Source organism: Pongo abelii, chromosome 2 (assembly GCF_028885655.2).
Source record: "Pongo abelii isolate AG06213 chromosome 2, NHGRI_mPonAbe1-v2.0_pri, whole genome shotgun sequence".
Classification (NCBI taxonomy): domain Eukaryota; kingdom Metazoa; phylum Chordata; class Mammalia; order Primates; family Hominidae; genus Pongo; species Pongo abelii.
In genome coordinates this window covers 11,734,881-11,848,048 of record NC_085928.1, presented here as the reverse complement: position 1 = coordinate 11,848,048, position 113,168 = coordinate 11,734,881, and the positions used below count along the sequence as shown (strand labels likewise).

The 113,168-nt window shown below is 45.1% G+C and overlaps 1 protein-coding gene and 1 long non-coding RNA gene across 5 annotated transcripts; one reads left to right on the top strand and one right to left on the bottom strand.

The window, feature by feature from the left end:
• Positions 1-5,963: 5,963 nt before the first annotated feature.
• On the top strand, positions 5,964-38,721 carry LOC129058444 (uncharacterized). Of its 2 annotated transcripts, XR_008523546.2 has the most exons (5): positions 5,964-6,268; positions 30,687-30,779; positions 31,028-31,126; positions 36,213-36,384; positions 38,309-38,721. It is a non-coding gene; the product is annotated as an uncharacterized LOC129058444 (long non-coding RNA). The 2 variants fall into 2 exon arrangements; XR_010139123.1 differs by lacking the exon at positions 5,964-6,268 and having other exon boundaries at positions 30,535-30,779.
• SLC41A3 (solute carrier family 41 member 3) lies at positions 23,549-107,447 on the bottom strand. Of its 3 annotated transcripts, none has more exons than XM_054551335.2 (11): positions 107,228-107,447; positions 85,083-85,382; positions 68,208-68,315; positions 51,394-51,465; positions 44,130-44,274; positions 40,581-40,727; positions 34,537-34,681; positions 33,303-33,382; positions 30,406-30,540; positions 26,530-26,678; positions 23,549-24,408 (listed from the first exon to the last, which is right to left on the bottom strand). In XM_054551335.2, the coding sequence occupies exons 2-11, from the start codon at positions 85,353-85,355 to the stop codon at positions 24,199-24,201; spliced, it is 1,464 nt and encodes a 487-aa protein (XP_054407310.1). In that variant the 5' UTR covers positions 85,356-85,382; positions 107,228-107,447; the 3' UTR covers positions 23,549-24,198. The 3 variants fall into 3 exon arrangements, with proteins under 3 accessions (XP_054407310.1, XP_054407312.1, XP_054407311.2); XM_054551337.2 differs by lacking the exons at positions 85,083-85,382; positions 107,228-107,447 and adding exons at positions 73,574-73,729; positions 74,339-74,581; XM_054551336.2 differs by lacking the exons at positions 85,083-85,382; positions 107,228-107,447 and adding an exon at positions 73,574-77,194.
• Between the last annotated feature and the right edge of the window lie 5,721 nt (positions 107,448-113,168).

Genomic DNA, 113,168 nt, shown 5'->3' with positions numbered 1-113,168 from the left:
CTCCTCACTTCCCAGACCGGGCGGCCGGGCAGAGGCGCTCCTCACTTCCCAGACGGGGTGGCCGGGCAGAGACGCTCCTCACTTCCTCCCAGACGGGGTGGCAGCCAGGCAGAGGCGCTCCTCACCTCCCAGACAGGGCGGCCGGGCAGAGGCGCTCCTCACTTCCCAGACTGGGCGGGAGTGGCCCCTCATTTCTCTCTGCTCTGCAACCTAAGGCTGTTTGAGAAGTCTGAAGCACTACAGGTGAAACCTGACACTGTAATTAATCAGGATTAGAGAATGAGTGAAATCCTTTAACCTGCCTCAGATTCTTGGTGTCTCTCAGTTTCTCTTCCACTGTGTCCAAAGAACTGAAATATGGTCTTGTCTGCAAATAGGGAATAAAGGGGGACAGAAGAGACAGCTCCAATTTGAAAGACTTTAAAATAACAAATTAGGTTCATAAATGTAACAAAAGCAGGAGTCCTTTGTACATTTAGGAAAACAGGTTGAAATCAGAAACTTAGTCTTGGTAGCCTTGAACATAATCCCTCAAGAGTGAGGCTAATGAAATTCCAATGACCCAAGTGTATACTAGACACAGACATGAAGTTATTGGTGCTGTAGCTATCTGACTAAGCACAACTGGCAATACCACTGTTCACTGCCAACTGCTCATCTTTTGAGCCACCACTTGGTGTGCACCATCTTCCTCCTCTCCCGCCCTGGCTCACTGGGGCAATGCCTGCTCTAAGCTATTGATATTGCTGTGCCACAGCTGCTCACTAGGGACACAGTATCTACAGCACATCTGCCAAATCAACCTGCTTCTGCAGCCACCCCAAGGATGGAAAACAGCTTTGTGCTTTGCCCTGTACCTGGGCTATGCTGTATTAATAATATTATAAATACTGTATTAATGATAATACCCAACATTTATTAAGCACTTACCAGGTGTAAGCCACTGTGTACACTGCTTTATACATTCTCAAATTTTTCCTTACAATATGACCTCATGAAGTCAGTGTCATTATCTCTAAGAAACAATCTTAGATAAATTAAGTTGTTCAATGTCACTAGTGAGAAAGAATTTGAATCCAGACCTGTCTGACTCCAAACCTATGATGCCTTGTATATATCCTCAGTGCCTGTCTAGGTATGGGATTCCTCCCACCCCCGGCCTGAAATAATCCCTGAGACAGAGATTTACATGCAAATAGTTTATTTAGGAGGTGATCCCAGGAACAGGGAATAGGGATAGGAAAAGTAAGATATTATAGTGATGGGAAGAAAGTTAATAAATGGTGTGTTATCCAGCCAGTTACCCCTGTACCCCAATACTGCTGGGGAACTCTGGGAGACAGCACAGAACACATCTCAGAGTCATCCCAATCGAAGGGTGAGGAAGCTCTTCATCCATCACTGGATAATCCCCACCTGTCATCGACTGAGGGCTTCTTCCAGAGGAATTAATGTTCTGCCTTTCCAGCTTGCCTCAGCTTGCTCCTTTTGCTCCAGAAAAAAAGGCTCTCGGCCAGGAAGACATAGATGTTCACAATAAGAAGCCACCTGCATCTGCTACACTGCCTTACAGATATTTTAATAAAACAAAATTTTAACATTTTAATCACTATTAATGTTTCTCTCTTTGGGTCACGCAGAAGTCTTCAGGGTCTGCAGGGCAATAAGTGACTGTCATTGTGCTGTATTTAAAATTCACAACTGACCCACAAACATGACACATTGTCCCCAACCATTTCTTCCTTGTGATGGGATCCATTCCAAAGGGGGTCCCTTGATTCTTGCTGCCAACAGATCCTTGTCAGACCCATCTCACTCGCTTTCCTATCATAATCAGCAGTATCTATAGAGTCCTAATATGACCCCAGTTAAGCTGTCAAACGAAGGCCCTTGTAACATATGGTTTGTATTTCTTCTTTAAAAAAATTTTCAGGAAGCAATAAAATCAGGATTTTATAAAGCAAAAACTGGGCTCTTTCTTTCCTAAATTAAGCTATTTTGATTAAAGCGAAGACTGCAGATACATAAGCTTCAGTGGGAAATGCAAAGATTATGGCTCAATTCCATTTTCTCTATGCTCCATGCCCTTCCTCTCCTTGATGCTATTCCATCAGGGACCTACCATCCCTAGTTAACTAACTACTTCCAGGATCACCAGGGCCCTGCAACAGAAGGAGCTGGACAACCCAATGTGGAAGGCTGGTTTTGAATTAGGTTAGAATAGGAATCTTAACCTGAAATCCTTGGAGAGGCTCCTGAGTGCCTCTGATAACATTATATATGTAACTATGTCTCCAAAATGTGCTCATTAGCATTTTTCTGAAGAATTATAAGGCTTTGAGCAATTTCTCAAAGTTGTATATTATCTCAAAAGGCCAAGAACCTTTGGGTTCAAAATAGCCCCAGAGAGCACTAAATGGCTTGAGGAAAGGCAACAACACAGTCTCTCAGATCTTTCCAAGCAGAACTGAGCTCACGCTCCCAACATGTGACTTTTTATCCATAGCCTCTTACTTTTTGAATCTTAGATCCTGGCCATAAATCTGTGTTTTTAGTTTAGATCCTCATACACTTTCAACTTTGGTCATTTCCTATAAACTGGAACATGGTCAAACCTGAACAGAGACTTCCACACTTCAGAGGTGAGCCAATTGGCAAAGTCACTGGTCCAATGTGCTGAATTATGAAAGACTGGATAGACAAGCAGAGTTGTGTATCCATGATACTAGAGGGACTAAACCTCCGGACCAAGCTCAAAGGGCTAGTCCTGGATAATCCTGAGCCTCGGACATTCAAGTAGCTGTCAGCCCCAATGCACCAAAGCAGTCCAAACAATGGTTGATTCATTGGTTTATTCAACAAACAATTAAGAAATTCCTACAAGTGCAAGGGATTGTGCTAGGCACTGGGGATACTCCTTTGAACAAGGTGAGATCCCTGCTGTCATAGAGATTAAATTCTACTTAGGAAGACAGACATTACATAACTAAACACAAGTTTATAATTGTGAGAAACGATGCTACTACATAGCAGCATGGAGCACACAGCTAGTTTTCAGGGGCAGGATAGAGAGGCTTTCTTGAGGAAGTAATTTGAGAGCAAGTTCAGAAGCCACAGGCAACTCAGAAAGGTGTATTTGCAGCCCACCCGTCTTTGCCAAGCTCCAGACTCAACTATCCAGTAGCTAACTTGACATCTTTTCTTGGATGATGCCAAAGTACTCCCTAATTTAACAAATCCAAAAATGACTTTCCTGGTTTTCATTTTTTTCATAATAAAATGTTGGAGAGAAATGAGTTCATAAGCTTCCTTCCTAAATGTGGATCTCTCCCACCATGTGCCAAGATACAAAACCCAGAAAACAGGGTCAACAAATACCTCCCCCGGCCTTACTTTCCAATTCTATCGCCAAGTCCTCTCCATTTTACCTCCTATGCATCTCTCAAATATGTCCTCTTCACTTTCCCTCACCATCACCTCCCTTAGGTCCCCTCATCCCCTCCCAGCTACCAATATATTTCATCTGGACTTTCTATCAATCTGGTCCTCACAGGGAACAGAAGACAATCTAGAGTTTTGAAGATAATTAAAAGTTTTACAGAATGGACAAGGAAAACAACAAGGGGGTTGAGGCACCCAGGGACTAGCAAACCATTATCACCCCTAAGACTGAAGAGACAAAGGGAAGGACATGTTTTATTAGAGTGTGAGAGGACTGGAGCTCCAGGTGCTCCCCTGATGATGCAGAGGGCCAGTGCACCAGCCAAATGGTGCTGAGATAGCAGGAATATCCCATTCTCTCCCTATTCTATTGACTAAACAGAACCTGAAGCTGGAGGGCATGTCTGACTGATGTCAGTCCAAGGGGAGGACAGAAAATCGATGCAGGAGGAGAGAACTTGCTCACACCCATACTTGCCTTTCCCTCAAGAACCCTCTATGCTAGTGATCAGCAAACTTCTTCTGTAAAGGCCCAGACAGTAAATATCTTAGGCTTGGCCGGCTAGCCGGTCTCTATCACAAATACTCAACTTTGGCAGTTGTAGCACAGATAATGTGTAAACACATTAGTGTGACTGTGTTCCAATAAAACTTTATAACACTGAGATGATTTTCAGGTAACTTTTCACATGACATAATATTATTCCTTTGACTTAAAAAAAACTACTTGAAAATGTGAAAACTGTTCTCAGGCTGTATCCAAGAATGGCAGACAGAATTTAGCCAGGGACTGTAGATTTTAGATTCCTACTCTACACTACAGCCATGGATCTTTGTAAAACCCCAGTCAGTTCACCGTGCCCCCTGCTTGAACTTTTACATATTCCCAATGGCCTTAGGATAATAAGCCAAATCATGTAGCCTATGAGGACTGTATAGTCTGGCCCTACATACATTTCCATCCCCACTGTCTATACTTCAGCAGCAAGAGCCTCTCTGGGTTTCTCTTTCTCAACATCATGCTGTCTCCACATCTTTAGAATACTCTGCTCTCCACTCTCTACTTCATTTGCAGATCTCAGCTCACTGTAACATTATTTATAATAGCAAATAACAAAACGAAAAGTGGGGTGGGGGCATAACATTCCCAACACTAGGGAAATGAATCATGGAACACCAGGCAGCCATTTTATAACTGTAGATTAATGAGAAACAATGTTGATTAGATATTAAAACACTCATGTTACAGTAATACCTATTATTTCATATTGTTATAATACATTTATACATATATACGTAGGTGGAAAAAATCTTGAAGGGAATGCACCAAGCTGTTCAGAGTGATAACTCACGGGCAATGGGGTTATAGGTGGTCTTTTCCTTTTTGCTTATCTATATTTTCTAAAATAAACATGTATTAAGAAAAATCAACATGAATTTTAAAAAATAAACTTAACTAAAAAAAAAACCCTTAATTTCAGGTGAATATTTTAGAAAGTTATGAAGTTATGTGAGGGCTGGGGAAGGAAAGGAGAGGTTTTCACAGTTTGATCTAATTCAAAACTAAATCTGTGAAATACTCAAGTTTCCTAAAATTACTCAGGATAAGTGTGTGATATATTGGTGGACATATTTTAGTTCCTGGGCTTTGACATTAATTGTAACAGACTTTTAAAGGGTAGCTCTTTTCTCCATTAAAAAAAAATGAGGCTGGGCATGGTGGCTCACGCCTGTAATCCCAGCACTTTGGGAGGCCAAAGTCGGCAGATCACCTGAGGTCAGGAGTTCGAGACCAGCCTGGCCAACATGGTGAAACCCTGTCTCTACTAAAAATACAAAAATTAGCCGTGTGTGGTGGAGCGCATCTGTAATCCCAGCTCCTCAGGAGGCTGAGGCAGGAGAATCGCTGGAACCCGGGAGGCGAAGGTTGCAGTGAGCTGAGATGGCACCACTGCACTCCAGCCTGGGCGACAGTTGAAATGGAATCAACTGAGTTCTCTCTCTTCAACTTGATTTAAATCATCAACCCAAAACCCAATGCCTAAACCCCAAAACCAATGACTAAAATCCTCATTAAAATGAGTGCACATGCCAATACTAAGAATGTTGTGTCATTCTTCATCAAAAGTAATTACCTCAACACAAGAGGAGACATGTACGCATGGAAGTAAACCCAAAATCCCAACTAACGAGCATCGTTCTGAGATCAGTGGCCACAGGGAATAATTCTGAAATTGGCATCACACCTATGCAAGATAACAACCCGGAGGTCTTATTTTTATAGAATATCAAGAACAAAATCATCCAAACTAAAAACAAAGAGCGAAAATCCAAAAGTTGCGCGCAATTCCTTCTGAAACCTATCCGCCTCCTACTCCTGTCCCTTCCTCTGGCGCTGGCGGGTCCTCGTCCCGAACCCCCACCGCAAGTCCTGGAACCGCCTCTTAACTCTTTTCTCGGCGGCTCCGCCCCGGCCCCGCCCCAGCCATGCCTCGGCCCCGCCCCGTTCGCCGTCTACTGGCTTCTCCCACCACCTGCCAGAGGGTGACGAGGCGGGAAGCCGGGAAGCCGGGAAGCCGGGAGGGATCTACCGTGCACGTCCAAGGCGCTGGGCCTAGAGCAGGAGAAAGGGCGTGGAGGTGCGTCGGTGACCATGAAGCGCGGCCTCCGGCGTGATCCTTTCCGGAAGCGGAAGCTGGGGGGGCGGGCCAAGAAGGTCCGGGAGCCCACGGCGGTTAATTGTTTGTACCGTGAGGCTTCACTTACGTCGGTCTGGGCTTCTCTGAGGCTGCGAGAGATGGTCACGCCCGGATCTCGACCGGGCCAGGTGAGGGCTGAGGACCTGAGGAGTCCACTGGGGGATGGAGAGGGACAGGGGGGTTTTCGGGCCAGAAACCTGTAAAACTCTGCTCGAAAAAAGAGACCGTGCATCGACATTTAAGTGCTGGGACAGAGGGGCAGGGAACACCTAATCTTCTCTTCGTAACACAGCCGCTTGGTCTCTATTTGTGTTTCTGTTTAAATCGTCGTAGCCCTCTAGAGCGCCGGCTTTCGGGTCAGGCCCGGGTTCAAGTCCCAGCCTTCGCCGCTGGGTCGAGTGACAAGGCTCCCCTAGCTTCAGTTACTTGCACATTGAGATTCCACTACTTACTTCTCGGAACTTACTATTCCTAAGCTGCAAAATAGGCAGAAACAAGCATAAAATTCTGTCTCAAAGAATTGGGAAGGTTAAATGAGAGGACCCGGTAAAAACATCGATCACACAATTGGCGTAGACATGCAACAGAATTTAGTTCCCTTAAAAATACGTAGTTTGCCACCGTCTTAATGATAACAGCAGCTAACATTTAGATAGGACTTATGTGGCAGGTACTACTCTAAGTGCTTTTATGTATTACATAGAATAACCCATTTCATAGTCACAATATCCTTATGAGGTAGGTACCATTATCCGTCTTTTACACGAGGAAATTGAGGGCTGGAGGGTTCAAATAACTTCCTAACGGTTACACAGCTGTGGAATCAAGATTCAGACTCACAAAGCTGATGCCAGAGTCCATTCTTCTTTTAAACATTTTACCTAGTAGATGTATGACTTTGAACAAACCACTTTTCTGAAATTTAGGTTCCCACCTCACAGAAATAATAATAGCAAAATTAAAAGTTTAATGATAATAACCCCATAGAAGTAAGTGTAAAATAAAGCAAACTGATTATCCTGTATTGTGATCAGGACACTCCTTTTGGAGAGCAGCTTTGCAGTTTGTATCAAGAGTTATTAAATTGCCAATTACCTTTCACCAAATAATTTTCCTTTTAATCCTAAATATGAGAAGGCTATTTACAAGAGGTAGAAAGGCTTATTCCAGGTTTTTTAAATTATGAAAAATATGAAACAAACCAAGACCATATTATATTATTTCCACTGAAATATTATACAACCATTAAACATTTTTGAGTATTAATATGAAAAAGATTTAAAAGTAGAAAACACAAGATTCAAAATTGCAAATATCTAGTTAATATGACTAAGTAAAAAATGCATATGAAAGAAGATTGGAAGCCCCAATAGCAAAGAACACATCTAGTACCTAGATCTTGGTTTCCAAGTACCACTGTCCACTAAGGAGTCATGGCTTCTTGGAGAAATGACCAGCTCCAGGGCTGAGCAGGGGTAATATAAGAAGAGCATGGATACATCAAACTAAAAAGCCTCTGCACAGCACAGGAAATGATTAATGGAGTGAAAAGGCAATCTACAGAATGGGAGAAATCCAAGCCATGTATCTGATAAATAATTAATATCCAAAATACATATAAGGAATTTCTGTAATTCAAAAGCAGAACAACACATGACCTGGTTAAAAAATGAAAAAAGGATTTGAATAGACATTTTTCCAAAGAAGACGTACAGATGACCAACAGGTATATAAAAAGATGCTCAACATCACTAATTATCAAGGAAATGCAAATTAAAACCACAATGAGCTGTCACCTAACACCTGTTAGGATGACTTATTAAAAAAACAAAAACAAGTATTGGCAAGGATTTGGAAGAATTGGAACCCTTGCACACTGTCAGTGGGAATGTAAAATGGTATAGCCGCTATGGAAAACAATATGGAGATTCCTCACCAAATTAAAAATAGAACTATATCACCCAGCAATTCTACTTCTGGGAATTTATCCAAAAGAATTGACATCAGGATATAGAAGAGATATTTGCACTCTTGTGTTCATTGCAGCACTATTCACAATAGCCAAGATGTAGGAACAACGTAAATGTCTATCTACAGATGAATAGATAAAATATGGTATATACATACAACGGACTATTATTCAACCTTTAAAAAGAAGGAAATAGCTGTCATATGCAATAACAGAGATGAACCTTGAAGAGATCATGCTAAGTGAAATAAGCTAGTCACAGAAGGACAAATACTGCATGATTTTACTTATATAAAGTATCAAATAGTTAAAACTCATAGAAACAGAATAGAATGGTGGTTGCTAGGGGCTGTTAGAAGAGAGAGACGGCGTTGCTATTCAGCAAATATAAAGTTACGTTTATGTGAGATGAAGAAATTCTTGAGATCTGCTGTACAATATCATGTCTATAGTTAATACTACATTTTGTTGAGAAGGTAGATCTCATTTTAAATACCCTTGTGGCAATTATTAAAAAAAAAAAAAAGATGAACTGGGAGCACCTTGTTGTAGAAAGTAAGGAACGGCTCAAAAAGTGATGGGGACATGTTAAAATGATACAGGAGTCAACTTCAAGGGGCTCCCAGTGACCAAATTTGAGACAATTTGAGCATCAAAATAAAGTGATAATAACGGATCATAACCCACTGAAGAAAATAGGAATCAGTGAGTCCCCACTAACAAGGAAGAAGGAAAAAGTGCTTCCCTAAAGTTGAATGCCAACTAATAAATGTAGAAGGAATTACATAGTTAGAAAATCACCATTTGTCAAACAATTGATTCAGCCAAGAATCATCAATGGATGCTAAAACTATGGGGTGAAAGTTTGATGATTGGGATATCTATATAGTCTGAAAGTATCTCTTCACAAAATGCTTAACAATTACAAAGATAAAAGTAGAAACTACAATAAAAAACCTGGCAGACACCATCTTCGGTAATAAAGTTTACATCATCAATAATGGGACAAACTGACATGTGTCTATTTATTGTATTGAGAAGAACATACCTCTTTTGTGGATTCCTGCCAAAAATGCATGACCTGTGTCTAATCATAGGTAAACATCAGACAAATCTAAATGTCCAGAGGGACATTGTACAAAATAACTGGCTTAGTCTCTTTAAATATGTCAAGGTTATAACAGACAATGAATGACAGCCTGAGGAATTGTTATAGATTAAAGGAGACTAAAGAGCTATGACAATTTAATGCAACATGTGATCCTGGATTTGGTGTGAACCAGAGGGATTTTTTTTTTTTTTGTGAAGGACAGTATTGGGATAATTGGCAACATGCAAATAAGGTCTAAACGTTAGATCATAATTCTGTATCAGTGTTAATTTCCTGGTTTTGATAATTATACTGTGGTTATATTAGAGAATGGCCTTGTTTTTAGGAACTATTTAGGAGTAAAGGAGTAGTATATCTGCAACTTAACTCTAATGGTTCAGGCAAAAAGTAATGCTGTGTATATATGTTGAGAGAACATGGAAAATGGAAAATGTCAAGGGTCATGGAATCTGAGTGAAGCATATATAGGACTTCTTTGTTCTATTATTTCATAGTAGAAACTACAAAAAAAAGGGAAAGGAATTGTTCCAATATGATAGCTACCATCTCAAGGTGCTTTTATCATGGGTAATTTTCTTTACCAGATTTTCTATAATATAGCCTTGTGTATATTTTTTTGAGAAACGCCATATATAATCTTATAGTTATGCCAGACATGTACCTTAGACAGTGTACTTAAAAAATTTTTTTTTCAGCCGGGTGTGGTGGCTCACGCCTGTAATCCCAGCAACTTTGGAAGGTTGAGGCAGGCGGATCACTTGAGGTCGGGAGTTCAAAACCAGCCTGGCCAACATGGAGAAATCCTGACTCTACTAAAAAATACAAAATTAGCCAGGCGTGGTGGCGCATGCCTGTAATCCCAGCTACTCGGGAGGCTGAGGTAGGAGAATTGCTTGAACCCAGGAGGTGGAGGTTGCGGTGAGCTGAGATTGCACCATTGCACTCTAGCCTGGGCAAAATAAAGAGCGAAACGCTGTCTCAAAAAAAAAAATTTTTTTTTTGAAAGAATAATTGTGGTAGTTGTTTTTGGACTCGATCCAGGGTGTAGTATTATAGTGTCATGGCTTGGATTTTTTATTATAATTCCAGCCAGGACATTGACATAGATATACCAAAGGGAAAGACCCTGAGAATGTGACACAGAGACCAGTGGAGTGATGTTACACAAGGTCTTATTTCCTACATTGTTGGTTCTCACTGCTGGCTTCATGACCCTCCATCATAATCCAAGTTATCTCAAGAAGTATAACTCTTATCAACCCAATTTTTAAAAAATGTATTCTCAGTGACATTCTTAGAAGGATGGAGCACATATTCAAGCATGTAATAGAATATATAACTTCAGAAAGTTTGGTAGTTACTGCTCAAAGCTATCTTGAGATGAAATATGTAAATATGTCAAGAGAAATTATAAATGAAACTGCCAACAGTGACTACATCTGGAGGATGGAACTAGGGGGAATCAGGGACTTTAACTCATGTTTATTTAAAATTATTTTGAATAGAGATTATATTTATCTGATATAAAGTTATTAAGATATAAAATAGTATACCATGGAAAGTGTCCTTTCTTGCTCTGTCCCCCAGATACTCAGTTTCTCTCCCCAGAGGCAACCGTGATTAACTGTTTCTGGCATAACTCCCAAGATATTGGATGCAGTTAAAAACAAATGCCTATTTTTTCCTGTTTTTCTACACAAAAGGTAATGCATTATGTCACTTTTAAAATAAAAAAAAATTAAGAAAACAACAGTGCCATGTAAGTCTAAAAAGAAAGATTAAGACAATGAGATGTAGATAAAGAGAAAGGTAGAGTTTTTATTTGCTGGTCTAATCAGGCATTCTAAAGAATGTACATAAAAGGAACCAGAGTTAAGAATTCTGTTCTGTATCTTGAATTAACTTGTATGTTTCAAAGAATTTGGGACTATAGAACATGTTTAGGGGATTAATATAGTCTGAACTTAGTGTAGTAGTTAAATTATAATTGTGGATTTTTAGGATATGTCACATTACTTAAAACAGTGAATAATATGGTGCATACATACAATGGAATATTATTTGGCCTCAAAAAGGAAGAAACATTTTGACATACGCTACAGTATAGATGAAGCTTGAAGACATTATGCTAAGTGAAATAAGCCAGTCACAAAAGGACAAATATTGTATTATTCCAGTTATATAAAGTTTCTAGAGTAGTCAAATTCATAGAAACTAGGATGGTAGTTGTTAGGGTCAGGGAGAAGAGGGGATGGAAAGGTATTGTTTGATTGGTACAGAGTTTCAGTTTGAGAAGATGAATAAAAGAAAAAAATGACATCAGATTGCTGGCAAGATGGCTGAATAGGAACAGCTCCAGTCTGCAGCTCCCAGCGAGATGAATGCAGAAGGTGGATGATGTTTGCATTTCCAACTGAGGTACCTGGTTCATCTCATTGGGACTGGTTGGACAGTGGGTGCAGCCCATGGAGGGCAAGCCGAAGCAGGGTGGGGTGTTGCTTCACCCTGGAAGTGCCAGGGGTCGGGGAATTTTCTCCCCTACCCAAGAGAAGCTGTAAGGGACTGAACCTGAGGAACTGTGCACTCTGGCCCAGATACTGCACTTTTCCTAACGGTCTTCACAACCTGCAGACCAGGAGAGTCCCTCCAGTGCCTACCCCACCGGGGCCCTGGGTTTTAAGCATAAAACTGGGTGGCCATTTAGGCAGACACCGAAATAGCTGCACGAGGTTTTTTTTTTTCTTTTTCCATACCCCAGTGGTGCCTGGAATGCCAGTGAGACAGTGAGACAAAACCATTCACTCCCCTGGAAAGGGGGCTGAAGCCAGGGAGCCAAGTGGTCTGGCTCTGTGGTCCCATCCCCATGGAGCCCAGCAAACTAAGATCCACTGGCTTGAAGTTCTCGCTGCCAGCATAGCAGCAGTCAGAGATCAACCTGGGACACTCGAACTTGGTGCGGGGAGGGGCATCCACCATTGCTGAGGCTTGAGTAGGCGGTTTTACCCTCACAGTGTAAACAAAGCCACTGGGAAGTTCGAACTGGGCAGAGCCCACTGCAGCTGAGCAAGGCTGCTGTGGCCAGACTGCCAGATTTGCCCTCTCTGGGCAGGGCATCTCTGAAAAAAAGGCAGCAGCCCCAGTCAGGGACTTTTAGATAAAACTCCCATCTCCCTGGGCCAGAGCACCTGGGGAAAGGAGTGCCTGTAGGCGCAATTTCAGCAGACTTAAATGTTTCTGCCAGATGGCTGTGAAGAGAGCAGTGGATCTCCCAACACAGCGTTCGAGCTCTGCTAAGGGTCATACTGCCTCCTCAAGTGGGTCCCTGACCCCCACGTATCCTGACTGGGAGACACCTCCCAGTAGGGGCTGACAAACACCTCATACAGGAAAGCTCTGGCTGGCATCTGGCAGGTGCCTCCCTGGATGAAGCTTCCAGAGGAAAGAACAGGCAACAATCTTTGCTGTTCTGCAGCCTCTGCTGGTGATACCCAGGCAAACGGTCTGGAGTGGACCTCCAGCAAACTCCAGCAGACCTGTAGCAGAGGGGCCTGACTGTTAAAAGGAAAACTAACAAACAGAAAGGAAGAGCACGTCCACTCAGAGACCCCATCCAAAGGTCACCAACATCAAAGATCAAAGATAGATAAATCCACAAAGATGGGGAGAAATCAGTGCAAAAAGGCTGAAAATACCAAAAACCAGAATGCCTCTTCTCCTCCAAAGGATCACAACTTCTCACCAGCAAGGGAACAAAACTGGATGGAGAATGAGTTTGACAAACTGACAGAAGTAGGCTTCAGAAGGTGGGTAACAACAAACTCCTGCGAGCTAAAGGACCATGTTCTAACCCAGTGCAAAGGAAGCTAAGAACCTTGAAAAAAGGTTAGACAAATTGCTAACTAGAATAACCAGTTTAGAGAAGAACATAAGCGACCTGATGGAGCTGAAAAACACAGCACAAGAACTTCCTGAAGCATACACAAGTGTCAATAGCCGAATCAATCAAGCAGAAGAAAGGATATCAGAGATTGAAGATCAACTTAATGAAATAAAGTGAGAAGACAAGATTAGAGAAAAAAGAATAAAAAGGCAAAACAAAGCCTCCAAGAAATATGGGACTATGTGAAAAGACCAAATCTATGTTTGATTGATCTACCTGAAAGTGATGGGGAGAATGGAACCAAGCTGGAAAACACTCTTCAGGATATTACAGGAGAACTTCCCCAACCTAGCAAGACAGGCCAACATTCAATTTCAGGAAATACAGAGAACACCACAAAGATACTCTTTGAGAAGAGCAACCCAAGACACATAATTGTCAGATTCACCAAGGTTGAAATGAAGGAAAAAATATTAAGGGCAGCTAGAGAGAAAGGTCAGGTTACCCACAAAGGGAAGCCCATCAGACCAACAGCGGATCTCTCTGCAGGAACCCTACAAGCCAGAAGACAGTGGGGGCCAGTGTTCAACATTCTTAAAGAATTTTCAACCCAGAATTTCATATCCAGCCAAACTAAGCTTCATAAATGTAGAAGAAATAAAATTGTTTACAGACAAGCAAATGCTGAGAGATTTTGTCACCACCAGGCCTGCCCTACAAGAGCTCCTGAAGGGAGCACTAAATATGGTAAGGTACAACAGATAACAGCCACTGTAAAAACATACCAAATTGTAAAGACCATCAACACTATGAAGAAACTGCATCAACTAATGGACAAAATAACCACCTAGCATCATAATGACAGGATCAGATTCGCACATAACAATAGTAACCTTAAATGTAAATGGACTAAATGCCCCAGTTAAGAGACACAGACTGGCAAATTGGATAAACAGTCAAGACCCATCGGTGTGTTGTATCAGGAGACCCATCTCACATGCAAAGACACACATAGGCTCAAAATAAAGGGATGGAGGAATCTTTACCAAGCAAATGGAAAGCAAAAAAACAAAAAAAACCCAAAAAACCAAAAAGCACGGGTTGCAATCATAGTCTCTGATAAAACAGACTTTAAACCAGCAAAGATCAAAAAAGACAAAGAAGGGCTAACTATCCTAAATAAATATGTACCCAGTACAGGAGCACAAGATTCATAAAGCAAGTTCTTAGAGACCTACAAAGAGACTTAGACTCCCACACAATAATAGTGGGAGACTTTAACACCCCACTGTCAATATTAGATCAATGAGACAGAAAATTAACAAGGATATTCAGGACTTGAACTCATCTCTGGAAGAAGCATACCTAATAGACATCTACAGAACTCTCCATCCCAAGTCAGCAGAATATACATTCTTCTCAGCACCACATCACACTAATTCTAAAATTGACCACATAATTGGAAGTAAAACACTCCTCAGCAAATGCAAAAGAATGGAAATCATAACAGTCTCTCAGACCACAGTGCAATCAAATTAGAACTCAGGATTAAGAAACTCACTCAAAACCACACAACTGCATGGAAACTGAACAACCTGCTCCTGAATGACTACTAGGAAATAATGAAATTAAGGCAGAAATAAATAAGTTCTTTGAAACCACTGAGAACAAAGTCACAACATACCAGAATCTCTGAGACACAGCTAAGGCAGTGTTTAAAGGGAAATTTATAGCACTAAATGCCCACAAGAGAAAGCAGGAAAGATCTAAAATTGACACCCTAACATCACAATTAAAAGAGCTAGAGAAACAAGAGCAAACAAATTCAAAAGCTAGCAGAAGACAAGAAATAACTAAGATCAGAGCAGAATTGAAGGAGATAGAGACACAAAAAACCCTTTAAAAAATGAATCCAGGAGGTGGTTTTTTTGAAAAGATCAACAAAATAGACTGGTAGGGAAGAATCAAATAGACACAATAAAAGAGGGAAGAATCAAATAGACACAATAAAAAATGATAAAGGAGATATCACCACTGATCCCACAGAAATACAAACTACCATCAGAGAATATTATAAACACCTCTATGCAAATAAACTAGAAAGTCTAGAGGAAATGGATACATTCCTGGACACATACACCCTCCCAAGACTAAACCAGGAAGAAGTTGAATCCCTGAATAGACCAATAACAAGTTTTTATTTTATTATTTAATAGCCTGCCAACCAGAAAAAGCCCAGGATCAGACAGATTCACAGCTGATTTCTACCACAGGCACAAAGAGGAGCTGGCACCATTTCTTCTGAAACTATTTCAAACAATAGAAAAAGAGGGACTCCTCCCTAACTCATTTTATAAGGCCAGCATCATCCTGATACCAAAACCTGGCAGAGACACAACAAAAAAAAAATTTCAGGCCAATATCCCTGATGAATATCAATGCGAAAATCCTCAATAAAATACTGGCAAACTGAATCCAGCAGCACATCAAAAAACTTAGCCACTACTATCAAGTTGGCTTCATCTTTGGGATGCAAGCGTGGTTCAACATATGCAAATCAATAAATGTAATCCATCACATAAAAGAACCAATGACAAAAACCACATGATTATCTCAATAGATGCAGAAAAGACCTTTGATAAAATTCAACACCCCTTCATGCTAAAAACTCTTAATAAACTAGGTATTGATGGGGAATGTATCTCAAAATAATGAGAGTTATTGATGACAAACCCACAGCCAATATCATACTGAATGGGCAAAAACTGGAAGCATTCCCTTTGAAAACCGGCACAAGACAAGGATGCCCTCTCTCACCACTCCTATTCAACATAGTATTGGAAGTTCTGGCCAGGGCAATCAAGGAAGAGAAAGAAATAAAGTGTATTCAAATAGAAAGAGAGGACGTCAAGTTTTCTGTTTGCAGATGACATGATTGTATATTTAGAAAACCCCATAGTCTCAGCCCCAAATCTCCTTAAGCTGATAAGCAACTTCAGCAGTCTCAGGATACAAAATCAGTGTGCAAAAATCAAAAGCATTCCTATACACCAATAACAGACAAATAGCCAAATCATGAGTGAACTCCCATTCACATCTGCTACAAAGAGAATAAAATACCTAGGAATACAACTTACAAGGGCTGTGAAGGACTTCTTCAAGGAGAACTACAAACCACTGCTCAAGGAAATAAGAGAGGACACAAATGGAAGAACATTCCATGCTCATGGATAGGCAGAATCAATATTGTGAAAATGGCCATACTGCCCAAAGTAATTTATAGAGTCAACGCTCTCCTCATCAAGCAACCATTGACTTTCTTCACAGAATTAGAAAAAACGTCTTTAAATTTCATATGGAACCAAAAGAGCCCGTATAGCCAAGACAATCCTAAGCAAAAAGAACAAAGCTGGAGGCATCATGCTACCTGACTTCAAACTATACCATAAGGCTACAGTAACCAAAACAGCATGGTACTGGTACTAAAACAGATACATAGACCAACGGAACAGAACAGAGACCTCAGAAATAATGCCACACATCTACAACCATCTGATCTTTCACAACCCTGACAAAAGCAATGGGGAAAGGATACCCTATTTAATAAATGGTGTCAGGAAAACTGGCCAGCCATATGCAGAAAACTGAAACTGGACCCTTTCCTTACATCTTATACAAAAATTAACTCAAGATGGATTAAAGACTTAAACCTAAGACCTAAAACCATAAAAACCCTAGAAGAAAACCTAGGCAATACCATTCAGGACATATGCATGGGCAAAGACTTCATGTCTAAAACACCAAAAGCAATGGCAACAAAAGCCAAAATAGACAAATGGGATCTAATTAAACTAAAGAGCTTCTGCACAGCAAAAGAAACTATCATCAAAGTGAACAGGCAGCCTACAGAATGGGAGAAAATTTTTGCAATCTGTCCATCTGACAAAGGGCTAATATCCAGAATCTACAAAGAACTTAAATTTACAAGAAAAAAAACAACCCCATCAAAAAGTGGGCAAAGGATATGAACAGACATTTTTCAAAAGAAGACATTTATTTGGCCAACAAACATATGAAAAAAAGGTCATCATCACTGGTCATTAGAGTAATGCAAACGAAAACCACAGTGAGATACCATCTCATGCCAGTTAGAATGGCAATCATTAAAAAGTCAGGAAACAACAGATGCTGGAGAGGATGTGGAGAAACAGGAATGCTTTTACACTGTTGGTGGGAGTGTAAATTAGTTCAACCATTGTGGAAGACAGTGTGGCAATTCCTCAAGGATCTAGAACCAGAAATACCATTTGACCCAGCAATACCATTACTGGGTATATATCCAAAGGATTATAAATCATTCTACTATAAAGACACATGCACACATAATGTTTATTGCAGCACTGTTCACAATAGCAAAGACTTGGAACCAAGCCAGATGCCTATCAGAGATAGACTGGATAAAGAAAATGTGGCACATATACACCATGGAATACTGTGCAGCCATAAAAAAGGATGAGTTCATGTCCTTTGTGGGGACATGGATGAAGCTGGAAACCATCATTCTCAGCAAACACAAGAACAAAACCAAACACCACATGTTCTCACTCATAAGTGAGAGTTGAACAATGAGAACACATGGACAGAGGGAGGGGAATATCACACACCGGTGCCTGTCAGGGGTGGGGAGTTAGGGGAGGGATAGCATTAGAAGAAATACCTAATGTAGATGACAAGTTGATGAGTGCAGCAAACCACTATCACACGTGTATACCTATGTAACAAACCTGCACGTTCTGCACATGTATCCCAGAACTGAAAGTATAATAATAAAAAAGAAATTTCAACCCAGAATTTCATAGTCAGCCAAACTAAGCTTCATAAGCAAATGAGAAATAAGATCCTTTTCAGACAAGCAAATCCTGAGAGAATTTGTTACCACCAGACCTACCTTACAAGAGCTCCTGAAGGAAGCAGTAAATATGGAAAGGAATAACCATTACCAGCCACTACAAAACCACAGTGAAGTACATAGACCAATGACACTACAGAGCAACCACATAAACAAGTCTGCAAAATAAGCAGCTAACATCATGATGACAGGATCTGTCAACTGATCTTTCACAACGTTGACAAGAACAAGCAATGGGGAAAGGACTCTATTTAATAAGTGGTGCTGGTACAACTGGCTAGTCATATGCAGAAGATTGAAACTGGACCCTTTTCTTACACTATATAAAAAAATCAATTGGAGATGGGGGTTGAAGGCTTAACTGTAGAACCTAAAACGATAAAACACTGGAAGATAACCTAGGACATACCATTCTGGGCATATGACCTGGCAAAGATTTTATGACAAAGATGCCAAAAGCAACTGCAACAAAAACAGCAGTTGACAAATGCGACCTAATTAAACTAAAGAGCTTCTGCACAGCAAAACAAACTATCAACAGAGTAAACAGAGAACCTTCAGAATGGAAGAAAATATTTGCAAAGTATACATTCCACAAAGGTCTAATATCTGGAATCTATAAGGAATTTAAATAAACAAATTGGCAAATGACATGAACAGATACTTGTCAGAATATATACACGTGGTCAACAAGCATATGAAAAAATGTACATTACTAATCATTAGAGAAATACGTATCAGAACCACAGTGAGATACCATCTCCCACTAGTCACAATGGCTATATATATTTTTTAAGACAGGATCTTGCTCTGTCACCCAGGCTGGAGTGCAGTGGCACACTCATGGCTCACTGCAGCCTCTACCTCCTGGGCTCAAGTGATTCTCCCACCTTAGCCTCCCTAGTAGCTGGGACTATGGGCATGCACCACCACCCCTTTGCAGGGATATGGATGAAGCTGGAAACCATCATTCTCAGCAAACTATCACAAGGACAGAAAACCAAACACCGCACGTTCTCACTCATAGGTGGGAATTGAACAATGAGAACACTTGGACACAGGGCGGGGAACATCACACACGGGGGCCTGTCATGGGGTGGGGGGCAGGGGGAGGGATAGCATTACGAGAAATATCTAATGTAAATGACGAGTTAATGGGTGCAGCAAACAAACATGGCACATGTATACCTAAGTAACAAACCTGCATGTTGTGCACATGTACCCTAGAACTTAAAGTATAATAATAAAAAAATTAAACTCATTCAGCACCTTACAACTTTCACGCTTTGCACACTCACTGTGTCATTCAGCAAATCCTGTCGAACTTACTAGGTGCTATTGAACCTCCACTCATGTACACTTACTGTGTAATCCAGCAATCACTTTTTGCATATTTGTTCTCTCATCTAACTTCTGTGACACCAAATTTTGTGTACTTGACAATCACTCTTTGTACACTCATTCTCCACCATCTAGATGACATTCCTTTCACATTTACTTGAACTTGGCCTTGATTATTTCAATTTTGATTTTTATATGACATTGGTGTTGATCTTCCCTTTGATGCTGACTTTAAATTTTACCTTGACCTTGACTTGATCTCAACTCAAACAAAATCCTGTTTCCCACCTTATGTCTAGGCCATGTCTAGCACAAATTTGGAACTTGATCTTTAACTTGACACTAATCTTGACCTTGAGCTTTGCTGTAGTTCTAACACTCATCCTGTTTTTGGACAATAACCAGATCATATACAGCACTAATTGCAAAGTTGAATATAATCTTGACTTTGACTTTGGCACTGATTTTGATCTTTTATTGACCAGTTAAGACTTTCTTCCTATCCTTTTATTATTACCATCTACCAGATGTAGCCTTATGTGCACACTTGAAGTTGACCGGTACCTTAAATTTCTCCTTGATTTTGATGAAAACCCTTAGACCACTTCACATGCAGAGCAAGTGTAGCTCTGATTTGAACTTGAGCTTGATTTAGACCTTGGCCTTTGACCTTAACCTTTATATTGCTCCTGACTGAAATTCCAGCTTGAAATTTCCTAGAACTTATCTTAACCTTTAACTTGACTTAGACCTTGAAACTGTGCTTGAATTTTACTTCAATTTTCACCTTGACACTAATTCGGATCTACTTCTCATTTCTATTTAACATCCCTGTCACGTTAAGGCCCATATTCTCATGACTTTGAACTTGAACTCTGGCTGCGGCTCAGAAGATACAAAAGGGATGAGTAATGTAAAAATCTGGACCAGTATTCTAATTCTGGGCAATTATCCTGCAAATCGTGCCAGATCATCATCTGGGTAAATGGAGTGCCCATAACCCAGAAGTTTCCTTTTTGGGGAAAGTAAGACAAAAGGAGCTAACTAGAGTCACACCCCATGCACCCAAATCTTAGCCACCTATATATACAACTATAGCCACCAGTTATCTGGGTGTGTTAGCAGCCTCAGGATTTTTGAGCTGTCCCTACCCCCTTGTTTCATTTTGATCCATGTCTTCTAATAACCTGGTTTGTCTCTTCTTACCTTCAGGCCATCAAAGTCCAAATGGTCATTCAAAGGGAGCCTCGGACAGTGGCTCCGTTTAACTGGGGACCCTAGATAGGCCTCTGAGAGAATCTCTGACTGCAACTTTTCCCAAAACAATGCCTTTGTCAACATTAAGCAGTTAAGAACAGTCATTGTCCCTATTCTAATGGCAGATGTATCTCTTCAGAGGGGGGAGTTGATGGCAGAGGCGGCCCATCTGGAGCAGCGGATGTGAATATGCCAGCTGCAGTGGGGGAGACACGGCTGGGTTTGCACACTCCATGGGGCCGGCAGGTGCCAGGAACAGGCGAGGGCCCCGTGCCCTATTTAATTAGTGGGGCAGGAGCCCTGCGCTCCTGGGCACAGCTGCAGCCACCCAGCTGTGGCTCTGGACCCAGGCATCCCTGTGCTCTCAGGGCCCCAGAAGCCCCCCTGCCCCTGCAGGCTCCCTGGCCTCTCCCTACTCCTGGCACCCACTATAATTTCAGAGCAAAGTGGAAGCCAAGCCCAGATGCTGTCATGACCCGGCCGAATTTGTGTGCACTCAGGACGGCACTGACATGCCAGCCCCACCACTGCCTCACCCCTCTCTGGACTTTGGGTGCCAACTTTGGGTCCCCTCCTTTGGGAGGGAGGCTGGGAGGTGGTTAGGGGCAGCTTGGCACAGGCCTGCAGGTGCCCTTTGACACAAACAGCCTGGGCACCATGGACAGCATGTCGGTAGCAGGAGGCAGACAGGTTCCTGGGCAGAAAGGGGTGGGGTCTTGTTGAAACCCCCACTTCGATCCAGGAATGGCCTGAAGCCTGGGGACTGAGCTGCCAGTTCAGGGTGGAGTTGGCAGCCCGGAGTGAGAACTTAATGGTGCTTTTTCCAGGCCACTCATGGACCTCTCATGGACACTCATGGACCAATCAGCATGCACTTCCTCCCTTATGTGCCCATTAAAAACCCTGGACTCAGGCAGACTCACGCTTGTTGGGACGACCTGCCTGTGGAAAACAGCTACCCACTCCGGGTCTCCTGAGAGCTGTTTTGTCACTTGGTGAAGCTCCCCTCTGTCTTGCTCACCCTCCAGTTGTCTGCATACCTCATTCCTCCTGGAGGCAGGACAAGAACTTGGGACACGCTGAATGGCAAGACTCAAACAGCTGTAATACAAACAGGGCTGAAACATGCCCCCCACTTGCCATGTTGCAGGCGATGAGAAGGAGAGAAGAGCTGTAGCCATTCTGGGAGCCCAGACCTTGGAGCTCCCCAGGCCAGAGCTGTGATGCCCTCTTTGGGGCTCTGTGGTTCCTGGTGTCTCCAAGCTTCTGGGCACCACCATGTTCCCCTTGTCCAGATGTAGGTGACCGCAGTGGAAGCTGCTTGTGGTACATCTGATCCAGTTGCAGCCTTGCATGGAGCCGGCGCCTGTGCCAGTGCCTGGAGCTGCCTGCCCTGCCACAGCAGCTGGAGTGCCTGGCTGTGTGCAGTGGTTGGACCTCATGCTCACTCGCTCCCATACCCCTCATTACTCCATGCCTGGCTCACCCTTGGCAGGTGTGGGATCCCAGGCTGGTAGCGTGAGCTGAGCGCAGCCTGCCAGGCTGAGTGGACAGAACAAGCCCAGCGGGCCTGAGCAAAACTCAGGCAAAGGCACCACTGGCCACAGAGGTTTCTGGCTGGAAAAGCAACACCTCAAGGATCTTGTAACACTGTGTTGGTCAAACCTCTTTAGCACACACATCGCTTGGGTCTGAGCCCAAATGTCTGTTCAAATCAGTCCACCACTCACTAGCCATAGGGCCTTGGTAACGTTAAGAAGCCTCACAATGCTTCAGTCATCTACAAATGGGAGTGGTATGTACTGCATCACTTATTGTGAGGTTATCAGAGTTTACAGGTCAAATGCTTAGAATACAGCCAGACACACAGAAGGTGCTCGATAGATCTTAGCTCTCATTACATGCTTCAATAGCATCACATGCTTGTCTTTTGCAGGACTTATCAGAGCTGGACTTTCAATACTTGTGTGATGTTGACTATCTCTCCTAGTAGGGACTTGAACCAGGGATGATGAGTGCTTTGCCCACAAGTGTGTCCCCAGTATCTAGCCTGGAGCTTGGCATACAGTTGTGCTGAATATTCTCCAGTTGCCTCTCCAGATCTATCCCCAGCCTCCCCTGGCTCTGTGCCCCAGGAGGCTGAAACCTCTGTGGATCGTCAAGTGGCTCCCCAGTCATTGAACTTCTGGTTGGGTTGGCCAATGGGAGACACTTGCAGGAGATAATAGGGTGGACAGAGAATGAGATTGGGATATTTATTTCCCTGGCTTTCTCTGCCAGGCCACAAGCTGATGTAGCTGTGTCTCTTTATTAGAGATCCCCATGCATCTCAGGAAACCGCAATCCCAACTATTCTCCAGGACAGGTGAATGTCTGGTAGTGCCTGGCCCCAGGATGCTTCACCCCTTCTTCTAGTCCCCATGCACCTATAAACTGTGCCTTCCTTAAAGTCTGCTGAATTACTCCAGTTAATGTACCATGTCCTTCCTTCTAGAACATTGATACAAGAGGTTCTATATCAACATTTGTTGAATACATGAATAGATGTCTGTTTTACCACATGAAGATAATAATCCTCAGGTCCAAGCACGGCTACAGTTGTCCTCATGAGTTAATAAGAGACAGGAAATGATCATACATTTTTTAAAGATGATGTTCTCGAGTAGTAGTTCTCAAACGTGGGTGTGCATGAGAAACCTGGAGGGCTTGTGGAACCCATATAGCGGGCTCTACTCCCAAGAAATGCTGATTTGGCTGGTCAGGCCAGGGGGTGAGGGATAATAATTTGCACTTCTAACAAGTTTTCTGGTGACATTGATGTTTCTAGGCTGAAGACCACTTTGAGAAACACTGCACTAGAGAAATGCCAGATGCTTTTGTTGTTTATATACCCCAAGCCTCAGGGTTGCATTAACTATCTTTAAAGACATAAAGGATCAAGTACAATGTAATCTGTTTTATTTTACACTTCTCTGATTATTGAAATCTAAACAGAGGTTTTTGCTAACAAACAAAAAGGAAAATAAAAAGACAGCAAGGACACGATTAAATGTTGAGTGCAGATGAAGGGTTGTACAAGGCCCCATCCTGGGGAGGCTGTACACCTTCTTGGCACAGCAGCAGTGTGGCCCACGGAGCTTGAACCTGGTGAAGACAGCAAGTAAGCCACAGCTCAAGAGTCCTGAGTCTTGGGAACAGAAAAGAGCTCCTTCCTGCTCCACCCCAATCTGGGTTGCATGGGCATGGAAAAGAGCAAACACCCTGCAAAGCTTACTGGACATGCCTCTTCTTTAGCTTCTCAGGCCAGAACACCCTCCTCTCCACAAACGTGTGCACACTCACATGCTCATTAAGCATGTGCACACATCATATTCACACACTCAAGCCATGCTCTTGATTTCAGGGTTCTATTGCGGGCTCAGGTATCAACCCCAGAGCCGAGGTGTGTGAGAGCTACCTTAGCAGACTCAAAAGGCTACTGCAAAGGCAGGGGTCAACCATCCCAAGGACCTGGCAAGGGAGAAACTGAATTCTGTACCCCACTGATGTGAGAGGAAATTCTAATGAGCAAATGGGACCAGCGGGCCCCAGTTAGGGAGGTCCAGATGCCAGTTCTGAGATGCCACCCAGCTCTGCTTTGCTCTTCAGTAGCCAGTCAGTGAAAAAGCAGAGTGCCAGGAGGCCAGTACCGAGCAGGTCCCCCAGCCCTGTAAGGTAGGGGATGCAGTGGTTGTCAGGATCCAGGGCCTGGTGCCAAGTCAGCCGAACCAACACTTCTGCCAGGTACAGCAGGATTGTCACCTGTCAGAAGGGCAAAGAGACACAAAAGAAGACCAAGTCAGAAAGTCAAGTACAGGCAGGAAGCACTAGCTGAGGCTTAAGGAGAGACACCAAGGTGGACATGTCAACCCCAGCCAGCCTCCTTCATCCAGCTTCTCTTGGGGTCTGAAGCCCAGCTCTGAGCTCAAGCAGTGGCTAGAGAGTTGACCCTCATCTGTACTTACCTAGCCTCCCTCTGGTGGGCCCTGCTTCTGGCACCCTGAAGGGCCAGTCAGACCCACTGCCACTCACCAGCTGGGGCTCTCTCTGCTGCGATAAGGCTCCACTCATGGGACTTTGCCGAGATGTCCATTTGGGTTTGCCTGAGCCCTTCTCCCCTGGGGGTTAGGACAGTCAGCCCTTCCTGAAGGTGCCATGGGGTAGTCTACACAAGCCTGCTCAGGTCTCATGGCTCCTCAGTCCCTTGTCCAGGCTAACCCCAGCTCCCTCCTTCTCCCCAACCAGAGTCATGAGCTGCTGCTGCTCAGGACAACTTCTGGGATTTCCCTAATCCTACCCTTTAAGGTCAGGAACATACCACAATTACAAATGCCATAAACTCGGGGAGATGAGAAAGTGCCAGTACCAGCACCACACCCATAGAATTGCCCTCCAGTGCCCACAGTGCTCCCTGCAAAGGCCCCAGACCCACTGGGGACCATCAGCCCGCTGCAGTCTAGGCAGACAGTGTGCTGAATACCTGCCCAACATCTCCTTCACCATGCTCACTGCTGTCCAGCCCCGATCAATGTCTACGCATGCCTTGCAGCAGCAGCCCCTGCAGGGGCCTGGCCCTGCCCACCCACTGCTGGGGAGGCAGTGGATAGCTGGACCACTCCTCAGCCTGTTCCATGGGAACATGCTTCATCCTCAGGGCTGCTCCTCTTATCCTGTGATGATGAATGTGCTGCATGCAGTGTGTGGCATGTTGTGTGCCGTGTCTAGCATGCAGTATATAATGTGAGGGGTGATGTGCAAGATGAAATGTGTAGTATGCAGTGTAGTAAGTAGCGTAAGCTGTATAGCGTGTAGCATGCAGCACACACTCTGTAGCATGCGTGTGGCATGCACTGTGACATGCAGTGTGTAGTGTGTGTGACATGCAGTGTGTAGTGTGTGTGGCGTGCACTGTGTGGTGTGGAGTGTGTGGTGTGAAGTGTGTGGGATGCGCTGTGTGGTGTGGAGTGTGTGGGATGTGCTGTGTGGTGTGAAGTGTGCAGTGTGTGATGTGTAGTGTCTGGGATGTGCTGTGTGGTGTGGAGTGTGTGGTGTGAAGTGTGTGGGATACGCTGTGTGGTGTGGAGTGTGTGGGATGCGCCGTGTGGTGTGGAGTGTGTGGTGTGGAGTGTGTGGGATGCGCCGTGTGGTGTGGAGTGTGTGGTGTGGAGTGTGTGGGATGCGCCGTGTGGTGTGGTGTGTGGTGTGGAATGTGTGGTGTGGAGTGTGGGATGCACTGTGTGGTGTGGATTGTGTGGTGTGGAGTGTGTGGTGTGGAGTGTGTGGGATGCACTGTGGTGTGGAGTGTGTGGTGTGGAGTGTGTGGTGTGGAGTGTGTGGGATGCGCTGTGTGGTGTGGAGTGTGGAGTGTGTGAGATGCGCTGTGTGGTGTGGAGTGTGTGGAATGTGCTGTGTGGTGTGGAGTGTGTGGTGTGGATTGTGTGGTGTGGGGTGTGTTGGATGCACTGTGTGGTGTGGAGTGTGTGGTGTGGAGTGTGTGGGATATGCTGTGTGGTATGGAGTGTGTGGTGTGGAGTGTGTGGTGTGAAGTGTGTGGGTTGCACTGTGTTGTGGAGTGTGTGAAGTGTGTGGTGTGAAGTGTGTGGTGTGGTGTGTGGGGTACAGTGTGTGGTGTGGAGTTTGTGGTGTGGTGTGGAGTGTGTGGGATGCGCTGTGTGGTGTGGAGTGTGTAGCATGCAGCATGTGGTGTGCAGTGTGGAATGGCCTCTGTATTTGACAAGTTGACTCAACTCCTGGAAGATAAGGACTGTGCCCCACATGTCCAGCCACCCCCACCCGCCTCCCTCAGCCTCTCACTCAGACAAGAGATCAAGCCTGCTGGCTGACTACACAGCTGCGCACCTCTGCTGCTGCAGCCAGGCTTACCTGGATCAGGCCTGCCAGCAGGTAGAGCACCACAAAGGTCTGGCTGCTTATGACTGACTGACCCTCCACCAGGTAGATGATGTAGAAGAAAATCAGATGGCCTGGGACCACCAGCAAGAGCAGGACTCGAGCTGACATGGAATTGATTTCTGAAAGAAACAGAACCAAGAAGGTCATGTGACCTGAAGCGAAGCCACTTTGGCATGTGACAGTCCTCAGTGAGGCATCCACACTCACTCATCCATTTATTCCCAAGTGTTCACTGGACACCTACTCTGTGGCAAGCAGGTTCTGGCAGATGGGGATACAGTCTTCCCCCTTCCCTCGTGGAGCTGATATTTTAGAGAAGAGAAACAAGAATCAAGTAAGCAGAAATAAAAAGAAGCAAGAAAGTCTATTTCAAACTGTGACAAGTACTTTAAAGAAAATAAGGGTAAAAAGAAGGGCAAAAAGCAGGAAGTGTGTATCAGTGGGGATGAGCTCCTGCAGATGACATTTCAGCTGGGATTTGAATTTGGGGGACAGGAGTTTGAGCAGAGAAAAGAGAACATACAAGGGGCTTAAGGAGGAAAAGAGCTTTGGGTACGGTGCTTCACTCAATGCAGCGCTGGTGATCTGGGGAGGGCAGTTGGCTCAAAAGGGGACCTCTGGCAGCCCCTTCTTCACAGCAGCCTCTGTGGCCCTGTCAGCACACCTGCAATGTGCCAGTGAGCCCCAGGTTTCCTTTAGATTCCCATGCTCTGAGTTTGAGACTTTACAATAAGTGTGATTGACCCTGGCCCTACCACAAACACTTTTTAAAATTCTAACATGAATATGATTGATTTCTCAAATGGAAATAGAGTTCTAATGAAAAGTAGGTCTCCATTTGACTCTGCATTAATATATGTATTTCACTAAAATAATAAAGAAAAGGAGAAAAAAGGTCACATGTAGTTCAAAGCTAGTGCAGAGGAGCAACAACATGTATTCATGATGAGAAATCAGACATGGAATAAAAGTATTATTTTAAAAAATGTCAAAAAGAAGCAGCAAAATGATTGGAAGAAGCTACTATTAGAAGTTGGTGTGAGAACTCAAGAAAATCTATAGGAAAACCATGTAAACAATAAGAATTCAATAAAATGTTTAGGTGTACAACACAGAAAATAACAGCTTTTCTATATACAAATAACAAGTTAGAAAATATAACAGGGAGTTTGACTTCTGAACAAATGGGGAAGACACACTTCGTCCTATTTCTCCCATTAAGTACAACTGAAAGTCCTAAACATTGTATATAAAACAAACATAAGCAGATTCTGAAAGGCTGGCTGGGGACCTTGGGCTGCAATGAACAACATGGTCGTGAGTCCCCTGAATTGTCCTTTTTGTCTTTCTTTCTTTGCCTCACATATCCAAGACTGAGTCCTGGCCTCAGCCATCAAGAAATGCAGATACAAATAGACAAAAAACCCTCCATAGGCTGGGCGCTGTGGCTCACGCCTGTAATCCCAACACTTTGGGAGGCCAAGGCAGGCAATCAGTTGAGGTCAGGAGTTCGAGACCAGCCTGGCCAACGTGGTGAAACCCTGTCTCTACTAAAAATACAAAATTAGTTGGGTATGGTGGCGCACACCTGTAATCTCAGCTACTTGGGAGGCTGAGGCAGGGGAATCGCTTGAACCAGGGAGGTGGAGGTTGCAGTGTGCCCAGATTGTGCCACTGCACTCCAGCCTGGGCAATAGAGTGAGACCCTGTCTCAAAAAAAGAGACTCCATAGAAGTCTGATCTTTTTCGCCAAAGGCCAGGAAAGGGGAAGCCTGGCAAAACAGACAACTTTCAGACAATAACTACTCTATTCCAACAAACACCACAGGAAAAACTGCAGCCCTGACCTCATCAGGAAGGCCTTGTGGGACCACCATCATCTCCTGTGGCTGCCAGGGTGAGATTCAGAACTTTCATCTCTACCCAGTGCTAATGGGGCCCCCACCTTGTCAGTGAAGCCATGTGGGGAGCAACAACAAGGCATCTCTCCCCGTCCCAGCCAGGGTGGTCTCAGAGGAGGCCTAGTGAGGAACCTAGATTGCACTGTGCCCAGCAATAACAAGGTGCTCCTCTTTTCCCAGGATAGCAATAGAGGCTGAATGGTGAACCCAGTCTTCCATCCCCACCTGGGCAGCAGTCCATCCCTTCTCCCCAGTGGTGCAGTGTCAAAGAAGGCCAGCTAAGCAGAGATTCAAACATGATCCAAAGTCTTGTCACATAATACCCAAAATGTCTGGATTCAAATGAAAATCACTCATCTTACCAAAAGCAAGAAACATCTCAACCTGGATGAGAAAAGACAACCAACAGACAGCAGAGTGAGATGACACAGACGTCAGCATCACCTGAAAGCCGTTCTAATGAAGCCACTACAACAATCCTTCATCATGCAATCACAAACACACCTGAAACAAACAAAAAAATAGAAAGTATAAGCAAAGAAATAGAAAGTCTCAGAAAAGAAAAAGAAGATAGAAAGAAAGAAGAACCAAATGGAAATGTTAAAACTAAACACAATACCCCCAAAAGTCCCAGACAACTCAGTGAATAGGCTCAATAACAGAATGGAGAGGGCAGGGGAAAAAAAGATCAGTCAACTTGGAGAAAAAAGTGATAGAAATGAGCCAATCTAAACAAGGAGAGTAATAGACTTTGCAAAAACCAAACAGAGTCTCAGGGACTTGTGGGGCTGTAACAGAGGATCTAACATTCATGTCATTAGAATATCAAAAAGAAGGAGAGTGCAGCTGAAAAAGTGATGGCTTAAATTTTCCGATTTGACGAAAGATGTAAATCCATGTGTTCAAGGAGCCTAACAAACCCCAAACAGGATAAACCCCAAGAAGTCCATACCAATACATATCATAATTCAACTCCTAGAAACTAAAGACAAGGTCTTGAAATATGCAAGAGAGAAATGGCACCATACCTATACAGCAAAATACATTGAAATGGCAGATTTCTCATCATAAGTTATGGAATCAGATGGAAGCGGCACATTTTTCAAGTGTTTGAAAACAATTATCAACACCGAATTTTATAACCAGTGAAAATATCCTTCAGAAATGTGCCAGCAGCCAACCCAAAAGACGGCTAAAGGTAGTTCTTAAAACAGAAAGGAAATCCAAAACAATGGAACAGGAAAAAAGATCTAATTTTTCAAAGCCAACAAAAAGATACAACATCTCCAAAAGCTTCCAGTGGTTCTGAGTAGAATCCAGGCTCCTTCCTCAACTCCAGGGCTCTGTCTGATCACCTCCTTCCGGCCTCTCTGGCCTCAGCCTCCTTCATCCCCTCCTGTCCATTCAGCTCAGGCCACATTGGCCTTTCAGTTCTTCAGACTTGCCACACTCCTCCCTGCCTCTGGGCCTTTGCTAGACTGCACCCACTGCCCTGAAAGCCCCTTCTTCTCTGGCCCTCCTCCTCCCAACAACACCCACTTGTCCTCAGGGAGGAGCTTCCTTATCCCAAGTGTATTTCCTCTAATTCTTTTTCATTGCACTCTGCACTTTCGCTGTTCGGTACCCACCATAATTTTTAATCACGAACTCACTTGTGTTTATCTGCCCTTCTATACTGTGTACTCCAAGGGCAAGAAATCAGCTCTCCCTGTTTCACCACTAACCTAACACCTAGTGCCCAGTAGACATTCAATAAATAATTGAATGAAGGAATGAAGGAAAGGCAGGGCCAGGGAGTCTCATTTCTGGGGCCCTGAAGGTGATGTGTGCCGAGATTAGCCCTGGCTTCAGGCATCCATCGCTACAAACACCAGATTCCAATGACACCGATGTTTTCTTGTTTAAAGAAATGGCTATCATGGCCTCTGAAAGACATGACACCCACCTGACGTGCAGAAAGTAGAACATGGGTTGGGCCAGAATTTCTTCATCTGGAGGGGCAGGACACCAGGTGCACTCCACATGTGCAGGTAGGTTGAGATTCGGCTGGTCTGAATGGCCACCAGATTGCCACCAACACCTACGAGGAGAAAAGGAATCTGTTTTCCCTTTCTTTACACCAGTCTCTAAGTTGTATCCCTTATTTTAAGTTCCCTTCCTCCAGGAAGCCTTTTTTGGTTAATTCAGTATTTCATTATCTTTTCCTTTCCTCCCACTTGACCACAGATCTTGTTTGGCAGCAAGTCAGGGTGGCCCAGAGCTTGTGAGTGAGGTATCCAGGGAGTAACTGCATCACCTTGACCGCTGGCATCTCTTAAGGTGAGGGGAGTGCGGCTGTAAAGTAGGTTCTCAATAAATATTTGTTGGCTGGAGCGAGGATGGGAGGGAGGGGATCCAGGGACAAAGTGAGGATGAGGGGAGAGTGGATAGAAAGGTCTGAGAACAGTGTGATAAGGCAGTCTGGATAAGTCAGACCTCAAGGCCACAGGCATTGACAGGAACCAGACTACAGCCTGGAATATCTGAGAAAATGAAAGTGATTTTTTTTTTTTTTTTTTTCACTCAAGGTGGGAAGGAGAGAAGAGGAATGAAAACAGTGGATAAGAATGAGAGGGGGCCGGGCACGGTGGCTCATGCCTGTAATCCTAGCACTTTTGGAGGCTGAGGTGGGTGGATCATTTGAGGTCTGGAGTTCGAGACCAGCCTGACCAACATGGTGAAACTCTGTCTCTACTAAAAATACAAAAAAAATTAGCTGGGCGTGGTGGTGCACACCTGTAATCCCAGCTACTCAGGAGGCTGAGGCAGGAGAATCACTTGAACCCAGGAGTCAGAGATTGCATTGAACCAAGATCGCACCACTGCACTCCAGCCTGGGTGACAGAGCGAGACTCTGTCTCAAAAAAAAAAAAAAAAAAAGAAAGGGAAGGCAAGGGGAGGACAGAGATGATCACAGGCAGATGGCAAAGCAAGCATGCGGCAGGAGACATGCCTGGGACACCTCTCATGGCTGTGTAGTCTGACAGCTTTGAAGAAAAGACGTTGTCTGCTGCATGATTTCAATTTGTGGTGCTAGGTGAGCCCCTCTCTCGGAGCTCAGTTGTCAGTGCAAACTCCCACATTCATAGATGCTTTGGGTGTGTGCCCAGAGCAAGTGGCTTTAGGGGAAACAGGATGAGCGGGGTCATGTGTAGATTGACAGGGCACAGAACACAGAACCCTAGAGGCAGAGTCATGAGGCCCAGAAAACCATGAGCACATGCGGTCTCCGGGAACGCCAGGGCTTCCTGCTGAGGCTCCGGGATCCCACGGGGTATGAAAAAGGTTTCAAGCTCTGCCAGGGCCAGATGGCCCAGCTGACAAAGGCCATGCTGAGCGCTCCTTCTGTGGGGGCAGATGCGGGGGCGGGCTGATGGAACGTGGGGATTCCCCCATCCTACTTGCTCAGTGCCATGGAGAACTCTCCCTAGCTGGGCCAGGTGTGCACCAGTGACCTCTGGGGCAGAGGCCAACCACATAGGCTGTTCTAGAGGATGCAAACAATTGTCTTCAGGCAGAGGACTGCTGCGATCTATTCTGCTTGGCCCATACATAATTTTAAAAAGAAAAAGGAAAAAAAAATCTCAAATTAATTGTTACTGTTTACAAATTAGGCCCTTAATACAGATTCCCAGCTTCTCTTCCCAAGTCAGCTCTGGCAAATCTGGATCTACACTCTCCCGAGGTAACTATTGGCTGGAGCTGGACAGGCACCACGCTGTTCATATGAGAAATGCATTCTGCAGCTTGCCCCTGCCATTTCTCACTGTCTAGCTGCCTGGCCTGCATAATTCATGCAGATTGTTTGAGTGGCCACTGAAGGCATCTGAGTTGGTGACTCATCCCAAAAAAACACTCCAACGTAATAAGCCCTTTGTTGCTGTTCTCATGCACAATGTGAAGGCACTTTGGCACTGCTGGGGTGAGGACACGCTGGGTGGCCCACTGACATGCAAGGAATAAGGACATGGTCCCCTAAGGGAGCAAGGGAGGAGGGACACTGTGGACACGCAGGGGCTGCCTAGGAGCCTCTGAAGGCTGTTTCTTCAGTCCCTGCAGGCCAGGGCCTGGGGGCTAAACTGGACAAAACATGTTTTGTTCTTCTCCTAACTGATCACTTCCATTTACGGAAACTTATCAAGACACCAGACACCAAGCTAAGCTTTGGTTAAAAGAGGGGTCATCCACACAAACCCCACAGGGTGTAGGCCTAGGTGAGTATGTGCAGACAGCCAGGTGTCAGACAACAGGGAAGGGAGATCAAGGCAGCTGGGAAGCACAGTCCTGGATCTGTCTCAGGCACTGCTGCAGTGCCCAGAGTGTAGACCCGGTGTTTGTTACAGTCTTCATTTTTAAGAAGAAGAAATCCAGATTTTTAAGTGTAAATATCTGAGTTCTGATGTCAGCAATGAATCCAAAAAAGGAAAAAGAAAAGCCACAAGAGCCAGCGCCCTGGTTCTGAAGCCCATGCTCAATTGGCAGGTGCCATTGAGGCCGGAGTTTGACTCAGTGCCTGCAAAGCCTGGAATTCGGTCCTGTCAGGAGAGCTCATGTCCCAGGGCTGCCTGTGAGGAGCCGGGTCTGAGCTGCTGCGAACAGTGTGTGGGGCTTCCTCCCCAGGATTCTTCCATCTGAGAAGACCTGCCCCGGCATCCCTGTAAGGCAGCAGTCTGTCCACCGCTCAGCTGCCCAACTGCCTGTGCGGGGCTGGTGCTGCCCCTCTGAGGTCTGCTGTTCCGGTCCAACCCAATCCTGTGGGCCAACCCAAACCAGGGACCACATGGGAACCCTTCAAATACGTACCACATATGACGGGGGTAAATATCGCCATGCCTTTGTACTGCTGTTTAGAAATGGTTTTGCTCAAGATGAGTCCTCCAAAACTGGGGAAATAGCAGACAGCAGTCAAGTTATCAGAGTTTACACTTACAATGGCCCTGTAACTCTCCACACAAATCACCCTCTCAGCCCGGCTTCCCATCCTTGGCTGTCACTCTCCTCTCCCCTACACAAAATATCTGCTGCGGCCAAACTGGTCTCGCCAGCATCCTTTGCACCCTGCTCATGCTTTTCCATCTCCACTTTGAGCCTCAACCATTGCAGAAGGCCATCCGAGAACACCCACTTATTGCAAAACAAACAAATGCCTTTTCAAAGGCACACAGCTGGCTGGGCTGTCCCAAGACTCCGGCACCACGACTGAGATGCTCTTTAGCAGAAAACAGAACCTGCAGGAGGATCACCTCATGCCCACCCCATGTTCTCAGAAAATGTTGCAGCCAGACCTTGCTCCCACTGGCCACTGTAGTTTAGCAAAAGCTTTCCCACCCCTTGGAACTTCTTAGAGCCCTGGAGAAGCTAGGTCAATCTGTATAAGGAGCCCAGGAGCCTCCTGGAAGTAAGGATACCTACTCTATCGCCTCTTCTCCCCAAGACTCAAAGTTAGAAAAACCCATCAGAATGGACTGGGGTGGCCCCCATCAAGGTCAACTCTCAGGATATGAGCCTTGAGAGGGAGCTGGAGAGTGGTGGACCTGGGCTCAGCTGAAGGTTCTAAGGCTCTAGAGGGATGCTAACCCCACAGCTGTCTAGGTCCCACCAGTAGCCATGCGTGGCCAGTGACCAGGAGGACGAGTGAGTCAGCAGATGTGGCCTTGAGGCCGAGGTGGGGGACCTGCCACCTAAGCAGGGATCTGGGCCAGCAAAGCTCTGGCGGCAATGGTCTGAAAGCTGCTGTCTCCCTTGGGGCTCCAGTGCACTCCAGTGCCGGCCCCAGCTTTGGCTCTTCCTGGGTCCCTGGTGCTCTGGCAAATGTAAACAGGGCAGCCTCTCTTAGAACCAACAAGGCCCAGGGTTCTCAGTGAAAGGGAGAGAAGAAAGGAAAAAGGTACGATTCAGTCAGCAATGGGAGTTACTGAAAGAGCCCACAGCTACATTTCACTCCATTCCTGTCTCCCAAGGCAGTGAGTGTCACCCTGGTTCTAGGGGCCTTCATGGCTGAGGAGGAAGAGGGGCTGTGGCCCTGGCTCCTGCTCACCTGCTGATGACCATGGCCAGGATGATTGGGAACCAGCCAAACTTCAGGATCTTCACGATGGGTGGGCTCTGCTTGGCAATGAGGACCCACACTGGGGTCAGAGCTGCAAAGCTGAGGCAGACCAGCGGCATCAGATACCGACTATCTGAAAGGAGAACAGGGACACACGCGGCTCACGTGGCCAAGGCCAGCACACACAGGCTGGGCCTGGGTTTCACAAATGAGAGGTGGGTGAGGACGCTCCTGTCCTCATCAATTGAGGGAGAACTGCCTTGCCATACTTTTCAAAGAACTTTCACCATCCCAAGAAGTAACTGGAAAAGCTCCTCTCTGTCCTCCATTCCTGCCACATTCAACTCCACTTCTCTGGCAAACTTGCTATTTTCCCCACATAAAGTACCCTGTTCTGCCTCCTCCCACCCTGATGCTACTGTCATAAATAAATAGAAGTACAATGTATGGAACGCACCATGAGCTAGCACTATGCTCAGTACTTCATGTGCACAATCTCATCTCACCTTCTCGACAGCCCCTGCTCAGACAGGCAGCAGGAGGAAGCAGACATGCAAAAAAGGGTGGCTGCCTAGACAGCAAGCAGCCCCATCAGGGCTATGGCCTGGGTCCATAGAACGCCACGGCCGGCTACGGGATGCCACCCGTGGTCCTGGCTGAGGCCAGTCCCAGGCAACCACAGGGTCACCAGCCGGGTAGCTACTCGCGTCCCCATCTCATCTTCTCCACTGGCGAGAGGCCAGTGAAGACTGGCTAGGTGCTGGATCTGTCACTGCTGCGGGGGCCCAGGACAAGCCTGACACACTCGGGCATCTTGTGCATTCATTCCTCCCTTTCTGTGTTGTGCTCCATGTGCTCCCCCACAAGTGACAGAACAAGACACTGGCTTTCTCTAGAGTGGTCGTCTCACCCTCAGCCCCACCCTCTGGAGGGCAGGCTCACCTGCCAAGGGGGCCCAACACTCAGGGGTACCCAGGCATGGGTCTGTGTCCCATGTACTCCCTCTCTGGGGGTGTTATCAGGAACATCCGCTCCTTCCTTCTCTGCACTAAAGGGTCATGACCCATTCCTCTGCCTCAGGTGCCCCAGACTGGCTACAGACAAGGTACTTTATGGTAGGAGGGCATGGCCTCTGCAGGAGATATAAGCCAGGCCCAGCCAGCTCTAACCAGGTCTCCCACCCTCTGGGAAACAGCGGCCTGCAGAAGCATCACCTTATACCACGCTTTTGAATTCAGTCAGAGTTTTCAGTTAGCTACTCACAAGCACCCCCAGGGCCTGCCTCATGCTTTCGCCAGCACACCTCCCCAGTGTGCAATGCCAATTCCCAACTATACCCAGCAGGTATTACAGTCAGCTGCTCACACCTCAGCAGGTCAAGATTTACCTAATACAGGCCAGTCCCAGTGACTCCTGAGTGCAACAGAGAGAAGGTCACAGTCTCACTGGAGAGACAGATGCCCCAACAATGATTTTGTGTCTAAATCATAAGTCATGTGGAAATGAGCACACGGTACAGCCTGGGGCAGAGGGAAAGGTTCATGTGATGTCTGAACTCTCACTTATTTTGCAAATCCAACTCAAATAACCCATATACAAATCTTCTTGTTTTAAGTTCAGTTTAGCTTAAAAGTAAAGTTAGGTCATCTTATTCTTTCTTACAGATCTCCCTTGCCACTTAAGTAAACTTGGCAAATCTCTGTGGTGATTAAACATCACTGCTGGCAGGCAACACCAGGATGGCAAGGAGACAGTCCCAAAGCTGGGACAGAAAGGGCCCCGTGCCCATACCCTCTAAATCACAGCTGTTTATTTGTCTGCTTCAGTTGCCAACAGGTAAAGATGGGATGCTTTCTCAAATCCCTAGTCCTACATTCCCATGGGGAGTGATAAACTGCAGCTTTGCTGAGGCTCTTCCCTTTGTCTGGGCACTTCTTCAACAACTGTCACTGCTTGCCCACTGCCCACCAATCCTGTGAGGATACCTCAGTGTGGCCAACCAGCTTCAGGCCCCACTCAACCTCCTAGTACACCTTTGCCCTAAAGGTAGAAGTTAACAACCCATATAAATGCAGGCTTCAGTTGCTCATTCTTCCTAACATGGTTTGGAGAGCTTGAGGCACTTTCCTGAGCACTCCTTGAACTTGTGGAATAACCTCAGGCTTTCCCTCTGTAAAAGGATTTTTGACTGTAATACAGCAGGGTCCTTCCTGTGGGAATAATGGCTGATCTGAAGGTCACAGTGTCTTAGTCAGTTTTGTTGCTTATAACAGAACACTCGAAACTGGGTAATTCCTAAAGAAAATGAATTTGTTCTTACGGTTATAATGGCTGAGAAGTCCAAGGTTGAGAGGCTGCCTCTGGTGAGGGCCTTCTTGCTGGTGGGGACTCTGCAGAGTCCGGAGGTGGCACCACATGGCGAGGGAACTGAGCATGTAGCTCAGGTCTCTCTTCCTCTTTTTTAAAGCCACCAGTCCCACTCCCATGGTAACTCATTAATCCATTAACCCATTAATCTATTAATCCATGAATGGATTAATCTATTCATGAGGGCAGAGCCCTTATGACCCAATCACCTCTTAAAGGCCCCACTTTTCAATACTGCCACATTGGGGATCAACACATGAAATTTAGGGAACTCATTGGAACCACAGCATTCCACCCATGGTACCCCGTCATTCTCACATGCAAAATACATTCATTCCATCCCCATAGCCCCAGAGTCTTAACTTATGCCAGCATTAACTCAAAAGCCCAAAGTCCAGAGTCTCACATGTGAGCCTATTAAATCAAAACAAGCTACCTGCTTCTAAGATACAATGGTGGTATGAGTATAAGGCAGACATTCCCATCCAAAAGGAAGAAATGGACAAAAAGAAAAGACCAATAGGCCAAAACCTGAGAGAGCAGACACTGGGGCTTATGACTCCAGAGCTTTCTCCTCTGACTCCATGCCAGGCATCCTCTACACGCTGGTGTGGGGGTTGAGGTTCCCAGGCCTCTGAGATTCCCCTACCTCCAACCACGGCTGTGCTGTGTTCAGTCCACCCAGCTCTCCCAGGCTGAAGTCGCACACTAACAGCTCTGTAGTCCTGGGATCTTGATGGGAGTCCTGCTTCCATGGTTCCACCAGGCATTGTCCTGGTGGAACCATGTGGAGCAGCTCGAATCCCACATTTCTGCTTGGCACTGCTCTAGTAGGGGAACTCTGCAGTGGCTTCAGCCCTGAAACAAGTCTTTTTCTGGGCCCCCAGGCTTTGGACAAAATATTTCCAAAACTTGGTAGTGGCTACTAAGCTTCCAAGGCCCTTGCTCTCTGCAAGTCTGGACAATTAGCACCACATGGACCTAGGTTTATGACTTGTACCTTCTGGAGCGGCAGCATGAGCTGCACCCGAGCTGTGTGAGCCATGACTGGGATGGCCAAGGAGCGCTGCACTGGGATACAGGGAACACAGTCCCTAGGTGGCCCTGGGCAGCAAGCTCATGCCCTGGGCTTGTCCCCTGAAACTATTCCGTCTTTCTAGGCTTCTGGGCCTGTGATGGGAGGGGGGCCTCAAAAAATCTCTGAAATGCTTTTGGGCCTTTTCCCCCTTGTCTTGACAATTAGCTCCCAGCTCCCTTTCAGCCATGCTAATCTCCTTAGAAACCGGTGGCTCAGTCACACCCTTGGATTCCTCTCCTGGAAACTCTTTCATTCTCTACCATATGGCCAGGCTAAAAATTTTCCAAATTTTCTCACCGTTTCCATTTTCTCTAGGAGTTCACCAGGTAAACCAAAAATAAAATTCGAAGCTCCATCCCAACCATCTGAATGGACTTCCTCTTCAGCCAGGGCACTCTTAAAATGTAACCTGAAAGACTGGTTCAGGCCGTGACGGGGAGTGGGGGTCAGACATGCCTCATTATCCCTCTCCAGCATTAACATCAACGCAGACTTTAAGTCTGATAAGAAGCATTTTATAATCTCTTCTCTCTGAAGCCTGCTACCTGAAGGCTTCCTCTGCAAATAACAACTGTCTCCACAATCCTTTTTCTTAACACAGACATTCCTTTCTGTTGATCCCAGGTCTTTAGATAAACTCAACCAATTGTCAAAATCAGGTGTGTTGTTTGCTTCTTTGTTTAGTTTTTTTGTTTGTTTGTTTGGTTTTTCTTTGAGACAGTCTTGCTCTGTTGCCCAGGCTGGAATGTAGTGGCGCTATCTCGGCTCACTGCAAGCTCCGCCTCCTGGGTTCACGCCATTCTCCTGCCTCAGCCTCCCGAGTAGCTGGGACTACAGGCGCCCGCCACCATGCCTGGCTAATTTTTTGTATTTTTAGTAGAGACAGGGTTTCACCGTGTTAGCCAGGATGGTCTCGATCTCCTGACCTCATGATCCGCCCGCCTCGGCCTCCCAAAGTGCTGGGATTACAGGTGTGAGCCACCGCGCCTGGCCTGTTTAGAGTTTTTATACCCCCTATCTTTTCCTGGGCTTTCTGTGTCCTCCTTTTGTTCTTCCCCTGGGCTGGCCTTTATCTATCGCATGTGCAGTGGCCCTGCCAGCACTTGGGAGAGCTGCATGTGCAGTGTGTTTATTGAAGTGGTGCACATGCTCAGTAGGGGCAGTTCTCACTGGTCCAGCGCTCCAGAGGAAGGTCACATACCAGTTAAATTTCACCATCTTGCCCTTTCACTGCACATGCTTGAAACCCTGTCAGGGACTATGGCTTGCTAATTCCAGGTGTCTTCTGTCTGTTCTAAGACTCCTGTCATTCCAGGCACCAGTCATGGCCACTTATTATCTTAGAGGGACGGTTTTATGCCTGCCTGTCCGTTACTTAATGAGAACCAGTCAGCTCTGGGGTTCCTCCCTTGTCCTGCTCATTATTTCAGGGGGACAGATTTCTAATTGCCTGACCATGGCTTGACAACTGCCCAACATTCTTGGGGGCCCTCTCTCCTGCCCTGCTCATGTCTAACCCCCTATTCTATGACTAAGTTTAGAGTTCACCTGAGCCCAAAACTTAAGAACAGCTCAGTGGGAGCACAGATTCAAGTGCCCTGAATATACACTTCAATTAGTAGCAGTTACAAGTGGGATTTTAAAGATAAAGGAAGAGACTGTTCCTAAGTTGTTTACAAAGAATTTACATTAAAATAATATAAGCTATGGATTGGCTATATTATTGTTCATTGTATCACAAATTCCAGGTACATGAAGATAATGGGGGAGGCAGTTAGGAACAAAATGCCTTTAAACAATTGCCCAGGCATGGATGTGGGGGGCATGACTGAAGCAAACAACACCCTTGATTTTTCAAGTCGCCCACATGGCTCTCCTTCAAGTGTACTCTCTGTAATAAACTCTTGCTTTGCTTAAAATAAATTCTCCCTCCTGCTTTAAACCTTGCCTGTGTCTCTCATTTGAAATCTTTCCTTCCAGAAGACAAAGAACTGAAATTGCTGCAAAGTTGCCATTCTGGAGTTTCTCCAGATAGCTGGACTCACCGCTGGTAACAATATTATCTGGATATTGTTATTTAAGGTTGACATCAGTAACACCCTACTTCTCAGTATCAATTTTTTGCTTTAGTCTATTTGCTTATAATGGAATACCAGAAATTAGATAATTCATAAGGAAATTTCTTATGGTTGCGGAGGCTGAAGAACCCAAGGTTGAGGGGCAGTGTCTGGTGAGGGCCTTCTTGCTGGTGGGGACTCTGTGGTCCGGAGGTGGTGCAGGGCACCACATGGTGAGGGAACCCAGCATGCAGCTCAGGTCTCACCTCCTCTTCTTATAAAGCCACCAGTCCCACTCCCATGATAACTCATTAATCCATCAATCCATTAATTCAATCACCTTTTAAAGGCCCCACCTTTCATTACTGCCAAGTTAGGGGTTAAGTTTCCAACACATGAAATGTGGGGGACACATTCAAACAACAGCACATGGGCTGGGTGCAAAAGTACCCACTCAGCCTCAGTGGTGACCTGCTCCAGGGCCCCCTCTCCGTGGAGCCTTTGTGTCTATAGAAGAAGGCACTCCTTACCTTTGTGTCTGTAGAAGAAGCTGCTAACCAAAGCCAGAATGGACAATGTGATGAGGTCTCCCAGGCTGGCTGCAATGGGCGTGGCAATGTTGTCTGGGTTGACCCCGAGCTTTCGAGCACCAATCACTATACAGACCATCAGCACCCCTGCAGAGAGAGAGAGGAGAAAGAGCAGACTCAAATCCCAGGGAGCCAGATGGCTCTGAGCAGGCACAGCAGCACAGGGATGGGCGGCACTGAGTCGGGACTGGCAGGTGGCAGGGAGGCTGCTCATTAACTTGCCTCCCTCCATAAAGGCCTTGATGTGAAGCCAGGCTGCCCTGACTTTCAGAGCTTCCCACTACACTGGAGGCCTGAGAAGGCTGGGAGAGTTGGACTCTACTTTGTGACCTGTGCACATGATGCTAAGGAGTGACCCGTGGCTCCCGAGCTCCCAAATCACCAGGAACCACAGAGACAGGCAGCCCAGAGCCCCATGCTGCATGAGGGCTGCTCCAAAGATGCTCAAAGCAACGGAACCCCCCGGGGTGAGCTCATGGCCTCCTGTGTTTACCGGCATCCTCTGAGAAGCAGACATCTAGATGGAAACAGCTAGGTAAGAGATTCATTAGGGACTAGGCCTGTGAGGGAAGATGGGGAGGGCGGGAGGGAGCTGGGAGCACTGGAGGACATTGACACAGTCAGGGCACAGGGGAGGGGGGAAGCGAAGGTGGGGTACATCTGAGACTGCACTGCATTTCTAGGTGCGCTCAGCCAGGCTGTCAGATGCACACTCGGAGGGCCCCGTGTCTCCCAGGAACAGTCCTGCACTGGGAGCTTAGCGGTGCTGTCCATGGTGCACTGGGAAGCACGTGCAGTGGTGGTGGATTTCTGGGGGCAGCACTGAAGAGGTGAGGCTCACGTTTCTGTGGCTATCATGCTTCTGAAGTCCTCCTTCCTGTTCAGACTGTTCAGACTGTGCTCTGAAGGGGACTATCACACATGATCTCCTAGTCCCCATCCACAGCCTAGGACTTGACTCAACAGACTCTCACTTGGTTCTCTAAGAAGATACTCTGTGTTGTGGCTATTGGCATTTTAACACTTTACCCAGGATCTTGTAACTCTAAAAATAATTACAATCACCACCTGATGCCATCCTCAAGCTGCCACTACAAGCTGGTTTGTGCCTTGCCTGATCTTGTGAACAAGTCACAGCCCTGTGTCTCCTTTTGAATGCCAGCTGCAAGTGAATCCGAGTTCACATGCTGAGTCAGTGAGCTGGGGACAATCTTGCAAGGACCATTTAAAGGAACACCAATGGTTTGGGGGCACCTATTGAAAACCACTACCCTGAGGCTTCTGTGATAGCCTCTTCAACATTGCCTGGTGAGGTAACCGCAATGCTTCTGAACAGCCATGGACAATACAGATTTTGCTTGTGTTGCTAAGCTTCATCTGATCTCTGGGCCTCAGTTTTCCCTTCTGTAAAATGGGGAGCTGGGAATGGTGTTCTCTACAAGCCCCTGCAAAGACAGGGCTGGCCTTCAGGACTGTCAGACTGCGTTGTTTTCAGGAGACTTTATGCTGAGGGTCTCCTGGACTGTTCTTCTCTGGAAAGTCTGGCACATTCATCCCGCCCCATCTGTGGACCAGGCTGGGTCATGGCATCCACCATCCGTCCATGCCTGCGCAGGCTGTGACTAGGAGCCAGCCTCAGCCAACACCCTGAGCAGGGACACGTGGTTTGTAAACCTGCAGCCTGCTTTGGCACAGTCCTCTTCTGGCCTACACCCTCCATGCACTGGCACAGGAATGGGGCTGATCAGCTGCCTGGTAGGAATGAGAATAGCCCACATGGGTAACCCACAGCGAGCTGAGCCCAGAGGATACTGACTGAGCAAGTAAGTGGGGGAATGGATGTATAAACACAGGTTCAATTATTAAGTTATCAACTTTTCCTTCTTTCACTGCACCAAAGCAAGGCCCGTGGTCTGGAAGATTCACAAAGACACGTGACCCAGGAGAGAGCTGGAGGAGAGTCCATTCATTCAGCGAACATCTGCAAGCTGGTTATAAGCCTGGCCCTGGTTTAAGTGATGACAATAACCAAAAGGCTGTTCCCATCAGTGGAAATGCCTGTCGGGTGTGGGGAGAGACAGTACACACGTGTGTGAACACACATTTGAGGTGAGGTGAGTAAAACAGGACACTAACGTAAAGCACGGCCGGAACGGTCACTTTAGTGTTGGTCAGAGGAGGCCTCAGGACAAAAGCGACATGTGGCACTCACTCTAGTGTCCTGTATATTCATAAGCTTATTGTCTGCCCCTGAGCTAGAATATAAAATCAAAACACATTTTGTTGACAGTATATCCCCAGCACTACACCGTGCCAGGCACACAGCAGACACCCAGCAACAACTGAATCAACAATGGACAACGATGCAACGTGGCCAACGTGCGGCGACTGCTTTCCCTGCACATATGCGAGCCCCAAGGAAGGGGTATGTCTGCCCGCATTTCTGTCTCACATGTGTTGCAGATACACGTTAAGCACCAGCTGTGTTTGGCAGGAGACAGGAGCAGCAGACAGCAGGTGGGAACTACTGGGTCCCCACTCTTGAGGAGCTGACATTTTAGCAAGGAGGTGAGGCAGAAAGATGATGCAACAAGACAATCTGAGCTACACAAGCAGAGCCAGGGCCCATGGGAAGGGGAGAGAGGAGGTGGGTGCATGTGGGAGGGTGGTGCTGTGCACTCAACACTGCTGTCCCCCTAACCCACATGTTGAAATCCTCACCTACAAGGTGAGGAGGTGGCGCCTTTGGGAGGTGAGGTCATGAGGATAAGGGCCCCACGAATGAGATGAGGGCCCTTATGAAAGAGGCCCCAAAGAGCTCCCACCTCTCTCCACTGCGTGAGGACAGCGAGAAGGGCCGACTGCAGCCTCAAAGGGAGCAGCTGTGAGCCCAGCCCCACAGACGCCCAACCTCGGGCTCCAGCCTGCAGCCCCACGAGGAGTAAATGTCTGCTGCTGCCAAGCTGCCAACTGGGGGCTCCGTCACAGCAGCCACAGTCTCCTCAGACATGTTAGAAAGGCCTCTCTGAAGACATGAAATGGAAGCTCAAATCTGTGCCTTGCCCTCAGGACACCTGCAGCCTCCAGAGCCCATCACAGGCCTGTGTGTAAGGTCATGCTCAATAAGTGTTTAAAACCAACAGGCTGACTGCACAGATAAACAAGCCTGCTCTGTGCAGGTGTCAGGCCTCAGCACGGGAGTGTGACCAGCTGAAGAGACCTGCAGAGCAGGGACAGGTCTTTACACAGCAGAGAGCAGAGGCGAGTGGTGGCAGGAGCGGCACACACCCCTGCCTGGGTGAGGGCACAAGATGGGCCATGAAGACCCAGCTGGCTCGTCCCACCCTGCCAGTGAGAACCCTGAGCCCACAATCAGTCCCATTAGCGGTGGGACTCACACCCCCAGAAACTAAAAACACAATGAGCTCTGAGGTGGGACCTCAGAGGAGCAGGGGGTGGGTGGGGGCTCACAGCTGGGGCATGGCTCACCCAGGGCAAAGGCTGCAAGGAAGGCAGTGAGGACACTGCTGGCACACAGCAACTCCACCTTGGTGACATCCACTTCCTCTTGAGACACCACGCCCAACAGCAGCGCAGCCACAGCAGCCAAGAGCCCCACGACAGTGGCCTGCACCTGTTGGACAGAAATCAGAAGCATGAAGGGGGGCCCCGGGGCCACAGCCACACTCCCTGCCCTTCACACCTCACTCACCGCAAGGAGCCAGGTGCCACATGCTACTGCCTCCTTTCCCTTACCCTAAAATCTCACAGGCCCTCACCCCAGGAAAAACTAACACCACACCCCACACCTGCCTTGAACTCGACTCCCCTGAAACCACGCTGGCCACCTCTGCTCCCTTGCTGGGCACTGCCTTCAAGAGCAGAATCTATTTCTCCATCTTCTGCTCAGGGTTTGGTCAAGGGCCACCTGGTATCTTGCTGGCAACTCTACTCTCACCGGTCTGAGAAGAAGTCCTCTGCAACTCCTGGCAGTGCAGACAACACACCTCACTTGCCATGTGGTGTACCCCACGACACAGAGCAGTCACACGGGAGGACTTCACATACTTTTGGTCTCTCCCTTGGCACCCTGCTCATACCCTCCCCTTCCAGGCTCTGTTCCCATCTCTGTCCTGCCAAACACACACCACAGCCTGCGCCAGGAGCTGCCCTGATCTGGACATCAACACTGGCATCTCTAATCCAAAATGCTGACCTGGAAATGTTATTAAAGAAGGACACAGAAACAAAGAGCTCCACCATGTACAGGGAAAAGAGTGATATGGTTTGGCTCTGTAGCCCCACCAAGTCACATGTTGAATTGTAATCCCCAGTGTTGGAGATGGGGCCTGGTGGGAGGTGATTGGATCACCGAGGCAGTTTCTCATGGTTTAACATCACCGCCACCCGCCCCCCACCCTGCCCCTTGGTGAAGTCATCGGTGATCATGAGTTCTCATGAGTTCTGGTTATTTAAAAGTGGGTGGCACCTTGCTCCTCTCTCTTACTCCTTCTTTGGCTGTGTGAAGTGCTACTCCCCTTTGCATTGCCCCCATGCTTGTAAGTTTCCTGGGGCTTTTCCACAAGCTAAGCAGATGCCAGCATCATGCTTCCATGCTGTACAGCCTGTGGAACCGTAAGCCAATTAAACCTCTTTTGTTTATAAATTACCCAGTCTCAGATATTTCTTTATAGCACTGTGAGAACAGACTAACACAGAAAAGTGGTACTGAAGAGTGGGGCACTGTTATAAAGATACCTGAAAATGTAGAAGCGACCTTGGAGTTAGGTAACGAGCAGAGGGTGGAAGAATTTGGAGGGCTCAGAAGAAGACAGGAAGATAAGGGAATGTTTGGAACTTCCTCGAGACTTGTTAATTGTTTGTGACCAAAATTCTGGTAATGATTTGGACAGTGAAGGCCAGGCTGACGAGGTCTCAGATGGAGATGAGGATCTTTTCGGAAACTGGAGCAAAGGTTCCTTTTGTTACACTTTAGCAAAGAACTTGGCTGCATTATACCCCTGCCCTAGGGATCTGTGTAACTTTGAACTTGAGAATGATGATTTAGGGTATCTGGTGAAAGAAATTTTTAAGCAGCAAAACATTCAAGATGTGAACTGGCTGTTTCTAATAACCTATGCTCATATGCATGAGCAAAGAAATGATGTAAAACTGGAACTTATATTTAAAAGGGAAGCAGAGAGTAAAAGTTTGGAAAATTTGCAGCCTGGCCATGTGGTAGAAAAGGCAAATCCACTTTCAGGGGAGAAATTCAAGCAGGCTGCAGAAATTTACATAAATAAAAAGGAGCCAAGTGCTAACAGCCAAGACAATGGGAAAAGGCCTAGAAGACATCTCAGAGACCTTATTGGCAGCCCCTCCCCTCACAGGCCCAGAGGCCTAGGAGGACAGAATGGTTTCATGGGCCAGGTCCAGGGCCCCTGCTGCCCTGCACAGCTTCAGGACACTCCGTCCCATGTCCCAGTCGCTCAAGCTCCAGTCATGGCTCAAAGGGGCCCAGATACAGCTCAGGCTAATGTTTCAGAGGATGCAACCCATAAGCCTTGATTGCATCCACATGTGTTATGCCTGCGGTTGCACAGAGTGCAAAGTTGAGGCTTCGGAGCCTCCACCTAGATTTCAGAGGATGTATGGAAAAGCCTGGCTATCCAGGCAGAAGCCTGCTGCAGGGGCGGAGCCCTCATGGAGACCCTCTACTAGGCAGTGTTGGGGGAAATGTGGGGTTGGAGCCCCCCACACAGTTCCCACTGGGGCACTGCCTAGTGAAGCTAGGAGAAGAGGATCACCATCCTTCAGACCCCAGAGTGGTAGCTCCACCAGCATCTTGCCACCGTCAGCCTGGAAAAGCTGCAGGCACTGAATACCAGCCCATGAGAGCAGCAGACAGGGCGGAACCCTGCAAAGCCACATAGGCAGAGCTGCCCAAGGCCTTGGGAGCCCACCCCTTACACCAATGTGCCCTAGATGTGAGACATGGAGTTAAAAGAGATTATTTGGGAGCTTTAAAATTTAATGACTGCCCCACTAAGTTTCAAATCTGCATGAGGCCTGTAACCCCTTTCTTTGGCTGATTTCTCCCCTTTGAAATGGGAGTATTTACCCAATACCTGTATCCCCCATTGTATCTTGAAAGTAACTAATTTGTCTTTGATATTATAGGCTCATAGTTAGAAGGCACTTGCCTTGTCTCAGATGAGACTTTGGACTTTTGAGTTAATGCTGGAACGAGTTAAGACTTTGGGTGACTGTTAGGAAGCCATGATTGTATTTTGCAATGTGAGAAAGGCATGAGATTTGGGGGGCCAGGGGTGAAATTATATAGTTTGTATTTGTTTCCCCACCAAATCTCATGTCATATTATAATCCCCAATGTTGGAGGTGGAGCCGGGTGGGAGGTGACTGGATCACGGGGGTGGTTTCTCATGGTGACCCCTTGGTGCTGTCATCTACAATGAGTGAGTTCTGCTGAGATCTGGTCCTTTAAAAGTATGTGGCACTCCCCCCCACCACTCTCTTGCTCATTCTCTGGCCACATGAAGTGCTGGCTTCCCTTCTGTCTCCCACCATAATTGTAAGTTTCCTGAGGACTCCTCAGAAGCCAAGCAGATCCCAGTATCATGTTTCCTGTACAGCCTGTGGAACCATAAGCCAATTAAACTTCTTTTCTTTATAAATTACCCAGTCTCAGATATTTCTTTATAGCAATGCAAAATGAACTAATACAAAGAGCTAGTTTTTTAAAGCTAAAAATTGCTCCCCAAGTTAATCTATGTAATTCCAGTCAAAGTCCCAACAAGATCTTTCATGGCACTTGACAACTCATTTTAAATTTCACAAAAATGAGTAATTGTGCAAGAATAGCTAAGACAGCTTTGAGAAAAGTCAAAGAGGGAGTTGTGGCATATTCATGATCAAAGTGTATTTTAAAGCTGAAGGAATGAAAGCAGTGTGATCCTGACAGAAACAAATAGATCAGCAGGACAGAACACAGTCCAATAAAAGAACCATGAATATATGAAAATTTAATACATAAGAATGTAATCATGAATATATAGCAGGATAAAGGTGGCATTGCAAATCAGGATGGAATGGGTAAATATTAAACAGGGTAAGAAAAACTGGATATCTAGGTTTGGGAAAAATATGGGTCCCTACTTCACACCATTCACACACATACCCTTGAACATAAAAACTATTTCATAAAATAAAATAAATATAGTACATATGTAATATATATTATACAGAATATATAATTATAATATGTATAATATATATTATATGTTATTATATTTTAGGAAAATTCTAAATAAAATCTCAATATATGTATATTATAAACCTTTTATGCTTAAACAATATATATTAAGTTATATATAAAACTTTATAACTTATATAATATATATGATATATAATATATAATTATATATAATACATATATACACGACTCCATTTATACACTGGACTTCATTATTCTAGATACTAACTAGAAAAATGCACAAGGGTTATGGATAGGCAACTCACAGAAAAGAAAATACAAACGGATAACAGACGTGCATAAAGATCAGCTTCTCTAGTAGTTAGGAAAATTCTAAATAAAATCTCCATTTGAAGGTATCTTATTCATTAACAGCTGATGCTGTTCTTCCTCTTTTAAAAGGTAAGTGTTGTCTTATTTTCTACTGGGGTCTCCTGTTCTGAGCACAGAGCCTGGCACTCTGCAGGTACTTATACAGGCTCAACGGACAGATGGATGAATGACAGATGTGTGGGTGAATAGGTAGGTGGGTGAATGGGTAGGTGGATGGACAAATAAACAGATGGACAAACGGATGAGTAGACAGGTAGGTCGGTGGGTGAGTGAGTGGCTGGGTTGATGGATGGATGGATGCACAATATATACTTTGTTTATTCATCAGATTAGGTAAGATTAAAATTTAAAAGGTTGATAATATAAAATACATATTGACAAGTATGTGAGAAAATGGTTCTCTTATACATTGAAGGGGGTAAATGTTGGCACAGGAATTTAGGGGGAAACTTTGGCTACGATTTATCTATATACCTTCTGATTCAGCATTTTCTCAAAAGAAACATTTGTGTATGTGTACAAAGCATTCACAGCTGATATTTACTGAGTGCTATCTGCCATGCTCAAAGTAATTTTTATTCAATAAGTCATTATTAAGACAAAAGTACAAGTCAGAATTATGTGTGTAAAACTTTTTATGTTTAAACAATACAGAAAACCATATATATCTGTGGGCACACACATACATATGGTGAATTCAAAAAGTAGTTTAGAAGAACATTTTCAATGCTAATGAGGTTATAGAGAAACTGATTCAAATATTGCTCAAATATTAATGGTAGGGCTAATTATTTAATACTAAGAAATAAAATAGTTTTTAGTCATTTTGGAGGGAAATCTAGAGCTTTGAACTGTTCATACCCTTTGAACTTGTGGGAAGTTATCTTAAGAATTTCATGCACAAAGATACTTTTATTGCAGTATAATCTTTCAAGTAAGTCAAAGGCTAGGAAGACCTCAAGGCCCCGCTCAGTGGCAGGGTTCAGGGAAGTGGGCAGGGCTGGTGCTGAGTGGACTCCCAGGGGACCGGCTCTTAGTGGCTGCCCTTTGGTCACTGCTGCCTCCCCACATTTACATGACAGAATATGTTGAAGTTCTTAAAAAGTCCAATGAATAAAACTTTTTGCACTGCTGATGATTCAGAGTTAATTAAGCTTTTTTAAAAATGGAGGAGACAAAATTACATTCATGCTAGGATTGGGACTATACACCAAGCCAGTGCCTGTCCCTGAGCAGGGCTTCATAAACATATGTTGAGAATAGATTATGTGGAAATGCACATCCATATGGACAAAGATTTTATGAAAAACAGCAACGTACAACCAGTGTGACTTGTAGTCGAGGCATTTATTACCTGCCCCTTGCTAGACCTTGTGTTAGAGGCATCCCCAGCATCTCATTCAACTCTGCAGTTCCTCAGCCACAGGACATGGTGCTAGCCGGTAAGACTCAGCTTAGCTGCGGGCAGCAGACATGTAAACACACAACTACAATCAGGGCAGCTGCAGCAGCATGCATAAGGCACCAAAGACGTAAAAGGCAGAAAGAGATACACCTGGTGTTAGGTAGGAACTTACACCTGAGTGGAGCCTTTAAAGAGCTTCACTGGCAGCTGAACTAGAGAAAGGACCTTCCCAGGAGAGATGGCTAAAGATGCATGGCAGGGAGGTGTGAAGGGGTGGGGGGCTGGGCAGGAAGCTGGTAAGACAGCGCGGCCAGGCCCACAGTTGGACGAGGGGAGCCAGTGAAGGAGAGGAGGCATAACTGACTTTGGGTTTTAGAAAGGCCACCCAGGTGGCCAGGAGGAGCTGGAGGATTCCTGGCCTGGGAGTGGCTAGAGCAGTGTGGAGGTCTGCCATCATCCAGGCAGGGGAGGAGGAAGAGAAGCAGAATTCATGCACAACTCGGAGGCAGAAGCCTCAAAGGGACTGCATGCTGAGAAGCAGCTGGGGCGACTTGGTTTCTGGTGTGGTTACTGGGAAGGACCATCCACAAGGCACAGCTGACAGGACAGGGTGATGTCCAGGTGCCAGCCAGATGCCACACTCCAACATGGTGACAACTTCACAACAACCCTGCACAGGTAAGGTGAAGTGACTTGCTGAGGCCCCTCAGTGGGCTGATTCCCAAAGTGAGCTTTCAACCATCACACTAGACTGAGTTGGGGACTTTAGCAGAGGTGAGTATGGGCAGAGAAGATAATGAGGCCAGACTTGGCTGTTTTGGGGGTGCCTCTGGGACAGGCAAATGGAGATGCCCCGTACAGTTAGATGTACTGGTTCTGGAACCCAGGTGAGGGATAAAGTAGGTATCATTCTAATGTGATGGACGGGGGAGTCAGCCCTGCTCAAGGCTATCCAGTGGATAGACAATGGGCTGATCTGATCTCAGGGTCCATATTCTCAGTGCTGTCACAGACCACCCCCACCCAGAAAGGCCCAGAAGGTTCTAGGATAAAGCTACCTCCTGTCTATGTCCAGGCCCAGCCTCTCCTCTTGCCTCTGAGCCAATCTCTTCCTCATCTCCCCCTGCCTTGGGCCTCCTAACTTAGTGACACTCTGTGGCAAGATCCCAGGATAAGAGCTTAGTGGAACTGGGACCTGGGAGAAGGAGAAGGATGTGTGAGTGAGAGGAGCATGAAGCAGCTAAGGGGTTAAGATGTCTCTTGCAGGCTGAGAAGGAGCAGGCAGAGAGGCAGGAGCAGAGCCAAGGGAGGATTTCCAGGCAGGAAGGATCTACAGATGCCCAGAAAAAGTAAGATCACATGTAAGAGGCAATTACAGGTTGCCTCAGTTAGGGGAACACCTGTGGCCTGGGAAGCACAATTAGAGGCAAGAGAAGCCTGTTGGCACTGTGCAGTCCATGAGACAGAGAAGGAGCAGGTACAGGTGAGTCTTTCAAGAAGTGGGGCTTGGAAACGAGGGAGTGGGGAAGCTGGAGGGACGACCCTGGATCTGCTTCAGGTGGGCTGAGCCTCCAGAAGCTGCATGAATGTGGTCTATTGGATGTGGGAGGGACAGGTAGCTATCTGTTCTCAAAGTTCAGGCCAGAGTGCAGGGACAAGAGCTCGCTTAGCCTTCATCCTTCCCACCTGGGCAAGCCTGGCTGCAGATTCAGAAGGGAGGGTCGGACAAGGTGAAGACTCACCTGGATGAGGGCCAGGTTGCTGCTGATGACTCTGTGCTGCTCCTGGGGGTCATCGATTTGTCCAATGTTGGCCTAGAATGAAGAGAAAAGGACAAAGGTAGGACTGGCTAGGCCCAAAGCCAACTCAACCCTTCCTGGGAAAGGCAGTCTCTCAGGGGAGAAATCAACAAATACCATTTCATCAGCATCAGAAAAAATTCCTCTGCTCAGCTTTCCAAACAGTGACCTGGCCTTCTTATATGGGGAGTGGGGAGAAACGTTAGGGCACAGACCCCTTTGAGAACTGGATGGGGGTCATGGATCAGTCCTCCATGACCATGCTAGTATATGACTGCACACACCTGCACACACACAGCGGTACACACAGGCACAAATAGCCACACACAATGCATAGAGGTACACATGCATGCACACACATAGGCATTCATGTTACCAGCAATTTGAAGGCCATTTCTAGCTCTCAAACTCATGTGCAGACCTCAGTCAAGGCCTCCTACTGTGAAGCCCAGTCTTTGGCCAGGTCTCCCTGCCACCTACAACACCCTCCTCTACCCTGAAGCTAGCCTTATCTCCAATGACCACCAATCTGCTCAATGTCACCTTGGCAAAATCATCCCATTTAAGGAACACATATAAGTCTCTCTTCTCTTAGGATAAAAAACTGAGATCATAAATACGACTTTCTCCTTTAAAAATGGTTTTTGGCTCCTAACAGCATAACACTTACCAACAAAATTCAAGACATAAATCAGAAAAGTTTTCAAAGCAAATATATTTTCCTAGATTCCTTAAACTCAGTTCATTAAGTTCCTGAACTCCACGGAGAAAAATATAAAAATGCGCCTACTGCTAACACACTTGATAATTCATTTTCTTTTCACAGAGAAGGGGAGCCTTTTTGTCTTCAGCACGACTGACGTCTGGGATGCGGCACCTGACTGTGGTTAGGCCTCAGTCCACTCTTATTGAGTAGATATGACACCCACCGCAGGTGTCCCTGTTTGAACAGTAAGGGAAGGAAGCAGGGTAGAGACGCAGTGGAGCCCAGGGCGTGCTGAGCACGAGTGGCCAATGACTCACCCCTCTTCTGCTCTGCAGCTGCACTGTGAGTTCACTGAGACCTAAGTGTGCCTGTCTGCTGCTTCAACTCATGTTTTCTATTAATCAACCAGCTCCAACCTGGGTGCTGATCTTACCAGATAAGGAAGGGAGTTGTGCTGGCCCATATGATTTCTGAGTATGAGTCAGAAAAGACACTCCTTTCTCAAAATATTTTTTATCATCTATAAAACAGTTAAAATAAAGGTACACATCTATAACCTGTACAGCCCACATGGCAGCCTGGCCCTTGCTGTGCATGTGAGCCTGAGTCCATCACTGGCATCCAGGAGCACATCACTGAGCGAAGGCTGCACAAAGCAGGAAGTGAGACCAAGAGGTAAAGCGGTGAGGGCAGGAGGCTGAGGAGCTCAGACATCCACAGAGGTGGGAGAGAGAGACATGGGAGGGGAAGAAGTATGGCAAGAGGTAGGGTGTAAAGGGATTAAGATTTCAGAGTGTCCAGAGTATTTCTGGGCCAGGGTGGCTAAAGTGGACTGAAAGTGGCACTCACCAGAGCTGAGCTGTCCAAAAACTTGGAGGCTTGGGTTGTGGATGAGTCATCCCTGTGGATGCTGAAACCTTCCAGGATGGTGGTGGGATTTAGTATAGGAAAGACCACTGAACACTATGTTTCCCAGGACTGACCAAGCTGGTGATGAGGAGGGAAGGAGGCGAGATGGGACAGACATGAAGCAGCATGCCAGCCAGGCCAACAGGAGCCACGGGAGCTGTGGGTTTGGGTGGAGGAACACAGACCACTGCCTAAGAGAAACAATCCTGACGCTTGTCTAAAACAGCAGAGGACCTCCTCCAAGACTATTGCCATGAGGGAGAAAGAGCGAAATCAACGCTGAACACTACAGGGATTAACTGAGGGTGAAAAGCCAATGCGCAGGGCAAGGGAGCCAATGGAAATTACTAAGTGAATTCAGCTGGGTATCAAGGATGGCGGGAGCACCATGATCAGATACCAAGAGTGGAGAGGAGGAGCCTGGCTGGATATCAGGGTAGGGGATTTCCAGTAAACCGGCTTAGCAGGGCTCTTCTCCAGAACAGAGCCAGAAGGCAAGTGGAGAAGACAGCTCAGAGGAGCCTAACTTGGGTTTGATCAAGGAAGGAGTGTTTGTCACCACCCACGAGGGGGCTCTCGGGGGAGCAGGTCTCCATCAGGTAGGGATATTTTTCTGCCCTGGAATGGAGGTCCTAGAGATATCAGGGGAAATAGCTGCAGGCATGGGGCCAGTCTGAATAGGGATGAAGAGTTCAAAGAGAAAACCAGTGGGAGGCAGGAGCATCTACAGAGAGCAACTCAGATTTTCCTCAACAGAAGGGTTTCACTGAGGCCCTTCCTCAATGTGCACTTAAGATTTCATTGATTTTTTTAAAAAACTTCTTTGAATCTGACAATTCCAGGCTTCTACGAAAAATCTCACAGGATCCTGTCTCCGTTCTAGATTTTCTAAGTCTTTCCTTACTGTCTACGTAAAACAGCCTGCTTTCACTGACTTGGGACGCCAGTGCCAGGTATTCTCCATGCACACCTCGGGCCTGCTCTCCCCTCCACCAGCTCTGGGCCTGTGAGGCTGCCCTGTGAGGATGGCATCAGCAAGCTCAACACACCCCCCTTGCCCTTTCACTTCTGGTTGGTTCTGGCCAATGGGGAGCCATTGGGAGGACACTGGAGGCCCAACAGTGAGTGAGTTTGGGGTGTATGACCCCTGCACCCTTCCTATGGAGCAGGGGCTGTAATCTTCCACCCAAACCCACAGCTCCGGTGGGTCAGCCTTCACCTACAGCTACACGCACAGCCCCAACCCCACCCGCCAGGATCTGGAAACCGCCTTTCTTCCCTCTGCCCCTTGAGAACTGGAGTGATACTTACTCCCTGTGGGTGTGAGTCCTGGGTTGCTTCGCTGCCTCTTCTTGGTTTCCTTAATTAATCCTTCCTGAAACTCCGCTCACTGCCCAGCTGTATGTCACCTCTCTCCTGCCAGGATCCTGACCTATCCAATGACTCGTCCCTTCAGAAGGACATTTAGCTCACTCACATAATTTGTCATTACTTTCTATATTTTTTTCTAATAACAAAATACACTTACTGGATTAAGATGGAAGATGGAACATCTGTTTTGCTATCCTTCTCCTTTCCAGATTGGGGTAAGACAATCCTTTAACATTTTATTTGGGAATAATTTTAGACTTCAGAAAAGTTTCAAAGTCAACAGAGAGAGCTCCTACATACCCTGCACCCAACCTCTCCTGATAATACTTATATAACCTGAGACAGTCACGCATATGGTTTGGACGTGTGTCTCCTCCAAATCTCATGTGGAAGTGTGATCCCCAGTATTGGAGGTGGGATCTGATGGGAGGTGTCTGGGTCATGGGGGCAGATCTCTCATGAATGGCTTGGTGCCCTTCTCGTAGTAATGAGTGAGTTCTCACTCTGAGTTCACGTGACAGCTAACTGTTTAAGAGTCTAGCACCTCCTTCCTTTCTCCTGCTCCCTCTCTTGCCATGTGATGCCTGCTCCCCTTAGCCTCCACCATAAATGGAAGCTTCCTGAGGCCTCCCCAGAAGCAGATGCCACCACTATGATTCTTGTACAGCCTGTAGAGTTTGGAGGGCTCAGAAGAAGACAGGAAGATGAGGGAAAGTTTGGAACTTCTTACAGACTTGTTAAATGGTTTTGGCCAAAATGCTGATAGAGATATAGACAGAGAAGGCCAGGCTGATGAGGTCTCAGGTGGAAATGAGAAAGTTATTGGGAACTAGGGAAAAGATCACCCTTGTTACACCTTAGCATGGAACTTGGCTGCACTGTGCCCAGGCTCTAGGGATTTGTGGAAGGTTGAACTTAGGAGTGCTGTCTTGGGGTATCAGGCAGGAGAAATTTCTACGGAGCAAATTTCTCAAGATGTGGTGTGGCTGCTTCTAACAACCTACAAACAGATGTGGGGGCAAATGAATGACTAAAAGTTGAAACTTATATTTAAAAGAAAAGCAGAGCATACATTTTTGAAAAATTTGCAGCCTGGCCCTGTGGTAGAGAAGGAATCAAAGGGGCCTAAAGAGCAACCACTTGCTAGAGAGAAAAGGGAACCAGTGCTGATAGTCAACACAATGGGAAAAAAGCCTTGAAGGCATTTCAGATTTTTGAGGCAGCCCCTCCCATCACAGGTCCAGTGGCTTAGGAGGAAAGAATGTTTTGGGGCCAGGGCACTGCTTCCCTACACAGCCTTGGGACACTGCTCCCAACATCCCTGGCTGTTTGAGCTCCAGCCATGGCTCAAAGAACATCAAATACAGCTTTGGCTGCTGCTTCAGAGGATGCAAGCCTTACATCTTGGTGGCTCCCAGTGGTGTAAAGTCTGTCAGCGCATAGAATGCAAGAGTGAAGGAGGTTTGGCTGCTTCCACCTAGATTTCACAGGATGTATGTGAAAGCCTGGGTGCCCAGATAGAAGCCTGCCACTGGGGCAGAGCCCCCACAGAGAAAGCCTACTAGGGCAGTATCAAGGGGAAATGTGGGGTTAGAGGCCACACAAAGCCCCCACTGGGCCAATGCCTAGTGGAGCTTAGGAAGGAGGCCACCACCCTCCATACCCTAGAATAGTAGAGCCACCAGCCAGCTTGTACCATGTGCCTGGAAAAGCTGCAGGCACTCAACTCCTTCTATGAGAGCAGCCACAGGGGCTGCACCCTGGAAAACCATAGGGGTAGAGAAGTCCAGAGGCCTTGAGAGCCCACCTCTCACACCAGTGTGCCCTGAACACAGGACATGGAGTCAAGGGAGATCATTATGGAGCTTTAAAATGTAATGCCTGTCTGCTGAGCTTCAGACTTGCTTGGGGCCTGTTGCTCCTTTCTTTCAGCTGATTTCTGCCTTTTGGAATAAGAATGTTTACCTAATGCTTATACTACCATTGCATCTTGGGAGTAAATCACTCATAAGTGGAAGAAGTGTGCATTGGGTTTCAGATGAGACATTGGACTTTTGATTGAGTTGGTGCTGGAATGAGTTGAGACTTTTGGGGACTACTGGAAAGGGATGATTGTATTTTGTAATGGGAGAAGAACAAGATATTTGGTAGGCCAGGGAAAGAACGATCTGGTTTGGATATTTATCCCTTCCAAATCTCATGTTGAAATGTGATCTCCAGTGTTGGAGGTGGGGCCTGGTGGGAGGTGTTTGGGTCATGGGGGTGGATCCTTCATGAATGGCTGGGTGCCCTCCTCATGGTAATGAGTGAGTTCTTGCTCTGAGTTCACATGAGAGCTGATTAAGAGTCTAGCACCTCCTCCCTCCCTCTCGCTTCGTCTCTCACCATGTGACACATTGGCTCCCCTTCAGCTTCCACCATAATTGGAAGCTTCCTAAAGCCCTCACCAGAAGCAGATGCTGGCACCATGCTTCCTGTTCAGCCTGCAGCACTATAAGCCAAATAAACCTCTTTTCTTTATAAATTACCCAGTCTCAAGTATTCCTTTAGAGCAACACAAATGGGCTAACACAGTCACCAAGCTAAAAATTGAACACTGGTACAACACTAATAACTAAACTATAGAATGTATTCATATGTCCCCAGTTTTCTCACTAATGTCCTTTTTTATGTTTCAGGAAATAAATCAGGATTGCCATTGCATTTAGCCACAGCTCCTGAGTCTCACTGTAGAAGAATACAAGTCAGCTATTTTATGGGATGTCCCTCAATTTGGGTTTCTCTGAGGCTTCCTTATGGTTAAACTGAGATTGTGCATTTTGAGGTAGAAGACCAGTGAGGTGAGGTGCCTCCACTGTGCACCCTGTCACGGGGTGATAGCAGCGAGACTTGACACCAATGCTGCTGACCCAGGTCACTGCTGAGGTGCCATCTGCCAGGTTTCTCCACTGCAAACACTATTTTTTTGCTTCCTATACTCTCAGTTAGAAATGAGTCGTTAGGTCTTACCCACACTCAAGGGGAAGGAGTTAAGCTTTAGCTCCTCTAAGGCAGTATATCCAAGATTTGAGGACATACGTTAAAACAACCAGACAATCCACACATATTTAAAGGAGATACTTTGAGGCTATGCAAAGATCCTACTTCTCTTTTAAAGTCCCACACTCTAATAATGTATTAAGGGATCTTATCTGTGGATATGTGTACATACACAGCTTGGCATATATACATACATATATTTCCTAGTTCAGTGCACTGAGAGGAACTAGAAGTGGTGGCATCCCAGGAGCAACAAGTACACCCACTGCCCAGATCTTGTTTTCTAAATTCAGTTCTTCAATAAAAGGAGCCAGCTTCCTTAGGAAAATGGCTCATTGTAGGGCCAGGGCAAGGAAAATACAAGGTGTGTACCTGGAGTATTTGACAATGCCAAAAAGTAAGGGAGTGCCCAAGAGCGGGTGGGGCATGTCAGGAAGCAGGAGCCATCTGAGCCAGAACCATTTCAGCAACAGAATAAATATGAGCGCTGGCTTTTAACCTCAAGAATACAGTAACTATCCATGTATCTACACATGCCATAAATATCTATCTACATACATATTACAATGAATGTGAGTTCATGCTTATTTCCAACTCTAATCCGGCATCACAGGATTCATTCTAGCATTGAGGAGATCGTTTTTAAAATGTACAAGAGTGCTGGAAAACAAGAAGAGGTATCTATACTGTAACAGAAATGAAAAGGAATCCCTGAACAATGGAAAGTGATAAACTGGGTTGACAAGAGAATTCATAACTGAAAACGACAGAGGAAAGGCCTGTTGCAAAAGGCAGAGGTAGTCCTGGGGATAATGGGAGCAGAAGGGAGCCTGGAACAGCTGAAAGGGCATTTGCTGCAGAGACTTCTGCAGGAGCTTCAAGGAGGGTTGACCTTTCCCCTGCCTGCTTGGTTTGTGCCAAGAATGAGACGTGGCCACCTGGCCTGGCTCCAAGCAGATGCAGCGAGAGTGTTGGGGTCAGAGAGGCAGGGCAGTGCCCCAAGTGGCCATGACAAGAGGGACACAGAGCCCCCATACCCATGAAAAGAGTTACTGGCACACAGTTTAGGCAACACATTCTGACTGCCCTCTCTCTAATCCCTAGATTGGAGCCTCCTCTAAGGGCAGTATTCACAGATTTACAAGGTAAGTGTAAATCTAAAATAAAATGATGCACAAGCACCTATTCACTAAAGGCAAGCCACAAGGCTCTGAGTTTGAAACTCATCAAAGTCAACCAATGGAAGTACAAAGTCTAGGGAAACAGAATCAAAGTACGAAACTGAATAAGTATCTAGGATAAGTTAATTAAATGAGATGTCAGAGAATGGTCCTTCTTTTTATAAATGGTCCTATCTTTTTATAAATAAAAAGATAAATTTTGAGATTCTAGAAAGTACATACTTAATCTCTGAATTTAAAATAAAAAACAAAAACAAAATCTTTTCATTAGATGATTTCAATAGCACAGTGGTTGAAGAGAGAGTGATGAAGAGTGAATCAGTGAAAAATTAAATGGAGCAGAAGTATTCTAGCAGAAATGTAGGGAGTATGAAAAGAGAGTTAAGAAACTCAAAAGGCAGACTCAGAAACTACAATATGTACCCAAATAGGAGTTATGGGGGGGGTGGTGGGGGCGGGGGAATGAATAGGAATGAATATAAAAATACAAAAAATAACAAAGTTTTCTATAGAGCTGAAGACAGATGTCTTTAGATGGAAAAACTCCAAGATATATGCAAGATAATGAGAAAAAGTCTATGCCAGAAACATCATGTTGAAATTCCATCACACAGATGATAAAAGAAAAAAATCTCCAAAAAGTCCAGATAGATAAACAAATTACCTAAAAGAAATGAGACTCAAAAGGGCACAGGCTTCCATCAGCAACACTGAGCACAAGAAGATACTGAAAGTATAACTTCAGTACTGCAGGAACATAATTGCAAACATTGCATTCCCTACCAGCCAGGCTGGCATTCAATGGTAAGGAAAAAGTAAAGCATTTTCCTACTCCAAATTCCAAAGTTTACTTCCAACAAATCTTACCTAAAACAATTACTAGAGGATGTACTCAATCGAAACAAAAATAAATGTAAAAGGAAGCTGAGAAAGAGTGGCACCAGCGAGATGGTGAATAGGCACCTCCAGGCCCTTGTTTCCCCACAGACACATCCAATAAGCAACACAGACTGACCAAAATAGCTTTGAGGCAGCTCAGAAACCAGTTAAGATCTGCAGCGACCAAGAGAAAATCCAACCAAGAAAAAGCCACCCTCAAGCCAGTAGGAAATTCCATGGTGTTTCTGCTTGCCCTTGTACCACCTCCTTCTCCACACAGCATGGTGCGGTTGGGAGGAACCACCTAATCCTAGAAAGAAAGAAGGAAAGAAAGGAATAGAACCTGCTGGCTATCCTCTGGCTTGCCTGGGGGCTGCCCAAGTAACTGGTTTCTGTCTGTCTCTCGAGAGCAAATGGAAATGGTGACACTAGGATGAAGGCCACAGAGGTGTCCAACATGTTAGAGTCATGGAGGAAATGTAGGCCCATGGGTACCTGGGGGAAAGAGATTAAGGACAGAGGAATACAATAGAATGTCAAGGCCCTGAGAAGAAGCAGAGTTGACACTCTGAGGGAAATTAAGACATTTAAAAGCAGCCATGTGTATGGGGGAATTGGAGAGAAAAAGCACATCCACAGGCCCTGGGAGATGCATGCCAGAAAACCCCTGAAAAGACCTTAAGCCTTCATGCCAGACTAATTGGTGAAGATTTTTCCCTGCAGAGAGCCAGTCTGCAAAGATTGGGAGAGATGGCTGTTTTGCAAATACCTAATTTTTAATAAAAGATGAAAAAGGATACCAAAAAAAAGTGAAACACAGTCTAGCCATAGGAACAAAAAAATTGACTCAACAGCAAACTCAGAAGAATGAGCAAATCTGAAAATAAGTCATTTGAAATTTCAAGTCTGAAGAACAAAAATAAAGAAGATTTAAGAAAAGTTAATAAAACTAAGGGAATTATTGAACACTCAATTGTAATACATACAATTTGGAATTCCAGAAACGAAAGAGAGAGATAAGTGGGCAGAGAGCTTATTTGAAGAAACAATGGCTAAAAACTTTCCAAATTAAAAAAAAAAGATATGAATATAGAAATGTAAGGTATATGAATTCCAGTATTGATCAAAAAGATCAATACTGAGACACATTATAAACAAACTATTTGAAAGTCAAAAACAAAAAGAGAATCTTCAAAGCCAACAGAGGAAAGACACTCATAACATACAAAAGATTCTCAATAAAATCATCAGTGGATTTCTCAGCAGAAATTTGCAGTCCAGAGGTAATAATATTAATATATTTAAAGTGCTGGATAAAAACACCTGTCAACTGAGAATTCTATATCTGGCAAAACTATTTTACACAAATGAGGGAAAAATTAAGACATTCCTAAATAAAAGCTAAGGGAGTTCATTACTAGATCTGCCCTACAAGAAATGGTAAAGAGAGTCATTCAAGTTGAAATGAAAGAATGCCAGACAGGAACTTGAAGCCAAATGAAAATATAATGTTCTCCAATAAAGGTAAATGCACGAAAAAGTATTAAAAAATTGTATTATTTTAAAACTGGTTTGTAAAAAATGTTATAAGCATTTAAAACACAAAAGCACAAAAATATAAATTTATTTTAATAGGTACACAATATAAAAAGATATACATTATGACATCAATAACAAAGTTCAGAGGCAGAACTATAAACAGTAGAGTTTTATATGCAATTGAAATTAAGCTGCTATCAGTTTAAGGTAAATCGTAATAACTTTAGGGTGTTGTATGTAATCCTCATGGTAACTACAAAGAAAACATTTATAAAATATAAACAAAAAGGAATTAAGAAGGCAATCAAAACATATCACTGCCAGAAAAAAAAAAAAAAAAAAAAAAACCCAGAGGAAGGCAATAGGGAAGAAATAAGAGACAAAAAGGCTATTAAGACACAGAAAACAAATAAAATTGCAACAGTAAGTCCTTTCCTATCAGTAATTACTTTCAATGTAAATGGGTTAAATCTCCCAATCAAAATACAAAGACTGGCAGAATGGATTAAGAACAAAACAAAACAAAAAACAGGACTTAACTATATGTTGTCTATAAGAAATTCACTTTAGATTTAAGGACACACAAAGGTTTATTGTGAAAAGATGGTAAAAGATATTCCATGCAAATAGTAGCAAAAGAGGGCAGGGGTGGCTATGCTAATATAAGACAAAATGGACTTTAAGTCAAAAACCATTACAAGATACAAAGAAAGACATTATACAATGATACAAGGATGAAATCATCCCAAAGATAGAACAATTACAAATGGTGAAACATGTTTTACCAAACATCAAAATTCCCAAAATACATGATGCAAACACTGACAGAACTGAAGAAAGAAACAGACAGGTGTTCAATAATAGTTGGAGACTTCAATACCACACCATCAATGATGAATACAACAACCAGACAGAAGATCAGTAAGGAAATAGATGGCTAGAATAACACTAGGAACCGACTGGACCTAAAAGACATATACAAAACACTCCACCATGGAAGAATACACATTTTTCTCAATGAAATGTGAACATGAAACATTCTCCAAGACAGATCGTATGTTAGGCCATGAAACCAGTCTTAATATATTTAAGAAGATTAAAATCATACAGAGTATATTTTCCAATCACAAGGGAGTAAAACTAGAAATCAATAGACAAGTGAAGAATCTCCAAAAACGTGGAAATCAAGAAACACACACTTGAACAACAAGTGGGTCAAAAAAAAAAAAAATTCCAAAGTAAATTAGAAAATATCTCAAGACAAATGAAAATGAAAATATAACACATCATAATTTATAGGATGTGGTGAAAGCAGTTTTAAAGGGAAATTTATAGCTGTAAACAATTCCATTAAAAAAAAAAGACCTCAAATAAACCACCTAAACTTATACCTTAAGAAACTAAGAAAAGAGCAAACTAACCCCAAAGTTCACAGAAAGAAGGAAATAATAAAGATTATAGCAGGGATAAATAAAATAGAGAACAGAAAAATAACAGAGAAAAATCAATGAAACTAATAATTGATTGGTTCCTCAAAAAAAAAAAATCAACAATTCAAAAGCCTTTAGGTAAATTGACTAAGAAAAAAAGAAGTCTCAAAAAACTATAATTAAAAATGAAAATGGGACATAACTACTGATTCTACAGAAATAAAAAGGAATACAAGAGAGGAAATTGTATCCAAACACACTAGGCAGCCTAACTGAAATGGATATATTCCTAGAGAAAACAATTTACCAGGACTGAATCATGGGGAAATACAAAATCTGAATATACTAAAAACTAAGAAAACGAAATCAGTAATTAAAATCTCCCAACCAAGAAAACCCAGGACCAGAAGGCTTCACTAGTGAATTCTACCAAACATTTAAAGAAAAATTAACACCAATCCTCCATAAACTGTCCCAAAAAATTGAAGAGGGAGAAATACTTCCAACTTCGTCCTATGAAAGTGTTACCCTAATACCAAAGCCAGACAAAGACACTAGAAGAAAAAACTACAGACCAATATCTGCTGAATATTGATGCAAAAATCTTCAAAAAATACTAATAAACTGAATACAACAGTATATTAAAAGGATTATGCATCATGACCAAGTGGGTTTGTTCCTGGAATACAAGATAGTTCCACATACAAAAATCAATCAATCCATGTTAACAGAATCAATGGGGGAAAAAAACCACATGATGAAAAAGCATCTGACAAAATTCAACACCTTTCTGTGATTAAAAAAAAAATCACACCCAACAAACTAGAAATAAAAGGAAACTACCTCAACATAATAAAGGTTATATGTTATATGTGAAAATCCCATAGTAAACATCACTCTTAATGGTGGCAGACAAACTTTTGCTCTAAGATGAGGAACAGGACAAGGATGCCTGCTTTCACTACTTCTATTTAACACACTACTAAAAGTTCTGGCCAGAGAAATTAGGCAAGAAATAAAAAAAGTAAAAGATGTACAAATTGGAAAAGAAGAAGTAAAATTACCTCTGTTTGCAGATAATGTAATCTTATATGCTGAAAACTCTAAAGATTACACACACACACACAAATTTTTATAATAAATGAATTCAACAAAGATGAAGGATACAAAATCAACAAACAAAAATCAGTTGTGTTTCTATACAATAACAATGAATAATTCAAAAAAGAACTAAGAAACAATACCATTTATAATAGCATCAGAAGGAATAAAATACTTATGAATTAACTTAACCAAGAAGGCAAAAGACTAGTACACTAAAAACCACAAAGTGTTTCTGAAGAAATTCAAGAAGACACAAATAAATGAAAAGACATACCATGTCCGTGGACTGGAAGACTTAATATTGTTAAGATATCAATACTAGGCTGGGCATGGTGGCTCATGCCTGTAATCCCAGCACTTTGGGAGTTCGAGGCAGGTGGATCACTTGAGGTCAGGAGTTCAAGACCAGCCTGGCCAACACAGTGAAACCGCTTCTCTATTAAATATACAAAAATTAGTCAGGCATGGTGGCAGGTGCCTGTAATCCCAGCTACTTGGGAGGCTGAGGCAGGAGAATTGTTTGAATCCGGGAGGTAGAGGTTGCAGTGAGCTGAGATGGCGCGACTGCACTCCAGCCTGGGTGATGGAGCGAAACTCCGTCTCAAAAAAAAAAGAAAAGAAAGATGTCAACACTAGCTGAAGAATCTACAAATTTAATACAATCTCATCAAAACCTAAACATTAAAATATTTAAGCAAAAAAACTAAATGCTGGCCAGCACAGTGGCCTGTAGTCCCACACCTGTAGTCCCAGCACTTTGGGAGGCCAAAATAGCTTGAGCTCAGGAGTTTGAGACCAACCTGGGCAACATGGCGAAACCCTGTCTCTACAAAAAATACAAAAATTAGCTAGGTGCAGTGGTTCATGCCTATGGTCCCAGCTACTCAGGAGGCTGAGGTGGAAAGATCACTTGAGCCTGTGAGGCAGAGGTTGCAGTAAGCCATGTTCATGCCACTGCACTCCAGCCTGGGTGACCCTGCCTCAAAACAAACAAACAAACAAACAAACAAGAACTAAATGCTGTATTTTGATGAAATAGAAAAATACATTCATAAATTCCTATGGAATTTAAGGGACCCTGAATAGCCAAAACAATCTCAAGAAAGAACAAGGTTGGAGGTCTCATACTTCATGACTTCGAAACTTATTACAAAGCTACAGTAATCTAAATGGTGTGGTACAAAGACAGGCATGGAGATCAATGGAATAAAATATCCTGGAAATAAACCCTTAAATATATGGTCAAATGACAAGGGTGCCATGGACTTTCAATGGGAAAAGAACAGTCTTCAAAAAAATGGAGCTGGGAAAACCAAATATCCACATGCAAAAGAAGGAAGTTGGATGCTTATGTTACACCATGTACAAAAATAAACTCGAAATGAATCAAAGACCTAAACGAGAATTCAAACTACAAAAGTCTCAAAAGAAAACATAGGCAAAAAGTTTCAAGGCATTAGATTTGGCAATTATTTCTTGGATATGACACCAAAAGCACAGGTGACAAAAGCAAAAATAGATGAACTACATGAAAATTAAAAACTTCTTTGCATTAAAGGACATAAGGCAAAAAGGTATCCTACAGAATTGAAGAAAATATTTGCAAAGCATATACTCATAAGAGATTAATATTCAGAATATATAAGGAACTACAACTCAACAACAGAACCAAAAAAACTAATTAAAAAATGGGCAAAGGACTTGAACAGACAGTTTTCCAAAGAAGACATACAAATGGCCAATAAGCACATGAAAAGATACTCAACCATCACTAGTTATTAGAAAAATTTGTATTAATTTTATAAGCTAAAAGAAAGAGAACTGATAACTTTACAACATTAACTTTTGCCATTCAGGAACTTCATCTCTCTCCAAATTTTTTTCTCTTTACAAAGCTTTGTAGTTTATTTGTATAGGTTTTGCCCATTTTGTTTTGAGGATTATTCTGAAACTATTTAAAAACTGGTTAATAGTTTGAAGGGAATCTCTTTTTAAATTATACCTTATAAACGACTATTTCCAGTGTGTACGGGAGTGTATAGAGACATGCTTACGTATGTTAATGTACACATTTTATTTCATTTAGATGTTTTGAAACTGGCCCACTTCACTGTTTGTTTTACAGTTTTCTAAGTGATTTGCTTAGATTTTCCAAGAAGGCAAGCATATCACTAATAAAATAAGTTTTTCTCTTCCTTTCCAATATTTAAGACTCTTACTTTCTTTTCCTAGTTTATTATGCTAGCCAGAATACACAGAACAACATAAATAAAATATTCTTCTGTTTCAAGTTGCACTAAGAGTATCTTTGTAAGTCACATATGGGAGTTGAAGGCAAAACTAATAGATGGAGATTGAAGGTAGATCAGAGGGGGCCGGTATGGAGTAGGGGAGTGGGCTGCAACAGCAATAAGAACTTTCCAGGGAGATGGAGATGTTCTGTGTCTCAACTAGGGTCACAGCTACACAGGTGTATGTATTCGTCAAAAGTCATTCACCTGCACACTTAAACCCTCTGTTTTTATTGTTACCAACTTATACCTTAAGACTGATTTAAAAAAAAACAAAAAAAGAAAAAAAAAGAAAGTAAAACCTTTGAAGGTTCTACTGCGATGATACTGTGTCTGCTCTCCTTTTACAGACTGTTGTAATGAATTACATTAATATGGCCAGGCGCAGTGGCTCACGCCTATAATCCCAGCACTTTGGGAGGCCAAGGTGGGTGGATCATGAGGTCAGAACTTCAAGAATTACATTAATAGTTCTTTCTTTCCTCTCATGTTTTACATATTTTAAGAGAATTAAAACACTAAGATACGATCATTGTAGAGAAGTGTTTAAAATGTAGTTACGGGCTGGGCACGGTGGCTCATGCCTATAATCCCAGCACTTTGGGAGGCTGAGGCAGGCAGATCACTTGAGGTCAGGAGCTCAAGACCGGCCTGACCAACATGGTGAAACCCTGCCTCTGCTAAAAATACAAAAACTGGCCGGGTGTGATGGCACGCACCTATAATCCCAGCTACTTGGGAGGCTGAGGCATGAGAATCACTTGAGTCCAGGAGGCAGGGGTTGCAGTGAGCCGAGATCATGCCACTGGACTCTGGCCTGGGTAACACAGCAAAACTGTCTCAAAAAAAAAAAACAATGCAGTTAAGCACTATGAAACAAACACCTGAAATGCCTCCATGGCAGAGATTACTATCAACATTTTTTTCCCTCCCAAACACTGACCAAAACAATTGTGCACACACATATGCATGTGTATACATGGGTTGTGTGTGCATGTGTGTAGCTGTATCATGTTACCAGCTGCTCAGACATTTCCACATCCCACAAGGCTCCACATGATCTGGCCCCATGTGTTAGTTTCCTCTCGCTGCTGTAACAAACTTAGTGGCTTAAAACAAAAGAAACCTATCCTCTAAGAGTTCTAGAGGACAGGAGTCTGAAATGAGTCTTAAGGGGTCAAAATCAAAACCTCACTCCCTCTGGAAGCTCTAGGGGAGAATCTGTCTCCTTCTCTTTCCCAGCACACAGAGCTCCATCTCTTGGCTCACGGCCCTTCCTCTGTCGTCAAAGCCAGGAGCACAGCATCTTTCCTCTCTTATGCTGCTTCCACTACATGGCCTTTTTTCCTGTCTGAAACGTCCCTCTGTTCCTCTCTATAAGGACCCCTGTGGTTACACTGGGTCTATCTGGATAATCCAGGACAATCTCCCATCCCAAGGGGCTTCTCTTAGTCACCTCTGCAAGGGCCTCTTCTCTATAAGTTAACATCCACGGGTTCCAAGACTAGGACCTGGTTATCTTTGGGGCCATTGTTCGGCCACTTGCACCTCACCTATCTCTTCAGCCTCATGTTCGGCAGCCCCCTGCTCCCACCCCACCTGCCCTCTACTCTATAGCTATGTTGCTGTCCTCTCAGTTCCTTGAACACACCACGACCTCTTCTTGCCACAGTCTTTGTCACCCACAGGATATCACATGGGCATCAGAGAAAGGGAGAAACCATTCTGTGTAGTAGAAGGGAAAAAGCTGCAGTCTCCTGGGATAGCTGGGAAGGTGTGAGAAGAGCTGGCAAAGCTAGGAACTGTGTTGGTTCAAGAGCCCAGAGAAGACACCTCCAGTGATCAAGCATTCAGGGAGCCATTCTGGGGAGCAGAAGCCACTGAGAAAGGTTATTAACCTGGGTGACAAACCCTTCCTGTCTCCTCCATGGAACCCTCCATCAGGTCTGCATTGCTTGTCGTGGCTTCTGTGTGAATGTGTGATGGGGCTAAGCTCAGGGTCCAGGTGGATGTGGGTGGCAGGGCGGTGTGCAGACTCGGGGCACATGGCACCCACTGACATTTAGGTCAAAGGAGGAACAGGGGCAAACAGGGTTGTGCACATCCCTCAGTCGTCCAGTTTGGTAGTGGAAAGCCAAGGTGTTGGGCTGGCAGAGGGACAAGGGACAGCATCATGAGGTAACAAAACCCAGAAATATCCACTGTTTTGGAGAATCCAACCCACCGCCCACGAGCCAGGGGAGACCAGGTGGTAGGGACGAGCCTGCCCCACTTTGTGGCCGCCTCGAATGTCCAGGTGTCCACTTACAGCTGTGGAGAGTCTGGATGCCAGCGTCATCTCCAGGTTCCCCTTCAGGCCCACCAGGGGCGGCACCAACGTCAAAAGGTCTTTCACCTCCACAAACACAGGCCAGTGCTGGTAGGGAAACAGTAAGGAGATAAGCCAAACACACACGTTAGCAAATCTCTGGAAATTTCTTGAGAGAACCTTCAGCAAGTCACTTTTCACTCCCTATAAAATGAACAAATAGGACTAAGTAGTTTCTTAAATGGCTTTAAACTAAACAGAAATAAATGAAAGCTGTGAAAACCTTTTAGTGCTGTTCACTAAATCGGCATCAGTGGCCGTAAGCACACTGGGGGCTGGGCCAGGCTGGAGGCCAGCGGGTGGCAGCCATGCTGCATGTGCTCTGCACCATGGGTTCTGTAGAGGCATGCACAGGTCCCGGATGAGAAAGTTGGGGAATTTCTCATGAATGGGGAGGCTTAGAAACACCTGCAAGACGGCTGGGCTGAGGAAGGGCCCTGCCTCTACCAGGGATCAAGGATCTTCACACAGGCCATGCAGGCCCTGCCTCCCTCTGCCCCCAGGTCCAGGGACTGTGTGCACGCTGCCACTGAGCACCCTGTGGGGCTCAGGGTTTTTAAAAACAGATAGAATATGCCTCTATCCCATTAAAAGTAGAAAAATCAATAACTTTAAAGACAGATGAAAGGGATTCATGCTTCAAGGAAAATGGAAGAGAAAACATTTATTGGTAGAGGTGAAAACAATTCTTAACTGTTTAACGTGCAATTAGATGTTCCCCTAAATCAGTTTTAATGCCCCATCTGATCCTACTGATTTATTTTGCCTGTGTGGCTGCTGCAGAGATCTTTGACGCCTAACACTAGAAGCTTCTCCTGGTTTTGGAATTCTAGACCTGGAAACAAATCCCTGCTTTGTCATCAAGGAGAAAGGCAGCCTGGGATCTAGGCCCTGTCCATCCCCTACAAGGCAAGAGCTGTGTAAAGATGTGCAAATCCACCCAGCCTCTAGGGACTTGGACAGTCATCCACAAGCTGCCCAGCAACGGGCCTGACCAGGCGTGAAGGTGAAGAGATCAGGCCAGAGGCCCTTTAAGACTCCTTTCTGCTCTCAGACCAAGGAAGATGAGCACTGTTTAGTTTCTTCCTGTTCCTTATCTACCAGGCTGTGGAATTCAGAATCCAGTTCCAGCTCTGATGGAGTTCTGAGTTTGCCCTCTCTTAAAACTTGAGAAGAAAACAATGCCACCAGGGAGGGTGTCCTCCCACACCTCACAGTCTCCTGGTGGCATCTGGCCACAGTTCTGTGCAGCTGTCCTCTCAGCCTGCACACCCCTCCACATAGGGTGGGCCTCCGTCCTCAGCAGGGGAACCAAGGCCATCATGTACTCCCCAGCTGGCCTTCGGGCACCACCACCCACACCCTCCCTAACCTCCTGTGGAGCCCAGCGTGCTCATGGGCACTCTCTCTGCCTATACCCAAGACCCGGCACCCACCAACTCCAAAGTCACAGCAAACCCCTCCTTTCAGCCTGCCCCACCCAGCAGCCTTCCTCCTGCTCTCTGAGCACTACTACCTCTGAACAAGTGCCTGTTCTCACCCATCACCCTCAGTGCTGCAACTCTATGGCTCTCACTGTCTCCCTAAAGGAAGTGGTGGCCTCCTGATGGGTAAGCCCCATCTGCTGCTCTCCCTGCAGGGTGGCACTGTCCCCCACTCCACGGATAAAGCACCTGCTGACAGGCACAGCTCTGTACCCTCTCCCCTGGCCTCTGGGCCTCCACCCCCCAGTCCTGTGCCAACCTCATTATCCACCCCGTCTCAGCCCCTATTCTTCCTCCTGACCATGTTAATACCAACCTTCCTTCCTGCTTTCTCTTCAGTTCTTCTTTCTCCCCACACCCTCTCCCTTCCGCAGCTCGAGTACCCTTCCACTGCACACACAGCACTATCTTCTAGCAGCCACCCCACCTGCTCCATGCTCCCGGGGCTTTCAGCAGGAAGCCTAGGCGGGAGACGCGGGGGGAAGCTGAATCCTGATGCATGGTAGTCCCATCCTCCTTGCCAGCTGTTGCTATGACTGGTCAGTGAGGTCTGAGAAGTCCGGCCTGGTCACATCGGGTACCACACAACCGTGACGGGACCAAAGTCTACGGACACTGGCTGAACTGTGTCCCCCAAAACTCGTATGGTGAAGTCCTCATGCCTAGTACCAAAACATGACTGTATTTGGAGATACTGTCTTTCATGAGATAATTAAGTTGAAATGCGGTCATGAGGGTGGGTCCTAGCCCAGTGTGAGTGGCATCCTCATTAGAGGAGGAAATTAGACATATACAGAGGGAAGACCGTGTGGAGACACAGGGCCATCTGCAAAGCTCAAAAACCAACCTTGCCGATACCTTCATCTCAGACTTCCAGCCTCCGGAAGTGTGGAAAAAAATCAGTTTCTATTGTTTAAGCTACCTCCTCTGTGGTATTTTGTTATGGCAGTCCTAGCAAACTAATACAAACGTAAAGTGAAAAAATACTGGGTGACACTGTTAATCCAGTAATTAACCAATTCTGGCACTGTCCCATCTCTAGACTTCTTTACAGAAATAATAAGTGTCTTTGTTTTTAAAGTCCCTTTGATTTAGGTTTCCTGTTACCTGCAGCCAATAGCAAATACACTGACTGATACCCTGGGCTTGTGCGGGTGCCTCCCAATGTCTATGGCTCAGAAGTCTCTGTGAGCATCAGATCTGCCCATCCAACTCTGGCTGAACCCTGGACACCCCACAAGTACCTCAAACCCCAAATCTCCAAACTTCTCCTTGCCACCCGTGTCCTTCCTGCTCTGCCAGCCAGGACTCAACGCCTTCTTTTCACCAATCTGACACTCAAGTCTTCACAACTTTTAAATTCTGCCACCGCCCTCTCCAGCAACACTGTAAAGATGCCTATATCGGTCACTAGGGAGGCTGAAATCATCAGAAATAATGATTCTTGCACTTGAGGGGCTCTGAACTCTGCCCACAGTCCCCCAGCTCTCCCCTGCTCCTCCGGTCTCACCCTCGGGGTCATCTTTGACACCACTGCCTGGGGTGAGTTTTGTGGCACAAATATGACCCCATCACTCGGCCACCTGTAACCCTTCACTGCCAACTCCTCTCCTGAGTATACCTAACACATAAGTCCTATGAACCCCAAAGACACACAAGCATATGTCAAGAACAGTCAACGCAAACCCACAGCACTGGAGTCAGAGGTGGGGCTGAGACGGCTGAGCACAGAGGACTCTGCTGGGGCTCTGCTGGGGATGCCCCAGGTAGGGATGCAAACGCCCCTGTACCTTGAGGTGGTCCATGGAGCTGCACACAGGAGTTATGTGCTCTCCTACATGTCTATGCTACCCTTCAATAAAACCAGCAAGACACTCATTTTAACATAAAGCAAACACCTGCTACACTCAGTGCACAGCACACCCTCTGGGCAGAATAGACAGAGCCCCTCACTCCTGCCCAGTATCACTGTCCCCATGACAGCAGCCACCCCTGTCTCTCACTTTCCACAAATGCACACTATCATTTGCCCATATCTTTGCACACAAATCCCTCTGCTTGGAATGTTCACGTCTTTTCAGGGCATCCTGGAAATTGCTACATTACCTTTAAAGTCCAAATCAAATTGTCCTGCTCCTCTGCAGATCCCCTGACCCCTAGGAAGAATGACTGCTCCCTCTTCCTTCACAGGCAAACACCTGCTTGTGGCCCCCACTCCCTGCCCAGCCCTCCGGAACGCCTGACAGTCTCTCTCCCCAGCATCGGCAGGGTGGTCTCAGGGAAGGAGCGATAAGCTCTCAGCACAGCTCTAGGATGAGGCTATTGGGGGAACAAGTGGGTATTCAGGTTGCAAGCCCACAGAAGCACAGGCTTTCTAATGGGGGGCTGGCCAGGATGCAAAAGGCCACTCCAGCCCCAAAAGGGGATGAGTGTCCCATCAACTGAGACAAGCAAGCAGAAGCCACCTAGGAGGCATCATGAGCTCACATTAGGAGGCTGGGTGGCCTGGTGGGTACAGACTGCCCCTCTCCAACTTGGACCCAGGGGCACAGAAAGACTCTGAGTGGCCATTAGGAAGGAGGTGCTGTGTACACTCGGGAACATGAAATGCTATTTGGGGTGTCCTTCTGGGTTGAAATTTTAAATTTATATTTACAGATTAAAAAGCAAAACTGCGGGCCAGGTACGGTGGCTCACGCCTGTAATCCCAGCACTTTGGGAGGCTGAGGTGGGTGGATCACGAGGTCAGGAGTTCAAGACCAGCCTGGCCAACATGGTGAAACCCCGTCTCTACTAAAAATACAAAAAAATTAGCTAGGCGTGGTGGTGGGCGCCTGTAATCCCAACTACTTGGGAGCTGAGGCAGGAGAATCATTTGAACCCAGGAGGCGGAGGTTGCAGTGAGCCGAGATCACGCCACTGCATTCCAGCCTGGGCGACAGGGCAAGACTCCGTCTCAAAAAAACAAAAAGCAAAACTGCATAGTATAAACCATATATGTATATGTTTATATGTACATAGAAAATTGTCTTGAAAGGTCCACAGCAGCGGTGATAGAGATGAGGGGACAGCCTTCCTCCATTGCTTGGGTGTATTTTCCAATTTTTCCAAACTGCCTCTACGAAATGTTTCAGTTGACAGATAGCACAAACCTCTCAATGATTCCAATACGCTGCCTGAACCATGCTAGGGGAGAAACAGACTGTGACAAGCGAATCTCCCTCAGCACATGCCTCCACCGCAGGGAGACCGCCATGGCCCTCCCACCTGCACCCCCGGGCTCCAAACCTTGTCCTTTTTTACCAGGGGCGACACCAGCATGCTGCGAGCTGGGCACACCGCAGCTCTGCCCACAGCGGCCATGCCCCCACCCGACAGGGACCACAGCACACAGACTCAGTCATCTGGTCCTCACAGTTCTGTGAGGTGGGGGATTTCATTATCCCCATTTTACAGATGGGGAAATCGAGGCAGAACAGTGTGACTAAAAATCCCCTCCACTGGTGAGTGGCAGACTCTGCCTCCTGAGCCCACATGCACTGGGAGGAAGGCGGTTTGAGCTCCTTGGGCTGAGGAGGCACACGCAGGCTAAGGTTCTGACAAACCTCCATCATTCTGCGAATCTCTAATGCCGAGGTCTCAGCATTGGAGGTCCCTCCTGCCAGCCTCACTGACACCCGGGACGCTCAAGCAGCAAGGGCAGGTTGAGGGCTGCCCTCCCACTGTGGAGGCCCCTCATGTCTCCAGCCTGCCCTATCTGTGGTGCCAGGAGACCCAGTCTGTGTATCTCCCACCCCGATCCCCCAAACACCCAGTACGCACTTGAACGGTGTTCATCACCAGGCCGGCCGTCATCATGCACAAGCCGGACAGCAGAATGGGCATCACGACCTGGCACATGATGGTGAAGAAAGACTCAGGCAAGACCCCATGTAGGGACCGGGTGAGCTCACAGCTGAAGCCTCGCAGCTTCTTGCCCTGAAAGCAAAACTCCAGATTCAGCTGGGTGACCACCATGGCCAGGCAATGCACCACGATCCCAGGAGCACGAAGTCGGAGCCTGGAGTGCTCCAGTCCTCTCCTCCTGGCCCACACCAGGACGCTCTTCCCAAGAAGTCCACACAAACAGAAGCTTCCCAGTCACCAGGTGCCCTGCGCCTGCAGAGAGTTCCCCAACAGCCCCTTGGCTGAGGGCCAGCACAGATGAGTGAGGAACAAAGGCCAGTGTGACTCAGGGCCTCATTACAGAGGCTCTGCCAGGCCCTGCTGTCCCTCCCTGAAGGTCAGGCTCTCCTCAGACAGTGGCTGTGTGTCTGCCAGGACCTCCCTCTGCCGGCCTGCCATGGAGGCTCATGGTCCCTCTGCACTGGCCTTGACAGCAATCAGCAGCCCAGCAGGCCGGTCCATACTGGCTTGGGCTGGACAGAGCTGGAGCCCACGTGGTGCCTGGCCTTGGTGAGTGCCCACACCTAGGTCTGCTGCCACCTTGCCCTGTACAAGTGTCCTGGGCTGTTCCCCTCCTGGCAGAGGAGGGCCTGGGGAGATATCAGCACAGAGGGACTGCCTCCTCGGGCCAGCTCTACAGACCTCGAGTTTTATTCCTCAAGGTCAAGCAGTCTATGGGTCCCTAAGCAGGAAGCCACGCCCTGGGTCATCTCAAGTTGTGTCCAGCCAGGGGGTTCATGGCCACAGGAAGCTGTGTTCACAGAAGAAAACGCAGGCCTGTTCTCCCTCCATGGCCTGGAAGTCTCATAAACATGCTTACAAAGTGGCCTCGCTTTCTTCAGCTACAAAGGTCAGACTGGCCCTGCTGACCCCTCCTCACCCAGAGAAGGAGAAGGGGCTGGGAAGCCACTTCTGACTCCTGGGGTTCTGTTGTTGGGTGTGTCCTCTGCGCATTCCACAGGCACCAGGAACAGAATGTTCAGGTCTGAGGGCAGGCTGGGGCAGGCAGAAGCACGAAGCTGGGGGTCAGACTCACACCAGCTGAATCCAGCACTGCGGTCGGGTCTAGGCCTCACTTCCACTCCCATACCTAAACTGTCACCCTAGTGGGCACGTTATCTGGTTCTCCCATTGGACAGCCTATCCTAGGCTCAAGTACAGACCCCGGCCTGGAGTCCACTGCCCTCCCCAGTGTGGATCCTACCGGCCTCCCCAAGGCTGTCCCTGCCACTGAACTCCAGACGAATTTCTCCAGCACCTGTTCCCCTCATGCCCCCAATATTTCTTGCACTGCGTCTTCATGCACACCCTTCATTTACTCATTCATTCAACAGATATTTTTAAACCCCTCATAGGAGCAATGCATAACGGGTCCTAAACTCCAGCACAATTCCCACTGAGAGCTAGAGTTTCTGTCCCCCTCTTCCCTCTGTCCCCACAGCTTAACCGAGAGAACAAAGTGGAAGAGATGCCCTGTGGCAGTCAGTTTCTGGGCATGGATCTTAAGAAACTGACAACTTCTATGTCCTATCTCTTGGGCTGCTCATGTTCCCAGCTACTCTGCTGTGAGGAAGACCACATGGTCACACATAGAGGCCGTATGCCAGGGTCCTGCCCACAGCCCAGCCTTGCACATGAGTGGGCCGTCTTGGGCTGGCCCAACAGCCACCACGCAGAGCAGGCGGTTTTTCTCACCGGGCTCTGCTCAACCTGTAGATTCGGCATCAAACAATAATTGGCTTTAAACGAACTGCTAAGCTTTGGTGTCCTTTGTTATGTAGCCATAGTTAACTGCATTTGGGGAATCTCTTCCCCATCCGTGATCTCGCTATTTCAGCCCAGACCTCTTCTCTGAGCTTTCAGATCATATACCTAGGCTCTGGTAGGGATGAGCATGTGTCTCACTCCTCCAGTCTCTCAGGACTGCCACTTCCAAGCCTGCCTCTCCCAAGTGGCCTGCCTCAAGGAAAGGTTCTGCCAGAAATGCAAGCCTCACTCTGAGCCCCTACCATCTCAGTCCCACATCCACTCTGCCTGTCCCCACACCTCTCCCACAGCTGTCCCCCACTCCCGCCCACAGACGCTGCCTTCGCCATGGCCCTTTGTCCCTCTAATCTGTCTCCTCACAAAACCAGTGTGTGCTCTTCACAGGCACAACCCACAGGTGCACTGTGAGGATGGCCCTTGCTTGCACATCCTCCATGGCGGTCAACACACTGCCTGAGAAAGAAGCATCCGGACCCCTTGCAATCTGGAAAGACACATCCACGTGAACCTCCTTCTTTCAAGTACACGGTCATATGCTGCAGCTGCAGAGGGAGCTTCTCACAACCCTCACAGGGGCCATGCCCATGCTCCTCCCCTCTGCTGCAGGCCAACACATCACCCAGGCCAAACGTCTGCCAGGCCTCGTGGCCAGCTGAGGCACCTCCTCTCAGCCAGAGCCTAACAGCTCTTTCCCCAGAATTCCCAACTTACTCTCTGAAACTCCCTGAAGACTGGTCCCACTTTTGCATAACAGAAGCATGAAATGCAGGTGTATCTGCTCTCCCTCTCTGGCACGCACCCATCCTGAGAACACAGCCCTTCTCACTGCTGCAATTTTGGGGATTTCTCCATGGCTCCATTCCACAGATCAGTACTTAGGGCCTAGTAATTGCCAGCCTCCGCCCTAAATGCCAGGGTACACTGTGAGCAGAATGAACACAGGTTATCAGATAGTCAAAAAAAAAAAAAGAAATAAATAAATGATGATCTGTGACAAGTGCTCTGAAGCAAACCCAGGGCATAACGAGGGCACAGAGCAGACTTGGCCACACGCAAACAGTCACTGCAAATGAATGAAGGAATGCCCGTAACACTCAGTCACTGCAAATGGATGAAGGAATGCCCATTTGTTCCCTTGTGCAGCACTCTGTATTTCTCAGAGCTCTCTCACATTCTGTCATTTTCACAACAGCACTGGGATGTTCACAGGAACTATAGCGTTCTGTTTTGCAAATGAAGAAAATGAACAGTTTCCCAAGATCACACAGCAAGTTAGTGTCAAAGGCAGGCCAAGACCCTCAGCTTCTGGGCTGCTACTCCTGCCTGCCAACCCCATTGCTGCCCGTCATCCATGGTTAGGATCAGTTTGTTCAAACAGGAGATTGAACCGGCAGGAGGCAGAGAGAAACGGCCTGATTCTGAGAGAAGTGTTGCAGAAAGTTACTGGTTTAAAGGCATCACCTGGTTAAAGACAGAGTCCTCTGTCTTTAAGGCTGGCCTAGTTTCCCTGGCTGCTCAAGGCCTGTTGTGGGATGCACATTCCCAAGGCATACAGCTGAGCAGCCCCCAGACAGGTGATCACTTCCTTCAGGTGTCAGCACCTCTTACAGTGTCATCATAGTTTTGGACGTGGTCAAACATCATTGCACAACGTATAATCATACACAGTGAATCCTGGAACCACCCTCATCAGCACAGGAGATGCAGAAATAAACAACCATTTGCATACTCTCATATAGAAAGAGGTGTCTGATCAAGTAAGTTACAAATCATTACAAAAATGTTTCTCAAATCTGTTTAAAAACTGAGTGAGAGACCGGGTGCAGTGGCTCACGCCTGTAATCCCAGCACTTTGGGAGGCCGAGGTGGGCAGATCACCTGAGGTTGGGAGTTCGAGACCAGCCCGACCAATATGGAGAAACCCCATCTCTACTAATAATACAAAAATTAACTGGGCGTGGTGGCGCATGCCTGTAATCCCAGCTACTCGGGAGGCTGAGGCACCAGAATCACTTGAACCTGGGAGGTGGAGGTTGCACTGAGCTGAGATCATGCCATTGCACTCCAACCTGGAAAACAAGAGCGAAACTCTATCTCAAAAAAAAAGTGAGAAGGATACACACACACACACACACACACACACACACACACACACACACACACACGTGCACACAGTGAAACATTCAGAAGGATATATACCAAAATGTTAACAGTAGTTGCCTTTGGGTGGTGGGTTCATAAGTAATCTTTATTTTATAATTTTCTGTCTATTCTGACAATTGTGATTGTTTGCTTTTATAAATAAACTATCAAAAGCAAATAAAGTAATTATATAAGAAAAATGACTTTCCTGTGAAAACCTGAGAACAAAACATGTCAACACAGCTCACTGGGTTATAATCCAGAAAATCAAAAGTGTGGTTTCAAAAATAGCTCAGTAGCACAGCAGAAAAATCTCAAAGAGCTTGAACTAGATTCCAGCTGCACGGAGCAGCAGGTGGAAGCCGGGTCCGGCGGTTTCTGTGTGACCTTCTCTGGGCCTCCAGCCCACCCCACAGCCCACAGCATGAGCAAGTGGCACAAGATCAGTGGTGCTCACCAATCAGAGGCACCAGGACCACCTGAGGAGCTTCTGCAACAGGCCGCCCAGGCCCCACAAAGACCACAGGATCAGAACGCTGAGGACCACTGATCTCTGCCCACTGCCTCGTTCTTACTGGGGTGTGTTTTTAGGGGAGGGTCCACAGAGCGTGGGCAGGGGCTCTGGAGTACATTTCTGACACTGCAGTGGGAACTGCTTGTTTACCAGGAGCAGTTTCCAACGCAGCATCCAATTCATTTCTCAGGGTCACCTTGACCCTTGGCAGGTTCTGGGTCAGTTGGTCATTCTTACAGGCATGAATTCTTCCCTCATCTTGTTCAGGTCTCACAGATCAGGCCAATTAAATTTTAAATAACTGTTAAGGTTCTTCTTTATTTTCTGCTTCTGATCTCAACTGGCAGAACCCACCCACAGGTGAAGATGAAAGACTTGTCCACCCCCTGCCAGGCTGGCCTGCTACCACACTGTCTCCAAGCAGCCTCTCTTGCCTCCTCTGCAACACCTCCTCCTGGGGAAGGGGGATCTTCTTGGCCTCCCTCCGCAGGGCCACTCCCACCACTTGCTGGAGCACACGGCCCTCACTGCTATCAACGTTGACCCCAGAACCTGCTGTGTGAGCGGCATGAGGGCAGGGGTGTCTGCCTGGCACAGGTACACAGTATATGCTGCCTGAATGAGTGAATGAATGAATGAATGAATGAACTGCTGTGGCCCTCACCTGTCCAGGCCTGGGTGCCAAGGGTTCACCATACCCTTAACCCAAGGGTGAGACCCCCTCCCTCATTGATGAGGTGAAGAGGAGGTGACCATAACAACTGGCTCACAAACAGACAGATGGGCCCACCGTGACTGAGGACACCTGGCCAGCTCTCCCTGTCTGTTCTTCGCTTGCTAACAAGCCCACACAGCCAGTTGGGATGCAACTGCCAATTGCTGGCTTGAACATCTGCTGTCTCTCTTGGGCTCTGTCATCTCCTCCCACCCTAAAGAGTTGTTTTTGCCCCCATGACAAGAACCACTGTTAACTGACTACAGGCTGGTGTGAGTCTGGTGGGTGCTCCCTGGCACTCCTGCCACCTGGTCTGACTTACAAATTGGCTTGACAAGATGAGACTCCACAGACCCTCCCCTGCTCACCATTAAAACAGTTAATACTACCCAATGCAAATTACAATAGGACCTTCAAGGAGGGAAACTTATTATGTGAGACTTAAAAAGGGTATGTCAATCCCCCTGCTTCTCCTTTACACAGGCCAATATGGCTCATTCCTAAACCTGGAGAGAACAAAAGGGTACCTCCTGGTGGATTACCACCACCTTAATGGCATGACCCTGTCCATTCAGACCCCCACATCCAATACCGAATATTATTGAAATCACTGACTCCATCCAAATCAACTGGTACTTTGCTGCTACAGACTTGGCTAATACATTCTGTTCAGTGCCTATTTCACCAGCCTCTCAGACACAGTTGGCCTTCACCTCTAAAGGGACACTAGATACCTTTTCCAGGCTCCCCACGGGGACCTCCGCAGCTCTGCCATCAGAGTCATGTGGCCAAGGTCTCCCCTGCATCTGCCTTTCTCAGGAGCACAGTTACATTACACTGATGATGCCCTCCTCCACAGAGGATCTTTTAACACACTCATTAAGGGCATACAAGTAACACACAAAGGCACTCACAATGAGAGAGGGGGCCATCACCCCACATGTGGTGCGAGGCCTGGCACCTTGGTTAAATGCCTGAAAATTATTTGGTAAACTGAGAGCCATCTCCAACACTGCAACAAAAGAACTATTAACCTTCTCAGCATCCACAACATTAATACAAGTCTCCAATATCTTTTAGTTCTTTTTGGGTATTCGAAGCAACATATTTCTCATCTACAAATTTTACTTATGCCCATTTATGCTGTCATCTGCAAAGCAAGCCAACTCAAACAGGCCACTCCAACAAAAGGTTCTAGGATCTGCCCAAGTTAAAATCAGCAGTCACTCTTATTAGTGTCCCCACGAACGCCTTCATGGAAGAGAGGGGCATTAGCAACCTCCCCTCAAGCCCTGGAGTCTATAGGCTGATGGCCTTAAGTTGTCTAGGGGCCGCGGATCCAGGGAAATGCTCTCCTCCACCCTGCACTGTGCACCATCAGAGGAGTAGCTGCTGGACACATGCTGGGCTCTCCTGGAAGCATAGGTTCTCACAGACACTGTGCCTGTGACCCTCCATTCCCACTGCCCATTATGCCTTCACATGTGGCACCCCCAAGCTCAGTACAGCTATTGAGGTCTCCTTAAAAATAGAATGGAGCCAAACCTGGGCTCTCTGGCATATGCCACCTGCAGGATGGGTGGTCTCCCCTGTCCTCAGTCCTTTGCCAGATGCCATGGTGCCAGAGGAGTCACCCCTCCCTGGGCCCCTTGGCTACCCAAGGCCCCTTGAGATGGGCTGGCCATTCACGGTAGGAGCTATAGGCTTCATGGAGGGTGCTGCCATGTAATATGCAAGGGAGCTCAGGGGAAGGCTGCTGCTTCCCATCTTAACCAGGAAGTCCCTGATAAAGAGCAAACCTCCAAGGGTCAGCGCAGCGGCCAAGCATCAGGCAATCAACAGCACAGGCGCCCTGGCCTGCTGGTGGCTCCCTCTGCACCTGGGCACAGGCTCTTGGCCCAGGGCCTCAAAGATGCCCCACTTGGGGGTAGAGAGCTCTGGGAATTTCCTGCCTCACTGACACACAAAACATAAAACAGGGTAACAAATGCCTACACATATACTACAGCCACACACAAGGCCTCAGCCAGTCACTCCTGATCCTCTCTAAGGTTCAGACATGGCCGACGGTGGCCAAGGCCCTCATCTCCTTCTTGAAATATAGAGCACCAGCTCTGCAGGAAGCACCCAGTGGAGCCTCTACTTCCTGGGTGGGCCACAGGCAGCCAGGGTTAGCAGGAGGCACATGGGCCCCTCACTTCAACTCTGATGAAGTGACAGGTGGCAAAGTGACCTCCATTGGGTGTCACCACTGTCATAGGCACTGATTAAGCCAGACCCAACCCCCCCCGGGGACACATACTCCCCATACCCAGGACACCAAATCCCTCTGTTGCCCTTCCTGGACAAGGGCACCACATGGTACTCTCCCTCCTGGCCAAGGGTCTACGCTGCTGCCTGGAGAGGCTCTTCTATTCCCTGGAAGTCTCAGTCACCACCAAGACTTAAGCTGGCATTGAGGCATCAAGGGGTCAATGGTGGGGTAAGGCCTAAAACTATGAAGTGCTGCCTCAACACCTGGAGAAAGCAAGATAATATGATCAGTGCGTTCCCCTCCTGACTCTGCTCCTGTGGATGAGGCTCCCAGCCCAAGAGCCTCCTTATCTCAGGGCAGGAACTGTCCCTCCACATCCCCGAGGAGCACGCTTCAGTTTCTGCCACTTTGTGGAATTACGCATATAGTCAGGAATGGAGGGCAGGTTTCCCACTCTCTTGTTATGACAAATCTTGCCCCCCACACCCCCTGCTGGCTCACTCTGCTCCCCAGTGGCCCTGCAAGGTGTGCAGCATCCTCCTGCCTGGGTGATTGGTATGAGGACTAACAAATTGCCGTGGTCCTCACCTGTCCAGAGCCAGGTGTTGAGTGTCCACCATCCCCATAACCCTAGGGCAGGACACCCCGCCCTCACCAGCAGAGTAAAGAGGAGGCAATTAAAACAGGCTGCTCTCACCTCCTCCCGCATCCCCAGTCTTCTCTCTCTGCCCACATGGAATGCCCCTCCAGCCAGCCCTCTTGCCCTCCTGGCCTTTCTAGACTGCTCGGTGTCTCTGTAAGGCCATAGCTTGCCTGGAGACCCCCGTTCTTCCTGGCACATGCACACAATGCTCATCCCAGTCCACCCACAGAGCCCAGGACTGGATCAGTTTCTGGAGACTGCTGCCATTCCTGCCTGCTCCACGCATTCCAGTGAGGAGTCCTGGTGGAATTTCAGAAAGATTAATTTGGAGGAGCTTGGCCTCATCAGGTAAACCCTTTAAAGGGAGCAGGCGCTTCCTGAAGTCAGAGAGGGATTTCACTCAAGGGAGGTTTCTCCACTGCTGCCTTTGAAGATGGAAGGGCCACATGGCAAGACATAGGAGTGGCCTCGAGAAGTGAAGTGCAGCCCCTGGCTGACAGCCAGCAAGGAAATGGAACTGCAGTCCTTCAGCCTCAGGGAGGAACACAGCACCAGGAGGTGAGTTCTGAAGACAGGACTATGCTTAGAAGTGGATGTTCCCCCAGAGCCTCATGAAGAGAATGCATCCTGGCCAGCATGTGGATTTCAGCTGTTGAGACCCCGAGCAGAGATCCCAGCCATACCATGCCTGCCCTCTGCCTTACAGAACTATGAGCTAATCAACGGGTGCTATTTTAAGCTGTTAAATTTGTGGTAATGTGGAACACAGCGATATAAAACTGATACAAAAACCACATGTTGCCAAATCTTCTGAGTTTTAAAGAGGAGCTGAATATAAGCACTGTAATGAAAAGCTTCCAGTTTTGAAATGTTTGCACTGAACTGAACACTAACCAGCCAACAAACCGATGCAGACCAGCACGACAGCTGTGTACACCCACTTTGAACCTCTCATATATGCAATGAAAAGAAAGCAGACTTGTAGCAGAGAGTTTTTCTTCTTCATGGGAACACATCCCTAGTCTCTAATATGTGCTGCCCTGTGCACGCACACGGGCAGATGGGCACCTGTATAAAAAGCAGCCTCCGTTTCTAAGGAAGGCATAGGCTCAGAGCCTTAGAAGAAAGATGACTGAGACTGCATTTTAAAAAATGAATGCATAGCAAAAAGCCACCAAAAGCAAAGTCAAAAGATAAACGGAAAAAAAATAGGAAACATTTATAATCCACGTCACAATGAAATGATCAATTTCCTTAATATACACAAAGCCCCTAGGTATCAATAAGAAAACAGAAAAACACCCCAAAGAAAAATGAACAAAGAATATAAATAGAAATATCAAGATCCTCAACCTCTCTCACTCATAATAAGAAGCACAGATCACACCATAATGCCACAGCAGGCAGCAGCCCTGGAGGAAGGCCCCCGACCCCGCCTCCTGGTACTGATACTTTTAGCTAATTGCTTCCCCTGAAATGTGGCTGAACCTGGTGACCTGATTCTCACCAACAGAAGCAAGGCCATGCCGCTTCTATGACTAGGTTACAGAGGACAGTGATATCTGTCTTGCCAGCAGACTATTTTTCCGTCTTGGACTGTACCCTGATGAGGCAGGCACCATGATGGAGATGTCCACATGGAGAGGACCTGAGGGGGCCTCTGGGCAACAGCAGTGAGGAACTGAGGCTCGCAGTCCAGTATCTGCCAGGAATGTCACCCTCTAAGTGAGCTGGGCTGGTGCCACAGCCTTAGGAGAGACCATGAAGCAGAAAAGCCAGCTAAACTTCACCTGGATTCTTTACCCACACTAACCACGAGATAATACATGCTATTATATGAACCATGTGTGTATTATTGGGATACACACATGCTTAATATAATGCATGAGTTTTGGGATAACTTGTTAGGCATCAAGAGAAATTAAATTAATACAATGAAATGCAATTTCCAGATGGCAGATTACTAAAGATCAAAAAGGTTGAAAAAACCTGCGTTGATGAGTGTTGGGAACAAGCATTTCCCTGTGGTACTGGAGGAAGTACAACATCCTACAACTATGTGGGAGTTCAGTCAGGGTAGTGGGAAAAATTATAAAGATAGTTATAGGAAATAGTCACAAACCTTCTCAGTAGGCCGGGGTGTTGCATAGCTTCAGTAAAAGATTTAGCTGAAGGCAGCCTAATCCTCTTTACCTTGAGTTGATAGCAGAAGAACAAATAACAAGGGAACGTGGGGGAGTTTATCTAAATAGCTTGTTTACTCATGTGGTCCTAAGACAAACCTTTGATCACCTGTAGGACTGCTCTCTCTGGTGGGGGGGCAACCAAATTAATTACCCACAGGTGTGTTGACTCAAAGCCTTTGTCATTTAATCTGTACTAAATAAATATGAAATTTGCCAGCTTATGGGGCGATGCTGCAGACTCAGAGCAGAGCCCCTTAGCTGGATTGACAGGCAAAATATCTGTGTCAATGTACATGTCTCATCTGTCGCTGGGTCAGGGTCTGTGGGTCGGACCCCTGCACCACTAAGCAGATGATTGGGTGATCTCCATCAGAGCCACAAACGCACATGCTCTTTACCCAGCAATTCTACAAGCAACAAGTTATCCTACCAATTTATTCAGAAATGTATACAATGATTTATGTCAAGATGATTCACTGCAGCATTTGTTTTTTAAGTGGTTATAGGCTAAATTATGTCCCTGCAAAAATTCGTATGTTGAAGTCCTAACACCCAGTACCTCAGAATGAGACTACACTTAGAGACACTGCCTTTAAGAGGTAATTAAATTAAAATGAGGTCATTAGGGTGGGCCCTAATCCAATCTGATGGGTGTCCTCTTAGGAAGAGGGATTAGGACAGAGACATGCAGAGGAAAGATCACGCGAAGACACGGAGAAAAGGCAGCCATCTGCAAGCCAAGGAGAGGCCACAGGAGAAACCAACGCTGCCAACACCTTGATCTTGGACTTCCAGCCTCTAGAACTGTGTGAAAATAAATGTGTGTTGTTGAAGCTCCCCCAGTGTGTGGGACTTTGTTACGGCAGCAGTAGCTGACTGACACAGTTGTTAAACTTCAAAGTACATCAGAACGGAAATGATTAAGTAAGTTTTGGTCTACATCAATCATATGGGCTAATAAATTGTCTACTGAAGATTAACTTGGGTTAAATTTAGTCTCTGTCACCAGAGACTAAAAGAATCTTGCCCAACATACAGAAAAAAAAAATAGCTTTTTGAGAGGACTGCCCGACAACCTTTAAGCTCAACCTTACAAGCAGGTGCCTACTCTATAGGTGACGTTCGGCAGTGTCCCCCTCCCTGTCCTCATTTAGTTCCCTCTTACCTGGAAATAGTCCAGAAGCATGCCGGCCCAGGACAGTCCCAGGCCCGCAAACATGAAGGGCACGGTCACCTGAAGGCCTATGGACCAGGCGGTCTCCCTGCTAGGCTCAGTCTCCAGTGGCTTGGGGGTCACGCTTTGGCTCTCAGGGGCCCTGAGAGCTCCATCTTCTGAGGCTACAGGGAGTCCTCCTGTGCTGAGGGGGTGAGGAAGCCCCAGCTCCCCTGGCTTGCCACAGCTGTCCAGCCTCCGCTGCCGGGTCTCTGTCCCATCCATCTGGGCACAGCTGGGTGCCTGGCAGCCCTACAGTGGGAGACACAAAGTTGTAGGCCAAGTTCCTGATTCCCATGGCACTAACACCCAAGGAGCCTCAGGCATCTGTCCAGCCCCAGGCTGGCATGGTCCCATCCAACCCACAGCCCTTACTCAGCACCTGCTCCACCAGCCTCCTGCACCCCAATTTACAATAGTTTGTTGTTTAATATGCACATATGTGAGCACAAAACATACAGAAGAGCACAAACATATATAGGCTGAAGTCAGCAAAAAAGGGCCTCTGAAAATTCTCTCTCCTATAAAAGCAATTTTAAAAAAACAGCAAAAACTGTCGAAATCATCTTTTTCAGAACTCTTACTGATACCAAAGGCTCAAGGCATCCAGGAGTACCTACTCAAGAAAAATTGCTCTCAGCAAGAAAGATCACTTTGTAACATTCAAGATGCTGGTGACATTCTAACTTGCCTGGTCCCACTACCCTCTCCAGCTCTGCCCTAGCCTTGAAAATTGACAGCCTACAACTGCAGTGAGAGCCAGCAGCCTGAAGGGCATGACAAGGCTAGAGTTCTTTTAAGTCCCCATGCCCAAAGAATTATTTTTTCATCCATCTGGAGATCCCTGGAAGACCCCACTTGGAGGGCTGTCTATATTTAACCCCACTTGGAGTTCAGCTGGTGCAAAACCTTTTGCCCTGGGAGAAGTTAGTAGAAAACAATTATAGGCACAGTGGCTACCAGCTGGGGTGAACAACAGACTAATGAAAACACTTAAAAGGAAAAGCTGAGGAAGGGGATGTCAACAGGGGTTTCGAAAAATTCCCGCACACTCTGGGAATCTATTAGGTTGGTGCGAAAGTAATTGCAGTTTTTGCTATTACTTTTGACAGCAAAAACTGCAATTACTTTCACACCAACCTAATAGGCCACCAATGGATAGTGCCACACCCATGGCTAGAAACACACTCAGGAAATTCCTAGGAAGGCTCCAAGTTTGTACCTCCTGGACACTTTGCACAAGCAGCAGGTAAAGGCTGGGGAAGCTCTGGTGAGCACCAGACTGGATGTACCCAGTGTGCACACAGAGCCCCTGGGTAAAGACTGGGAGGCACACTCATTCCCGGCTTGGAGTTCCAGGCACGGAGTTCAAGGAAATCTGTAACTGGTCATCAGTTGGCACTGGGCAGAGATTTCCATGGCCACATACAACAGAGAATGGAGGATGTTTACAGGATTGGTCCAGAAAAATCACTATGCAAACAACAACAAGCAGCAACAGCAAATCCTGGGAAGGGGGGAATCTCATTTCCACACCTGTCACGTTATATGCTGTTAAAGGTCTAGTTTTCAACAACAAAAATGAGACATGCCAAGAAATAAGTATGGCCCATTAAAAAAAAATTAACAGAAACTGTCCCTGAAGGAGGCTAAAACTTTGAATTGGCTGTTTTAAATATGTTCCAAGAACTTAAGAAACCATACTGGAAGAAGCAAAGGAAAGCTTCAGAATGATGTCTACTTGAATACAGAGTATCAATATACAGATAAAAATTATTTTTAAAAATAACCAAATAGAAATTCACGAGTTCTAAAGTACAAGAGCTGGAATGTAAAATTCCCTAGAAGAGCAAATGGCTGATCTGAGCAGGGAGAATATAAAGAATTGCTGAACTAAAAGATAAATCAAGAGAGATTATTCAGTATGAAGAATGGAAATGAAAAAGAATAAAAAAAGAAACAGGACCTCCGAGAACTATGGAAGAATATCAAGCATAACAATATAAATGTTGAAAAGGGGGAAGGCAGAAAGAATATTTGAAAAATAACGGGCAAAAACTTTCCTGATGTCATAAAACATTAATTTCCACATCCATAGAGCTCCACAAATTCCAAGTAGAGTAAACTCCGAGAGAGCACACCAAGACCTGCCAAGAATCTTAGAAGCAGGAAGAGAACAGCAACTCATGATGTACAAGAGATCCTTCAGAGCAGGGGTCCCCAACCCCTGTTGGGAACTGGGCCACACAGCAGAAGGTGAGCGGCTCCCGGCAAGCATCACTGCCTGATCAGGATCCCCCTCCTGTCAGATCAGCGGCAGCATCAGATCCTCATAGGAACTCAAACTGTATTGTGAACTGTGCACACAGGGGATCTAGGTTGTGTGCTCCTTATGAGAATCTAATGCCTGATGAAGAGGTGGAACAGTTTCATCCCCAAACCAGTGCCTCCCCTCCGCCCCAGTCCATCGAAAAATTGTCTTCAACAAAACTAGTCTCTGGTGGCAAAAAGGTTGGGGACCACTGCTCTATAAGATTAACAGCTCATTTTTCATCAGAAATAGAAGCCAGAGGGCAACAAGATGGCATCAAAGTGCTCAAAGAACAAAAGCTGTCACCTAAGAATTCTTAACTAGCAAAATTATCTTTTCAAAGTAAAGGCAAAATTAAGAGATTTTCAGATAAACAGACACAGAGCATTCGTCCCCAGCACACCTGCCCTAAAGGAAAGTCTTTCAGGCCGAATTAGGATCCTAGACACTAGCTTGAATCCACACAGAAGAAGGAAGAGCATCGGCAAAGGTAACCACCTAGACAGATTTTTTTTTTTTAAGTATAAACACATTTTTGTTAGTAACTCTTTTTACTCTTATCCAATTTAAAGACAACCACATAAATCAAGTTGGAATTAAGTTGTTATTGATCCAAACAAGATTATTATAAACCCAGGTGCTGATTATAATCCTCAGGGCAACCGCTAAGAAAAAAATGTAAAAGAAATAACAAGTGGGGGAGGAGCCAAGATGGCCGAATAGGAACAGCTCCGGTCTACAGCTCCTAGCGTGAGCTAGGCAGAAGACGGGTGATTTCTGCATTTCCATCTGAGGTACCGGGTTCATCTCACTAGGGAGTGCCAGACAGTGGGCACAGGTCAGTGGGTGCGCGCACCGTGCGCGAGCCGAAGAAGGGCGAGGCATTGCCTCACTCGGGAAGCACAAGGGGTCAGGGAGTTCCCTTTCCTAGTCAAAGAAAGGGGTGACAGACGGCACCTGGAAAATCGAGTCACTCCCACCCGAATACTGCGCTTTTCCGACGGGCTTAAAAAACGGCGCACCAGGAGATTATATCCCGCACCTGGCTCAGAGGGTCCTACACCCACGGAGTCTCGCTGATTGCTAGCACAGCAGTCTGAGATCAAACTGAAAGGTGGCAGCAAGGCTGGGGGAGGGGCACCCGCCATTGCCCAGGCTCACTTAGGTAAACAAAGCAGCCGGGAAGCTAGAACTGGGTGGAGCCCACCACAGCTCAAGGAGGCCTGCCTGCCTCTGTAGGCTCCACCTCTGGGGGCAGGGCACAGACAAACAAAAAGACAGCAGTAACCTCTGCAGACTTAAATGTCCCTGTCTGACAGCTTTGAAGAGAGCAGTGGTTCTCCCAGCACGCAGCTGGAGATCTGAGAATGCGCAGACTGCCTCCTCAAGTGGGTCCCTGACCCCTGACCCCCGAGCAGCCTAACTGGGAGGCACCCCCCAGCAGGGGCAGACTGACACCTCACACGGCCGGGTACTCCAACAGACCTGCAGCTGAGGGTCCTGTCTGTTAGAAGGAAAACTAACAAACAGAAAGGACATCCACACCAAAAACCTATCTGTACATCACCATCATCAAAGACCAAAAGTAGATAAAACCACAAAGATGGGGAAAAAACAGAGCAGAAAAACTGGAAACTCTAAAAAGCAGAGCGCCTTTCCTCCTCCAAAGGAACGCAGTTCCTCACCAGCAACGGAACAAAGCTGGAAGGAGAATGACTTTGACGAGCTGAGAGAAGAAGGCTTCAGACGATCAAATTACTCCGAGCTACGGGAGGATATTCAAACCAAAGGCAAAGAAGTTGAAAACTTTGAAAAAAATTTAGAAGAATGTATAACTAGAATAACCAATACAGAGAAGTGCTTAAAGGAGCTGATGGAGCTGAAAACCAAGGCTCGAGAACTATGTGAAGAATGCAGAAGCCTCAGGAGCCGATGCGATTAACTAGAAGAAAGGGTATCAGCGATGGAAGATGAAATGAATGAAATGAAGTGAGAAGGGAAGTTTAGAGAAAAAAGAATAAAAAGAAATGAGCAAAGCCTCCAAGAAATATGGGACTATGTGAAAAGACCAAATCTACGTCTGATTGGTGTACCTGAAAGTGACGGGGAGAATGGAACCAAGTTGGAAAACACTCTGCAGGATATTATCAAGGAGAACTTCCCCAATCTAGCAAGGCAGGCCAACATTCAGATTCAGGAAATACAGAAAACACCACAAAGATACTCCGCGAGAAAAGCAACTCCAAGACACATAATTGTCAGATTCACCAAAGTTGAAATGAAGGAAAAAATGTTAAGGGCAGCCAGAGAGAAAGGTCGGGTTACCCTCAAAGGGAAGCCCATCTGACTAACAGCGGATCTCTCGGCAGAAACTCTACAAGCCAGAAGAGAGTGGGGGCCAATATTCAACATTCTTAAAGAAAAGAATTTTCAACCCAGAATTTCATATCCAGCCAAACTAAGCTTCATAAGTGAAGGAGAAATAAAATACTTTACAGACAAGCAAATGCTGAGAGATTTTGTCACCACCAGGCCTGCCCTAAGAGCTCCTGAAGGAAGCGCTAAACATGGAAAGGAACAACTGGTACCAGCCGCTGCAAAATCATGCCAAAATGTAAAGACCATTGAGACTAGGAAGAGACTGCATCAACTAATGAGCAAAATAACCAGCTAACATCATAATGACAGGATCAAATTCACACATAACAATATTAACTTTAAATGTAAATGGACTAAATGCTCCAATTAAAAGACACAGACTGGCAAACTGGATAAAGACTCAAGACCCATCAGTGTGCTGTATTCGGGAAACCCATCTCACGTGCAGAGACACACATAGGCTCAAAATAAAAAGATGGAGGAAGATCTACCAAGCAAATGGAAAACAAAAAAAGGCAGGGGTTGCAATCCGAGTCTCTGATAAAACAGACTTTAAACCAACAAAGATCAAAAGAGACAAAGAAGGCCATTACATAATGGTAAAGGGATCAATTCAACAAGAAGAGCTAACTATCCTAAATATATATGCACCCAATACAGGAACACCCAGATTCATAAAGCAAGTCCTGAGTGACCTACAAAGAGACTTAGACTCCCACACATTAATAATGGGAGACTTTAACACCACACTGTCAATATTAGACAGATCAACGAGACAGAAAGTCAACAAGGATACCCGGGAATTGAACTCAGCTCTGCACCAAGCAGACCTAATAGACATCTACAGAACTCTCCACCCCAAATCAACAGAATATACATTTTTTTCAGCACCACACCACACCTATTCCAAAATTGACCACATACTTGGAAGTAAAGCTCTCCTCAGCAAATGTAAAAGAACAGAAATTGTAACAAACTCTCTCTCAGATCACAGTGCAATCAAGCTAGAACTCAGGATTAAGAATCTCACTCAAAACCGCTCAACTACATGGAAACTGAACAACCTGCTCCTGAATGACTACTGGGTACATAACGAAATGAAGGCAGAAATAAAGATGTTCTTTGAAACAACGAGAACCAAGACACAACATACCAGAATCTCTGGGATGCATTCAAAGCAGTGTGTAGAGGGAAATTTATAGCACTAAATGCCCACAAGAGAAAGCAGGAAAGATCCAAAATTGACACCCTAACATCACAATTAAAAGAACTAGAAAAGCAAGAGCAAACACATTCAAAAGCTAGCAGAAGGCAAGAAATAACTAAAATCAGAGCAGAACTGAAGGAAATAGAGACACAAAAAACCCTTCAAAAAATTAATGAATCCAGGAGCTGGTTTTTTGAAAGGATCAACAAAATTGATAGACCACTAGCAAGACTAATAAAGAAAAAAAGAGAGAAGAATCAAATAGATGCAATAAAAAATGATAAAGGGGATATCACCACTGATCCCACAGAAATACAAACTACCATCAGAGAATACTACAAACACCTCTATGCAAATAAACTAGAAAATCTAGAAGAAATGGATGAATTCCTCAACACATACACTCTCCCAAGACTAAACCAGGAAGAAGTTGAATCTCTGAATAGACCAATAACAGGAGCTGAAATTGTGGCAATAATCAATAGCTTACCAACCAAAAAGAGTCCAGAACCAGATGGATTCACAGCCGAATTCTACCAGAGGTACAAGGAGGAACTGGTACCATTGCTTCTGAAACTGTTCCAATCAATAGAAAAACAGGGAATCCTCCCTAACTCATTTTATGAGGCCAGCATCATCCTGATACCAAAGCCGGGCAGAGACACAACCAAAAAAGATAATTTTAGACCAATATCCTTGATGAACATTGATGCAAAAATCCTCAATAAAATGCTGGCAAACCAAATCCAGCAGCACATCAAAAAGCTTATCCACCATGATCAAGTGGGCTTCATCCCTGGGATGCAAGGCTGGTTCAATATACACAAATCAATAAATGTAATCCAGCATATAAACAGAACCAAAGACAAAAACCACATGATTATCTCAATAGATGCAGAAAAGGCCTTTGACAAAATTCAACAACCTTCATGCTAAAAACTCTCAATAAATTAGGTATTGATGGGACGTATCTCAAAATAATAAGAGCTATCTATGACAAACCCACAGCCAATATCATACTGAATGGGCAAAAACTGGAAGCATTCCCTTGGAAAACTGGCACAAGACAGGGATGCCCTCTCTCACCACTCCTATTCAACATAGTGTTGGAAGTTCTGGCCAGGGCAATTAGGCAGGAGAAGGAAATAATGGGTATTCAATTAGGAAAAGAGGAAGTCAAATTGTCCCTGTTTGCAGATGACATGATTGTATATCTAGAAAACCCCATTGTCTCAGCCCAAAATCTCCTTAAGCTGATAAGCAATGTCAGCAAAGTCTCAGGATACAAAATCAATGTACAAAAATCACAAGCATTCTTATCCACCAACAACAGACAAACAGAGAGCCAAATCATGAGTGAACTCCCATTCACAATTGCTTCAAAGAGAATAAAATACCTAGGAATCCAACTTACAAGGGACATGAAGGACCTCTTCAAGGAGAACTACAAACCACTGCTCAATGAAATAAAAGAGGATACAAACATTCCATGCTCATGGGTAGGAAGAATCAATATCGTGAACATGGCCATACTGCCCAAGGTAATTTACAGATTCAATGCCATCCCCATCAAGCTACCAATGACTTTCTTCACAGAATTGGAAAAAACTACTTTAAAGTTCATATGGAACCAAAAAAGAGCCCGCATCGCCAAGTCAATCCTAAGCCAAAAGAACAAAGATGGAGGCATCACACTACCTGACTTCAAACTATACTACAAGGCTACAGTAACCAAAACAGCATGGTACTGGTACCAAAACAGAGATATAGATCAATGGAACAGAACAGAGCCCTCAGAAATAACGCCGCATATCTACAACTATCTGATCTTTGACAAACCTGAGAAAAACAAACAATGGAGAAAGGATTCCCTACTTAATAAATGGTGCTGGGAAAACTGGCTAGCCATATGTAGAAAGCTGAAACTGGATCCCTTCCTTACACCTTATACAAAAATCAATTCAAGATGGATTAAAGACTTAAACGTTAGACCTAAAACCATAAAAACCCTAGAAGAAAATCTAGGCATTACCATTCAGGACATAGGCATGGGCAAGGACTTCATGTCTAAAACACCAAAAGCAATGGCAACAAAAGCCAAAATTGACAAATGGGATCTAATTAAACTAAAGAGCTTCTGCACAGCGAAAGAAACTACCATCAGAGTGAACAGGCAACCTACAAAATGGGAGAAAATTTTTGCAACCTACTTATCTGACAAAGGGCTAATATCCAGAATCTACAATGAACTCAAACAAATTTACAAGAAAAAAACAAACAGCCCCATCAAAAAGTGGGCAAAGGACATGAACAGACACTTCTCAAAAGAAGACATTTATGCAGCCAAAAAACACATGAAAAAATGCTCACCATCACTGGCCATCAGAGAAATGCAAATCAAAACCACAATGAGATACCATCTCACACCAGTTAGAATGGCAATCATTAAAAAGTCAGGAAACAACAGGTGCTGGAGAGGATGTGGAGAAATAGGAACACTTTTACACTGTTGGTGGGACTGTAAACTAGTTCAACCATTGTGGAAGTCAGTGTGGCGATTCCTCAGGGATCTAGAACTAGAAATACCATTTGACCCAGCCATCCCATTACTGGGTATATACCCAAAGGACTATAAATCATGCTGCTATAAAGACACATGCACACGTATGTTTATTGCGGCATTATTCACAATAGCAAAGACTTGGAACCAACCCAAATGTCAACAATGACAGACTGGATTAAGAAAATGTGGCACATATACACCATGGAATACTATGCAGCCATAAAAAATGATGAGTTCATGTCCTTTGTAGGGACATGGATGAAATTGGAAATCATCATTCTCAGTAAACTATCGCAAGAACAAAAAATCAAACACCGCATATTCTCACTCATAGGTGGGAATTGAACAATGAGAACACATGGACACAGGAAGGGGAACATCACACTCTGGGGACTGTTGTGGGGTGGGGGGAGTGGGGAGGGATAGCATTGGGAGATATACCTAATGCTAGATGACGAGTTAGTGGGTGCAGCGCACCAGCATGGCACATGTATACACATGTAACTAACCTGCACATTGTGCACATGTACCCTAAAACCTAAAGTATAATAATAATAAATAAATAAATAAATAAAAAAGAAATAACAAGTGAATAAAAGTGATACACTAGGAAAGATCTACTTAGTACAAAACAATGCAGTAACGGGGAAACGGAAAAAAGACATTAGACAGATGGAAAACAAATAGCAAAATGGCAGACATAAATCCCATCTTATCAATTATTACATTAAGTATAAATGGATAGGTTGGAAGTAAAAGGATTTAAATAAATATACCATTTAAACAGTAACCAAAAGATAACTGGAGTGGCTTTAATACTATTAATAGTATCAGGCAAAACAGACATAAAGACAAGAGTTCTTACTACAGACAAAGAAGCATATTTGATAATGATAAAAGGGTCAATCTATCAAGAAGCTTTAACAATTACAAACATACATATGCCTAACAACAAAGCCGCCAAATACATAAAAGTGGCAGAATTGAAGGAAGAAAAAGACAATTCAATAATAATAATTGGACATACCTCACTTCCAATAATTGGTAAAACAATTTGACAGAATATCAACAAAAGAAAGAAGACTTCAATAACATTATAAACCAATTAGATCAAACACATCTATACAAAACACTCCGTGCAACAATAGCAAAATACTCAATCTTATCAAGTGCACATGGAATATTTTGCAGGCTTGATCTATCTTAGGAAAAATAACTTCAATAATTTAAGACTGAAATCATACAAAATATGTTTTCCAACCACAACAAAATAAAATTAGAAATCAATAACAGAAGGACATTTGGGAAATTTATAAATATGCGGAAATTAAACAACTTTTTCTTTTTTTTTTTTGAGATAGGGTCTTATTCTGGCACCCAGGCTGGAGTGCAATGGCATGATCACAGCTCACTGAAGCTTAGACCTCTGGGGTTCATGTAATCCTCCCATCTCAGCCCCCCAAGTAGCTGGGACTACAGGTGTGTGCCACCATGCTCAGCTAAAATATTTTTTAAAATTTTGTAGAGATGGGATATCGCTGTGTTGCTGAGGCTGGTCTCAAATTCCTGAGCTCAAGTGATCCGCTCACCTCGGCCTCCCAAAGTGCTAGGATTACAGGCATGAGCCACCACGCCCAGCTCATACGCTTAAATAACTAATGGGTCAAAGACAAAAATCACAAGATAAATTAGAAATTTCTTTGAGATGAATGAAAATGAAAATACAACATGCCAAAAAATCATGGCATGTGTTAATGCAGTACTTAGAGGGAAGTTTATAGCTATACGTATCAATGTCTTTAAAAAGAAATGAACAAATTAATAAGTCAATCTTCCACCTTAAGATAAAGAGGAGCAAACTAAACCCAAAAAAGTAGAATTAATATAGATTAGACTGGTAATAACTGAAAGAGAATTGTAAAAAAAAAAACATAAACAAAAACAAAAGGCCAGCAAAACCAAAAGTTGGCTCCTTGAAGAGATCAACAAAACTGACAATCCTTTACGTAGACTGATGAAGAAAAAAAGACAGAAGACTCGAATAGTTAAATTAGGAATGAAAGAGGAAACATTATAACCAAAACTAAACATAACTATAAGAGAATATATGATTAATTGTAAGCCAACAAATTGGAAAAGCCACCAGTCAGAATGGCTATTATTAAAAAGTCAAAAAATAACAGATGCTGGTGAGGTTGTGGACAAGAGGGAATGCTTATACACTGCTTGTGGGAATTAGTAAATTAGTAAATTTACTAATTAGTAAATTAGTTCAGCCATTGTGGAAAGCAGTGGAGGTGATTTCTCAAATAATTTAAAACAGAAGTACCATTCAACCCAGCAATCCCATTATTGGGTATATACCCAAAGAAATATATATCATTCTACCATAAAGACACATGCACAGGTATGTTCATCGCAGCACTATTCACAATAGCAAAGACATAAAATCAGCCTAATGCCTGTCAACAGAAGACTGAATAAAGAATATGTAGTACATATGCCCATGGAATACTATGCAGCCATGAAAAAACAAGATCATGTCATCTGCAACAACATGGATGGAACTGTAGGCCATAATCCTAAACAATCTAATGCAGAAACAGAAACCCAATACCACGTTTCACTTATAAGTGAGAGCCAAATGTTGGGTACACATGCATATAAAGAAGAGAACAACAGACACCGGGCCTACTTGAGAACGGAGGGTGAGAGAAGAGGATCAAAAAACTACCTATCTGGCCAGATGCAGTGGCTCATGCCTGTAATCCCAGCACTTTGGGAGGCCAAGGCAAGCAGATTGCTTGAGCTAAGGAGTTGAAGACCAGCTTAGGCAAGATGGTGAAACCCTCTATAAAAAATACAAAAATTAGCCAGTCATGGTGGAGTGTAACTGTAGTCCCAGCTACTCAGGAGGCTGAGGCAGGAGGCGCTTGAGCATGGGAGGCGGAGGTTGCAGTGAGCCGAGATTGCACCACTGCACTCCAGCCTGGGTGGCAGAGCAAGACCCTGTCTCAAAAAAAAAAAAAAAAAAAAAATCCAAAAAACTACTTATTGGGTACTATGTTTATTACCTGGGTGACAAAATAATCTGTACCCAAACCCCCATGATACCTAATTTATAACAAACCTACACATGTACCGCTGAACCTAAACATTAAAAAATAAATAAAGCTAAAAAAATTAGAAAACCTAGATGAAATGTACAAATTTCTAGAAACACACAAACTAGTAATACTGACTCATGAAGAAATAAAAAATATTAATAGATCTACAATTAAAAAGATTGAATTAGTAATCAAAAAACTTCCCACAAAGAAAAGCTTAAGACCGGATGGCTTCACTAGAGAAGTCTACGAAGCATTTAAAAAAAAATAACACCAATCCTTCATAAACTCTCAACAACAAATTGGAGAAGGGAACACTTCCCAACTGCTTGTATGAGACCAGTATAAAGATGACCCAAGAAAGCTACAGACCAATGTGTGTTATGAATACAGGCACAAAATCCTCAGCAAAATACTAATAAATTCAAGCCACTAGTACATACAAAGACTTTTACAACATAACCAAGTGGGATTTATTTCAGGAATGCAAAGTTAGTTCAATATATGAAAATCAATGTAATACACCAAATTAATAGAATAACGGGGAGAAAACATAGCTCAACAGACACAGAAAAAGCATTTGGCAACATCCAACACTCTTTCATGATAAAAACACTTTAAAAAGTTAGCTTTGGGTTTCTCACAGATGCCCTTAGTCAGGATGAGGACATTCCCTTCTATTTCTAGACATTAAGACAAGAATTCTTACCACAGACAAAGAAGGATATTTGATAATGATAAGAGGAATAGAGGGGAATGTCCTTATCCTGATTAAGGGCATCTGTGAGAAACCCAAAGCTAACATACTTAGCGAGAGTCTGAAAGTTTTCCCACTAAGATTAGGAAGAAGACAAGAATCCCTGTTTTTGCCAATTCTATTAAACACTGTACCTGAGGTTCTAGCCAGCACAGTTCAGCAAGGAAAAGAAATGAGACGTATCCAGCTTGAAAAGGAAGAAGTAAAATTATCCCTGTTTACAGATGACATAATCTTATACGTAAAAAATCATAAGGGATCCACATACACACAAACTATTACAGCCAGTAAGCAAGTTCAGCAAGGTGTAGGACTGGAGGACGCAGGTCAATACACAAAAGTCAGTTTTTTTGTTTTGTTGTTGTTTGGGTTTTTGGGTTGTTTGGTTGTTTTTGCTTTTGTTGTTTTGAGACAGGCTCTCACTTTGTCACCCAGGCGGGAGTGCAGTGGCACGATCATAGCTCACTGCACCCTCAACCTCCTAGGCTCAAGTAATCCTCCCACCTCAGCCTCCTGAGTAGCTGGGACTACAGGCATATTCCACCATGCTCGACTAATATTTTATTTTTTGTAGACAGGGTCTTGCTATGTTGCCCAGGCTGGTCTCAAACTCCTGAGCTCAAGTGATCCTCCCACCTCAGCCTCCTGAGCAGCTGAGACTACAGGTATATGCTATCATGCTTGGCTATTTTTTTTATTTTTTGTAGAAATGAGGTCTTGCTATGTTGCCCAGGCTGGTCTCAAATTCCTGGGCTCAACTGATCCTCCTGCCTCAGCCTCCCAAAGTGCTGGGATTACAGCTGTGAGCCACTGTACCCGGCCAGTTTTATACACTAATAATGAATTTTTTTTTATATACTAATAATGAATTTTTTATACACTAATAATGCATTATACACTAATAATGAATAATCTAAAAGTAAATAAATAAAACAATTGCATTTGCAACAGAAATGCAAGAAATGAAGAAAACTTCAGAACAAATTTAAAAAAAGAAGCCCAAAACTTGTACCCTGAAAACCATAAAACATTGATCTCCAGGTTTAATACAATCCCTACTCAAATTCCAGTGGTCTTTTTTTTCTTTCTCCCTCCCTCCCTCCCTCCCTTCTTTCTTTCTTTCTTTCTTTCTGGAGAAAATGACAAGCTGATTCTAAAATGCAAATGGAAATGCAAGGGAACAGAAAATCCTGAACAATCCTGAAAAGAAAGAATGAAGTTGGAGAACACAGACTTCCTAATTTCAAAACTTATTGTAAAACTTGGTATTGGCAAAGAATAGAAATATAGATTAATAGAACAGAACTGAGAGTCTATACATAAATTCATGCATCTATGGCCAATGGATTTCTGACAAAGGTGTAAAAACCACTGGATGGGGAAAGAGTAGTCTCTTCAATAAATGCTGCTGGGACAACTGAATATTCACATGCAAAAGAATGAATTTGAACCCCTACCTCAAACCACATATAAAAACTAACTCAAAATGGCTTAAAGAGTTAAACATAAGAGCTAAAACTACCTAAAACACTTAGAATGAAATACAGGTGTAAATCCCAGGGACTTTGGATTAGGCAACAGTTTCTTAGATGTGATATCTGAAGTACAAGCAACCAAAGAAAAAATTGACAAATTGGATTTCATCAAAATTTGAAAGTTGTGTTTCAAAGAACACTCTCAAGAAAGTAAAGACGATCCACAAAATGTGCAAGTATTTGCCAATCATTATATCTAATGAGGGTTTAGTATCCCAAATACATAAAGAATACTTACAATTCAACAATAAAAAGACAATTTAAATGACAAAGGAATTGAACAGACATTTCTCCAAAGATGTACAATGGCCAATAAGCACATGAAACGATGGTTTCACTTAACATTAAAAGATGCTCAGCTTCATTGTTAGAAAAATGCAAATCAAAACCACAGTAAGATACCACCTAACATAATGTTGTCAAGGTTCATCCATGTTGTTACATGAATCAGTACTTCATTCCTTTTTACAACTGGGTAATATTCCATTATATGTACTTATCATATTTTGCTTACCCACTAATGAGTGACAGACATTTGGGTTATTTCCACTTTGGGGCTATTATAAATAATACTCCTATGACTATTCATGTGCAAGTCTTTGTGTGAATATGAGTTTTCTGTTCTACTGAACTGTACATTTAAAAGGGGTGAATTTTATGGTATGAACTGTATATCACAATAATAAAATTATGAATCATTTATGAGATAATATTAAAGCAAGCACCCTTATACTCCCACTAAGTTCAAGAAGCAAAGCATGACCAGCCTCTCCACTCTGAGCCCCTCTCTGATAACAACCCATCCCTCCCTACCAGAGGTGACATTAGCCTCACTCGGGACGACCATTTCTCCATCTGTTTTATTTTTTCTTTAGTTTTACAATGTGTGCAGCCCTAAGTGTTACAGCTGAGTTTGGCCTACTTTGCGATTTAGATCAACAAAGTAACACTCCACGGATTCTTTTCATGTCCAGTTTCTTTCAGTTGACATTAGATTTCTGAGATTCAGCCATGCTGCTGAATCTACTTTATTGCTGTAGAAAACTGAACTGTATGACTGCCCCACAGTCTCTTCATCTATTCTACAATCAATAAACCACCTCAGCCTCCTTTCCTTTCCAAAATGAAAATAACTGGATTATTTTTCTAACGACAAAAGTGACATGTGTTAATAAAAAATATAATTTAGACAATATAAAATAATATAACGAGGCTGGGCACGGTGGCTCACGCCTGTAATACCAGCACTTTGGGAGGCAGAGGCAGGTGGATCACTTGAGGCTAGGAGTTTGAGACCAGCTTGGCCAACATGGTAAGACCTCATCTCTATCAAAAAATACAAAAAATTAGCCAGGTGTGGTGATGCACACCTGTAGTCCCAGTTACTCGGGAGGCTGAGGCAGGAGAATCACCTGAACCCGGGAGGCAGAAGCTGCAGTGAGCCGAGATCGCACCACTGCACTCCAGCCTAGGGGACAGAGTGAGGCTCTGTCTCAAAAATAAATAAATAAACAAACAAATAAATAAAATAATGCTGTTTAAAAATCACTGACAATTTCACTATTCCAAAATAATCAGTGCAAGTCTACTGTATATCCTTCCAATGTTTACCCACACAGACACAGGCCCACACACTCACTGTGGTTTTTTTTAATCCATGTTCTAGATCTTGGATTTTATTTGATAGAATGTATACATCTCTGGCCCGTGTTCAGTAAGATGTCTACATGCCTGTTTGTCATCCTTGCTTGTCAGTCACAGTTTCAGGCAAGGAATGAGGTGGTAGGCTTACGCCACCCAACTGCTGGTAAAACATTTTCCCAGGGAATTTATGGATTCAGGAGGAGCTGATGGAAGAACTGAACAGGGATGTGTGCCCCACGCTATGCCTTGCAGCAGGGAGAAGGGGAGAGTCACGGCGCCTCCTGCCTCCTCCATGCTTCCTTTTCAGGGGCCTGAATGGAGCAGGTGATGAGTTAGCAAACGAGCCGCCGGCCTGGGCGACCGCGACGTGCAGTGGGGACAGGGCACAGGGAGGCATCTCCAGTCGGTGGCACCCTCGGCGGTAGGAACGGTGCCCCTCATCCAGCCCAGAGAACCTGGGCCCAGGCAGCACCGGTGTGGCTCCAAGAGGCAATAAACAGAGATGGGAACTGCTTACTCCCACCTGCCTCCCACCTCCCTGAAGGACCTGCATGGGCCCAATGCCAGGGGCAGAAAATGCCTCCCTCTCACCACACCAGGCCCCTCCAACTCTCCGCCCCACTCCCACAGGCAGGAATGGCCACTCTCCTGGCTGGGCAAGGCCACTGCTGCATCCCTTAGGTCCTAACAGCAGAACCCATTCCACCTTCCTCATGACCTTCTCGTCTTCAACCTTCCAGCCTGACCCCTCCGGCCAGACCAGCCATTTTCTTTAAATTCCTATCACATCCTCTGTAGTAATGCCGGTAAAACTGAGCCAGGCTCACACTGGAAGCCTGGAGATCATGGAGAGACAGCTAGTGGAGAAGAAAGGAGAGGAGGAGGACTTGGACCCTGCCCACACTGGGAGGAACCCGTACCACACAGAGCTGAGCTATCGGCCGGCTCTCCAGGCCCCACTCTGCTTCTCTGGGTGGCAGCCCCAGAACTATGAAGAGGAAGGATGCTTGGCAGAAGTGGGGATCATGGGGTCCCTGCAGTGCCAGATCCCTAATCTTTTCAAAAAATAACAGACACAGCTACCAATGACCTGTGCAGTACGCCTTTACGTCTAATCCTCACAGGACCGTGGGAAGGCTAGACTATCGACCACTTTACACAGAAGAGGAAACAGAGGATTAAAAGAGCACCAGAAAGGCCAGTGTCTCCCCTAGGCCTGGGACCCTACCGGGGTCCTCTCAAGGGGTCGCACCTACAAGGAACCCCTCTCTCCCGCCTCCTCAGTTTCTCCCCTCTACCTCTGTGGGATCATCTGATGAGAACAGAAACTTGCTCTAGGATCTGCCTCTATAAATCCAGCCTTGACCTCAAGCTAGCTCTCACTTCATTCCCCTCCTCCTCTTCATGGCAAAATTATACAAAGAATCATGTCCACAGTGTGTTCTCACCTCCCCTCCTCTTCTCCTGATGCAAACTGTTTTTGCCAAGACCAGTGGTCACCTAAGCAATGCTACAGGCACCCAGACGCCCAAGGCTTACAGACAGGAACAAAGAGAGGCGGTTAACTTTTCCCAGCTCCCTCTGCCAGAAAGGCAGGGCTTGGATGTCCTGAGCAACCAGGGAAGTGGACAGTCAGAAAAAAATTTGAACCTAAATCAGGGATTTAAACTCCTTAAGGTAAGGGAAACACACAAACACACACACATACACACACACACACACACACACACACCCTCTCAGGGATTTAAATTCCTTAAGGGTAAGGGACACACATACACACACAAAATTGAAAGCAAAAACCAAAGGGGAAAAATGATTAATTTAGCTACATCAAAGTTTAAATATTCTGTAGGACAAATCTTCTAAATAAAATTTAAAAGCAAGCAAGAGTCTAGGAGAAAATAGTTGGACCCAATACAAGAGACAAAGGATAAGTGTGCAAAAGAATGAAGAACTCCTACAGAGAAAACCATGGAGAAACTGACACAGGATGGGAACAAGAGCTCAGCTGGAGAAACACAAAGGCAGCCTAGACAGCCACCTGAGAAAAGGTTAGGGAAATAAAAATGAAAGCCGATGGAAAGATACATTAGGTTTGAGGAACAGAAGAATTTCAATGAAAATGACAATTTTACCCAAAGCAATTTACAGATTCAATGCAATCACTACCAAAATACCAATGTCATTCTTCACAGAAATAGAAAAAACAATTCTAAAATTTATATGTAACTACAATAGACCCCAAATAGCCAAAGCAATCCTGAGCAAAAAGAATAAAGCTTGAGGCATCATAGTGACTTCAAAATATACTACAAAGCTATAGTAACCAAATCAGCATGGTACTGGCAGACACATAAGCCAATGGACAGAAGAGAGAACCTATATATAAATCCACACACTTACAGCCAACTCATTTTTGACAAATGCACAAGGAACATACTCTGGGGAAAGGACAGTCTCTTCAATAGATGGACTGGGAAAACAGGATATCCATATGCAGAAGAATGAAACTAGACCCCTATTTCTCACTATATTAAAAAAATCACATCAAAATGGATTAAAGGCTTATATGATTTAAAACCATGAAACTACTAGTAGAAAATATTGGGGAAATTTTGCAGGACATTGGTCTGGGCAAAGACTTTGTGTAAGACCTCAAAAACACAGGCAACCAAAGCAAAAATAGACAAGTGGGATTACATCAAGCTAAAAAGTTTCTGCACAGCAAAGGAAACAACAAAGTAAAAAAATAATCCACAGAATGGGAGAAAATATCTGAAACCGCTCATCTCACAAGGGATTAATAACCAGAATATATAGTACCAGGAATTCAAACAATTCAATATCAAAAAAAAAATCCAATTAAAATATGGCCAAAAGATCTGAATAGACATTTCTCAAAAGAAGACATAAATGGCTCACATATATGCAAAAAGTACTCAACATCACTAATCATGAGAGAAATGCAAGTCAAAGCCACAATGAGATATCATCCCACCCCATTTTAAATGGCTTTTATAAAAAAGACAGGCTAATAATGGACACTGGTAAGGATGTGGAGAAAGCATTCCTTGTACACTGTTAGTGGGAATGTAAACTTGTTTAGCCACTATGGAGAATAGTATGGAAGTTCCTTTAAAAATTAAAAGCAAGCCAGATGCAGTGGCTCACGCCTGTAATCCCAGCACTTTGGGAGGCCAAGGTGGGAGAATCACTTGAGGCCAGGAGTTTAAGACCAGCCTGGCCAACATGCCAAAACCCCATCTCTACTAAAATACAAAAAATAGCTGGGTGTGGTGACACACACCTGTAGTTTCAGCTACTTGGGAGGCTGAGGCATGAGAATCACTTGAACCCAGGAGGTGGAGGTTGTAGTGAGCTGAGATTGTGCCACTGCACTCTAGCCTGGGCAACAGAGCGAGACTCCATCTCTGAAGAAAAAAAAAAAAAAAAGAAAAACTAAAAACAGAACTACCATATGACCCGGCAATATCACTAATGGGTACGTATCCAAAATAAAGGAAACCAGGATATTGAAGAGATATCTGTACCCCATGTTTCTTGCAGCACTATTCACAATAGCTAAGATACGGATCAACCTAAGTTTCCATATCAGATGAAAGGATAAAGAAGATGTGGTACATATACACAATGGAGTACTATTCGGCCATAAAAAGAATGAGATCCTGTCATTTACAACAATATAGATGGAACTGGAGGTCATTACATTCAGTGAAATAAGCCGTGGACAGAAAGACAAACATCACATGGCCTCACTCATATGTGGGAGCTGAAGGAGGGGATCTCAAGGAGGTAGAAAGTTCAATGGTTACTGAAGCCTGTGGCGTGACAGGAAGAAGGGGGGACGGTTAATGGCTAGAAATACACAGTTTGATGGAAGAAATAAGAAATAGTGTTTGATGAATCAATACAGTGACTATAGTTTACAATAATCTATTTTATATTTCGAATAGCTAGAATTCAAATGTTTCTAGAATAAAAGACCAATCTCTAAAATGATGGATGTCTATATTGCACTGATTTGATCTTTACAAGTTACATGAACGTGTTAAATTATCACAGGCAACTCAAAAATATGTACATCTATTATGTGTCAATAAAATTTTTTTAATATAAATAAATGAACCTGGTGTGAGGCACCTCACCTCGCCACCACTAGGGAAAGGGGTGGGGAGAAGGGCCTGGAACACAGCCACAGGGCTCTGGGTCTGCCTCTGCCAGAGGCAACTGGGCAGTGACCACTCCAGGCCACACATCCTCACTCAGCCACAGTCTTGGTGAGTCACTCACACGCGTGCCTGAGGAGGTTAACCCAAGAGCGCACAGCCACTGTGCTTGGTGACAGCAAACACCAGAGCAGCAGGTGCTGGCGCAGCCCTGATCCGTGATTCGCGCTGGGAACACGCATGCAGCTGTACCTAGAGAGCCCCAGCCCTGGGTCCACCCTCACTGCGCCTGCACATGGTGCCAGAGGAAGGCCTAGCCAGGGTGACCCGGGAGCAGGGCCCAGCTGGCGTCAGCACCACAGTCATTCCCACCTGCTCTGTGCCCCTTGCAGGGTGGGGGATCTCACAGCTATGGACGTGGCCAAAGGCCCCTCAGTTCCACCTGAATGTTGGAGTGTTTGCAAGGAGAACATGCTCCAATGTCCCTGTGTCACTGACACCTCGTGCAGATGAACAACCAAGCACAGGCTGGAGGAGGCTCCTGTGGGAAAGTGGGCTGTGGGCCAGGAAACCTCTAATCCCAGAGCCCCAGGGAGGAGCCAAGATGCCAGAAGATGCCAGTGGAGGCATCGCCTCCAAGGTCCCCACAGAGGACACTGGGAAATGTCTGCACATGGTTTTGGTTGTCCCGACAGAGGGGGTGATACAGGACAGCACAACAAAGAACTGCCCCACCCCAAATGTCAGTAGTGTGGAGGCCGAGAAACCCTGCTATGGGGCAGTGGTCAGAGACCCTTGTGCCTTGAAAGGGGCTGAGCTGGGCAGGGCAGGGCAGGGTGGGTCGTTGGCCCACCTGGGGCCACAGGTCAGAGCCACGCCTGAGTCTGTAAGGCTGCCCACCCTCCCAGCTGCCAGCATGGGGTTGGGGGTGTCTGCCCCTATCAGACTGAGGAGGAAACGGACACTCTGTCACCCAGAAGCATCCCTGTGTCACCCTGTGAGGCTGGCCTTGGACCCAGGACTCTGGGCGCCCGGTCAGCACCCCAGTGTGAACACATCCTGCCCTGGGGCCTGGTCCCAGCAGCTCACACAGATCAGGGCTTGCCCAAAGGCAGGCAGGCAGGGCCACTGCTGACCACGTACCTGACTGGTCGCGATTCTGGAACTAATGGTTTCTGCCTGGCAGGGAGGCCGCCAGGACCTCTGGGCTTCACCCCTCCCCCCCCTTCACAGGGGACCTCGCCTCAGTGGGAATGTTCTGGAGCCGGAACCCAAGGTTGGAATCCCAGCTCCTCCCCTTTCTAGGTCTGTGACCTTGGAAAAATTAAACTTTCTGTACCTCTGTTGCCTAATCTGTGAAATGGGGTAATACTACCTACTGTGTAGGGCTGTGAAGATTAAATGGAGTCAATGCATTATCATCACAGGGCACCTGGCCCATCCTCAACCCCAGTTCAGACTCCTCAAAGCCCTAAGGTTTCAGATCAATGGTCAGAATCACCAGGAGGACCTGCTAAAGACAAATATGAGAACCCACCCCCAAGGTTTAGGATTTAGAAGGTCAGGGTGGGACTGGGGAACCCGCATTTCTAGCAGATCTCAGGAAACGCAGTGCTGCTGGTCCTGGGACCACAGTTTGAAAACCACTGGTGTAAAAGCCTTCTTAAAAAAAGTGGGATTTGATCACTAAAGTCATATGGAAAAAACCGGAAGAGGAAAAAATAAATAAATAATGGGATTTTAAAGAGACTTATCCCACCGGCTCTCCTGGATGAACAGTGTGGGACTCTGAGAGAGACTCCCGGCTGGGCACCCCCAGGAGGTTTTCCTCACCAGAGGTTTGCACCGAGCCCACCCAGGACAGTGGGCTGAGCCTGTGGCAGAGGCTGGCAGAAGGTCTGGTTGAGGCAGCGAGGGGTCCTTGCCCGCGGGCGCTGCGGGCAGCTGCAGGAGTCACGCGTGTGACATCCAACCAGGAGCCGTGCCCTGAGCAGGCCAGGAATGAGGAGACAGGGCCGCTGAATGCACACCGCAGCGGTGTGGGGCGGCCTCAGACACCTCAGGGTAGGACCAGCCCGCTCCCCCGCGACCCCCAGCGCCTGGGTCCTCTCCCGGCCTCCCCGAGGCGTGACCTACCCCAGGCATGGCCACACCCCGCCCCAGGCCGCCCCTCCGACCCGTCGGGTTTACCTCATCTCCCGCGCGCCTTTCCCCCACCGAGTCCCCCAAATCCCGGCCCCCACCTGGCTCCCCTTCCCGCCGAGCCCCCAGGGCCCGGCGCCCGGCTCACCCGCCTCCCGCACACCCCCTCCCGGGCGCCCTCTGCCGCGCACCTCCCCGACCCCCCTTGGGCCCCAGCTGACCCCACCTTCCGCCCAAACCCCGCCCGGAACAGGGCCGCGCTTACCGGGTCCCCTCCCAGGCGGCGGCTGGAAAGAGGCAGGCGGCGGACGCAGGGGCGGGCCTGCGGCTCAGGCAGGAAGCGGGAAGGCCGGGCCTCCCTGGCCCCGCCCCGGCCGGGCGGCCGGACCTCGGACGACTTGGCGCTCGGAGACAGCAGCAGACGCCTAAGCGCCGGCAGCGCAGAGCCCCGCCGGGGGCCCGGGGGGCTGGGAGCCGGGGATCGCGGGGACGGAAGTGGGGGACCGAGGCTCGCGAGTCCGGGCCCTCCTCGCAGCTGGGGCTCCACTGGCCGCCCCCGCGGGAGCGCTACGGGAGAGGCGCCCGTTCGGCTGCGGGTTTTATTATGGAGCTGCCAAGCTAGAAAGGTACAGAGAACGGGAACCCACCGACAGCCAACTTCCCTTGGGACCCGCCTTTTGCTTTAAAAACAACAACAAGAAGTCTGTGCTTCACCCCACACATGCCTTTCGTTTTCCCTTTTTTCCCAGAGTAATTTTAAAGCATCCCAGTAGATACATTCTCCTTTAAATACTCCATTATGTTTAATCAGTAAGGCCTATTTTTTAAACATTCTCATAGTATTATGGTCACACCTAACGAAATTGGCAATTCCCAGTCCGGGCCTGAGGGAGGCCTGATGGTTCACAAGACTTGGTAAAATATATCATTATATTTTAAACCAAAAAATAAACGATAAGGCACCCCCCCCACCCCCACCCCCCTGCGTCCCCAACCACCAAATCATCAGAATGGACTTCTTCCTCAGCCAGGGCTTTTAGAATTTAACCTGAAAAACTGGTTCAGGCCATAAGGGGAAGTGGAGGCCGAACATGCCTCATTATCCCTCTCCTGCATTAACATCAACACAGACTTTAAGTCTGATAAGAAACATTTTACAGCCTCTTCTCTCTGAAGCCTGCTACCCTATCCGGATGCTTCATCTGCGTGATAAAACACATTGGTCTCCACAGCCTCTTAACCCAGACATTCCTTTCTTTAATCCCAGGTCTTTGGACAAACTCAACCAATTTTCAACCAGAAAATGTTTAAGTTGACCTATAGCCTAGAACCACCCTCCCCCTCTTTGAGTTTTTCTGCTTTTCTGGATCAAACAAATTTATTTCTTAAATGAACTTAAGTTGAAGTCTCATGCCTCCTCAAAATGTATTAAACCAAGCTGCACCCCTACCTCCTTGGGCACATGTTCTCAAGACCTCCTGAAAGCTGTGTCACTGGCTGTGGTCACTCATATTTGGCTCACAATAAATCTCTTCAAATATTTTACAGAGTTTGACTCTTTTCATCGACAATAATTTGGCACCCAACGTGGGGCCTCAGAGAAGACTCAGGACCCCAAAGGAGTTGCCTGAACTCGGAGCTAAGATACCAGTGGGGCCCATTGAAGCCTCCCAGACTTCTAGCTTCTCCCCCGATGGAACTGGTAAGTCCTCCTGAGCCCCAGATCGCCCTTTGGTTGACAGTCCTTCGTTTAGTGTGAGCTGGTTTTTCTCCTAGGAAGTTGTTAAGGATTCTAATTCTAGTTCAGAGACATATTCTAAAGGGTTTTCTTTATTGCTTCTTTTCCCAAAATTAATCTTGATTCAGCTTGTCTGCGCATTTGTGTGAGGAATTGAACTGTTGTTTTCGTAGGTAAATGAGAGACTGAGTTTTCTCAACTCCGAAGAGAAAGGCATTTGCTCCTCTCAGCCAAAAGGTGCTCCTGGGTGACTGGGGGCCTTGTGGGAGTGTCTGGGGGGTTGACATCCTGTGACATGCAGCAGCCCTATGGGGAAATCCCCAACAAAAATTAATTTTAAAAATGGCTTGTCCAGGAATGCATATAAGGACTGATCACCCATCATTTTGAGCCCTCTCAAAGGTAATAGACCTCTGGAGAGAGAAACTGAGACATGTAACAGGGTGGAAACGACTCAGTGGTGACACATGGTGGGGTCCTGCCCACAAGCAGCACGCATTGATCCACCACACAAAAACCCTAGGCCACAGCTCAGTTCCTACTTTTAAGAAAAAAAAAAAGTGGGAAACAAATGATCTAAGAATGAGGAGAAAACAAGGAGAATGACCTCATTTTGGGCACTCTGTTGGTTTTATGGTGCCTCTACTTGCCAGAGCTTATGTAAAATGGAAATATAATGATCCTTGTGCACATTTACATTAAGGAAAAGAGCCCTAAGGTCGACCTGTACACCATAGACTTCCTAAGTTCTCTTCTCTATATTTTCTGCCTGCTTTAAATCTGCTTTTACTTTTGTACTGAAATTAAAAACCACGTTTGGATCTAACCTATTTTTCTTTTTCTTTGTTTTCTTTTTTTTTTTTTTGCAAGCTGGGGAATTTGTATTTATCTCATGGCTAAAGTTCTGAAGTAAAAGCTATAGGATCTGTGTGTGTGTGTGCATGTGTGTGTGTGTATTTAAAAGGATTTTATAATAGACTTCTATAATTTTGTTTAATTGGCAAGTTAAATCCATTTTAATTTCCCTCTAGCACACCAGACTGTCTCTTGGTACTTTGAGATGTAAATTTTGCTATCTGATTTTTCACCTAAGAGTTGTTTCCTTTAATATGCAAATGTAGGACTATTTAGCTGACAACTGCCTAGGGTGATGAAACAGGCTATCATGAATTTAAAAGTCTAAGGGAAAAAGAGGTCTTACAAATACATAAGATGTACTTCTGTTGCCATGCCTAATACGCTATGCATTTATGTGTTGTGTACACAAAGTGTCACTACTAAAAATATGTAAAAGAGCTCTAATTAGCTTAAGTAAAAATAAAAGCCCTTAAATACTTGATCAAAAAATACTAATCAAATGCTTTTCAAGTTCACATGACAAATAAAATATTTAATAAATAAGCTGTCTTTAAAATCATTGGTAAAAAAAATTAAAATGTTCTAAGAATTGTTAGTATTTTTGTTTGCATTTATTGATCAAGTAGCTTCATGCTTATTCCTTCAGAATACTATAAGATTAGCCATAGGGTTATAAAACTATAAAACCCAGCCCAAGACAGAATGATCTTTGCTTGTATACTTTTTGATAAATAAGACATGGAATATGGTTGGTTTAATGAAAACAGCTAAATCATGAGTTATTGGAAAAAAATACTCTTATATTTAATCATAAGTTCGTTATTGAAGTAAACACCTGAAATTCACAGCTATAAAAATGGTTAACAGGGAAATAACTTCAATAATGACTGTCACAGTTTTTGTTAATAATCTAGGTAAACAAATAAATTAATCAGGTAAAGGTAATGGAATAAGTGTCTGTAAATAAACATCATATAATTTAGGACCTCAGGTTATTAATAAATATCAAGTATCTGGGTAATTTCCAATTTAAAAATTATAGGAAAACTTTTTTTAAATGGTAAATATCTTTTTCTAATTCAAAGCTTATTTAAAGGTTATGTATAAAGCAAGGTAAAAGGAACTAGGAAATAAGAGATGTAGAGAAAGATAAGACATAAAGAGGTAATTTTTGGTAAAGAAGGTAAAAAGGAAAGTGATACTATATAAGAAAGAATCTTGTGTAGTGAATTTTTGTTCTAAAATAAAATGACTAGGTTGTTCAAGAAAGAGATATTTAGGACAGAATAGAAAATTTAAGCATGTTGTGAATGGTCTATGTAAGTTGTAATAAGGTTAGTAAAAGGAATTTGTTTTAAAAAAAAGATTGTATAATGCAGTTGGCTATGATTAAGAAGAAATTATAGTAGTCTTTCTAGAGATGAGTCTTTGATATTTAAAAAATACACTAATACAAAACTAAATAATTGGCTAAAACAATATTTTATTACAAATATTGACTTATTTTTAATGTAATAAGTTTTAAATTTGTAAACTCTATAATCTGTCTCTGACATTCTGCAGATTGATATCTCATAAGTTCAGCTCTTTCTCTTTTGAAATGGCCTTGGATAATAGATCTCTCCTTCACCTTTTGTTGGTTCCTGTAACTTAATAATAGTTATAGGATAATTAACAAAATTATCTGAAGGGAGATAATGTTTTTTTGAAAACAGGCCAATAAAATTAGATCTTGTAGACCTTTTAATTCTGCATGCCTGTTATATCTTTATCTTTATACGTGTCATGTGGAAGTGATATTTCACTACCAAACTACATGAAAGAGCTCTAACCTAGTAACTTTAAAAATGTAAGTGCTTATCAGATTGGTAGATGCTAGCTCAGATGCCCTTTAATTCACATGATCTTGGTAATCTTTGGTAAAATTAATTTGGCAAATTTAATCTCAAAACTCTCTAGTAATTTAAAATCTTAAAGTCATGTTAAAACCTCAGTTTTTATCACTGGAAATTTTGAATTACTAAAAGTTAAAATAGGAGCATAAAATATGTTTTTGGTGAAGTTTATAAAACACAAGGATGTTGATTTTGCTAAAAAAGGAAAGTAGGTTTTTCTTCTCTAGTTAAAAAACTACTTAAGAGTTGCTTTAGAATGAGGAAAAAAATATATACAGATAAAACTAAATAGAACAAATTAAGCCAGAGCAACAAAAGTTAACTCAGACCTGTGGCTATCAAAAAGATAGTCAATGTGGGGGAAAGGCAAAACTATTCAAAACCAGAGGGTATAATATAAAGAAATTGTTTCATTTTGTAGATTTGTATCATTGGCTTCTTAAAAAACTGTATAGTGGATTGTAAAAATAACCACTTTAAGGACAAAATCCTTAATTTTAAATGCTACAGAAATTAAGAGCTTGTTTGGGTTGATGCAGCACCCCACAGCTCACTATTGAACAATCACTAATGAGTATATATGATCCAAATGCAGAAGAGGTCATTCCTGAGAGAACAGTTAGTCTAGTGGACCAGATAAATGCCACCATAATGTCTGTTTGCCCTGAGAAGGGGACTGCCCAGCTCTCTGTATAAAATACCAAGTGAAACAAGCACCTCAGATGAAGCAGTTAATATGCTTCATGTGCAAGCCATATAACTGGATTTAGGATAACTGGTATATCCTTCCACCAAATATGCCTATTGCCCAAGTCATGGTAAATTTGGGGGTTGAGGGGGTCTCTTTTACATGGATGCCCCTCCCACAGAATCATAACGACTGCTTGAGAAGCCTTATCAAATTTGCTATACCTCATGAGTTTTGCAGATGCAACTTGCTGCTAGGAACCCAAACCTTTTTTCACCAGAAAAGGTAAAATGGTCTTGGGGTAGAAAAAGGTTCCTGGGACCAGGACATAAAAATGTACAGGTTAATAAAATAATGAAATTTAAGATGTTTAAACAAGCTTTATGTAAGGTAGTTGTAACACCTTTTACCTAAATGTCTTATGAAAATGGGTACTGCATTTGACTGGGGGATATTTCCGCTTTCTAGTGCTATGAAACTAAGGGCATGTAAATCTGCTCTTTTGAGAAATTGGACACACCAAATGGGAACTAGTAAGGTTGTCTGAACCCACATGCTATAGGATAGATGCTGGAATACTAGTCAGGACAAATCCTCTACTTCATATCCTTTGTGGAACATTTACTGGGGCTGATGGCAAAAGACTGAGTACTTCCCAATGACAAAAACTAAACTAGAGAATTTCCAGTTGAGGGCCATTTACTGCCTTAATCTGGAATGTTAATTGAAGCTATCCCTATGTTAATGGAAACAATGGTGCCCAAAAGAGTTCCATAGTAAAATAAAAATGGTTTACATAGAATCTTGCTAGCTGGGAGTATAAGGAGGAGATATTGATAAATAGGGAGCCCTTTCCTAGGACTAATTCTAACTCTGGGAGGAGTTGCTGGATTCCACAGTGCCTGATAGACAGCTCTTATGAGCTGCTTGGCTTGTGAATGGTATTTCCAAGGTAAATAGACATCTCATTTAAAAGATGCTGCTCTAGTTAAAGAAGGTCAAGAAAATCTTTTTTTTTTTTAGTTAT

What these genes read in the sequence shown, in the direction of transcription:
- SLC41A3 (XM_054551335.2), bottom strand. Translation starts at nt 85,355, where the DNA reads ATGGATGGGACAGAGACCCGGCAGCGGAGGCTGGACAGCTGTGGCAAG. An exon ending in TGCTTCTGGACTATTTCCAG is followed by an intron (nt 68,316 to 85,082) that starts GTAAGAGGGAAC and finishes TTTCCCTACCAG; the next exon opens with CACTGGCCTGTGTTTGTGGA. An exon ending in CTGGCCATGGTCATCAGCAG is followed by an intron (nt 33,383 to 34,536) that starts GTGAGCAGGAGC and finishes CTATTTCCCCAG; the next exon opens with TTTTGGAGGACTCATCTTGA.